Genomic DNA, 143,230 nt, shown 5'->3' with positions numbered 1-143,230 from the left:
ATATTTTTTTTCCCAACTGTATCAGTCTTAGTTTTTTGAGGAACTGGCTTATCAATCTCTCAAAATGCTGCAAACATTGTGTTTGTTTGTAAAAAACTGTTTTTAAATGCTTATAATGTCTTGTCCTCAGTGAAATCTGTTGACAGTGAATCTCACAGACAAATTTTAACCAGTATCTCCCCACATTCTCTTTTTTTTTTCTCCTGTTTCAATGTATTGTTGATCATCAGCTTGTGTTCGTACCATGAAAGATCAAAACATGACAGTCTTGCACTTTGGCTTTTTTAGCTTTATAATTTATAGAAAAACTAGAAGGTTTTTCTCCGTTCAGTAGTTTGTGCTCAAAATGTGAATATTGTATATTGAATTCAATTTAAAGCTGAGAAATTCCAGCTTAATGAAACCGGAAAAGGGGCTGAAAACGTGATAGGAACTTTTTGCTACGGAATGTTGCATTTACTGGGTTCAAATGTCCTTGTAAAGGGTGTCTAAAACTGAAGCTGGGCCAGTGGAAGAATCCAGGGGTCTGTCTTGGATGAATCGACCAACAGGGCTGTGGGGAAAGGACAGACGGGTTATTGGGGCTGGTCGAGGCTGCAGCACCTGAGCTGCAGGTGCTTGGAGGGCGAGGAGCTGGGAAAGCCGGGAATCGCGGCTGGAAAGGGCTGCTCCTCTTTTATGGCTTACCAGGTTGTCATCTCCCGTCTCCACCTGCTCCTGGGCGCTCCCCCAGTTTAAACCAGTCCCACGGGCAGCATCTGCTGGGCGCTCCCCCAGTTTAAACCAGTCCCACGGGCAGCATCTGCTGGTTTCGGGGCGCCACCTCTTGGCTGCTCCTCCTGCCGGGCTGGGAGCTCGTGTTTTCCACATTCCCTGCTCCAGGAAATAATCTGAGAGGAGGTGCAGTGCAAAGAGGAGCGGGACATCACTCGGGATGAGCTGAAACAGAATCGAAAGTTTTGGGTCAGATCGTGTTTGTCTAGTTGCTTTTTGTTGATGTTTTACTGTTGATTGTTATTTTTTTCTGGGGGTTTTTATTCCCTGTGATTAGCCCATGCCAGATTTTTCCAGACAAACCCACCATCCCCTTTAGGGAGACGGAAGTCTGATGTGAAAACATCAAAGGATGGCATTCAGCATCCTTCCCATGAACTCACAGAAGCACAGGTGCAGCTCTCCCCTGCCTTTCTTTTCATTCCTCCAGACTCTCACACAACTGATTAAAGTTTCAGGAACTGGTTAAGACAATGCATTCCTGTTCCTTTGTTGCTGTTCTCAGGAAAGCAGATTTCCCAGCGTGGTACCTGTTGGAGGGTTTTACAGGAGGGGCTGCCAGCCCCCTTGGCATGTGGAGAGAAACCTGAGCAGGTGGTGGTGGCTTTCCCTTGGGATCCTGCCTTAACATTTGGATGAAAACTCATGCCTTAGTTCCTCCCTGTTGAGTGGCTCTTGGGAGTGTTATCTGAGGAATGCAGATGAAGGAGCTCTGTGGAACCACAGGTGGGATGGCAGGGAGGTGTTTCAGCTTAAAATGACCCTCCCTGCCCTGTGCCTGCAGTGTCTGAGCCTTCTCATCAAAAAGCTTCACCTTCCCCTGCTCTAAACCCTGATGGACTCCACTGACTAATTAAGACACTCGTGCCCCTGGGCCACTCTCCACCTTTAAAGGGTGGGAACTGCAGAATAATTAGTGGTGCTGACCAGATAAATAACCATTTTGCAGCCTGCCTGAAGTCCTTGAAGAGGAGCAGGAGTGGAAGGAGTTTGCTGCTGCTGCTTCTTCCAGCAGGGGTTTGTGCCTCAGTGCCTCAGGGGTGACTTACTGTCTGCCTCTGTTTGCAGGTTTCAGATGATGCCACCCAGGATTAGCCGATTTTTACCACTGAAGGGAGATAAAATGGTAAAACTAAAAAGCAGTCTGTAAATTCCAGCAACAAGGGTGCCAAGCTCTGCCTTTGGTGATGGATGAGGCTTGGGCATTTTTATGTTCCTCTTTATTTGCAGTTTGGCTCTACCTGGGGGAGACAACATTAACTGCCAGGAGAGAGAGTGCAGCTAATAACAACATGGGTTTATAGGATTGTGGGCTGAAACTTTATTCCATTCCTTTATTCCTGTAAGGACTCAGGAAAATCTGCAAGTGGCTCAAAGGACAGTTTGACTGATTAGTGCTTTGACCTTGAAAAGCTGAGCTTTGGAAGGTGTATCCCAAGGAGTCAGTGTGTGTGTATGTACAAAACACTCAGAAAATGTGATGAATTTCCCTTTCTAACCTTAACCTCAGCTCTGACTGTGGGTCAGAGAGGCAATCCAGGTGAGCAGGGAGGAACAAACTGAGTTAGTCTTTAGGAATTTGTCTTTTATGGAGGATGTCAGCTCATAACGTGGCTGCTAATGATGACACTTCCATTTCTTTGAGGGGATCAGAGAGATGAAGGTGGGAATGATGCTGATGTCCAACAGGCCTGTGCAGAATACTGGGATACAGATATTGATGGATAATTCTCATTGTGCATTTATGTTGTTGAATGGGTCTTACAGTAAAAAAGAACTTACCCTCTTGTGGAGATCATATCTGTCTTGAAAGATAAGGGATATAACGTGACACCCTCCTGTCCCTGGAGCTGCAAAGCATTTCAGCTGAAGGACCCTGAAAATTAAGTCAGATGGCCAGGAAATGAAGTGCAGGGGGAATTTTGCTTTCAAGGCTCTGTTGTTTGTCAGCCCCTGCTCTGCATGAGCTACCCGAGGCCCCCAGGGTGATATAAAAGCTGGATTGCTTTCCCAGGAGGTGAGGGGGGAGGAGAAACTCTGCAGGAGTGGATTTCCCTGCAGTTTGCTCGGTCAGCACACTGTACATGCCATTTATGTTTTGTTGTGGGAGGGGGGAGAGGGAGCAGGCTCTTCCCAGCCTCCCACTGCAGGCAGTCTTTACCCTCAGTGCTGTTACTGGCCCCTTTTTTTGGGATCCTCAGGAGATCCCCAGACCCCCCTGCTTGGGCAGGAACCTCCCAAGGAGGTGAGAGCTGCTCTGGAGTCACTGATTTCTATTTCTGAATGCCACTCCTAGTCCATTCCCCACAGTAAAAATTGAAGGGGAAACTTAATGAGGTTTGTTTTTTCTTTCTTTCTTTTTTTTAACCTCTGGGAAACATAAAAAAAAGTAGTAATCACTTATTCATAGTCCAGTTTCCAGGAGAAGCTGTTAATCCTGGTCAAACACGGAGGAGATACCAGTCCTTCAGGACTTTCTGTTCCTTTATCACTGCAGGAGCTGGGGCAAAACCTAAAGTGGGCAATAGCAAACATTTGGGAAGAGGAATAAAGGAACCCAAATCTGATGGCCCTGCAGAATTTGCCCCAGAGAGGGTGGGCTGAGTTATTTAGATTTAGTTCTTAAAAAAAAAATTCAAGTAGAAGTTAGTTACAGTTGGTGAAAGGTTCAGAGGGTGATCTGGAGTGAGGAAAAAGGATACCTTAAAATGCCAAAAAATGGAAGGAAAGTAAATATCAAATGTGCTGGAACTTTTGTCTCACTTACACATGAAAGCAGCTCTCTCTGAATCTCTGCTGGAGTGGATCATTCAGTGGCACCCTGAAACAAGGATGCTTGTGCAAGTACCTTGTGCTGATGACTTATTAGCACACGAAAATAGAAGATTAGAGCAGAGGGATCAGAGCAGGAGATGCTCCAGAGGCCTGGAGGGAGTGGGACAAAGGATGGGAACTGCTTGTCCACACCTCCCATGACTGGGTGTTAAGGGATGTAACCAGGATAAAGCTGATTTTAGGAATAACAAAGAACAAGAACATCCAGTAACTCTGCCATATGCAGCAAAACTTGATATAACGTGGAATCTGCACATCAGTGAGGAGAGAACAAGTAAGCAAAGCATTCAGAAAGTGGTAAAAATCACCCAGGAGGACTCAGGAGGGAGAGGAAGAAATTCCATTATCAGTGTTAGAATTGCTCCTGGCGAGGAAGGAGGGTCAAGGAGAACCAGACAGGGAGATCCCAGGAAAAGGGGGCGCTGCCAGCAGGTTTTGCCAGCAGGGATTGTGATTGTGTCACGTGGTTGCAAATTGGCTGCTTTGCACTACAAATGTTCCTGTCCTTGTAACTGCACTGATAATCATTCCTGGATTAGGCTGGCAAGGCTTTAATTAGCTGATCAATGAGTTCTTGGCCCTGCACACCAAGTGTGTTCCTGTGGCCTGGGGTGGGTTGGGAAGGTGGTGGTGAGGTCACCTGCCCTGGAGGGCTGGGGTGAAATCTGGGTGCAGCAACGTGGATGGTGGATAAAGGGCCTTTCTGGGGTGTCCCAGAAAAATAGGGTACAAATGGTTTGTTAAAAGCAGGTATTTCATGAAATATAATTAAGAGAAGTTATTCTCAAAAATGTTAATATTTGCACAAATTTTTCGGGATTTTTTTTTCCACAGTGGAGCTCTGGTTCTCCCTGGGCAGAAGTTGTATTGTACATTTATAGGTGGGCTTCCAGAAAAGGAAGAGGCAAGGATTGGTTGGAATCTGTCTGGATTTTTGCTGCTGGTTTTTGGGGCAAAAAAATGAGCTCCTAATTTTAGTAAATATGTAACAAAAATAAGAAAAGGGGAGAGGATGACCTTCCAAAGCTTGCCTTCTAGCACAGGGACACGCAAACAAGGTTGCAGATCCAGCCAAATCTGTTTGATTTCGGGCTGTAGGAAATTGTCCTTCCTGTTCAGAAAAGCACAGGTTGTATTGCACAGCCAAGCTCATTGTTGAGTTTGATATAAAAACTCTGATATAAAAGCTACCGGGTTTTTTTGAGGAAAAAAACAAAGCACTTTAAATGAGGAAAAAACCAAAGCACTTTAAACAGAGAAAAACAAAAATAAAAACTGACTAACGAAAATATACAAACTCAACGCTCAGTTCTCTAGAATGTTAAAGATTTCCTAATTTCCATTTCTTAATGCAGTTTCCTGGTTTTGGACCGTGACATCCCATTTAAATTTGGCAAAGTGAGCCTTGGCTGGGGCCGTCTGAGCAGGTGGGTGCATGTGCTCTTCAAAAGCGGCACCTCCTGATTTTTCTCCTTCAATCCGTTCCCATTCCCGGCGCTCCCTGCAGTGGAAGTTTCCCCCACACCCACTAGAGGCTCCTCTTGCTCTGCAGGCTCTGTTACTGGTACAGGCACTAAAGGAATTATGCTGTGAAGTTCGGGATTAGTTTTAATTTTGGGCTCTCGTGTTTTCGTCTCTGGTTGTTTTGTTACATCAGCACTTGGGAAAGTTTATTTTTAAAGAGAATTGGAGTGTGTCTTTGCCTCTCTTTTGGGGTGTTTTCCCTCCCTCTCTCCCCTTATTTAAGGATGCCAATAAGGAGGGTTGGGACAAGCCTGTCTCCCTGTTTGTGCAGGTGCAGGAAGGTGATGTTTCTTGGGTTATCCTTAAATCACAAATCAGTGGCAGACTCTGCAGCTGAAGCACGAAGGAGCAGCAACATCCTCTGGGGTTGTTCAGGGACTGGCTTTTGCAGGGTTAGGCTGTTTGAATCCCAGATTCCCGTGCCAGGGACTTGCTGGTGACCTCAGCCTGGCCTTGCCCCTCTACCCTGGACTTTTTAATCACCACATCATCTTCCCTTCCTTATCCGTGCCTGCAGTGATGGGGGAGAAGGACTTGTGGGCACAGCTGAGTGTTAATTAATGACAGACAGGTTATGCTGTGGCAGAGCTGGTTGTGTGCAGTTCTAAATGTTTTTTTCAAAGGTCAGGAGAGGCATGTGCACCAGACCCTTCCCCCTCAGAGCTCCTCAGAGAACTGGGGTTGTTTCAAAGCAGTTTCAAAGCAACTTTGGACAAAAGCCACAAAATGTCTCCCTCAGCAGCCACAACTGCATATATGTGGTATAAACCCTGCATTTTTCAGAGGAAAAATGCAGATTTTTTCCAAAGCAAATCCCGGTGGATGAGTTCTTCCAGTCGGTTCTGCATGCAGGATTTTAAGATGTTTATGTGCAGTCTGGTTAACAGGAAGCTCTTCATAAATGTGAACTGTCTGTGGTAACAGCTCAAGAGATTGGCTTGACCAAGCCAACTGTGTCTCTTGAAGGAGCTATTTAATGTTAGGAGAGATTTCTAAACTAATGTTATTTAATTATACGTTAATTAATGTGATTAATTATAGTATTTAGTGTAATGAAAATATGCAAATTTATTAAAATATATAAAGATTTATTAAAATGTAGTTAATGTATATTTAACATTAGGAGAGGTTTCCTTCCCAGGTTCTCAAGCAGGTTGGGTCTCTCTTCTGCTGCCTTGAAGCCTGACCTCCCTGGGGGTAACTTTAGTATGGATATCAGCTGATGGTCACCATCAGGGCCATCAAATTTCTTAAATTCCTTTCAGAAGGACAGAAAATTATCCTTGTCAAACAGTTCTGCTTGCATGTTCTGTGGTGTGCCTTGTCCCAGCTTAACACGGGAAAAGTGTCGAAAACCCTTCATTTTTTACTCCCTGTAAGATATTCATTCCAATTTTTGCTACCTGGCTGAGAATCCAATTCCCCCCTGAATGCTCCTGGGAAAGAAAAACGAGTGCAAAACTGCTGGATCTCGTCCCATCTCCCATCACCAGTCATTTGCTTCCCTCAGAAGATCGCAAAATAAAGGAAATAGAGCAATTCAGAGCTGCTCTTTTATATCAGAAACATTTCCCTTTTTAACTCCTGGGTGTTTGTCTGCCCTGGGGCTGGCTGCACAGTGCTCGTGGTCCCCCAGCACACCTGCACTCACCCAAACCCCCCCAATTGCTCCCAGAGGAACAAAATGAGCAATTTTGGACACTGCCTTGGGGATGGGAGCCTTTTCCAGGTGGTTGTTCTTCAGTTTTTACTGAGGTTTTGCTGGCTGGGGCTGTTCCAAATCATCCCAGAAGGCATTTTACACAGGGTGTAAATACAGCCTGGTAGCTGAGGCCTTTGATGGTTTGAAGATGTGTGCTTTCATGTAGGTGCTCTGCAGGTTTAATTGTCATTCGCTTTGAGTCAGGAATTGGAGCTGGATGGGGATTTCATTGCTGCAGATGGTGCCTTGACAGGAATCTTTGGTCCAGGACAAATAGAACAGAAATTTCCAGTGATGGCCACAGGCTCAGAAAAGGGGATGTGGCTCAGGAATGCAGCAGGTGTTGGCTGTTCCTGTCCCTCATTTGGGTGACATCAAGCATCCACTCAGCCCTGGGACTGAGCAGCTTTGGCTCTGATGTGTTGATGGCAGCAATACCTTTTATTTTCTCTAAACCACAAGTTCTCTGCATGTGATTTAACCAGGGTTCAAGCTGAGCTTTGTTAGCTTTCCTTTGCCCGTCCTTTGATAACAACTCACTTTCTACCTGAAATGAAGCAGTTCAAGGAATTACATCGCTCCATCTGAACATTTTTGGAGATAAAGGAGGTGGGATTTGCCTTATGTTTTTCTAGCACTGTGTAGTTCTTTCAAACATCAGTTTTGGGGTCTCACTGGAGTTTGTTTTAGGTGCTGGTGGTACATTTGCAAACGTTAGTTCAGCTATGCCACATTTTGGGAAGATGGAATTTCTTAAAGCAGATAATATTCTTGACAGATAATATTTGCTCAGAGTTGACCTCAGGGATAATAATAGAAAGTTTCTCTGAACCCTGTGTTTTGGTTTTTTTTTTTTTTCAGAAGGTACTCCCTGCCAACAATTTCACCAAACTGTGGTATAAAATTACATGTTTCATTTAATAAATAGAAAGGGAAGTCTATGAGGAAATATTCTTACCATTTAATTTGACTTGTAATTAAAAAAAAAAAGATAGAACACATTTGCTAAAAAAAAAAGGAAAAAAAAAAAAGTCTTATTTGAAAATATTTCGTGTATAAAAATTTCTGGGATCATTTGAAAGTGCCAGCACCAAAATTGTTGAAATACATGAATCTCATGAATCTCATCTTCTGCCTTAATTTGTTTGATGACTGTTCTTTTATCTTGGAGCATTCTCATAGGTTTGTTGGCTGAAATTGGAGAGTCCAATGCCACAGACACGTTCCTTATGTTGGTGTTGGGAGATCAGGATTAAATCTTCTTTTGACTGAAGAAGCCAAACCGAAGTCTTGGACTCTTTCCACGTGAGGTAAAAATTCCCAAATTTGCAGCTCATCAGGTGGCTTCCCGAATTTGATATAAAGAGCTGAAGGGAAGGGTGGAGAGGACAGAGCCAGGGCTCTTTCTGGTGGTAAAGGGCACAAACTGGAACACCTGAGACAACCTGAAACGTGGTGATGAAACCTGGTTCTCCACAGGAGAGGCTCCTTCTTGCCAAACAACGTGTCCTGCAGCCACGGCCTGTGAGGAACCTTTGGGCTAAATATCTGTTTATGATGCAGCTCTGGAGCCTGGATCCCATCAGAAACCTCAGGTAAAGTCGGGTGCTTTGCAGACTGCTTTTCCTGGGTGCTTATTTTGTATTTGTGCAGTTAATTTGAAAGAGATGGAGAACTGCAGCTTTTTAATCATTCTAGAGATGATTCTTTTACCCAATGAAGTTAGGTTTACTGTCATGGCCTCATATTGCATTTTTAGCTTAGAAAAATTCTCTGATATCAAAATTAGAGCCAGAGGGAAAACTTAGTTTTCTCTGTAGATTTGTTTGTGCATAACTGTGCTGAAGAACTGAATACATTATTTGCATGATGGAGTGTCATCCATTCATAGAGAAAAGGCCCCAAAAACCAGCTGAGAAAGACCACGATTGGTAGAGCTGTGTCCAAATAATGGTTGTTTTGCCAACATGCTGCCGTTTGTCACCTCTGATGGGTGCAGTGCTGGGAGACAGAGGGAATCCCTTCCCGGTGCCTCCCAGATGTGGCTCAGTACCATGGACAGATCCTCCTCTTTGGGCTGGTTTTAACGCTCGGAAATTGGGATTTTATTGAAGGTGTCACAGAATCACGGAATGGTTTGGGTGGGAAGGGACCTTAAAGCCCATCCATCCCACCCCTGCCCTGGGCAGGGACACCTTCCACCAACCCAGGCTGCTCCAAGCCCCGTCCAGCCTGGCCTTGAACTCAAAACCAAACCATGGAGAGTGGAGAGATGTTGTCTGGTGAGTGGATAAGCACACGCAGGGGGGTCAGTGCAAAGAAGGATAAATCACAGGGAATGCAAGCACCGAAATAAAAGCAAAACACGGCTTGAGGTTTCACAGGAAAGTGAAACAAGAAAATGCCCTGAAACCAGCAAAGGAGACTGTAAAATCCACACGAAGTGCGTTGGTGCAGACACAGAGATCACTCTGTGATTGTTACTCAGTGAGTCTCGCTATTTATTATTCAATCAGACTATGCAAATGTTGGCATTAACATTCTAACACAGAGCCACCCTGAACCGCTGGAAGAGAACACACTGAGACCTCTGAAAGCACAAGAGAGTTTTTCTCCTCATTCACCTGATCTTGGCAGGTTATTTTGCACAAACATGGATGGGAGACACTGTCTGATGCTGGAAGCTGTCACTACAGAGCTGTTTTGCCCAAGCTGTGCTGCCAAATCTATTTGTTTGCCAGGTGGGTACTAACTCTGAAATGCCTGATGCACAGTTGAGATTGGTGGGTTTCCTGGTGGACAGATCCTCACCTCAGTGACATGGAAAATGCAAGGGGTGACCTGGATTAACCATCTTGCCTGAGAATATCAAAGCTGCACACCAAAAATATCTGTTGAGGTTTAACCCCTCCTCCTGGGTTGAGATAAGAAGAGTTTAATAATTGAAACAAAATAAAGTATAGTAATAATAATTGTAATGAAAGGGTGAGAGAGAGAGAGGAAAGCAATAAGGAAGACGAGTGATGCCCACTGAGTCCATCCCTCAGCAGCCTCTGGTCCCTGCTGGTCCCATTCCCCAGGCTCTGGAATATCCCTCTGGCCAGTTTGGGTCAGCTGTGCTGGCCACGCTCCTGCCTTCCTGTGCACCTCCTCCAAAAAACCCCAAAGCACAATCTGTTCCAGTGTGGGGAAGGAGAACAAACAATCCCTTGTTAGACACGCAGCAGAGGTACCTGTGTGTGATTTTAGCACGGGTGGGGGTGGAATTTAATGCTGTATTTACAGCTTTGGCCACACTGTGCAACAGGGCAGGAGTTGTGCAGAGGATGGACCGCAGAGGAGGTGACTTGATGGTCTTGGAGGCCTTTTCCAACCTCAGTGTTTTTGTGATTCTGTGAACTCTGAGCTGTTTTCTTGCAAATCAGGATGAAATTGCTTTCTGCAATCTGAAAAATTAGTTTGTATGAATCCCTGGCCCTGTGTCCATTAACTGGACACAGAAATCCCTGAGCTGCCCTTTATTTGCATAACAAGTGAGCCTTGGTTTTATTTTTTTATTTTTTTTTATTTTTTTTGGAAAGACCAAGACTTTAGAGCTGCTACCTGGTACTCACATATTGCTGTGGCAAGAAAAAAAAAAATAGGCACTTTTAAAGCACGATGCCCCAGCTGATGGAAGCTAAAATTTGTGAGCTGGGGGTGGGATTGGCAAACAGCCACTGAGATGATGCTGTTCAAGGTGATTGCCCTGCAGAAATGGCTCAAGAAAGGACAGGGGAGCTGATCTACCTCTCTTTTCTGATGGGGAGCAGTTTAGATAAATGAGGATAAAACTCCTTCAATCTGCCAGAATGTTACTTGATTATTTTTTTTTTTTGGATGTTTTAAGAAGAATTCCTTCTCTCTTTGCTCTGACTGTTAAAACTAAGTTGCCAGGGTAACACAGAAAAGGAAAACTGTTTCCCTGCATTCACTGTGGCTTGGTGATCCCACAAAAAATGTGGTCCAAGGAGAAGCAGCCTTGCACTGCATGGTCTGATTTATTTTGCTGGGTGTTAAAGCCTGCAGAGCTGCAAGATAAAAAAAGGGTGGAGAAATCAACCTTCACTCTGGCGTGGCTTTAATCTCACCCGAAGTGTGAGGGTCTCACCAGCCCCATTTTCCTTCCCAGTACAAGTTCTTTCCCGTGGTTAATCTCCTTCCAGTTCCTCAGCAGCTGATTTACCTTCTTGTTTCATGACACAGAGGAAAATCAATATGAAAACTGGATAGCTCAAGTAAAGTTTTATTTTTGGAAAAGCCTCAAGACCCCCCCAATAAACAAGGCTGTAGGTTGAGGCTGAGCACCAGCCTGTCCTTGCCAGGCTTTATTTTTAGAAGGTTCCTGTTCTGGGCTTTGCCATTCACACCTCAGATCTGATCTAATTGTGGAAGACAAAAGGACTGCTCTGGAGGCCTCTCTGAGGGATAATCTCTTATGCTGAGAAAAAAATCTTTAGACTTAATTAAGTCAGTTTTATCATTCCTGTGGACTTCCAGAGTGGCACAAAAAGGCCCTATTAAAGCTCAGAAGCTCTCACCGTTCTAATCCAGTGATATTAAGCAGAGGTTTATTTCAGGGAAGGTAACAAGCCTCTCCAAGAGGGACTTGTTTTGCACAGAGCTGTGGATTATTCCTTTATCTCCCCTGGAGATGCACCTTGAAAACTTGCTCTGCAAATACTTATTTTTACATCTGAAAGCGGTGCTGAATTCAAGACCCCGATTGAGCTGTCACTCGGAAAGTATAAATATCCTCTGAGTTTACCTCTTAGAGGGCCTTTTTATTTTTATAACTGTTTAACAAGAAATGTAAAGTTATGCATCCGATCAAAGCAAACCCCCTGATGTTTTATGCAACGTGTCTGCCTTTGACTAGAACAAAAAATAGATCTGAGAGTGCTTTAATCTGTTGAAAGCAGAACTGTACTTACAGTACGTGTCAGATCTCAATTGTTTGAAGTGACTTTGGATTTTCTCATCTGACTTGACATTGTTTTACTTCATTGTTCGTGTATTTAAGATGAAAGGAAATCATTACTATTTTAAAGTTAACACAAAGAAAGTAGTCACGATCAAGACCAAAGGTTTTTCCAGCTCCTTGTCTGGAGGTTTTTGGGATGCTGTTTTTGAGTGCCTCTGTGTATACTTTTTATGTACAATTATGTAGTTATGTTAAATTGCCAGCACACTACATTGTGCTACTGAAGAGCTGGAGGACAGAGCTGCATAAACAACCAAAACTCTTCCAGATTCTCACTTTGGTTTGCAAATTTGGGCTTGCATTCTTGCAGGAAGGTCCTCTGGGGGAGGTTACTGGTGTTTTCTGCTCTTGACTGGACTTTACACACCAGCAGAGCAAGAAGCTTTCAGTACAAGGGAGACAAGGATGAGCTTTAGGATCTTACTGTTGGCTTGAGCTTGCCCATCAGTTCTTGTCCAGTTCTCAGTGTCTACTTTACTGCTTCTCAAAAAGAGCAATGTGGAGGCTGAACTTCCACCTTGACACCCAGCAGCTCAGGGTGCCCAGAGAAGCTGTGGCTGCCCCTGGATCCCTGGGAGTGTCCCAGGCCAGGCTGGACGGGGCTTGGAGCAGCCTGGGCTGGTGGGAGGTGTCCCTGCCCAGGGCAGGGGCTGGGATGGGATGAACTTTGAGTTCCCTTCCCACCCAAACCATTCTGGGATTCAAGTACAACTCCCAGCCTCCATCAGGCTCCCAGAGAGGGGTTTGTGGGGAGGAGAGCAATGGGATGGAGGTGTTGCCCTCCTGAGGGCTGCCAGAGGGTGTGAGGGCAGGCTGGGACCGACCTGAGTGTGCCTGGGGTTTGGCTCCATCCCATTAATGTGCCCCTGCCACAGATGCCAGAGGAACTGTTGTGTGCTGCCTGTAAGGCAGAGCTGCTCTACCTCCTGCTTTTCATATTCCATATTTCTTACAGCTTTGGGCCCTGACTGAACCAAGATACACCAGCTACCGGAGAGCTCGTGATGTTGGCAAGGTCAGAGACTGCCTTTTGGAGCTCTTTCTCCTTCCTGCTCCCTCCTTTTCTCCATCAGCCCTTCATTCCAGCCAGTCATTTCCTCCTGAAGAAACACTCTGTGACGACTCTTCCCTGGTAACTTGTGCCTTCCAGTGACAAGTTCTGCTCTCGAAAGACCTGCAGTGAAGGAAGAGGTTTTGCCCAAGCCCTCCCAGTTTGCTTTGCTCTACATTTACTCCTTGGTCTATGTCTTAGCAGCCTGTAAGCACAGGCCATTCCCTCCAGAACACTCTGCAGGGGCAGTGAAAGCCCTGCTGTTGGTGCCTTTGTGCCAGCTGGAGCCCCCCCTCTGGACCATCAACATTATTCCTGCCCTACAACTGCCCATGTAAGGAATTTCTGACCTGCCTCAACCAAAATATGCTGCAACTTAAAGGTATTTCCGTGGTTTTGTTCCAGGTCTTTGCTAAATTACATGGGTTGGAGAGAAAACAGAGAGTATGGGGGGTGAAAGTTTCTTCAGCTGCCCAATTATAATAAATCCAGAATAAATGAAGACCAGTTAAGTTTCCATCCCTGCACCTTGTCCCTGGCTGATCTCTGTTTTGATCCACTTGAGCTGTCATTGCATAGGGGTTCTTAACATGGGAATTCTTCCCAATCAGGAAGTAATTATAATCACAGACTGAAATATTTAATGGAACAACAATCACATTTTTATTTATTTTTTTCTTGCAAGCATATGTTTCTCTCCTGAGTTTTGAAAGATGCTGCTGCTTCCTCCTCAATCACAGAAAGGAATGAGCCATGACATTTCTTTTTAATGAAAATGCTGATCTACTGTTTATCTTTGCAGGGCTAAATGAAAACTTTCAAAGGCTGACTTGGTTGAATACATTTGTGGTTTGGCTGTGAATTGTGGCGCTGGTGAGAAGTTTGATATCTTTTTTTATGCTGAGGTTTAAAAGCCAGGGAGAGCTCAGCTCTGCTTGGAATTTCATCTCCTCTTTGCTGGCTTGGGATGGGTGGGTTTATATGGTAAGAAAAGCCAAGTGTGGAGCAGCAAAGTGTGCCTGTTGTGGATGTTTCAAAGGATCCTTTCCTGCCAAAAGAGAAGTAACGTCCATGTTTACCTTTCCAGAAGGGAATGAAGCAGCCAAGATGATGTGTGGTTTGTTGTTTGGGGGTTTTTTCCCTTTTTTTTTTCTTTTTAAGCTCTTCCACTACAGTTCCTGTTTGTATTTGTCTTAATTATTATTTTTAATTTTTATGGAGGACAATATAGTAGAGAGAGACAAAACTGGTTTTCCTGGTTTTCCCAGCTCTCCCTCAATTGCCAGGAAAAATCTGGTTATTCTCTGCCGGCGTGAGGAGTGATGTTTTAATACAGAGAGTTTGGCTTGATGGCTCACAGAGAGAGTGGCTTTTCCACAAATAAAACCTTTACCATGCTAATGACACAGCAGACACACACTGTGCCAAAGGGCTGGTACAAATAATTTGGGGTTGGCAGGGGAAAATTGCCATCTGCAAGTTGCTGAACAAGAACTGCCTGGAACGGGAGGTACCCCAAGTGCTTCTGTTCAGATCAGGGCTTTCACAGCCAGTTATCAAATACCAACTGGGAAGGTGAAAAAAAGCCCACCAAGGGTGTGTTTTGTACCCTTCTGGTTTAAATTTCGCAGCTTTCAGGCCTAAATAATGGAACAAGGTTGAATTATAGATAGGGAAGCCTTACAGGAGTTTAAAGGAATGCCCAGTAAATCCAGTGCAACAAGGAGCAAAATCCTTTCTGTGAGTTCACAACCCCTCCATCCCCCTTAGTTCAGCATATTTCTATTTAGAAACTTTTTTTTTTTTAAGTGTGGTTTAATCCCTTCCTGAATTAATTTCAGCTAATTGCAACAAATTGGAGTGCTACCTTTAAAGCACAGGGTTTAGTAGCTCTTTTTATTTATCCAGAATGTCTCCTTGAACTTAAGCTTCCTCAGCCAACAGGTGTGTAATGAGGATTTTTAGACTTTCAAAATGACAAGAAAAACTTGCATTTCCAGTTTTTGCAGTTCAGGCAGTTTCACCTCGCCTTGGGTGACTTCACTTTCTGCCCACACAAGGATTGATGTTCCCCTTCCTCGTGGTTCTTTCCCCTTCTCTTCTCCTGTGTTAAATTTTGCTGGTGTAGATTTTGCTGCTGGTTTGTGTTGTCAGGGTAGCTTTTCTGGAGAGTTATTTTCTGAACACTCTGCTTTTCAGTCAAGGATGCAAATCTGCAATACTCTGGCTCTTCAGATGGAGAGCAGGAACCCACCAGCTCCTTCAGGATTTTCCTCAACTGAAAAAAACATGTGTAATACATTATCTACATAATTGTAACTCTGGAACCACTTTCGCCCCTCATTTTTTGAATAATGGAAACCGAAAGTTCCCCCCCAGCTTTCTGAAATTTCAGGTTATGGGTTTTTTCATCCAGTTCTACTCTTGGCATCTCATCCACCAGGGTGATGATTTGTGCAGGTTCTTGGGGACTTCCTTCGTCACACCTGTGTTCTTATTTAGAATAATGGAGTAATAAAACCATTAAGGTGAGAAAATACCTCTAAGATCATCCAGTCCAACCAATCTTTCCAGATTTCTGAGCCCTTAAGACTGAAATTACATCAGTAGATAGTTTGATATAGGTATAGGTACAAATATATATATATATATATATATATAAACACATATAATAGCTTTCAAAGTACTCATTATTCTTAGCAGGGATCTGGTTATGACAGTGCTAAGAGTACTTGTCAGATGCCTTTTTAAAAATTAATTTCAGTTTCTTCAGACTACAGAATCCTTTCCCAGGTTTTCTGCTCAGTGTACTCAGTTACAGCAGCACTTTTTGCACCTCTGTCTCCAGGAGTTCCTGTAAACCTACCAGGGGTATAAAGGAGATTTTGGTATAAAGGAGATTTTTGTGCCTCGTGACTTTACCCATAAATCATAATTATTTCATAGTTATTGAATAATTATTACCAGTTTGGCTTATTGTGGCTAAATAACTCCAAAGGGAAAACCTGAAGGAAGGAAAAGTGCCTTCTCTTTGGACGGGTCCAGCCAGTTTTATTCACGTTTGTGTGGCTGTATTCCACTGACCCCACTCCAGCAGTTGTTCCTAGAGATCTGTCCTTCTGACAGGCCCATGTTAAACATGAGCATGGCAAGTGTTTCTCCTGGGAGGGTCGGTGCTCCTCTCCCAGGTTCTGCACTGATACTTGCTGTAAATTATATTTATGCAGTAAATTATATTTTCCCGCTGTAGATTTTAACAAAGGTGCAACATTTGATGCCACAGGCAAATCATGATGTATGTGCAGCCTCAGCCCAGGGTGGCAGTGAGTGATGGGTGCTGTGCAAAGCACGGTGTCAAAGTGATCACACGTTGCTGGAGCTGGAGTGCAAAGCATCCCCCTCAAAGGACATCATTCTTTACCTGGTCTTGCCCTGGGAGGATATTTTTACAGGTGAGCTCAGGGGGACTCTGATGGCGCTGGCACCTCTGGGATTGGCACAAACTCAGCAGCAAAATGTGCCAAGTTGTGCCCTTGACCAAAGGGAAGTGTCTTTGCAGTTTTGGTGTCTTGCTCTGAAATGCTCCTTGCTTTGGCACTTCAGTGTGTGTGGTGACACTGTGGGGTGGAAATCCCTGGGTGGACCTTGATGGACTGTTCTTTCTAAGCCAAAACAAGTCATCCAGGATCTCAGAATGAGTAATTAAGGATCTCTGTCATCACAGTTGCCCCTGGCAAGTCCAGGGGAACCTTCCCACGTTTTCACTGAGGTCAGTGCCCACCCCCCAGAGACCTCAGTGCCCCCACAGTGGGGCACCTCACTGGGGTGCAGGGACCTCTGCCTCTGTCCCTGCAAGGCAATTCCACCTTTTGCAAGGTCCTCTGTGCTCCACGGGTCCTGACCTTTGCAATTAGGAAAAGAAAACAAAAAAAATCATTTCTTTAAGGCAGTTATTTCTTTTTCTCTTCTGGGATATTCTCAAAGTTCCAACAAAATCCATCAGTCGAGCTTGTACAACCCCCCAGGGCTCTGGATTTAGGCCATATTTGGGATATATTCCCTCCATCCTGGTCCCTGCACAAAGTCACCCTTGCTCAGATGTGATCCTGTTGAGGGACCATTAGCAGATGGAGATGGAAGATTCTTTTTCTCCTGTTGTGATCTCAGCTGATGAGAGGACAATGGGAATATGGAATTTTTGCCAAAATAAGAAGCAGCATTTTCATCCCCCTTTCCAACTGATTTCAATAAACACTTTAAAAGAACGCAATGCAAAAGATGAGGGGAAAAATACTACTTCCAAACCATCTTTAGTGCACCTGATTTATATATATAAAAAATCAGCTTTACATAATTCTAGGTGGAGAAAATAACGATCAAAATGCAGTTTTAGGGCTCCAGCAACGTAAAGGCACCTCAGTGCAAATATGATTTGGGACCAACAGGGTTGTCTTGGTTGGGTTTATCAGCCAGAGCCTGAGTTCACTTCCCAGTTTGGCTCCTCTTCGTGTTCAAAAGATGTTCCCTGTGGAAATATCAGGGAAATGAAGGCACCCCATTGGTAAGGAAAAGATATAACTATAGGCCAGGATACATTTTAGCCAAAAGATGGTGCTAATGTATCTGTGGAGCTGGTTACAGCCAAAACTGAGCAGGGAAAACATCGAATTTACCATGCTGTGCTGCATTTTAAATAATGAATGAGCATTTATATTTGTGGTGAGGCATTTTGAATGTAAACAATTTAGTTTTTACAGATAGCATTCAGCTTCTATAAAAGGATTATTAGATATTAGCAGCTTGGTGGGATATTTCAGAGCTAAATAGGATAAATGAAAATACACTTGCACAGTAACCTTTAAATTTCACCATTATGTTGCAGTTCCTCTGATTGGCCTCTGTTCTCAGCAAAAAAAAAATACAAATAACTGAAAGAGCGCAGAAAATACCAGAAACATGTAAGTAGGATAAAGAGACTTTCTGCCTCGCCATATTTGCATGTTTACTTTGATTTATATTAAGCTAAATTCGACTCTCTTCATCCCTGAGTTTGGATGCAACATGATTTTTAAAGTCCTGCTAAGCTGCACGTTGCCAAAAGACAAAAGCTCCCCATAATACTGCAGAATTTGACTGTCACTTGCTGGCAGAGGCAGGAAGGATCTCAGAAATTATTATGGAGTTGAGTTTTCCCCGTGTCCTCCAAGAACTGTGCTGTCAAACCCCAGAGAGGAGAGCGTTGGCAGGACTTACTCACCCTGCCACTCCTCCATCTCCCCTCCCTGCACCTCCAGGCTATTCCTGTCAAACAGCAGCTCCTCCAGGCTCATAAAATGCTCCTCCAAGTGTACATTTTACTTTTTAATTTTACCAGAATGCATTAAATTTTAAGCAGTTTAAAACATAGTCTTTGGGGGGAATACTCCTCCCCTCTCGTGCCTTGCACTGGTGTTCCTTGTTTTCCTGCCCTGATCTTGTTTCTGATCATCCTGAGCCGGTGCAGAGTCTCAGTGCTGACAGAAAAACCAAGGAATTCCTTCGTGGAAAGCCAGTTCTTCCACATCCTTTTATCCATGTGCATTTTTTGGACAGTGCCTGGCAGAGCATTCAGAAATCGTGCCACCCATCGTTTGATTTTTACCTTTGATTTTCAAGTTCGTGGTTTAAACCGCAGGAGGTGACATTCCAGCCTTGTTCTCCAGGTGGGATCATGTCCTTTTCCATCCTCTGTAGTGGGGGAAATTCCAGGGTGAGGGGGAGAGGAGGGAGGAGCAGAAGGTGGTGAGGGCTGGCAGGGGCTGGGGCTGGACCTTTAGGGATGTTCTGAGTTAGGCCTGGCTTCGTTCAGTCTCCTTCTGCAATGCTGAGCTGTGACGTTGTTGTGTGGAGAAGAGAAGGCTCCAGGGAGACCTCAGAGCCCCTTCCTGTGCCTAAAGGGGCTCCAGGAGAGCTGGAGAGGGAATTTTGGTAAGGGTGTGATGTGACAAGGGGGAATGGCTTCAAACTGCCAGAGGGTGAGTTAGGTGGGATATTGGGAAGGGATTGTTCCCTGGCACAGGGTGCCCAGAGAAGCTGTGGCTGCCCCTGGATCCCTGGAAGTGTCCCAGGCACTCCTGGTCCCTTCCCCTCAGCAGGTGTGTGACCCCAGAGCTGGTCACAGGCTCAATGGAATTAAAAATTGCGAGCCGTTCTTGAGAAATTTGGCGGCACGACTCTTATCTTCTGGTTGGTTGTTTGCTTGGTTTTAATTAATAGTTGTATTTTTGAAAGGGAAGAACAAACAGCCTTGAATTGTTTTGACTTTTAAGGATGCAAAGTGGTCAAAGAGTGTAGACTGAGCTGTTTTGTGGGAGTGACTCACAGCTTGTTGAGATTCCTGGCCTCAGAGCAGTTCTGTGTGTTCAGCAAAACAGACACATTTGACCTAAATTAACACACAGGATATGATATACTGCATTTTCCTTGGGCCTTTACCATCTACATCCCTGACAGGGTTATTAGTGGAAGGAGGAATTTGTGTGGAACAAACTTTGGCTTTTCCTTGTTATTGCCCCACAGGAATTGTTACCACGGATGGGCAGCAGAAAAGATGTTAAATGTCAGAAAATTCAATGTGAAGGGATATCTCAATCTCAGGTTTTAAAACTTGTGCATTGCAAAGTCTAAAAATACTCAAGAGCGTGATTTTCCTGACTGGAAAGGGAAGAAACTTCTCTATCTGACTTTTCATAGGCAAGGTCAAATGCTTATAATAGAAAATGAACATAAATTCTAAACCAGTTTGGAAATTGGAAAGATTGATTTTTTTTTTTTTTTAATGCATATGGCAATTTGTTGGGATAAAGAAGCCAGCAGCTATAAATATGCACTGCTAGCAATGGTGTACAGTATTTTCTCGTGATGGTATTTCCAGCAACTGCGAAATGCAAGCAGAGTGATGTATGGAATTTAAATCCAGAGGTGTTATTAGACTTTTCAAATGAAATTATGGCTGAATAAAACTCCTGCAATTCCACTTTAGGACATTTACCCGCTTCATTTAAATATTCTTACTTCTGTGGGGAAAAAAAAAAATTAGAATTGTCTGAGTAATGTTATTTTTATTTTTTCTTTTTAAATCCCTGGGGGTCTCTGACAAGTTTCTGGTTGTTACCTTTAGGTTTCTTTCATCAGAAACGCTGGAATTCGCCCGAGTTTATGTTGTGTTATGCCTACCTAGTTCCTTTCTGATTTATAAGGGAGGAGTGAATTGCTTTTTTTTCTTTTCCCTGTGTGCTGAGGCTCCCCTGGCTGCCTCCTGCTCCTCTGCAGTCTGATGTGGAACAGAACACGTGCCTGGGCTGCTCTGCACGAGTGGAACGGAGCCCTGCAAAATCCAGGTGGGAAATGAGCAATGTGTAGGCACAGAGAGCCATTTGCACAGCCTTGTAGGCAGCACTGAGTCCTGCAGATTAGACTGGGTTTGAACTGATTTGGAAAATAAAAATGGTGACAGTTGGGGCTGAGAGACTTTTGCTGTTGTTTGGAAATAATTGTAACTGTGGAGTTGATTTAGACCCGAAACTGTGGGCACAGGGAGAGCCTCTCTGTGTCCTTGGCATTTTTGTGATCTTTTAAGGTCAGGTGCAGATGTGTGCACTGGGAGAGCAGGGCGTGGAATAGGAACCAAAAGCTGTTACAGTGATGTTCTGATGTTTTTACCAAACACAAATACACCAGGGCAGTGGGCACAGCCCCAACCCTGCCAGAGCTGCAGGAGGGTTTGGACAATGCTCTGAGGGACAGGGGGGGTTGCTGGGGTGTCTGTGCAGGGCCAGGGGTTGCACTGGATGGTCCTCGTGGGTCCCTCCCAGCTCAGGGGGTTTTATGATTGGGTTTCTCCTGAGTGTTAATGCCCTGTATGTCATCCATGGTATCTCCAGCTCATTGCTGTTCTGCTTCCTGAAGTCTCCTAACAGGGAAAACCAGCTGCTCTTGGTCCCAGCCAACTGCAAACATGTTTGCTTTATGGACAGAATCAACAACTTCCAGCTGGTTGCAGCTGGGAAAGAGCAGCATTCCCGTGTCTGTCGTTTCCTGTTGTAGTTAATCCTTAGGAGTGCAAGGAGATGCTCTTCTGATGGAGTGCAGGGACTGGAGAATGAGGGAACAGCCAAGTGTGGGAGAGCCATGTGAGTGCCAGAGCAGTCCAGGGATGAACCGTGTGTTGGGGCAAGATAACGTTTTAGGAGCAGCACGACTGACTGCAATCAAGCGAGGAATTAAGGAAAATAAAGAAGTTAACTTACATTTCCATCACTACAAGCGGCCCCAGTTTAACGGAGCTCCAGAGCAGATATGGAAGTGCTGCTTTTGTTGGGAATCATTTCAGATTCTGCCTTTTGTGCTGAGTTTAGTGCCAGCAGTGGCTAAAAAAAAAAGGAGATGTGAAATAGCGCTGCCATCCAGGTGAATGTTGTGTGGCTTTCAGATTGCTCTTGCTGGGGGTTGTTTGGCTTCTCCTCCTCCTTTTCTTTTGTGCCTCTCCCTGTTCTGAAGTGAACTGTATGAGGTGTTGAGATTTTCAAGGGATTACTGATAATCAGATGTTTGTTCTGTTTAGCAAAGCAAGGTTTGTCTGCTGGGAGAGCTCACTGGACAGAGTGATGTCCAGGAGATGTCAGGGAAGTTGGATTTGATGATCCCTGTGGGTCCCATCCAACTGGGTATGTTTTGGGATTCTGTGATCCTGCGAAGTTAAAGTCTTCTTCACGTTATTTAGGGAAGGTTCCCTTTCCCCCTGTGTCCCCTCTCTGGGCTCTCCTGTTCCTGTGCTCCCACCCCGCTGTCCTCCACCCCTCCCCAGAGCTGTGACACCCGCTCTGCTCTGCCGCGTGCAGTGCCCGGTCCCTCCTCGTGGTCCCTGCCCGCTGTGCTGGCGAGCTGTGCCCTTCCCTCCCTGCAGGTGTGCCCTGTCCCACCCTGCCTGTGGCTGCAGAGGGGCTGCAGCCCCGTGGCCACACGTGGAGCTGTGCAGGTACCCGAGGCAGGTGCCCTTTGTCCCGCTCTGCGATTCCTGCAGCCCCTCCTGCTGCTCTGCATCCTCTTGATCTGCGAGTGCCTGTGGTGAGAGCTGTGCTGGCTCATCCAGAGGGACAGCTGGGTTGTTCCACGATGTGGTTATTAGCCATTGTTAGTGCAAACATCAAATGAAACAATAATTAAGATTTGGGACATAATTGCCTTACAACAGCCCGTTGAAAGAGGAGAAGCAGTAATAGAGCTGAGCGAAAGAGCTGCTTGTTGCTGGGACAACTGAAAATGTAGCAGCAGGTAAGACTATTGTTGATGGGCTGGAAATCTCAAATTCAAATGTTCGCTCTGCTCTCAGCAAGTGCCACAAATGAATTTTTCTGCATGCCTGACCTTCCTTGCAATCAGATGGCGTTGGATTGGGACTTGCATGTGGCTTCATTTGCTAATGCACGTCCCACTGTTGGTAATGCCTGACTGAGTGATGCTTCACTGCCCTTCTCAGGCTCCTGTTGGAGTGAAACACTCACCAAGATGATCTGAGCTCCTCTGTTGCTGGATGAGTCCATGTGCAACTGGGCTACTTTCAATTATAGAACAGTGAAAGCTTTGAATTCCTGCTCCAGACTAGTTATTAACGTTGGCATCACACTGTGATAAAACCACATTTTTAATCTTACAGTACTTAAGGTACATAAAGCATCTCTGCTGCTTGAGATTTGCCGGCTTCCCACTGCTCAGGTTCACTTTGTCAGCAGAGAGGAAAGTCTGCTTTGAGTTCTCAGGTAAAATGGAGAGAGCTGGACCAAACAGTTGTTCAAAGGCCTTCTGTGGGCAGGGGGAAAATTGCAGAGTAAGTACAAATTGCCTGCTTTGTTAATTAAAAGAAAAAAAAAACCCCAAACAACCCCTGCCCCTCAAATCTCCAAAACATATGGGAATTATGGAAACATCGGTAATAGTTAAGGAATTATTAAGTCTTATCTCTTCACCAGTTTTAGGTTATCTTTGGTTGCTGTGGGTGGTATTTAGATCTTAACTCCAAATTCTTTCCCAGGAAATATAAGAAGAGGAATGGTGCTAAAGTCCCAGAATAGCACAGTCTGGGTGTGGGAGAGCTGAGCTGAGCTCAGGCATCCTGGAAAACTTGGATTTCGGATAATCCAACCTGTGCTTGAGCTGGTAAACTTCTGTGTGCTTTTCCCTTGCTCCAAAGGCTTTCTGTCCATATTTTTTTTTGCTGCAGGAACTTAGACTGACCCCTTTTTTTGGGTGGGTGGGTTGTGGAGCAGAACAACGAGCTGGACCTTCACAGGGAATTAAAATCTGCACTCCTCTGCTGGCAGCAGCTCCTGCTTTTATGTGTTGGTGAAGGGCTCTGGGAACGTGTGGCTGCACTGAATTCACTGCTTCTGCTTTGCTCCTGGACATTTGTGAGCACAGAGGTTAATGAACCCGGGGATAATTGGGTATTTCAGCACCGGCACCTCGCTATTAAGTAATAGCTTTTTATGAAACCACATCATTTCACCAACTCTGCCTTATTTTCTGACAGCCAGTGTTAGAGCCAGACTTTGCTGGTATAAATAAGCCTTAAAACTGCTGTAGTTGCTCTGGTTTACCCCAGTTGAGGCTGCTGTAACTTGGGCAGCTTCTCTTTAGTGCAGCTTAATTATTTTTACACAACCAACAATTTTCTCTTCAGAAACCACCTGACCTTGCCAAGCAGGTTCATCTTTGACCACAGCCTGCTCCCCAAACTTCCATCTCCTTAAAAAAAAAGGTGATTATCAGCATCATTTTCTATACAGGAGTTGATTTAAGCTTTCTCTGACTTGCACAAGAAGGATGTTTCCCACCAGGCCCTGCAGGGAGAATTGGGGAGTGGGGCACTGCAGCCAAAATAAATGTGCTCCTGAAGCTGCTGGAATTTCAGAGTAGTGGTACAAGGCATGTGATGATCTTCAGACATCTCAACTGTTTGTTGTTTTTAAATTTTTATATATATAATATATATAATATATATTTTATAATATATAATATATAACATAAATATTTATATTTTTATATTTTAATATATATAGTTTTTTTAGGTTTTAAAATTTATATATTGTTTCATGCAAGGTGCCATCCACTTAATGAGTGGACCTGGGGGCTATGACTGTTCTTAGTCCTACTTTGCTGTAGCAAACTGGTGTCATTCTGCTGTGGATTTTCAGATAATTCTGGCTAACACAGACACATCTTCTCCCACTGAAAGAAGCAGAAGAGCTGGGGCTGCACCGCTCTCTTGACGCTGGAAACCCGAGGGCTGTGCTTTTATTTAGCCTTGAAACAGAGCAGTTCCATCTTCCCGTGGTTTGTTTCAGTCAAACTTTTCCTCCAAAAGCAGATATTTAGAAAGAAGCTTTGCCTGTCTTTGGAGAAGATGCCACTGTTGGTCTGTGGAGCTGGGACAGTGCCGGTGCTGTCCCCAAATGCTGCTGTGGCTGCACCTCCAGAGTGTCTGTCAGTGGGTGACACATCTGCAAATTACCCGTGGGGAATTCTCCCTGATCTCCAGCGGCTCCAGGAAGAGCATTTCTGTGTCCATTCATCTGGCAGCACATCTCCAGGAAGGCTGTTAGTCAGGTGGAAACGTCATGCCGTGTCTCTCCCTGGTAAAATTTAGATAAATGAAACCTCAGAGAAGAAACTGAAGGAGAGATCCATCAGGAAAAGACAAACTGTTGGAACCTTCCTTTGTGAAAATGCAGAGTAGCATCAGAAACTAAAGGAGTGAAAGGTTTTTCTGATGGCCACGGCAGGACTCCAGCTTTCCTCTTTACTGAGAGATAATATATTCACAACATCCCATTGTCTTGCCTTTGAAGGAGTTTCAGACATGCCTGAGGGAGGCTCCTACTCTCTTGGAAGAATATCTTCTACTCTGCAGGAGCCATCTGTATTCATATCAAATTAGAAACCCTTGTTACATTTTTCCTGCCCTGTCCAACCTGGAAGGGCAGTGACAGAGAGGCTTTGGCATCCAGGGTCAACCCACCACACCTTCCTTCTCCCATTTTCCTTGCTGATACCTGATGTTTTTATGCTGCTGTGCTCCTCCTGAAAAGGGCATGGCAATGATGCTGCTTACCTTGGTTTCTTTTATTTTACCAGCCACCTTTCCAGTGTTTTGGGCAGTCTATAAGCAGTCCCTTGTGCTTCTCTTCCCCTCTTGCTCACAAGTTTTGCTGGGTGCCTCCTGTGAGCAGCTGCACCCATCCTTCTACCCTTTTGGTGAGGTCTTTTATAAGGTCCAAGTACCAGAGGCCTCCAAGTTGGCTGCAGCTCCCTGGTATTGATTTGGGAAACACTGTGATAAACATTTAGTCCTGCAGGAAGGAAGCAGCTTGTCAATTATTTGCCTCATATGTGAGGCAGGTAAAGCTCACTCCATGCACAGGCTCCTGAGCTGGACTTTAACTGCTTTGCAGGAATTAAATTGGTATTTGCATGGCAAGTATTTAAACCTGGCATTAAGGTATGTGGTTGAGCAGACAGATCTGTGTGGCTGGGTTTTTCAGGTGGCATGTACTCAGAGGGTGAATTCAGAGCCCCTTGAATTCAGAGCCTTTATCAGAGTGCCAGATTTTACTGGACCTGGGTGGGATTTCACCTTGTTTTTCTTTTAAAGCCCCCAGAGCGTTATTTTGCTGTGGCTACTCCCCCACAAAACCCTGTTGCCAGTGCATGAGTGTACTTTAGACTCAGTATTTCTCTCTTATTTGAAGTTCTTTTGTGTTTTTCTCTGTATTTTTGGAGGAGGTTTGCATTAGGCTTCGGGACCTCTTGGTGCAGCAGATTTGAGTGCTTAGCTGACCCCTTTACCCCTTGAATGGATTTTATTTTCTCTGTTCTTGAGTGGCAGGAGGGAACAACAATCATTTGTGCCCTGGCTGTTTTGATTCACGCTCTGGTATTATTGATAAATTGAGCCAGCAGAATACACACAGATTGGCAGGATTGGAGGTACCAGGTTTGTGTCCTTTCAGGATCAGAACAAGCTGCTGCACTTAAAGCTGCTAAAGGGAAAAGCAATGCCATGGGATAGACAACTTGCTCTGAAGCTTTTTTTTTTTTTTTTTTTTCCCCTAAAATATCCCAGACATCAGTGCTCCTAAATGTTTTTGGGGTCCCAGAGTTGCCAATGGCAGCCAGCCTGGAACGAGCCAGCAGTGAACACTCCCTGAGGATTTGCTGATAGCTGGAAGGGGTGGGTGAAAAGGGATGCTGAGCAGGGTGGTGGGAGGGTGAGTGCCTTTCACTGTGATGGGGCTGAGAGAGCAGGAAATCAGGCATTTCCCCCTGCCTGCTGATAAAACCAGACTGTCCTTAAGTGCTGCAGTTTCCTTAGAGCCTGTGCTTTGTTTTTGCTCCCGTGGTGGTGGTGGCTGGCTGTACTTTCAGTCTGGTACTAGAAGGTCTTTAGGAAAACCAGTGTTTCATGGGAAATCCCCCTCGTGGCTCCCTTCTGAAATAAGAGCAGCAATGATAACTTTGGAGTTGTTAGATTTTATTTCTCTTATGTTTCATTTACTGGTATTTTGTCCAAACTAAGTTTTTTTTTGTCAGTGCTCTGGGCAAAAGCAATGATGCCAATAAACAACATCCCATTTTCTCTGCTCTGGGAGTGTTCCAGGAGGCTGCTGGTGCTGACATTTCCATTCCTCAGTGGGGCTCACAGCTCGTGTGTGACCTGAGAACAACCTGCAGAGCCTTCAAAGGATGATCTCCCTCAACCCTCTCCGTGTGAAGATGGGTCCTCCTCTCCTGCCTTGCCAGACATCAGTTTAATAAGAGGGCCAGACATCAGTTTAATAAGAGGACCAGACCAAAGATGCTCCTCAGAGGTGACTTGCTCTCCTCCTCCTCTCCCGACAGGGGGATGGTTAATGAGCTCCTGTTGTAACCTCAGAAAGACTCTCAAAACCTTCCAAAGTGCTCCCAGAGCTGTGGGGAAGGGCTGCAGTTCAGAGCCAGCCATCCTGAGTGAAGTCAACGCTCTCAAAAAAGCACTTGAGGGAGGAAAGGTTTGGGGTGGAGATGGACAGCTTGGCTTTTGAGGCTGGGGCTTTCTTCTTGGCTCCCCAAAGCCCCCCTGAACCCCAGGTGCAGAGGAGCTGCTCTGCCAGGTCTGGGGATCCTTGTTGGCAGCAAGTGCTTGTGTTAAATTCCTTCCTTCACCTCTGACTCCAGGCAGGGGGATTTGGGGCTCGTTTATCCTTTCTGGTAGTTTGTGTTAAATCCCCTCCTGCTCCCGGTGCTGACTGTGGTGCTCCTGACTCTGCAACCTCGTGTTTTCCTCTCACAAATCCACTTCAGAGGAGCTGGAGGTGCCTGGAGAGGGTTTTAAGCCTGGCTGCTGCCGAGTGCAGAGCTCCTCAGTTTCCTTTTTCAAGGGAGTGAAAGCTGCCATTGTGTTAAAATCGAGAGGGACGTGAATCTCCGAGTCTCAGTAAATTATTCTTGTCACTCAGTGTCTCCTCCTGCATTTGGATTTCTCTGAAACTTATTAAAACATGCCTGAAAAATAGAAGGGGAAGCAGCACCTCGGGTCACAGTAAATGATGTTGTTTATACTTTGCCTACATCAGGGAAGACAGTGAAGTAATTTGAGCTCCTCACATCAGGGAGGCTTGAGATGACAGTGAATCTCTGTGAGGGCACCCTGGGCAGCCTCATTGCTAACTTTTATCTGATTTTGAAAAGGAGGAGTGGAAGTGGGGGAGCTCTATCCATAAATTAGGACCTGGACAGACAAATCACCTGGGTCTGGAGAAGGAAGGAATGCTGTGGAAGTTTGTGGTGTGGAAGAAACGGGTTGTGCCATGGCCTGACACAAACCTTGAGTGGCCTTTCACAAAGCACTGAATTAGCCCATCTTTTGTCTTCCCCTGTTTTATAGCAGCTCTAAAATGCTCCTGAAGGGTATTTTTGTTTTTTACTAGTTTAGCTTTAATTGAAGTGTTTGTGGTTTTTCCAGAGCAGATCAGATTGGGTGGCATTGCCCTTCTTACTGTTCCCACTCACTCAGAGTGTCTCCCTGTCCCAGGATAGCATTCCAGAGGGCCAGCAAGTTCCCATCAGTGGGATGGGTGGGTGCAGTTAGCTGAGAGTCTTCCAGGCCCAAAGGTAGGATCCTCCAAACATCTAAAAAAATTACGATTGTTTTTTAATCTAAACACAGCCTGTGGAAACCACCCATGGAAAAGACACAGAAAGGAGACACAAAAAAATATCTGTGACTTGTCTAAAACCCACTGGGATTTTGGGGTCTGCAGGTGTCACCAGAACACTTTGTATAATGGAAATCTCTTCTTTTTACAGATTATTTTGTGAAGTAAATGAGGGACTCTGTGTTTTCTTCCTGCAGTGTGCAGACAGAGCATTCCTTCTGCCAGTCCTTCTCCTGGCTTTGGGAACTGGGTGTGACCAACCTGATCTGCATCTTTTAATCTTCCATCTGGACTTCTGAGAACTTTCCTGAGGAAATGACTGTCAGTCTTTGTAACCTTTTTTATTCCCTGGAAGAGAGTCTTACGTTGTTTTGAACAGAGAAAAGAAAGATGTTCTTAAACCCTTGTTTTGGAAAGAAAGGGAAGAACTGTGTGCTCCAGTCCTTGCAAATTGCTGTATTACAGGGGGCAGCTCCTGGTTTATTTTGTTTGGGGATGAGATGATGTGTTTCTAAAGTTTTATTGCCTGGTTCAGGCTCATTAAAGCATCTTTTGGAGGTGTTGCTCTTCAGAAGGGAGCAGGAGGGATGGAGAACAAAAAGGCCCCCCCTGTGTCAAGGTGCTCTCTGACTCCAAGTGCAATTACTCATGTTAAATCCTAACCCTCCAACATTTATCTTGAAAAATGTCCCATATTTCTCTAAAATGATTGGATTGACCAAAGAAATGGAGACCTATTTTATATGATGATACCTTGTGAAATTAAGGCTGACAGGCGATAGACTTTCTCTTGAGAGGCACTTGAGAGAGGGAAGTAATCAATGGGCAAAGTTAGAGGGAAATGTTAGCATAAGAATGAGTGGTTTCAAATAGTCTGCTCATAAATTCAGGCTGGACTTCAGAAGTTTGCTCACAGATAGAGGAAATGAGGTTCTGGAATGACTTTCCAATCATAATGGAAAAAGCAATCAAGCGAGTTGGGAGAGACGAAATGAGTTGTCTGCTGTAAAACTCCTCATCTCAGTCGTGCCCAGGGACCTTCCTGTGTTTCTGCCCTAATGGAAATTCCCCAGTGGACAGGGCTGGCAGTGTGGCATCCTCCAAAGCCTCCTTTAGGAGGAATTTTGCAGAAGGGAGAGAAAGAAACTTCTCCCAGGCTTTTAGGAATCCCTGTGGGTGAACAGTGGGTTGGGGTGACCCCTGGCTTGCTGCCAGATGCCCACCCAGCTGTTGTCTCACACCCCTTTCCCCAGCAAATCCCGTTATTCATGTGCTGGTGGAGGAGTTCAGAGGGGATTTGTTGATTCTTCTGCCACTGAGCCTTGAAGTGTGGAAAAAAAATCCCTTTATTTTTGAGCATTTCTGCCTTTCTTCACAGCCGGCATCACTAAAGGCCTCTGAGAGATGGAAGCACCAACATGCCCATTGCACACATGAAAATGAACCTTGCTGGCTTGCTTGCAACTAATTTCCTAATTAATGGCCCCCTGATTTTGTTTTTTCCTTAGAGGTTTTGTTGTTCCTGTGGATAACAGTGCTTTTGTTGTTGTTAGGCTTGTTTGGGTTTCTTGTCCCCCGTGAGAGTCTCCTTTGATTTCACTTTAGCCAGTTGGGCAGAACAAAACAGAGAGGAGAAATGAAAGTGCACAGAAAATATCCATTTCAAATATAGGTCCTTGCCTCCCTTGCCAGAGATGCCAGGTTGCTTCTCTTCAGATTCTTTTCTCACAGCCTATTAACAACCCCTTATCTTTTTCCTTTTTTTTCTTTTTTTTTTTTAACTTTGTATTTCTTTCCCAAAACGTGTTTAACAAGTGAAAACATTCTCCTTTAAAGGTCACACCGCTCTCAGATTGACTTGACTGTTGATTGCACTTGAGCTCCTTGCTTTAATTCATGTTAACCCCATTTGTTTTTAATTAAGCAATGTCTTTTAAGTGAAGATAGTCCATCACTGCTGTCAACAAGTGAGTTTTGCTTTTTAATATTCAGTCTTATATTGTAGTTTAACAGAGAGGAGGCTTTGAGGGTGATTTACTCAGACTATAGATTTTTTTTTTTTTTAAGCAGGAATGCAAATTGTCTCACAGTTTTCAAAGGTCTAATTTAAACTTAATAGCTTTCAAAGTGAATTGGAATAGGAACAACTCACCTGGACACAGACCCAGTTGCATATTAACACATATTACCTTGGGGTCAAGGGGGTACCAGGTGGAATTTATGTTTGTTAACACTGACCCTGTCCAAAAGTAACCCTTTCAGAACCAATGGGTTGATTTCTTTCCCCTTTCCCTCTCTCTTCTCTCCCTCTCCTTCTCCCTTTCCCCTCCCTGTGCTTTGCCAACAAGAATCACAAAAAATAATGGTTTGGGGTTGACTAATCAAACAAAAATTTTGATATCTGGGTTATAGGGCTTAAAAAAAGGAAAACAAACAAAAGATCCCAAAGGAAAGACCCACAGGTTTTCAGGGTAAGCTCTGGGACTGCTTTTCCCATCAGCTTTCCTAATTTTTCTTGTTTTCTGAAGCGCATCCAAGAAGAGAACGCAGAGAAAGTTGTCTGTATTGTTTGCTTCTTGTCTATGTTAATCATTTAGTGCTGATTCCTTGCTTGGAGCACAATTTCTGTGCAAAGAAACCAACCAAGGAAATGTAATCCTGTCTAAAATTTGCAAGTGAAAGGGCACTAAGGGTCTTAGAGAGCATTAAAACCTTTCAGATGATATTTGGCAGCTGAAGGCACAAGAATCCTTGAATCTTTCTCAATTAGTAGTGATTAGTAAATATTATACATGACTTTCTGGGAGTTTTGCTCTTCCTTTCATGCCATCTCTGCCTTCTGACAGCAGAACTGGAAAATTCTGGCAGTTGTGACTGGAATGTTAAGAACTGAACCAGGTGTTTTTAGTCAGTAAGGATTCATTAGCTGCTTTTGCTTGAGCTGTGTGATATCATCATTATTTATATATATACTTACAGAATTAATTTGCTTTGCTTTTACAAGACAGAACAGAATTTCTCACATATTTATTCCTTGGTGATTAAGCAACAGTAAACCCTTTACCTCTAAGCAGAAGATTTTTCTCAAAACACCTACATTTTTCTTATTTCATGTATTCAGTCCTTCTCCCCCCCCTCCCTTGCTGGAGTTTTTGATAATGGATTCTTAGCTTTTTCTATTGCTTCTTGGAGAAAGTAATGAAAAGCAAGCCAACAATGGTAATCAAACTGAATTATAGAAAAGCTCTGCCTTTCAGCTCCCAACTGCTGCAGAAATTGGGCCCAGTTCACTCCATCCTGGTGCACATGTAAATGAAATTTCCTTCCTCTTTTCATAAGCATGTTCCTCAAATACTGTGTGTTTCTTCTCATTAATTCAGGGGAAAGCTCAGCCTGAAACTCAGCAATTATTGGAACTTCTCTGGGCTGCAGAAGATGGCAAAGCTAGCTGAGAACACCAGTAACCACACACATCTCCCTGCTCCTCCTTCTGTTTTCTCTGCCAACAAGGAGCAGACAAAGTGAACAATCAATGGACTTGTTAGAGCTGTTAGGAAAAAAAAAAAATCCAGAAAAGCACATGCTTTTCACTGTGTCATCAGAATGATTTTCTCTTTTTTTCATTTGACAGGTTGCTTGAGGTTTTCTTTATTCCAGGTTCTTTTCTTGGCAGGAGGAATTCATAGCCAAGTCCTGTCTGCTTACACAAAGGCTGCCTTGCTCCTGGCTTTGTGATAAACAGGTAAAGAGGTTTTTTCACTTAAAATCTTATGTTTGGTTTTTTTTTTATTTTAGGTGGGTTTTTTCCCTCACTTGGGACTTTGCTCAAAAAGGTGTGTCTTTTACTGTCTCCCACAGCCACATTTCCAGTGCTGCTGCTGCTGCTCTGTGCCTGTGTTTGGACACGTTACCAAAAACATGTACAAAAACATGCTGGAAAAACATGGTACCAAAAACAAACATGGTACCAAAAACAAACATGGTACCAAAACCAAACATGGTACCATAAACAAACATGGTACCAAAAACATTTACCAAAACCATGCTGGGAGCTCCTTGCAGAGTTTTTGTGGCATCCCTGTGTCTCTTCTCTGCACGTCTCTGCTCCTGGTTCGTGGAATCCCAGGATATCCTGAGCTGGGAGGGACCCACAGGACCATCCAGTGCAAACCCTGGCCCTGCACAGACCCCCCAACAATCCCCCCTGTCCCTCAGAGCGTTGTCCAAACCCTCCTGGAGCTGCTGCCCCAAAGGTGGGGGTGATGAAGGTGGCCCTGCAGGAATTCTTGCCCTGTGCTCTTTGGAAAGAGCTCAGCAGAGATCTGGGAAGTAGCAGGGAAAGAAACCAGATAGGAGAGGGGGGGGAAATTAAATCCCCAAGGCAGATTTGAAAGGCAGCACAAGGCAGCTGGCTTCACTGGAGCAAAAATGCCTTGAGAGCAAACCCAGCATGAAGTCTGAAACCCTCTGGGCCTGACTGAGCAGTGATTTTATTGCTCTGCACTTGGTGTGGTCACACCCAAGAGCTGCCACTTCAGACACCACGGGCATGTTTAGAGAGGCAACGCTATTAATGGGGTGAAATCTGTGCAAAGCCCCCCCCCAGACTGAAATTCTCATCTTCTTCAACTCCCAGGCTGCAGAAGGAGTTAAGGGTGGCTGAATGCCCTGCTGGGATGATAATGCAGAACCTACACATGAATGAAGTCATCAAGCAATGGTGCAAGTGCTGATTTCTGCTCTGTGTGAGCAGGGACAGCACCCAGGGAATGGCTGGAGCTGTGCCAGGGCAGGCTCAGGGTGGATCTCAGGGAAAGGTTCTTCCCCCAGAGGGTGGTTGGCACTGCACAGGCTCCCCAGGGCAGTGGGCACAGCCCCAAGGCTGCCAGAGCTCCAGGAGGGTTTGGACAACGCTCTGAGGGACAGGGGGGGATTGTTGGGGTGTTTGCCCCAAGGGAAGTCCCCAGTGATGCTCTGCTTAATTTCTGGAGGGCGGTTATGGTTAAAATAACACAGCTTTGGAGCCTGCTGGAGGGCAAAGAGGATTTGACAGAATCATAGCACAGTTTGGGTTGGATGGGACCCTGAAGGTCGTCTAGCCCAGAGGAGCTGTGGCTGCCCCATCCCTGGGAGTGTCCCAGGCCAGGCTGGACGGGGCTTGGAGCAGCCTGGGCTGGTGGGAGGTGTCCCTGCCCAGGGCAGGGGGTGGCACTGGGTGGGCTTTAAGGTCCCTCTCAACCCCAACCATTCCATGACTCCATGATTCTGTGTTACTCCTTCTCACAGACCTTGTGCCACGTTCAAGCATTGACCTTCCATGGCAGAAGTGTTTAAATTAAGGTGGTGCCATCACTGGAACTGGCTGAAAGGGCTGGGATGTGGGGGAAGAAGCCAGCACTGCAAACCCCCCACTGCTTTTGTTGTGGTCAGGATTTCACTCTGAATTTCAGAATATTTCCCCCTGAAGGTGTTGTGTCCCTCTGTGGGAGAAAAGGATGAAACTTGGGGCCTTTCAGATTCCTGGGGATGGTATTCAACAAAATTTGTGTTTTGGAGGGGTAAAGGAGATTCCTGGTGGCGGGAAAGGCTCTGTTTGAATCTCATCCCTTTCACCTGTTGAACAATTATTGATGACTTTCATTAATAGGGTTTTGTTGCTGGTGCTACCTAAAAGAGAATAATCAGTCCTGTATCAAGCTACATGTGAAAAGCCTGTCTTTATTTGCATGGTAATGAAGTGCTAGCTAAGGTGTTAGAAGTAGAATCAATAGGCTAATGAGATTTTATGCAAACAATCTCAAGTAACAACCTGGTCTCACCTTTAGATAAAAGGATTTGTTTGAAGTAGGAAAATACTTTTAAGGTGTTGTGTTTTGTTTTGTTTTTTTAAAGATGTATTCTTATATCAGTGCAAATTGAAACATGGAAAAGAAACTGTTTTTTTAAAGTAAAAAATTACAGAAAGTAATTCCAATCTACCTACATGCTGCAGTGAATAAAGGCCTAATCAGGTTGTTTCTTGGGAGAAGGGGTTCAGTCTTGTGCATCAGTTTTATTCTTCTATTTGCCACTAATATTTAGCCTTGAGGATGAAGCTCACAGCTGAAGGCAAACCAGCCTCTTTGGAATAAAAAATAAAATACTAAAACTGTTGCCTACAACTGCTCAGGTAACACTGACACACTTTGCAGCTGGGGAGAACTGACCCTAAAGGTACCGTGTTCTGGCTGAGCCAAACATGCCACGGTATTTTGGGGGAAAAGTGTGGATAAACTTCCTTAGCCTTGAATTGGTGCCCTTTCTTTTCTCCGTTTTACTGATGGTTGATTCTCAAATGGTTGAAGTGCATCACTATTGCAGAAGGCACATTTTTTTCAGCTGCACTGGTTGGCTCCAAATTAAGATTTGCTGCAGTTTTTTGGTGGGAAGAGGAAGATGAACTCTGTGTTTGAGAAAAACACGTCTTTATCCAGAAATCTTGTGCCTCCTACCAACCCTCTTCATTCTCTCTGTGCAAGAAATAAACCAGTTTTCTACATTTTCTCAGGTGCTCCTGAACGGGTTGGAGTCCATTCATTAAAATCAAACGACTTCCTGCTAAAAATACCGAGGAATCTGCTTCCTTTTAAGAAAAAAACCCAAACTTTGCCATTTCTCAGTTATCGTTTTCTTATTATTTTTCTCCTTTTCGTTTTTCCTTTCAGCTGAAACCGAGGCCCTGGAGCTAAGTGGGCAAAGCAGCATCTCGTGGCAGAGCTCTTGGGAAATGTGGGATGTGTGTCCTTTGAAAGTCCTTGGGATGCTGCAGGGATGCTCCTTGACAGACAGCAAGTGAAAGGAGCGCTCCTTGGGAGGGGAGATGCTTCATTCCACCTCAGAATTCCCTGGCTTTGGGAAAGGGATGTTGAACAACCCAAACAGCTCTTGTTTAAATAGTTGTGGGGTTTTTTTTTGCTGTGGGGAAGAGTGAAGAAGCTGAGGCTTTCTGCCTGGGGGGTTTTGAGGTTGGCTCAGTGTGGCCATTCTTGTCTCACCGATTTCTTTTCTCCTCCCGCCCTTCATTGATTGCAGAGCAAGTGAGAGCTGTGTGAGCACAGAAACGCTGCCCTGCAATGGCAGGGGGGCAGTTCCAGCAGCCTCCCCGTTCCCTGGGCTCTGTTGGCATCCCAGTGATCACGGTTTTGGAGACAAGAGCAGGATCTCTCAGCTCTGTGTTGTAACCCTGCTGGGCCCTGGCAGGACAAGGCTCCTGTTGTCTGGATTTCACTCTCTGAGCTGCACTCTCCAGGCTGATGGGGGGTTGCTTTTCATTTCAGTCTTTTAGCTCCAAACTGAGTAAAACTGGAGAGAAAACAGATCAGGGGGAAGAACAGATTTGGATGGGGCGTTGTTTTCCATCAGCTCTTTCCACAGTTTTGTTTACTGAAAACAATCCGAGTTCTCAGTCATTTCTTTCTCGGATTTTTAATCAAAAGGACCATTATTAAAAAGCTCTGACAAGTCTAAATTGGACTTGCTGCTTTGGTTTTATCAGGTCTGGTGAGAACTCGCAATATAATCTGTAACTATTTATGAGTCAATTTTTCTCATGGATATAAATTCCTTTTTAATTTTTCTGGGAGGTCCTTCAGCTTCTCCTACTGTGGAGCCCAGGGGAACCAGAAAATTAAAATCTAAGGCAGCGATTATGGTGAATTATAATTTTACTGTTTCCCATATGAAGAATTAGTTGCTTCCATTTCTTGCTCTTGTTACAACCTTTGTCACGAGCATAAATTATCTAAATTTGTCATTGTTTAGTATTCCATGTCAATTCTAGTGGAAGGGAGACAGTGTGACCTCTGTGCTGTCCTGCTTTCTGCTCTGGAATTATTTTTCCTGTTCTTTAACAAAAAAAATAATGAAAAACTTTGATTCCTGGCAGTTCTTTACAGCAGAACCATTGAGAAATTAGTGGTGGTTTGGGTTTTTTTGTGGTACTTGGGTGTGGAAATACCCTGTGTGGAAAAGTACTGGCAAGGGGGGAACCTGGGCTGGTGGGAGGTGTCCCTGCCCAGGGCAGGGGGTGGCACTGGATGGTCCTTAAGGTCCCTTCCCACCCAAACCATCCTGGGGCTCTGTGATTTCCAGGCTCACGACATTTACCCATTTTGTCATGGGTTTATCTATTTGGCCTTGGTTGCTGTGAAAAATTGAAATGAGGAGCAAATTTGTGTACTTTTAAAGATCATGAAGGCTTGGAATGTATTTTTTTGGGGTGCAGGGGGGTTTGTTATGATCTGCTTCTTCAGTGCTGGATTTTAAATCCCTGGCAGAGAAGCAGGGGAAAATCTGCTGCATTCAGAGCCAGCTCTCCCACTCCAGGAGCAAATGCTGGGAGTGAAAACCCTCCTCACTTCCACCCTGCCCCTGTATTTCCTATTAAAGTGATTATTTGAGGTGCTGAGGAGAGAATAACCCTCTCAAGCTCTCTGTGCAATGACTTGAGCCCAGCAGATCATTTATGGGAGACGTTTCAGGAGGTCTCAGGGGCTGTTTCCAGAGCTCTGCTGGGAGTGGGGAAATGCAGTTGGTTTTCTGGGAAGCACAGCTGTGAGTCAATGCAGCAGGAGCTGAGGGAGAATGAAGAACAATTGGGCAGTGAGGGAACTCGTGCACAGAGCGCTATAAACCCTCCAATTTACCAGGCACTGGTTCTAATATGATCCATTTACTGAAAATAATCCATTTTAGGCGGAAATCTGGAAGAATATAAGAATTCCTGTGGGTTTTACTGAGGTGTGCAGCACAGTGTAAGTGCTTTTGTGGTTTTTGCAGTCTGGCCACTGTGGACTGGACAGTTTTGGCTTAACTGGGACCCCTTTAACAGTGCCACAGATGCTTTCCCTGTACTTTGCTTCCATGCTTAAGGGTTTCCCTAAAGATCCTTGTTTTCTGCAGCCCCAGTGAGCAGATTTTACTTAGTAAGTGATCCACATTTAATTCAGACCAGTTGTATGTAAATGGAAAATTCCAACCAAAAATTATTGTTTCCACTTCACAGAAAAGGAGGTTTCTGGTATCAGCTTATTATTCTGTGTGAGAGCTTTGATAATAACCTTTGTCTCCCTAATGCCAGGGATTTAATTCTGGAGTAGTATTGAAAGGAAATCACTGTAAAGGTTGTGTTGTGTCTCAGGAACAATCAGCATTCTAAATTCTAATTAACGACACAGAGTTGAAAAATATCATTTCAGAAAAGCATTTGACATGAATGTCTTTTTGACAAAGCACAGAACAAAGATGTCAAATGGAAAATATGATGGGCAAGGGTTCCACATTTGTGGCCATTTCAGACAGAGCTTCTCTTGGTGTTTACATCACATCTTATTATTGTGGGATTCAAAGCAACAATGCTGTATTTGTGAACCTGGTGAGTGGTTGCATGGAGTATTTTAAGACTTGATAAAGTGGTTTAATTGGAAATCAGTCCATTCCTCTTTGAGGAATGAGGTTCAGAGCTGTTCCAGCTGCCCCTGCTGAAGATGAAAAAAGGCATGGCTCCAACTGGGAGAAACATCTGAGGATGTTCCCCGTCCTGAGGTATCCATGGGAGTCAAGGGAAGTTAGAGATGCAGAAATGGTTTGCTGATTGAGCCTGAGGGCAGGGCAGCTCATCAAGAACAAACCAAGGGGATTAAAGAGAGCCTGCACAGCCAAACAAACCAATCCACCCAAACTCTGGAGGTAAAACCTATCACACTTTCCTAAAGAAGGTAATTTTCCTAATGTGGTGCTGCAGTGTCTGGGTTAAAGTGGGAACTGGCATTCCAATCATCCAGCAGCAACACTTTGATCAAAAACCAGACAAAGAATCAAAACACCAGCAGCAAAGAGTGGCCCTTTTCTAACCAAGTGTGCAGAATTTTCCCAGAATGTGCTTATAACCAGCTTTTTAAATACAAAATATTACATATCACTGGAGGTGCAAAGGTAGGGGCAGAGAAGGCCCAGAGCACTGAAGGGCATCAAGTGCTGCAGCTTCTCTAATCCCTGTGTGATCCACTGAGCCCCAAAATGAAAGCTTTGCAGGGAAAGGGCAGGAAAATGTTTGAAGAGCTGCTCTTTTGGCACCAACGAGGCTTTTAGGGCTGGGAGGAGAGAGCTGGAGAGGTTCTCCCCAGCCCCCATCTCTATTTATATGTCTGACTTTATATGGTGAGAATTTGAGGAATGTTAATCAAAAAGTTTGGGATTCATACAGAGGCTTTTGCTTCCAATGTCTGACCTGAATTTCAAGCTCAGCTCCGTTTGCTGGGTGTAAGGGGAGGTGTTTCAAGGAGAAAGAAAGAAAGAAAGAAAGGAAAAATAATTTCCAAGCAAATCCAGAGCAAGGGATTTCTTTGCAAATATGGAGAGTTAACAAACCAGTGCAGGAATCTGCAGACCCCCTTCTTCAAATGGAAATAGAAACACGGTACAATTTATTTTACCTTTGTCTTGGGTAAAATCTCCTCTGTGGGCAAGAGCAGATGTTAAAAGTATTGCTGTCCTTTCCCTGATTGTGTTGGTTTTTTTGTGGTTTTCAGTTTGTGGGCCTGAGAGTGGGAGAGTGATAGTAAGAGAAACAATTTTTAAAAAATTCTTTTATTTCATGTATCATCAGAGAATTGAACCCTTGGAATATAATGCAAAACCTTCAGAGGTTGAAATGTAGCAAATCCATTCCTCCTCCATTAGCAGCTGATGGTGCACGAGTCCTTTCCTTTTCCCTTTTCCATTTCCCCTTCTTTTCCCTTTTCCCTTTCTTTCTGGTTTCCAGCATCACAACCCACCTGCAGACTGCCCACAGACAGAGATTAAATCACAGATATTCTTCTGAGGACCTGCTGCCAAAGAATAAACCTGAATAAATCTGAATTATTAAATCAGAAAACCCAACCAAAACAAGAGTGAGGTAATTCTCACTTACAGCACGTGAGTGTGCAAGATGTATTTATGGTTCTTGACTTCTTTAGATTCCATTCCATGGAGACATCCTAAATTTCTCTCTCTCTCTCTCTCTGGGTGCTCTGAGCCTCACCAAATTTGGATCAAAGGCTGGGGGATAATGTGGTTTTCCCCCAGCTGATGATGACCTGAGATTTCTCTTCTGCACATTCATTTTTAACTTTGCAGTGGGTGAAACTCAACCTCAGGTTGGGACCTGCCTCGAGTCTGGAGTCTGGAAGTGGATCTAAGTGAAAAGCCACAGCCTGACCGGGGTCAGCTGCTTCAGGTGGGCTTCCCTAGGTTGGAATTAAAAATCAATGAATTCTTAAAACTATTTACTCTTTATTGCAGCCACAGATCCCGGAGTTATTTGAAAGGTAAATCCTGTCATTGCGTGTTTTTTCTTCTGGCCTCTGTATCCAATTCCAGCCCATTCCAGAACAGTTTCCTGGAGAATTCAGTCTTCCCAGCCCGCCCTGCTGCCCTATTTCAGATCTGTTTCTGAAGACTGACCCTGTGGTAATATTGGGATTAGCTCCTTTTTCCATATCTGCTCTCTCTCCTACCCAATTCCTCTCCAAAGCTCTGGGTTCTCCCATTAAAGTCTCTTCATAGATTATTGTTTCACTCCTCCAGTGGTATTTCCTTTTCATCCATCAAAAGAAGTGTGGAATTCCTTCAAAATACCATCTTACTCTGCTTGGTCCATAAAAGCAGAGAACAACTCCAGATCCCAGGGAAGTTGATGGGAAGTTTTCAACCAGTGAGTGACAAAAAGAAGAGATTACTCTCTCTGTGAGTAAATTTAGTCCTTGGTTTAATATATATATGGTTTAATATATGTGTATCAGCTGTGAAAACACTACAGAGGACAAGAACACTTTCTAATTCTCTTTTCCACCCTCTTGGAGTTCCTGCCCACAGTTTGTGAGCAGGACAGAAGGGTCCCCTTGTGCTCCCAGGGGAGGTGGGCAGAGCTACTGGAGGTGCCTCTCCCCAGTTCCATGGCTGGGAAAAAGGCAACATTTTCATTTTGAAGGCTTCAAAATATACTTCAAATGGATCTGCAATGCTGATTTTCTTGCCTAGGGGAGGAATACTTGCCCATACTCCAGTTCTTTCCTGCAGTAGGTGGTTGTTATGTAAAGTTAAGCAGTGTTAGCAGGAGCTTCCTTGCATATAAATTTATCTGAGACTGTGCCAAGGGGTTCTTGCCTTTCCAGGATTCAGGATTCAGACCTGGGCAGAGTAAAGCATTCAACCCACTGATGTTACCTCCATGGAACAGATAAAATGTTGGCATCTCTACTTCCTTCCCCCTCAGGTCTGGAAATCTGCCCCTGATTCTTTGTTTTCTGGTGGGTTTTCTTCCCCCTTAAAAGAAACTCAAAATGTTGTGTGAAGTTGTTGTTTAAAGGGATTTCTTTACATGTCATTTTCTGCCCTTCAGCTGGTTCGTTTCAGAGGAGAGGAAAGTAGGTTTGGATGGGATATTGGGAAGGAATTCCTGCCTGGGAGGGTGGGCAGGCCCTGGCACAGGGTGCCCAGAGGAGCTGTGGCTGCCCCTGGATCCCTGGAAGTGTCCCAGGCCAGGTTGGACGGGGCTTGGAGCAGCCTGGGCTGGTGGAAGGTGTCCCTGCCCAGGGCAGGGGGTGGAAGGAGATGAGCTTTAAGGTCTCTTCCAGCCCACACCATTCCATGACTCTGTGATTTCGGGACATTTCACTGGATTACTTAAGCAGGGTTTTATTGCTGTCAGTGAAAACAGACACGGGTCAAAGGTTTAAATATTTTCCTAAACCAACCAGGGGAGCTGTGGCAAGTGTGATGGATATCCCAGCATGAATTCAGGGAATTCAGGGCTTAGTGGAGAGCTCATTAAATTCCCAGGGGCAGTAATGCATGGAAAGTGTTAGGTGCAAGGAGCAGAATATTCAGAAATATTCATGAGGCTAATAAATGGCAGCATTAGCTTGGTGTGTCCTTGGGGTATCTCAGCTGGGTGTCTTTGTGCCAGAGGTAAAAGGGTTGGCATTTCCAGGCAGGACAACCAGGGTGAGTCCCTTTGGCATCTCGGGGTGGGGGCACTTGCTCTGTGCCCGTTTCAGCTGATGGAAGAACAAGGAGGAGCCTTTAGAGGAGCTTTGTGGAGGTAAGGAGGGCAGCTCCAGCTGACCTGGTGGAGGGATGCTCAGAGTGCCAGCGTGGCATCTGACCTCTCCTCCCTCCTCCTGGCAAAGAGCACTTCTCTGCAGTGCCCTCACTGGCCCAAGTCCTCTCAGCTCTCAGCCTGCACAGGGGAAAAGTCACCGAGTAAAAGCATTTGTCAGGCTCTGGAGAAGTTTTCTCCCCAGGATACTGATATATTGAAGCATCACAAAGGGTAAAAAACTTTGGTTTAGGCTTTCAGTAAGAGAGCTTGGCTAACAGGAGGAAAAATGAAAGGAGAATAAATAGGAACTTTTACCTTCTGCCCGTAAAATGAGCCTGTTTCCTGCTCCCAGGAGGCTGAAAATGATGATTAATAATTTGCAAACCTGCTGTCTGTTCAGTAGGTTGTGGGTTTATGCAGCAGTACTGGGTTTTGTAATAGCTTTAATCCCAAATTAATTTGCAGCCTTCTGGAAGTGGAATGAGCAGAGGGACTATGAGAGAAAAAAGCGACTCCTGGTAGATTCTGACCCAAAGTGAGTTGAAATCCTGTGTTCAGCTGCAGCTGCAGGGATGTGGAGGGGAAGAATAAGTGTGTCTGAGATAAAATGTACACTAGGGTGCTGCAGCTAATACCAGGAAACCTCATTAGTATTTGGAAATCCAAGCTGCATTCCAGGGGCTTAGAGCTCATTATCCAACTGCACAGACTTGAGAAGAATTCAGGTTTTAAAGTGGGGCAACACTGACTTTGTGTGCCCTGAGCTTTCCACGCTGCTTCCCTCCAGTGGGTCAAGAAGAGACACTTTAGGGGCTTTTCTTTCCAGGTCTGAACCTGTAACAGGTGGGATCTGTGAAGTGGGCTGGTCCCCTGTCCATGGGGATGTCTGTGGAACCACGGGATGTGCTCACACCTCTGAACACACGAAAATGCTGATTTTGAGGCCAAAAGCACTAGTTGAAGCTAAAGCATCATCAGCTGAGAAGCTGATAAATAATTTCTGATGATTCCTCTTTTAGCTTTGAATCATGGGCCTAGGGAAAGACTGAGATACAGCAGGAATTGTGGCTGTTCCAAAGACAAGCACGGGGAAGAGCTGGCAGGCCCAGGACAGTGTGAGCTGTGATGCAGCACAGACTTAAATATGCATGAGGTCTTTTCATATGCAGCAGGTGGGATCTTTTTTTTCTTTTTCCCCCTTTGAAACCATCTCTTTGATTTATCCTGATGAAAAGAGAATGTCCCCTTGCAGATCCATTGACTTTTGCATTGGCCATAACCTGAGTTTGCCTCTCTGGGATCAGTTCCTTGGGGAGCAGAGAATTTCGAAACGGGACAGTTTAATGTGGAGTGGGATTGGCACTTTCTGTTGCAAGAGGGCTTTTAGAGCTGATTTCCTTGTAGGGTGAAGATAAAAGCCTTTCACTGTTGCTTAACCTTTATTTGGGGGCCATTCTGTCAAGGAGTTCTTTTGCTTTGCATTATTTCTCCCTTCTTTTTGGCTTTTTGCTCTTGGCAGACGTTTCCACGTCCCCTCGGCCTTTTGTCCTCGGTTTTGGTTTACATTCATTTCAGTTATGTGTTTTTTTTTTTTTAGGCAAGGACAAAACTGTGCAAGACAAAGCTGTGAACACGAAGGTGGGGATGTCTGAAGGCTCCTTTGTACCGAGTCTGCTCCTCTTGATTTAAATTGCCTTTCAGGGGAAGCCCGTGGTTAACCAGCTTATAACACATATATTTGGCATTTATATGCCTAGCCCTGCTATTGAGCTCTATTTCCAGGTATGTGTAGATTATTTTTAATTCTTTTATAGCCACAGAGGCCTCAGTGCAAAGATGGAACCCACTTGCCTGTGTTAACAGCACAAAAAGAGGCATCACCTGCAGTCATTTCCACGTGCAGAGCCATTCCAAGGCAATTGGGTTTATTATTCCTGTGCTCTTCACACTCATGTGCCTCGACTGGGAGGGAGGCTGTTGGAATTTATCTGCTGTGTCGAGGCAATCAAATGCCAGGGAGTGGCAGTCAGTGAGGATGGATCACTCTGGATCTCGCTGTCATCACTTGATTCAAAAATATGGGGAGACATTCAAGGCAAGGAGGGACACTTGAGATTTTAATTGATGCTTTCAGAATGCTGTTAGGAACTTTTCTTGGAAGCTCTTCCATTAATTAAAGGTTATAGCTGTATGGGTGGGGCACACAGAGGGAGCAGTGCAAAGAGTATATGAGGAGGTCTGGCAGAGAAGAGGGGTTTCTGACCCTTTCAGCAAAAGACAAATGCAGAGCTCTCCATCACATCTCTGGATTTAAATGTTGAGGCTCTTTCATGATCCAAAGCAGGTAATTTCTTTCAATCAGTAAAGCATTACCCCTCAGAGCACAGGAAACAAAGCAAAGCTGTTAAATGACAGTAAGGTACTGGACCATATAAATTGATTTTTGATGTGAGTGTACAATTTTAATCAAGTAATTAATTTGGGCTCTATATTTTTGAAAAAGTGAGTGTTTTCCTGTGTGAATACTCTAAGAATTCAATAAGAGAATGGACTTTAAAATGTGAATATTTGATCTTGCATGATGCTTGGCTTGACTGTACAGATATAAATTCAGCACCTTCTCTACATGTATCATAAAGTTGGATTATGGCAGAACATGCTTTAATGACAGACTGATAATAACTCACAGCAGTGCTGAGGTGAAAGATAATGAACATTTCTCCAAGGTCTAAATCTCTTGCCTTCAGACCCTTTGACTCTCAAAGTCGGGTTGGAGGAGTCAAAACTTGGCCAGTTGTAAAATGAAATGTTTCTGTTCCTCAAACGGCAGAAAATGGAGTTGTGGAAGATGGTTTCTTTCTGCTGAGAATATCTGTGCTGGCAGTGTCTGTTCTGCTCAGTTATCATCCTTAAAATATTGGCTTTAGGTGGAAAAAGGGCAAACTACCCTTTGCTTTCCTGTCCTGGAGTGGAGGGAGCTCCAACAATTCCCTGTTTGCAAAGCCTCCTGAGGGTGAGAGAGAGATCTGCCCATTTGTCCATTGGGAAGGGTGAGTGACATCAATCTCTCCTTGATAATTGTTTTTTCTGGCTTTAATATCATTGCTTCAATAAATAGTGCACTGTACTCACAGTTAGAGCTGCCTGTGCTGTGTAGTAAATGATTCTGATGAAGATCTTTGAGTCTAATCATTATAATTATCAATTTAAATAAATAATTCATGTTATTCATATAATAATTATATACAAATATAAATAATAAATATTAATATAATATTATATAAATAGAAATATAATGTTATATAAATATAATAAAAAAAATAAATATATTTGGGGTTCCATCCTTAATCCTTTAAGCAAAAAGCTTAAATTACACCCATAGACTCTTTTAGACAATTATGGCATTGGGATTGGATCCAGCTGCACCCAGACTGAGAAGGATTTTGGAAAGCCAGGGTGCCCTTTCTTCACCTGGTAACTCAACAGGAGGGTGTCCCCAGTAACCCTTTGTCTGAAGCTCCTTTCTGCCTGCAGTGCTGTTATGAACCCCCAGCATTCTGCAGATTCATTTCTGGTTTTACTGCAGGGTTCTCTTGTAACCCTGATTTGCAGCTTCCCTTTCAGCTGGGAGGTCTGGATGTGAATGGCACGGTGGCATCACAGAGCTCTCTCTCTTTGGGAGGGTTTTCAGCTGAAGGCTCAGCTCCCCAGTAGATGCCAAGGTGAGAAGGTTACTGCTGGCCTGGGGGGTCTCCAGGGTGTTTCACCTCTCCTGGGTCACTGCCTGTGCCCGTTTGCAGGAAGCCCTGCAAAGGTAAATTAACTCCAAACCGCACCTTGGCTGCCTGCCTGGCTCCTGGAACATCCTCAGGGACACTCCAGGAGCCTTTTCCAGCTGGAAAGAATTCCACTGGCTCCACAGGGCTGGACCATCACTCCACATCTTTAGTGCCTCTTTGGTAGCTGCCCCTTCTTGGTGCAATTTGCTTTTTGGGCACACGTTCCTCTGTACTGATATTCCCCATCTTCTGCTTTATCCTCTTACTTTCTTCTGATTTAAGCTGAAAGTTCAACTGATAACCAATTTTTCTGTAATGCTGATTATATTATGTCAGTAAGTGGGAATAGCACAGCCTCTCTGCTTTCCCTCAATGGGAAGTGACATGCTGCTGATTAAAATTTATTGCTAATGTGCTTTGATGAATGTTTCAGAGCATGCTATTGGGTTAGTTTTTTTTCATTTCTGGATGCTTTCTATTTCTGTTTTATCAATTCTATTTCCTCCAATTGTTTTAGACATAATGTATGATGCTAATAACATGTCAGCTTCAAAAATCAGGAGAGAAAGTGATACTTCTGAAAACTGCAGAGGGAGAGGAGAGTGATTTATAATGTTCTTTAAAATATGCAATTACATTTGTTGATCGAGGTGCCAGTTACATACATAAAAATAGGGGGGAGATGTTTGAATTTCCTGCTTCAAATTATTTAATACCAAGTCATAATTTGTAGATGGGAAGCAGATTTATTATGTAAGCAAGCCCAACTGCCATCAAAAGGACTATCCACTTGCCAGCACCTCTTCAATCCTCCTTTAAGCTTCCAGCACTCCTTGAGAAGACTTTCATGGAAGTTTTATGGCTGTTCAGTCCATTAATCTCTGCTCATTTTTTCCCCTCTTTATCCAGTAATGCCACGGTTCAGCTGCCCCTGATGAATCACTCAGTTTTCTTTCAGAGATCCAGGTTCATTCCATTCCTGGGATAACATTTCATGTAATAACCCCCACCTCGAGTTGGAATAAAGGACTAAGGGAAGCTCAGCTGTTGGTTAATGTAAAAAAAAACATGCATAGGGTGGTGTAAACTAATTCTTCTCTCTTTCCACAGGTATTTTAGTCCTTGAGGCCCCTTTTGCAAAGCACTCAAGTGTCTGATCACCTTTACCCACTACCTCTCATCTCATCCATCTCCCACGTGTTCCCATCTTCTCTTGGCTGGAATTCCTCCCTCGTGCTCCTGGAAATTCACTCCAGGAGGTTTCTTGGAGAAAGGAGTTCCTGCTGGAGCAGTTCCTCTGCTGAGCAGGAGGGGGGATGTGCTACTCTGGACGTGTTTGTGCTCAACCCTGCTTTTCCAGCTCTCTCTGACTGGGTTTCCATCACTGCCAGCCGATTGTTTCTTCCCCATTTTCTCCTTTATTCAAATGTTTTAGATCATTTCCCACCATCTGTGTTTCTGAAGGTGTTACCACAACCTCAGAGGTGTCCAAATCAGGCCTTTTTGATGTGTTCCCCCTCCCCATTTCTCCCCCCTGTTTGCCTCTCTGGTGTTAGCCATGTTTCCCAAAATAGATCCATTTGCCAGTTTTCTTAATAGAACTGTTTCTCACTCTTAGGAAAATATGAAAGAATGGGAATGATAACCACAACTCCCTTGTTTCTGCAGAAGATTTCAACTTGACAGAGTCCTCCTCCTCCCCTTCTTTTGTTTGCATTCAATTACTCAGGTTTTGGATCTGTCCAATCCAATTTGAATGAACATTTCAATTACTCTTTCATGGAAAAAGAGACTAAATGCTTCATTAAATCACAGGCTTTATTAAAATACCCATTGACATCTGTAAGGAATCTTCCCAACACGATGTTCTACAATACAAGTGGTTTTGGGCAAAATATCATGAACAGTCTTGAAATATGTAGAATTTTTGAATTAGGTTGCAATATAAAATGTCACATATTTACTGCCATTAAAAATGATTGACCCCCAAACATAGGAATTTGTCTAAATGCCTAAAAAATGACATTTTAGGTTAAAAAAAGTACTTAAATTTGCTCTTAATTCTAAGATGAGTTCCTACTGTGGGCAACTGCCTACAGAGCTACGCTTCATAGAGGCAAAAGCAACCACTTAAAGTACTTAAACTTTGTGGTTTAAGGTTTGTCAGCCTTTGTGTCTCTGAATAAACCCTCAGCAAAAAAATTAAAAAGCTAAAAAAATAAAAAATCAGATATTCTTGTTTCTTCCCATTCCCTCACTAGGTATTTTAATTTAAATATCCTTTACATTTCCTCCTGGCTGATTTGCCAGCAAGGAAGAAGCTGGTGAGGCAATGTCAGTAGCTCTACTGGGGCAAAGCAATGTCTCTGCTCCTCCACTTGCTGAGTAGACTCCTAATTATGGCATGGAGATATTTTATAACAAAGACATAAAAAAAGCCCTTTTTTTATTAGCTGTTCACACGCCTGCTGTAATTAGTGCTGCACTGGGAAGTTTGCTTGCAGTTCATCTGCACACATCTACTTTTAACCTCCATGACCGAGCCATTTCTCATGTGCTCAGTCATGGATTAATGCTGAAAAGATGGAGGTGACCTTTTTTTTTTACCTTTTTTTTTTTTCTTCTTCCTTTTAAACCCCACAGCCACTGACCCTGTGAATATATTGGCTGGAAAACCATCCCATCGGTGCTGCAAGACTGAAGGACTCCCAGGTCTGGCACAGCTGTGAGAACTGCTACAGAAGTGTAAAGTATTTATTAAGACAATAACATGCTTTATCTATGGATTTAATCTAATTTAATAATGGTGTCAATCTGTTTAATAATTTGAATTATCACAGGGGCACAGCTGCCCTGCTGGGCTTGGCCTTGGCAGTGGTGGGTCCAGCCTGGAACTGGCTCCAGTGGCCACGGGAGAAGCTTCACAGCCACCCCTGTAGCCTCCTCCCCTACCAAAACCTCACCCTGAAACCCCAACACAGCTTCAGAGATATCATCTGATACCACTGGATCTTGAAACTTAAATAATCATTCCCTGTTTTATTCCTGAGGGGTGTGTTGGGGTGCTTTCAGTTCTGCTGCTCTGTGCAGGCTACAGCTGGGATTCAAGATTTTTTATAGGAGCTGGGTTTAGTTATTGAGTTTGGAACTAATAGGGAAATACATGTCTGTCTTTCTAGATTAAATTCCATCTTTAAAGCGTCCGAGAGCCTGATCCGATCTCCGAGTGCCAGTGAAGTCCAACCTGGAATTCTCTTCCTGTGTTCCCCACAGTGTGATTGGAGGTAATTTGAGACTGATTTTTTCCATCCTTTACTTTTTAAACCACCCCCAGGCATGATAAATATTTGTCATTTTCCAAAATATTTGTCATTTTCCACTCCTTGAAGTTGGGAGGATAACTCTTCACTCAGGTGTGGATGCGGTGAGGACAGAGGAGACCGCCCTGCAGTTTGTTTTGGTGTCAAGTACAGCTGGATTTGGCCTTTCTGCGTTCTTTATCAGTGGTGGCAACTTTTAATGGTCCAAGGGTGACCCTCAGATGGATGGATTTCAGCTGCAAGGAAAGGAGGAGGGCAGCAGCAGCAGAAATGCTGTGGTGTTACCTGTGGTTTTTGTTTTGTTTGTTTGGATTTTGTTTCTTTTTTTTCTTTTTTTTTTTCTTTTTTTTTTTAATTTACTTTTTCACTTTACCGTTTTCCTTTTTAAATGCCCTGCTCTTTATTATGCAAGGACATCACTGTGTGTTGTGGCACGAGTAGGACATTTACAAAATAACAGCTGAATTAAATTGCTGATTTGGAGGCCAGACTGCAATCAGAATTTGATTTTGTGCGAGTCACCTCTTTTTTTTTTTTGTTTGTTTAAGAACAGACTTGTCTTAACCTTCAGAAATTGTAAGAGCAGCAAGGCTTGGATCGAAAAAGCAGACTTGAGCTCTGTTCTTAAATAACAGGCAAGTTCAGTCCTTGTTTACATGCATGAGACTTTTACTGACAATGATGAGCTTTAGAGCTTTATGTGCTGCTGGCACAGAATACATAATCAACAGTGGAAAATAACTCTGAGGCACCAGCTTTTAAAAAGGCAGGCTGGAGATCGGGGCTGTGGTTAAGGAGGTGGTTTGAGAACTCCCTCTGAAGGGGTGAATGTTGCTTGTTGCCAGCCTGCAAGGTGAGTGTCTGCAGGGGACACGACAACCTGGAGGGAAAATGTGGTTTGTTGTCTCATGTCAGCTGAGATATACGTTTAACAACATAAATTAAACACTTCACGTGCTCATGAAGCACAGCATGGACACACCTTGTGAAATCTGGGGTTAAGCAGGAGGGAGTCCTGAGATCAGGGCAGGTCCCTTGACCCACAGGAATGTCCATCCTCTCTGTCCATCCCAGGGCCTCACCACCCTCACGGGGAGGAATTTCTTCCCAATATCTAGTCTAAGTCTCTCCACTTCCAGGTTAAAACTGTCCCTCCTCTGCCTGTGTAAAAAGCCACTCTCCCTCTTTTTATCAGCTCCTTAGGAAGACCACAACAAGGTCTCCCTAAAGCCTTCTCTTCTCCAGGCTGAGCAAACCACCCCAATTCCATCAGGAATCCTTAATTCCAGAAGAAAATAAGCCAAATATCTGTGAGTTTTGCACTGGAAAGGGTTTGTTGATCCTAGGTGTTCTGTGGCAGAAATGAGATCTCTTTTTAAGAGGATTGTAAAGAAAACAATCTCCTTCCCACCAGTGCAAGAGTAAGACCTTTACAATCTTAAATTCTGGGCAGCTGGGCCTACTGCTTTCTAGGAATCACAGGAATAAAACCTGTGGAAAATGTATTTCCACACTTGTATGTGAATCTATAAATAAATATAGAGCAGAAGGGCAATGTTGGCAGTCACACCGTTAACATAAACCGTGCAGAGAGAAACCTCTCTCTCCCCGTTTGTGTCTCCCGAGGGCCCAGATCTGGGTCCTTCTTCATCTAAAGGCACAACTGGCACCAAGGCATGGCTGCAAATCTATTTTAGGAACAAAACTCTGTCAGCAGTTTTTGGGTGCAAGTGGGAATGCTGACCTGAGGAGGGGGACATCAAATCTAGACCCAGGTGAGCACCTAAACTTCCAAACCATTGGTTGCACCAGTCAGTAATGAAACACGTGCAAAAAATGCAGATTGTGCAATTGGTAATCTGCAAGAAAGGAAATCTGAACACAGATATGCTAAACTGATTGCTACTTTTAATCTGAAGACAACTATCTAATAATAAATCCTCTCTCACGTGTTTTAATCTCAGTGGTGCAAGCTCTGCTCACCTCCTGCTGCCTTTGCAAAATGCCCTCTGAATGTGTCCCAGGGAGGTTTGCAAACAGATATTTGAACATTTTAACCTTGAGCCTGAGGGGGAAAAAAAAAGTCAGTTCCCTTTCTCAGCAAAAGGAAGGGGTGATCCATCATTCTGAATTTATGACCCTTGTGACTGAATGGGTGACAAGGAGGTGCTCAAGACTTCCTGCTGTAAATTGCCCACGTTGGTGGTGAACTGCAAATAATTGGGATGATTTTAGCTGGGACATTAAGCTCATTATGGGCTGACATCCACTCAGGTCTGTGGAGTTAGCAAGCAGGTAGGAAAGAGGATTTTTATAATCCTTTGGTTATCCTCCTCCCGGTTTTCCCTCTCGAGGAAATTTTGCTTTTAAAAGGTTGATTTGAGAGCTTTTTGGTCCCAGAACCTTTCTCTCCCATGTTATAACCCTACAGAGTTATACCTGGATTATACCCAGAATTATCTCTAGATCTTGAAATAACTGCAGGCAAGGTACAATTCCCTGTGGTCTTGTCTGTCTCTCCAGAGACACTTGGGAGCCCATCCCCGCTGTAAAACATGATAAATCCACCTCCTCCGTGGCCTGGGATGAACCAGGACACAAGTGTGACCTCAGTGAGGAGGCAGGACGTTGATACCCCCTCGTGGGACTCAAACCTCTGAGCACGAGAGTGTTTTGAGAGCTTTGCACAGCAATTTTGGCTTCACTCCCTCCACCACAGTTGCCTCCTTGCGAGCTCCAGAGCGTCATCTGTAAGGTCCTGCCTGACAGTGGCAATAGTTAACACCAGAGAGGTTTTCCCATCCTCTGTTGGCAAGAGATTCTGTTTGTTTGCTGGTGTTTAATTAATATTTAATTGGGTGTGCAGACAGGGGCTTGTATCATCAATTGTGGCAAACTGGCTTAGCCCTGTCAAAGCAAATGCTGCTGTATTGATTTATGCAACCTAAGAGGCCGACTTGGAGGTAAAGGAAAGGGCAGAAACTTTCTTCCCAGGGAGGAAATTAAAACAGGAGGTGCCACGCTGTGATCTGTCGTATGCTAATCGTGGCTTGGTGGCTGCTGGGGAAAGGTGACTCCTGCAAAAGCACAGGGAAAACAACCGGGAGCTTTGTCCTCTTTCTTTTTATTTTATTTAATATTTTTTTTTTAGTCCTTTTTAATCTTACTATCAGGGAAAGTTTATTGCCAATTAGCTTTATGCAAAGGAATGATGGTGGTGGTGAGCAATTAAAGAGTACAGTGTGTATCTGTGCAGGGGGGAGCAGAATTAATACATCTTTGCTGGCTTTTCAAGCTTGGCCCTAACCTTGTCCCCAGATAGAAGGCACTGCTTTAACTGAGACAAACTGCTGTGATAGGAAACTGCATTTTGTTAAAAATCAGAGCGTATTTTCCCCTATTTATTAGTGTTAGTCATAAAACTCCTATTGGAAATGGCACACAAATGAGCTCCTTATCCATAAAATCATCGAAACACAGCATTGCATTTACTACCTGTGGTCCATGATTGGGCTCCCATTCACTTGGAGAACCATTTGTTTCAGCCATTGGGGATTTTGAGACAAGCTGGCTCTCCATTTAAAAAAAAGAAGAATTTAAAATTGATCTTCTTTTCTCTCTACCCCACTACTCAGGAGGGGTTATTTCAGATGAAATAGTCAAATCTGAAAAAAAAAACCACCCCCAAACTCCTGATTCTTCACTCTTCATCACTATCTTTTGAGCTGGGGTTTTTTTTCACTTATTTTCTCATTGCCTTGCTGAAGTTATTTATGCAATCTTTCACTATTGCATCCCCAACAGTGACTTTAATTATAAATAAAAGAATTACTCTATTAACCCACGTGTAATTAATGTGCAATATTAAAGGCAACCAAGATTGGGCACTAAAAAAAATGATTCTTCAGCATTTCCATTTGCAAAATCCAGTTTCAAGGTGAGGTTCCAAATTTGCCTTCAAGACCCGTTATTTAACATAACTATTAATTTATTTTATATTGTTATTATATTATTATTGTATATTATGATTTTATTTGATTATTCAAATTAAATATTGAGGCCAGGGAAGGGGAGGGGGTCTGAGTCTGCTCTCAGGTAACCAGCAATAGGGCAGGAGGAGATGGCTCCAAGCTGTGCCAGGAGAGATTCAGGTTGGATATTAGGGAATAATTCTTCCCCAAAGGGTGCCCAGGGCAGTGGTGGGGATTTAAAAGATGTGCAGATGTGGCACCTGGGGATGTTGGTTAGTGGTGAGCTCAGCAACCACGGGTTAGGGATTGCATTTGAGGAGCTCAGGGATCTTCTCCAGCCCAGGAAAATGAGAAAAGAAACCCAAGCTGAGGTTCCCTCCACTTTATCAATAATATCTCTTTGATTCTTGGTAATGAAAAGTGTGATCTCTTCTAAGTCCTGTTTTAATCCTGAAAGGTGGTACCTCTGGCAGGACAGGGATCAAACTCTGCTCTGATTCAGAAGCCCAGAGTGGTTTGGGTGGGAAGGGACCTTAAAGATCATTGTTTTTCACCCCCTGCCATGGGCAGGAATATCTTCCACTAGCCCAGGTTGCTCCATCCTGGCCTTGGACACTTCCAGGGATCCAGGGGCACCCACAGCCATTCTGGGCACCCTGTGCCCCAGGGAAGGCTGGGGGGTGAAACCACTGCAGCCTGTCCTTAGCAGGACCAAAATGTGTTAATCTCTTAACAAAACAACCTTAACCCTCTCACTCGCTGCAGTGATGAGTAGGAAAAACCTTAACCATCACCTGCCACGCGCAGAGGTTTGAAAGTATTTGTAAAATTTTAGTGCCAGGAGTGATCTCAGATTAAGTAGCAATCTTGGTGTGCTTGCTATGACATTTATGCATTTTATTTTCTGTAACTACCTTTTAAAGTGCTTTATGAGCCCTCCTCGCAGTGGGTGCTGTTTCAGGAAGCCTCGAGCAAACGAGGAGTTGAAATTACGTTTTCAAATGTGACAGAGGAGAATATTCTACAAGTGCTTGTGTGAATAATGGGGCAAATTTAGAAAATCTTGACAGGTTCCTGCCCTAAAATCTCTCCATATCTTTCATGAGGTAGAAGTGTGGCCTGTAGCCTCTAGTCTTCTCAAGTGACTGTTTTCTGCAGACAGGTTTTTTTAAAGAGTTTTCTGGATGCAAAAGTACTTAATAGTTTTGATATATTTTATCTGCATATTTGTATCTGCCATTAACTGGGAAGGACAGCTCCTTAATGTAATCAAGAATATAAATTAGAGCCCTAGATGGGAAATGAAAGTTAATTTTGTGCACAGCAGAAAGGCAGAGGAGAAGTCCCTCAATCAATATTGCAATGTTTGCTGTCTCAGTAGCAAGATTTCTTAATGATTTCTATTCCAATCCTTTTTTTTTTTTTTTTTTTTTTTAGTTTATGGGGTTTGAAAAGATTGTGGCCCCTGTTGATATTGCTGGATCACATGCACAGGCTTCAAATGGATTGTCTCCACACTTGGAGCCAGGTGTGCATATGCTGCTCATCATCACATCCATCATCCATCCCATTCCCCATGGGGAAAGGAAACAAAATAATCAAGACAAATCTGCAATTTCCAGATTCTTGGTTTGGTTATGGTGCTGAAACCGAATTGGCCATCCAACCTCCTTCACTATAAAAACATGAAGAAAGCAGTTCAGGAAGCTTTAGCCACAGCTAACTTGAGTTTAAAGTCAGAAAATTTCAATCCAGGTGTTGCAGAGACCTCTCAAAGGGTCACTTCTGGTGTTGAGCTGCTCCTGAGCTGTCTCCCAGGTAAATAATTCAATATGCACAGAGTGATGCAGGTGACCTGAGACCACTGACACGACTCCACTCTTAAAACTCACTGAGGACTTCAACTGGCTTGGTAAATGCTCTCTTAATTAATGAAGCTGGAAATATTTAGGAGAAAACCCATTTCGTGTGATTTATGATCCCAATTTAGTGGCTTTTGCTGCTCTTTGCCTTTCAGCTGGGTGGGCTGTGATCGGTGGAATCGCTGGAGGTTTTGATGAGGTGCTTCATTCAGGCTAAATACTAATGAGAGATATTTTGTGGGGAGCTTTTGATTAAAGTAAATGGAGCAGATCTTTTGATGCTACCAGGTAATATGGGAAAGGCAATAAAGGATGGGCGCAGGCAAAATATAATGGTGATCACTGCTGCTGCAGGGGTATTTTAATTCACAGCGTGAAGTCCTTAGAAACTGCAAGGCTTTTCCAAAGCACCGATCCTCTCTGAAATGAAAAAAAAAAAAAAAAAATCCAGTCTGAACGGGCCATGATTTTTTATATGTTTGTTTTAGGTAGCAAAATAGAAATGTGCCCGAATTGCGTGGCACTCGGCTTTGTGTCTGCACCGCAGCTCGCTCTTGCACTGACTAGCGCCTTGTTTACAGCTCCTTCCCGGAGTAAATCTTCCCTATTGTTTTGTCTTTATGGGCTGTGCCAGAAGGCTACTGAGCTAAAGCACATAACAGCTCTCCTCCAATACTTAGGAACGCTTTCCCATTGCTCGTGCATCATTTTAACTGGCACTTATCTTGATGTAAAATATCGGGAAGCCTCGAATCACCTCGAATGCTCAGGAGCTGGAAACAGGGGGAATTTTTTTGAAGCAACTATTCGTTTAATAGAGATGGTTTAAAATTAAAAACAAAAAAAAAAAAAAAAAGAGAGATGAACTGTTTTGCTCAACTTATTTCAGAAAACTTTTGCAGCCCAAAATCAACTCAGCCTGGTACCTAAATCCTTAACTGGCTGCCTGATTTTATGGTAGAGCCTGAGTCCTTTCCTCCAGTCATTTGTAGTATGGGCAGAGACCCTGAAAGCCATGTCACCCTCAAACATCACTTGCTTTCAGGCTATCTCCTAATGAGGTGGTTGCATAAGTTTCCCCCTTTGTTTTTACAGGGCACAAACCAAATTTCCGAGCATCATGCTCACTGGGTGAAGCAAAAACTCACCTTTCCCTCTGAGCCTGCAGCTGGTTTCACCCAGGACATCTCTGGCCAGGGTTGGAACTAAATGATCTTTAAGGTCCCTTCCAACTCCGGCCATTCCATGACAAATGGATGAAGAGGAACAGGATAGTCCTGGACATGCCCTTCCTGCTTTCAGATGCCCATATCACCCAGCAGGATGTTTGGAATGGTTTGGAAAAGCAGAAAATAAACACTGCCATGCTCAGCAACCAGGCACCCAAACCAAAGGCTTCAGAAGGGTCTTATCCTCCAAAATTTCAGCTGTTGGACAGGGCTTGGAACAACCTGGTCTAGTGGAGGATGTCCCTGCCCATGGTAGGGCTCAGAACTAGATGGTTTTTAAGGCCCCTTCCACCCAAACCACACCAAGCTCCCAGAAAAGAAACTGAATTCCTAATTTGCTGAGTTGTTCTGAGCACTAGGAACTCGCTCACTGTGAGCTCTGAACTGAAGGAAGACCAAAAACCTCCAGGGATTTGCCTGTCCTGGTGTGGTGGGTTGACCCCCCCTGATGCCCAGTGCCCACCAAAGCCACCCCATCATTGCCCTCCTCAGCTGGACAGGGAAGAAAATATGAGGGAAGGTTCCTGGGCTGGGCTGAGGACAGGGAGACATCCCTCAGAAATTACTGCCAGGAGCAAACCAGACACTGGACTTGGAGAAAGAACATCAAATCAGAGTCAGGTAATGAGAGACAACCCCAAATCTTAAACCCCTGTCCTCCCACCCCTCCTTTCTCCCTGGGCTCAACTTCCCTCCTGAATCCTCTCCCTCATCCCCCTTTCAACAGTGTTTGTTTTCCCATGGATGTCCCTGTATTCTTACAGGAATTCTTCACTCTTTTTATGGCCAGGCTGTGCTATCTGTCAATGCTGCTCCAAGAATTGGCTGATTGCTCCTAATTACCAAGCTCTGTTCCATTTGAGAACCAGTTGATGCTGATGCTTTTGGTCCTCTTTAGTTATTCCAGGTAGAGGGAAGTCATAAAAGTCAAATATCACAGAATATAGGCCATCATTAGTGGGAGAGGCCACTGTAATGGATCAGGGTGGAAAATGGGAAACCCAGGCTTGCCCCTGCTTTGTGCTCCTCAAGCTTCAGATAATGTGCTGCAGCAATTTATTTCATTTTAATGATGGAGAAGGGGAAACATGTAATTTTTCAGTCATTTCACACATGCCATTAGCACCATAATTTGAAAAGATAATGATTTTCAAACCACCTGCTATCTGGCAGATGCTTAAATATTGGCACGTGCCTGGAATGTGGTATGAAACATATCTGAGGGGTTTCATTGCCCACTGATGCAGCAGCTTCTGTTCTCCTGGAGAGTGCTTTCTGTACAGGTTAATGAGGGAGACTTGCTGTTGTTTGGAAGTACATCTGCCAGGGGTCTTTGTTATTAGACAACAAACAGGGATGATCTTCACAGGTTTAGTCAGTTGGTTTTGTGTTCGGTGCTTTCCAACAGCAGGAACTCAGGATGAACATCAGGCCTGGGGTAAAGTGAGACCTTTGGAAAACATCCTGAGGAATGTCACATCCTAGTAGGTGAAGAACAGTGATTTATACGTTATCCAAAATGTGCTGGGGATGTCTGATCTTCTCAGGGGTCCTTGGAAGTCAGTAGAGAAAGCCAAGCCCACCAGGAGCCCTTTTTTTGTGGCATCACAAACCCTGTGTGGGGCTCAAAGTGGTGTCACCTCACTGGTGACACTTCCAGCAGCTCAGGCTGCAGATCTTGCAGTGAGTGCTGTTACTTTTTTATGTGTCTGCACATACCTTTATGCATTCAATAGTAGGGAGCTAATACTGAATTTGGCACCGTTTTCCACCAGAAGTGCAACATCTTGATTGAAAGAGGATCCTTGGCTGGGAGAGAAAGCCCTGGATGTGAGCACCAGGAGAAAGTTGTGTCCTGATCCAGATTCAGTTCTGAAGCTGCATTTGCTTACTCCTATTCCCTTTCAGTGGAAAGGAAGAAAATTCCCCTCCCCAAACCCAGAAAATGCCACACAGTGAGTAAGAAAATAACCACAGTCACTGTGGCATCATAATCTTCTGGAATTGCTTGGAGGTGCTTGGATAAACCTCCTAATGCAGGAGCAGCACCTAAACTATTAATTTCACATCTGAGCCCAAGTCAAGTGGAGATTGTGAGCTAAGAGGGTTCATTTAGAGTGGATCTTGGTGATGATTGTGAGATGCTGTAACAGGATTACAAAGGCAACACCGATGTGTTTGTGAGGTTTGTGCTTGGAAGTATCAGACAGTGGGAATTTGCTGTAGCCACCACAAGGGATGTGATCTCAGCTGCTAATCTGAGCAGAAAATAACTGGATTTTACTTAATTGGGAAAATTATAACCTACCAGAACACAGCCTGTGTGGTGGGTGAGAGGGAAGGAGCAGAGTCAGAGCTGGCACTTAAACTAATTACACAGACAAAGCCATCCCAGGCTGGACATGCCCAAGATGAAGAACCTTTGGAATAACCTTTTGGCACAGGATTATCTTTCCCTGTCTCTCCAGTCCTGGACCAGATGAACCAGACAACTGTTTTAGTTTCTTTTCAAACCTGCAGTGATACACTGGAAGGAACGATCACCCTACAGGTTTGTCAGGGTTGCTGAAAATGCAGCATAATTTGAAAAACTCGATTTTAAACATGAAACATCCTTGTGTTTCTCCAGCTTACATAAGGATTAGAAGCCTTGCTAAATTCACTGTGGTACAAATTTTTTTCCCCAATGGCTTGGGGAAACATTTGTAAAAGTGGAAGCACCAGCAGTCCCCCAAATGTTCCCCTTGATTCATGAGGGTTTGACTTAATTGTGGAGCAGCTTCAGCCACAGCCTGATTGGTTCCTCTGCAACTCTCCACTCTCTCAGCCATAATTTTGAGTGATTGATGATTGAAATGTTATTTAAATCACCGAGCTTTCCTCTGTCAGAATTTGAAACTCACTAATGGAGACTAAAACTGAACAATCTGTTCACTGGGTTGGTTTTTTTTTTTCTTCTCTTGAAAAGTGCTAAAATGCTCGATATTTCTGTCCTCTGCTACAAGGGCAGCATAAAGGGACGTCTCAGAAGGAGTGATAATGTAAACATTTGCCCCTGACAGATAAAGCAGCGTGGAATAAACAGGATTTGACAGCATTAACAAATTTACTGTGTTGGGTTTGAATGCATTAGCTGTGGAAAGGTTTGATAATGTCCTGGCTTTCAAATGATGGTCTTCCCAAAGTGCTGCACAGATTTGTCTCCTCCTTCCACTCCGTAAATGACTGCATCATTTACACATTTAATGGCTCTCAGATTACCTGTCTGCCATTCGATTCTTGGGCTGCAGTGAATGAAAAACACAAACCAGTGCTTTCCCAGGACATAACTGATTACTTTACATCACTGGCAGCCATGTATCAACCTGCACCTCACAATCCTGTGGCTCTGGAAAATCCGGGGAAAACAGATGGTTGTACCCAGCCGTTAATTATATTTAAGAATTTCTGTCTACTACCCACAGCAAGATGGCTGGGGAAAGGTTGTTTCACAGTCATGGCGTGTTAGGATGATGTTTAATCACAGCAGGGATGTCGAACACCGAGAACCTGGGGAGGTGATCTCAGCTATAATAAAGGTGACCTTTGAAAAAAGGTTTCTGCACCGAGGCCTCTTTGGTTTTCCCTCTTGTCTAGAAACAGAGGAAGTCAGAGAGAATTGTGGAGCATTAATTATGCAACTGGTAGCATTTAACATCCTAAAATGAACATTGGAGTAGGTTGGGCTCAGAGAGGTGAGAATGCACCTGAAAATATTTCAAGTTCTGTGGACAGGTAGAAGGAAAGAGGTCTTATGATCTGACAGGTTCTTATATTTGTCCTAAGATCATTTGAAAAAGCCCTAAAAAATTAATAGCTATACAACTAATTATATAGAGAGTGTAAGCCACAACCTTTGAACAGGCTTCATAGGAATATATTCTATGTCTAAGAGAGCATAATAGAGAATTTTTGGATCTAGTTTTCAAAGTAGCGTGGAAAATTCAAAGGCATATCATTAGGAACATTTATTAGCAGGCTTTCTTCCCCTATTGCCATGCCATCAGGGCTCCTCCATCTGCGTGGCACACAGATCAGTCATCCCAACTCGGTGCATTCCTGGGACATCCTCACTCAGCTCCCAGCCCTTACAGACACTTGGGCAAATGGAATTGTTCTAAACTGCCCTTAAAACTTTCCACTCCGGGGACTGAAACTTCCTATCTCAGTCTGGCCGTTTTCTATCACTTAAAAAAAAACCCCAAACCTACAAATCCCCATTCCAGGCTCAGCTCCCAGGGCTGGGGTTGTCCCTGGGGACACCTGGGCAGGGGTGGCCTCGCTGGGGTGGGACAGCGTTGGGTTTGTCACTCAAGGGGGTTGAGTTGTTTTAGTGGAGAGTTTTGGCAGCCAAAGCTGGCCTGGATTTCTGATGAAGAGGATTCACTTTTGGGATGATTTTTGTATTTCTTTGGAGTGTTTGCTGTGCCATTTGCTTGAACGAGGCTGGTAAAGGTGGTGTCTCTCCTCAGTGACACCCTGCCAGCTGAAGTTTGGTCTTTTGTCCATTAAAATCTGATAATTCCACTGATTCCAAACCATTGCCTGGCCCTCAGTTATCTGAAGGCTTTTTAACACAAATGAGATTTTCAGTTCCTTCAGTGTATTAAAATTTGGAACCGTGATTTACCCCCATATCAAACAGGCTTCTAGTTCATGTAAGTATAATTTATATCCTATTTCATCCATTGCATCCATTGTCAGTGTAATGTGAACAGGCCATGGGGTAAATAAGAGTTAAACCATGTAACTCAGCCTACTAAAATAATCTTATTTAACAAAGTTTATTTTCTGTCAGGCATTTCATTTCCCCTTGTGTATAATTAAACTCAAAAATAATTGTCCAGCAACTGTAATGTGTAACAACAAAGACAAGCTGCAGTCTTGAATTTATTAACAATCCCCTATTTATTTGTAATAATAATCTCCTATTTATATGTGAGCAGTAAAATTAAATTTAATTGTTCATCAAGGTATATTTTGTTACAGTGACTCCAGCTACAGCTTTTAGGACATCATGGCTTAAATCCAAATCCAAGTATTTACATCTATAAAATTAAGAAGAATGTGGAGAAATAATTAATGGTAAGAAATTAATTGGCAGTCTCAGTGAAAGCATCTGCTTGTTTTCCTACACATTGCTAGTACTCTGTTTTTCTCCCTTAAATTATATTTTTCCATAATAACTTTAGATAATCTTTCAATCCAAGCTTTTATGGCTGTCATTATTTCACAGAGGGAGGAAAGAAATACAACAGGGCTGTGAAAATTTAACACTCCATAAAACCGCCTGTCTGCCGACTGCCACCAGGATGGATGGAGCTCCAAACTTTTCTTTTACTCACTCAGAGGCATCCCAGGGCTGGGAGAGGCACCAATTCCTACCCAAAAAAAAAAAAAAAAAAGAGAGAGAGAGAACATTTTAATTCAAGGAGAACTTCTTTCCTTACTGAGAATATTACCGTGCACATTTTCATTTTATTAGTTTATGTACACAGCTACCAAGCTATTTGCGTGTTGCAGGGTTTTATTTTAGATTTAGCAAATGAATGACATCCAAGCAATTTTAGATTTAATTTGATCAATATTTAATGAATTATAATTATCATTACGACTCAGAGTTTTGCACTGCTCTATATTGCTACATAATGTTTAATCAAGGGGAGAGAGAGACTTAAATGCAAGTGGAAAACAGCTATCAAGTTTATGTTAAAGAAGTGTACTGGGATTAGTTACTAAATTGCAGAGGTCTAATTTAATAATTTTTTTCTAGTTACTGCTTTAAAATTGATTTCCAAGAGCATTTCCCTAATTTATATTTTCGAATGCCTGCCATATTTGTTTTGAAAAATACACAAAACCCAAAATTACTTTGTGGTATCAGAGTTTCAAGTCTCTGCATCCCTAGCAAAAATTCCCAGGTGTTCTCTCTGGGAATATGAGGATAACATGGATAAAGGAGATGTGCCTGTATGGACAGAACAGCACAAAAGAGTTGTCAAAAGACTTGGCTTATTCAGGGACAGTTCTGTAAATACTGTGGGGATCAGCCAAACTGTTTAAGGTCAATGGATCTGAAAGAGTGAAATAAGTCATGAAAATCCAGGGGGAAAAAAGTATGTTTGGTATTAAACCTCTTGTTCCATAAACTAAAGATATCTTTTCCTCAGAAATGCAGGTCACTGTCTGTATTTAGTAATATCAACGTGATTTCCCAATTTTTAGGGGTTAAGTAGAGTTTATGAATCGTGAAACACCTTGTGTGGTACTGCAGGTGAGGTAGAAATGTGTGTAGGCGTGAGATCTGAGCAGGAAGGCTGGAAAAAGTCTAAAAACTTCTGTTTTGCAGAGCCACGGAACCACAGAAGGGTTTGGCTTGGAAGAGGCCTCAAAGCTCGTATCAAACACCTGATTTTTGCAGACAAGGAGCTTGTCTTGGACACTCCCAGGGATCCAGGGGCAGCCACAGCTTCTCCAGGGCCTCCCCAGGGAACAACCCCTTCCCAACACCCAATAAATCCCTCACTTCCTCCAGATTTTTACTTCAAAGGCAAGGCTTTTGGAAACAAGTTTGTTATGTAATAAAAAAGCCATTGGCTTTTCCTTTCCAGGTGTTCCTGAAGAAGGAAAAACCAATGGGACAGAGATGCTCTTCACCCACAGGCTTTTGTGGCTCCTGCTGTTTCTGACAGAGTTTGGTAACTCCAGGTGAGGGATCTTGTGTTGAAAAATGTGATTTTTTAGCTTTCTTTGGACTACTAGTTGTTTACTTCCAGTAGGCAATTCAGGCTAAAAGTATGTCCCAAGATCTGAGGTGAGATCCTCTGGTGAAAAGTTATAATTAGAAATGTGTTTGTGATCAGGTAACGAATGTGGTGTGGTTAAAAAAAAAAAAAAATCTGTGTTCAACACTGTTGGTTACAGCTAAATAAAAACAAAGGAAATTTTAGCTTAACAGTGATTTTCCTTGTTGGAACACTTGTTCTTTGAGTTAACAATTTGGAATGCAGGCTGTGGTCCTGGTCGTGGTTGATCATAAAGCAGAGTCCAATTTTATTTGTTTTGAGCCTTTTCAAAAGCTTTTGCTAATAAGAAATGAAGGGTATAAAAATCTGAAAGCAAAAGACAAACAACATCCAGGCCCAAAACGTTTGCCTGTGTAAGGGTTTTAGTGGAGAGGAATTACACAGCCCAGCCTTGTTTAGCAGTTTCACAACTGGACCCTTAATTTGTTTATTTTTGTCATAAATCATGTTGTTAAATAATGCACTCGTGTTCTTCTTATTTTCTAGATGTCATAACATTCTTTTGAAATGGGTAAAAATGCTTAAATTCTGATATTATTAATATGGGTAAGGCACAACTCCTGCATCTGACTCTATTCATCACATCCCCAAATTAATCATCAGGGACAGAACCCAATATCTCATTTCAGGCAAAGGCCAATAGCTCTTGGGGAAATTAAATCATCTCTCAGAAATATTTCATTTTGAAAAGCTAATAATTCAATGGAAATGGATTTTTAGAGGGAAAACCTGAGTGTGTTACATAATCTTTCTGCAGGGGTCTCCACCTCCCACATTAACATTCCTTGTCACATTTGAAATCAGAATTCGTGGAAAAATAGTTTACACTGTTGTTGTGAGTGTCACGGTCCTTTAATGTGTCTGAGATGATAATAACATCATTTGGGAACTCAGGGGAACAGCACTTAAATCTGGCTGAGACAGAGACAAAATCTGATTGAGGCAGAGGCAAAATCTGATCGAGGCAGAGACAAACGCAGAGGAAGTGGCATATTCGGAGCAGGGGATTCTCAGCTTTGCAATGGCATTTTTATCTCATCTTTTCCCTCCCCTGTTCCACTGGAGATTCGTGTGTCCAGCCACTTCTGCAAAATAATGTGCAATCTGCTCCTCTGTCCCCCTTCCCACTTGGTGTGACAACTTAATGGAGAATGGAAAATGCATTAAAAGCCTATTTATATTTGACTTTCCTGCTCTAGGTAGCAGACAGCTCGTGGCTCTGCAGTGAGGGAGAAGAGGAAGGACCTGCACCCTGTGCTGAAGGTGGGTGAGGGGAGATGATGTACTTGGGTTTGGAATTTTTTCTTGTTCCAATAAGCGTTCATAACACTTGCCACTTTAAAGATGTATTGGCCATTTCAAAACAAACCCGGGATGGATTATTATTATTATTATTTAGTTGTAAAGCAGGTGTTCAGGTGTTTCCTTTTGGAAGGAACAGGCTCAGTTGAACGTTGTTTCATGGCATTTTCAGGCTCTGGTAGAGAAGTTTGCAGTGAAGTCCCCCACTTGCCTCAGCAGGAGGAGAGTCATAACGTGCTCTAATAGCTAAAAAAGGAGGTTGCTCTGTAATTTTTCTTTAGCTGGAGTCCTTTTTTCTCGACATCTTTCTGCTCCTGGAGGTGCAAGAGGTGTGATCATCAGCAGGGCTCACACCCTTTGTTTGTCTGTGCCCCCTTGGGCTGCTCTGCTCTACAAACACCCCCTGAACACCCCCAGGTACCTCTGGAGGAGCTGCAAAGACACCTGAGGGAAGCAAATCTGGCCATCAGCAGGCCTGGCTTTGCTCCCAGGGGGTGTCTCCTGCCGGGGGAAGTTCTCAGCACTGCCAGTTGACATAAAGGATGAAAAGTTCACGCCAGGATGGACCTTGAGATTAAATCTGCCCCGTAAACAACGGCCTGAACCCTCGGGAATCTTTTCCCAGCAGTCCCAGGCGAGACATAATGTAATCCATACGGTTCATCCCAGTGACATATTAATTATTGATTACGCCTAATGAATATGCTAATATGCAGGATCCAGGAGTCTCTGCCGCCCTGCTGTGCTCTCCAGGCCCTCATACATTTTTGAAGAGGTGTCTGCAGGAGACACTGCCTGGGCTTGTGATGAACACCACACACGGAGTTCAAGGACTTCGGGGAGAACATCCCAGACCTGTTCTGTCTGACGGCTGCTCCTGAAGTTCTGAATTAGATTATTTGCCTCCTCTCCCTGTACATGGGGTGAGTTGTTGGTGTTTTCCTGTTCAGCTGGGGATATAGGATGAGGTGTGACCTCGTTTTCCATTTCGAGCGAAGCGGGGGAGGGGAGGGAAAAAGAAGTGGGAAGAAGTTCAGCCCAACAGTCCAGTTAATAATGCAGTGAAACTTCAGCACTCCTTCTGTGGGCATTTACAAGGAGATGACAAAAGGCTGTTAAGCCTTTCTGTCTTCCCACTGGTTCTAACACTCAGGTGAGATAACCAATATGCACAGAGGAAACAAAAAAGTTTCTGCTGACTGGGCCTTGACTGAGGTTTTTGAATGCAAAGCAAAGGCTGATGTTTAAATTGCTTCCCTCTAAAGAGCCCTGGGGTGCTCTGTGCTGCCTGGGGGGGCCTCAGCAGATGCATTCACAAGCCTTTATGGTCGAAACCATTAATACAACAACACATATTAAGGCAGGGACAATTAATGTAATAAAAGAGATGAAAATGGGAATGGTTTAGTGAGCCAGGCTTGGAAGAAGTGCCATTGTGAAGCTTTACAATGCAAGACAGAATGGTGTCTTGAGAACCTTACCATGAGCACTTGTGAGCTGATAAAATATCAACCTTGAAGCTATTAGACTGCAGAGAAAAAAAAAAAAAGCCCCTTTCATTTTCTGAAGGCTGAATTATTTAATTTCAGCAATTGTTATTTTTCTGCTCCTTCTCAAGTGTTAACAGGCTCTCTCCTGTGAATCACAAATGAAGTGATGCTACAGCTGCAAGCCAAGGCCCCATAAGAAGTCAAACAATGCATAAAGAAAGACTTGACTCCAAAGCCCAGTCTGTGTATCGATTATTTGAGTAAAGGAGCGTTATAAAAAGGCAGTGATACTGAGTCTCGTGGACAGTCGGGTTTTCTGAGTTATAATTCCGTTTCAAAATTCTTTGTAGAGTTTGGGAAAGTCCTTTCTTGGATGGGGGTTAATTGTGGGAAAGGTCAACAGGTGTGTATGTTCTAAGTTTTCATTTTAGAGCAAACCAAAGCACTAAAATAACGAATATATTTCTTTTATATATATAAATAAATATTTAAAATATATAAAATATAAATAATGTAACTAATATAAACTTGAATGAAGATTTTCCCCCCAAAGTCAGGAATTGCAGCTGACAACATCTGTTAGAGATCTCTACAGTCTGAGAAAAGGAAAGTCGTGTTAATATAAACCCATGTAAATATAATCTGAAGATCACCATTTTTCCCCTGACAGAGCAGCAGATAAGATTCCTCTTTCAGCCGGGGAAAACATTTATTGATCCAGCAGTTGTGCAAAAAGAGCGATGAGGTGGATGAGTTTAAACTGCCCTAAGGTCTCCCAAAACAGTAGAATAAATGGTTGTGTAACAGCAGGTTCTCTTCTTACCTTCATTTCTAGCAAAAAAATGTAAATATATTCCTGGAACCACAGAATAGTTTGGGTTGGAAGGCACCTTGGAGATCATTTCATTCCCCCCCACGCTGAAATCCCTGGGGAAGGTGTCAGGGCACAGGAGAACAAATTCCTGCCAAAACCCAGGTACCACACACGACACACCCCACGAGAAATTCCACAGCCTGTGGATATCTTTGAAGGGAGAGCAGAGACAATACAAAAGGTGCAAGAGCAAATCCTGCATTCCCGTGGTTGCCCCTGGGGGTCAAAGCAATAAATACTCTGTTTTCCTTGCTTGAAGTTTTATCTTTTCTGTAAGAATGTGATTTTGCTTTCAAAAAAGCTTTAATTCTTCTTGCTTGTGAAAACAAATTTCCTCGCCAACCCATAAATAATCACAGGGAAAAAAAAATAATAGCAGCCTAATTTACATCTAACCTTTCTTTTTAATGATTAATGGGTACTATTTATGTAAACTGTTTCTACATTCCGGCGTGAAATGAAATTTAAATTGCAAATTTTACAGTGGTGTATTTTAACTGGTGACCCTTTCCCCAGTCACAAATTAAAAAAAAAAAAAAATCCCAATTACATTTGTAATAAAGATGCTAATGCATTTCTTGTTTTTTTAGGGCACGTGAAGTTCCTGCTGCCTGCAACTTTTATTTTCCCCGTCGAGGAGCCAATAAAAACATGTTTTCCAAAGAGCTCCCAGACCCTGGGGTGGGTGTGGTGGGTGAGGAGGAGTTCTCAGCACATCCACTTTGCAGCAGCATCCACGGGCAAGGACACCCGCGGTGTCTGTCACTGCCCACTGCCCTGGTGTCGCTCGTGGTCGCTTCGTTTGAACCCCAGGAGGACACAGAAGGGGGAGAGGAAGGACTGGAGTGTTTTGCTGTGTCTGATCCCATCCAGTGTCTGATCCCATCCTGTGTCTCATCCCATCCAGTGTCTCATCCCATCCAGTGTCTCATCCCATCCAGGACCCCGCTCAGCTGAGGCTTTCAAAGGTCAGCACAGCTCTGCAGCCTCTCCTGGAAGGGCTGGTGGCCACTGTGAGACCCACTGAGGTGCAATTAAAGGCGAGGCACTTGCAAGGTCCAGTGGATTGGTCACATCAGTTTTGGGGAATGAGGAGGAACAGGGACTATCCAAGTGTGTCTGGGAAAAATGACACCAGAACTGAGTGCACTTTGCTGCTTGAGGGATGCTGGAAACGTGGCCAAGAGCTGGAAGTATTTTCAAGGCAGAAAAACTAGATGGAACCACATAAAAACTACTCGAGAAGTCATTGGGGTTTTTTAGTTGCCTTTTCTTTTTTTTTTTTTTTTTTTTTTTCCTTTTTTTTTTTTTTTTAGAAGAGTCCTTTATTTTTGGCTGGGAGAGGGGAGCTTTATTCTATTTTTGTAACAACATACCGTCAGAAAAGCAGAGGACCAAGTGCAGTCTTTGTGTCTTTACATGCACAGAGGGAAGTTGAAAGGTGGCAAGGACAAAACCCAGAACAGTGTGCAGGAAGGCAGAGCTTTGGTGCTGCACAGAACTGCTTTCTGATGGTGACAGGAGGCAGAGAGCTGCAGTGCTCATCACTTTTTGCTGCTCTGTGTGTCCAGCGCTGTGAAAATGTTTTTCTTCACTCACAGGCTGAGCAAACTCCTTCTGTGAAACGTTAAATGTGGAACCCCTGGGTGTCGTTGGAAGATTTGCTTTGCAGAGGAAAAGAGCACTTTAATGGCAGGTTTATAAACCCTCTCAGCAATCCTTCTGAGGACTGTGACAGGGATGACCCCCAGGAATTTCAAGCTGCCTTGTCTCCTGGCAGCACTGAGTTGTTCCTGGCTGTGGGAGGAGTTGTTCCCTTGGGAGAGGGAGCACCATGGTGTGGTGGGATTTCCTGGGATGTGGAGCTGAGGGGGGGCAATTTAACAGGGGCAATCACCTCCCTTTGACTTGGATGGAGCCAACAGCTCAGTGTCAGATGCCTTGGGTGCTGCAGGTGGCTTTTTGGAGAGCTGCTCGTGGTGGGTGCTCAGAGCAGCAGGTACCAGCAGCTCCAGGGTGGCCAAAGGCAGAGCTGCTGTGGGGTAGGAAGCAGAGAACAAGGACGATGGAGAGGGATTTTATTCAAGGTCGTGGAGTGGTAGGAGTAGGGGAATGGTCTTAAGTTGGCAGGGAGTAGAGTTAGATGGGATATTGGGAAGGAATTGTTCCCTGGGAGGGTGGGCAGGCCCTGGCACAGGGTGCCCAGAGAAGCTGTGGCTGCCCCTGGATCCCTGGGAGTGTCCCAGGCCAGGCTGGACGGGGCTTGGAGCAGGCTGGGCTGGTGGGAGGTGTCCCTGCCCAGGGCAGGGGGTGGCACTGGATGGGCTTTGAGGTGCCTTCCCACCCAAACCATTCCGTGATTCTGTGACACCTTCAGTAAAATCCCAGTTTCCAAGTGTTAAAACCAGCCCAAGGAGGAGGTTCTGTCCATGGTACTGACTGACAGGGGGATGATTTTGGCACAGCACATCACTGTTTGCTGTTGGCACCTTCAGTGTGGGAAGCCCAGAGCTGGAGGTCCTGCTGGATCACTGGCAGCTCAGCCCATGCACCCACTGCTCGTGGAGCTTTGTTCATCTCCTCTCACAAAACTTGAGAGGCCTGAAACCTCAGAGCTCGCTGCAATCGCTCCTCTCTGTGCCATGATCTAATTGGTTGCCCTGGCAATTTATTAGCACATGATGCTGCCTTTGTGTTGGCACCAGCCTTGAGCTCTGCTGCTGGGTGGATTTGCCTTTCCTGCTATTGTTCTGGCCAGTGAAAGCCCACCTGACCTTGCTCCTTCGCTTAATAGCTCTTTGTGAAGACTTAACTGAGTGGGATTTCTCTGTGCTCGCAGTGCTGTTTTATTATTTTCTCATTTATTTTTCCTCTGGAGGCATTGTGTAGTTCCAGTGAAGAGGTTGGGTCCCTTCAGTGATTCATTTTGTGCCACTCACTGTACAGGTGACCAAAGCACTCGGAATTCACACAAAGCCTGATGCCCTCCAGAGCAGGCCCAGGTTCAGATCTTTCCTGACAAAGAGGCACCTAATTGATTTAATGGATTGTTATAACCTCAGACAAGGCTTTAGGTTAGAATAAAACCACTTTTTCTTTTTATTTTTTTCCACCCTCAGTTACTTGCCTGCAGTGGTTGCTGGCTTTTACTGAACATGAACTTATTTCTGGTGTTATTAAGAAGTAACACGGCTGGGTTTGTAAATGAGCTTGGCTAAATGGGGTCTGTAATAGATAAAAATGAAAGTTTGACTGTTTCACCTTTAATGAAGGTATTCAGGCAAGGTATTACTTATATTGCATAAACAGCCTGAGTATGATACAGCTCTGAAGATGCTGAACTTGTTAGCTTGTTGATTGCATGGTTGTGTTAGGGCTAATCATGACTGACAAATAATTTAAGCAGTGTTTCTAACTCTATTAAAGGCTATATATTCCAACAACCACGAAATCCTCATCTGAAAGGCAAATCCTGCTTGCTGCAGCCCACTGAGAATCTTTCCAGGCTCTGCACACAGCAAAATGTTTGTTGTGCTGCTAGATGTGAATATTGACTTTTAATTTACCCTTTAAAATTAAAATCAAGAGAAGAGAAAACCTCTTCTAAAGAGTTTGAGCCCCTTCTTATTTAAACAATTATCAGTGTAGGGAAACACCAGGCAACATCCCTCTTCCATGACTTCCAATTTGCCTGGATGGGGAAGGGAAGGCTTTGGTGGCAGGTTTATTTGTGCTTTTTAATAAAACTATTGATTTTGTGCAATCTCTTCTACCGTGAGAGTAGAGTATCAAACTGTTGCCTGTTTTTACTCCTTCCAAGAAACTGCTGGAATCCCTCTAGCCCAGATTGCTCCTGTCCTTGGACACTCCCAGGGCTGGAGCAGCCACAGCTTCTCTGGGCACCCTGTGCCAGGGCCTGCCCACCCTCCCAGGGAAGGATTCCCACCTAACCCTGCCCTCAGTTAAAGGGAAAAGGGGAGGTTCCCTCTCTAGGAAATATTTCCAGTCCTGTCTGAGATCTGGTTTGCTCTGGACAGGTGAGATGGGATGAGCTCCTTTGGTGTTTTCATCTGCAGCCTGAGCACGTCCTGCTCCTCAGCACTGCTCCCTGGGTGAGATAAGGCATTTCCTGGAGAGGAAAAGATTTCTTTGGGCTGTCTTTGTGGAGTACAGGCTGTAAAACCATTTGCAGTGTATTGAATCACTACTGGTTTTCTCTATTCTCACAAAGAAATTTTGGAAAAAAAAAAACCAAGCCCAAACCATCTGCCTCCCTTTTCTGTTTTCATAGAATCACAGAACATCCTGAGCTGGAAGGGACCCACAGAGATCATCAGGTGCAACCCCTGGCCCTGCACAAACACCCCAACAACCCCCCCTGTCCCTCAGAGCGTTGTCCAAACCCTCCTGGAGCTCTGGCAGCCTTGGGGCTGTGCCCACTGCCCTGGGGAGCCTGTGCAGTGCCAACCACCCTCTGGGGGAAGAACCTTTTATTGCTATATGGGATTTTTCATATGAATATTTATCCTTTTTAAGCCCATTTTAAAGGTCTGATGCTGCAGGACTTCGTGCCATTTGAGTACCAGACCATCATCAGAAGGAAAGTCAGAGGAGGAAGATGGAATCCTCAAACCCTGAGATTTGCCTCAATTTTGGTGTGTCTTGGTTTAAGTGTCAGGTCCAAGACTGTGGCTGGAGACAGCCTTGAGGGAGTTCCTGTTTACCTCTGGGCTCATTAGAACTCTCACTGCTGATGGGAATGTACAGCTGGGTGGAAATGGGATCCTTTCCCTGACAAAAATTCCCTTGGGAATTATGCTGAGTGTAAAATTCAGAGGTCTTTGATAATTCAGCTCCATGAGCTTCCTATCAGCTTGGAACTACATCCACCACTGCAGGAACAGCCAGGATTGTCTTCTAAGACAGTTGTGTTGCTGCCCACAGATGCAATATGTGAAACCCCTAAATCACACCTCCCTAGGGGGGTATGAAGCTCAGAATCAAACCCACAAGGTTTATCTGTATTCGATTTTATTATTTTATATTTTTTTTTCCTGCCAGAAGTAAAATCATGCTCGAGATGAAGCTTGTCTTGTGGGCACTGTACTTCAAAAAAAAAAATCTTCAGAGTACCTGAAACAAAGATGAAAACATTAACGTGAAGAACATCAAACAAGCAACAATGCAACACACGATATTTAAAAAGCCAAACCAGATGACAGCTGCATCATCTCAGGCTGCTGAAGAACACCTGCAGCTGGGAAAGAAGCTGGACAGGAAGAGTTTTGAAAGGTGTGTTGGTTCTGTTAATTAAATCACTGGTCGGGAACTCTGAGGAGGGGTGTGGGCTGTTGAAACCCTCGGGCAGTGGCACAGTTTGCTGTTCCCCTGTCACTTCTAGGCTGGTCTCATTTGTGCCCAGCCTTATCAGCACGCCAGATGGAAATCAGATCTTGCAGGGGCTGTATTATTATTGTTTTGTTTTCCAGCAGATATGAAACCTGACAGTTCTCTGACATTGCTGGCAATTGAGGGCACAGACGTTTCGGGTTGCAATGTTTCTCTGCACAAGAGCTTAATGGACCTGACGTGATTTTCCATCTCTCCTCGTCTGAGGGGTGCAGGGGAGCCAAAGTGAGATGTTAACTTCCACCAGGAAAATCAGAATCTGCCACTTTCTCTTTTATCTGCTGCATCACATCCTCAATTTCTATCAACTGTCTTCAGTCGTGCTGAAATATGATTGAACATTCATCTTGTTCCACGGCTCTGGTGTACATGCAGCACGAGTGGCTACAAATTGAGAGCTTAATACCACCTGTTATTTTTATTTGCTAAAAGGGGTACCAGTTTATGCTGGTTTTCTTCATAGGAGAATAAAATTGGAGGTAAGCATTGCTTTGGCTGAATAAAATCCGATATATTCAGGCTTTGAATAGCCTGGTTTTGTTCTCTTTCTGTCCCTAATTTTGTTTTTTGTTTCATTCTCAGCCTGCAGTAAAGTCACATCTTCAGCTCCTCGTGGCTAAAAGGTGCTCCAGGTGTTTGGGGTGTGGTGACTTCACTGCCAGCCCCAGGCAAGGCTTGGAGAAGGGGAGTGGGCAGTGAGTCCCTGACCCTTCGGAGGGGCATTCCCCAGTTTTCCCTATTCCTTCTTTTGGTGCCTTGGTGAATTTTTTTACTGGTTTCAGTGAAAAAATTGACAGTGAGGTGGGTGTCACACGTTGAAAGGATCCACTGTCACGAGTGTCCTGGCAACTTCTCTTATTTTGGCTGTTTTTAAGACGTGCTTTCCTAAAAAGCACAGTGGTTTCCCACTGACAGGTTGAATCACATAGGGCTGTTGTTTTTTTTTTTAATTTTTCTAGTGAGGGTAAATATACCAGTTGTGAACAAACACTGCAAAGCTGTGTGGATACAAGCAGGAGGCAGGGTTTGGGCTTTAGGAGCCTTCCAGCCGGCATTTCGTGAGCTGCACAAAGGGGTTTTCCAAAGAAATTTGCTTTTTGTGGATCAGCTTGTCCTCATGAACCTCAGAGAGACACTCAGTGCACAGACAAAATTCACCTTTGCTGGAGCAAAGGAAAAAAGCCCTCGGAGAGGGCTGAGGGGGAAATGGGAGCTGGAAATAGAATTCAGGGAGGATTCAGCTGGAAGAAAAAGGATGGCTGGGACTGGGAGGTGGAAGGAAGGTGGATTTGATATCCCTGCTTTCTTCCCAGGCAGCCTTTCTGTTCTACATCTACTTGACCCCCAGGGCTCACAGCCTCGTGCCCCCCATCCCGGGAAGGACCCAGAAAAGATGTTAAAAAAATAAATAAAGTGAGGGGAAGAATCTGTGGAGGGAGAGTGAGGAAAACCAGGTAAGTTTGGTGGGAAAGCCTGGAGTTTTTCCATTCTGGCAGCTGGAACGTGGTGGTTCCTGGGGAGCTCATCCTGTCAGAGATTTACTGAAACATGCTGTCCTTTTTCCCAGCAGGAACTGGGATGGATGGATGGATGGATGGATGATGGATGGATGGACAGCTCCAAGACAGAAGGGCTGGGGCTGCCAATCCACATTTCCTCACCTGAAGGAGCTGAACTCGTGGGTTCCAGGCTGTGCACTCAAAATAAGCCGGTTGGTACAAACCCCACGTTGATGGTGGGTGGTAATTTTCCCCACCTCCCCCAGGAATGAGTTTAAGCAGGTAGGGTTTAGCACAGAAAACATCTCTGACCCCTGTGTTTGTTTTGCTGAGGTGTTTTTACTGCATTTACCTGCTCTTTTAGTGATTTGAAAACTTCTCCTTTGGAAATGCAGCAGAAACTGCATCAGACCCCCTCAATCTAAGCCTGGGAGACACTTTGCTGGTTGCTTCTCATCCAAAACCGAGAAAGAACACTTTTTGGAAATTCAAAACATGTACAAATCATCATTCCACTCATCACTTTTATTTTGTTACTGAATTATGAATCCAGGGGAAAAGTTCTCATAGTCAGTATCCTGAAAACTCCCATAATGAACTCCCCTGATACGGCAAAGATTGTTGCCAATAACATAAATAAACGTTGTACCAGCCTGTGAACATGAAATGGAATGCAAAATATCACAGCTGAAAGGTGGGGGAAGCTTGTTCTTTGGTAGTTGGTTTATATTTTATAACTAGGGGAGCTAAATCAATACCACAATTCTTTATGCACCAACATTTTCAATCTTGTTATGGAGCCCTTATAAAATATTCAGCGAACCAGAGGAGAGGCAGTAACTCCAAGGGTTCAGGTTGTTTTCTTTGCTGTAGGTGCAACGTTACTTTAGAGGATTGAAAAAAGAAAAAAATATCCCACAGCCCTTTTTTTTTTTTTTCCCTGGGTGGTGTTTCGTGCAGCTGGGCAGCTCAGAAATGGTTCCAAAATCCTACAGCTCAGTGGGAGTGTGTGAATCGTGCTGGTGAACAAGGACTGGTCAGCAGGGGGACCTTTGCTTAAACGAGGGGGACTCCAAACCTCCCCTGGGCAGCCTGTTCTTTTCCAGCTTCCCTTTTAAAGTCACCCATTCTTTTCCAACTTTCAATCTGCACTTAAAAGGAAGCATTCTAAAATGATTGCCTGTTGCTGCACAGAAGAAGGAAAAGCAAGGGTTTTTTCTGTGAGTGGGAATCTAATTTGTTATATCACCTGTCTTAGGTACTTAAGAATATGATTTGTGGCCTACATGAAAAATGGAGTTGTTTCATGTAGTAAAGCTCAATTTTGTACTTCAGAGAGCATGTAATTTTGTAGCTGCTTTTCTGAATAATAGAATTTCACTTGACTCAATTATTTATTGTGAGTTGTACATTTCAGCTTACTCTCTAGTTAGTAAATTAAGTTATTTTATTTATTACTCTGTTAAACAGAATAATTTTGTTATTTCTCTTTCCATGCCATTAATTCCAGCTCTTTCTATCAGAAGGGGTTGCTGGGGTCATCTCCTTCCCTCACTCCAAGCACAGCTAATTTTGAAGTCCCTCTGGCTCGCTCAGAGCCTGTTCCAAGGATGGAGATTCCACAACCTGTCTGTAAAAGCAGGAAAGACCCAGCCCTGTCCTCCATCTGGAGCTCTTGGGCCAATTCTCCTCCTGGAGGACTCGGTGCAGCACCAAGGAGGCCACAGAAACACCTGCCCCATCCCAGGGAGGATTTACTTTGGATGGATAACCCGGCACAGGGAAGGTAAGGCAGATAAATACAGTTTTTATGGCACAATTAATCCATTTATTGGTGAATCCAGTGACCTGTCACCTGGAAACCACTTGGGTTTTTTTGGAAGAGTCTGTAAAGGACTTTATGGAGGAGTTTAATAAATCCTGCTTTCATTAAGACCAGTAGAATATTCTGAATCTTTCTCTGCTTTTTTTTTTCCAAGCAGAAATACTTCTTTTGGAAATGATTAATTGTTCTTTAATGCTTTCTAAAAAAAACCACCACTGACTTTTTCATCCAGAGGGAGATTCTTATTTTGTCTTTTGGATGACAGCACTTAGCCCTGTGCACAGGAAGCATTAAAAAACTATGAGCCAGGCCTGCCCCACATCTCCTAAACAGCTGTGATTTCAGTGCTTTAATTTTTTTTTTTAAGGCTCTTCTTCCCCTTTGTCTTCTCTTTTATTGCAGCCTGATCATTGGTTTTGTATCTTTCATATCGGGTTGATGTTATCAATTCAGCTGCTACTGCTGGAACCCTTTCTCTGTAAGGAAAGCAGAGAGAGAGGTAATAATGAACTCCAAGAATGGAGGAATTATGAATCTGTATCCATGCAAAAAATGAGCAACAACAAGAATTAGCAACAAAAAAATTATAGCAACAAAACTTCAAAGCCGTGACTCTTCCTCTGGGTTTATAATTAGGACAGATTCCAGTACAAGGAAGGATCCTGGATTTTAAAGCAGGACTATTTTTCTTTAATATTTGAATAACCATTATTTTCACTTTTATTTCCTTGCCCTTACAGCTCCAGGAGAGCAAAGTGGAAAGGTAAAGGTGCACCAAAGCGTGGCTGAGATTGTTTTCAGCTGAAGACTCGTGTCCACTGAGGAGTTTTTGAGAATAAAATTCACAGAAGGTGTTTGGGCTGGATCTAATGGAGCTTTTGGGTGTTCAGGTGAACTGTGAATTCTCAGATCTCCGTCCAACCCCTCCTGTCTTTGGCACCTTTCCCACAGAAAACTGTTCTGCTTTACAAACCCCCTAGGTGTGATTAATCGCAGGACTAAAGGCCCACAGTATTTTCTGCAACAAAATGCATGTAAAGCAGTGACCAGTTCTGCTCCCTGCACTGGCACTTTCTCCTCCTCTCAAGGGCTGCTGTTTTTATATTCCATGTTTTTTTCCCAGGATTAGCTGTGGTTGCTGGAAGGATTTCAGCTCGCTGCAGCGATGGCAGTGGCATTCTTAGGGATTAAATTACAGGCTTTTCCGCCGTGGCAGAAAGATGCAAAGGCACTGTTTTGGAGCTGAGGAGAATCCTGCACTCACCACAGGTTTGTTCCCCTTGCAGGCACGAGGGTTCCAGAAAAATCCCGCAGCCCAAACTCCCCCGTGGAGATGCCGTTCTGACACCGTTTCTCTTCGCAGCCACTCTTTTGAAATACCTGAGGAGCCCGAAGAACAGCGTGGATTTCCCATGTTTTCCTCAGCTGTGAAAGTTTCTCAGCTCCATCACTGCTCTGCTTCCCTCGCAGGCTTCGCAGGAGTCACGATTTCCGAGATAAAAGAAGCCTCACCCGGTGCCTTCTTCCAAGCAGTGAAACCTCATTAGGATCCCCATTAAAATCTGGAGTTTTAACCAGATGGCAGAAGTCTTCAAGTGCCAGTGACATTTTTTTTTTCTTTCATTAAGAATTAATAGCATAAGGTTTTAAACAATGTTTCGTTTAAACACTGTTAGGCTTCTTACAGGAAATAATAAAAAACCTCCAAACAAATAAAGAATGCTACCTGAGGTCATTGCTGGAGCTCAGCTGCTTCTCATTCCTCTTTATTTCACAGTTGGCTCCTGCAAGGCTTTACCCTTCAGATCCCAGGAAAGGCAGAACAGGATTTTATAGGTACTTTATTATCTTCCCTTAAAGAAACCCAAACCCAGCTCTCTTCCCCTGAAGTGACTGCAGACAGTCTGAAATCCTTTTGTGTGTGTGTTTTCAGGACTGGAAACACACCTGGAAGGAATCCTTTGGTTCTCATTTTCAGGTGTTTTGCTGATATTTTATGTGTTTCTCTCTTTAGCTGTAATCACCCTCTATTCCTTAGGGTTTCTGGGGGGATTCACTGGAGAAGAGAAGGATCCAGGGAGACCTGAGAGCCCCTCCCAGCACCTAAAGGGGCTCCAGGAGAGCTGGAGAGGGACTGGGGACAAGGGATGGAGGGACAGGACAAGGGGAATGGCTTCCCACTGCCAGAGGGCAGGGACAGATGGGATAGTGGGAAGGAATTCTGCCCTGGGAGGGTGGGCAGGCCCTGGCACAGGGTGCCCAGAGAAGCTGTGGCTGCCCCTGGATCCCTGGGAGTGTCCCAGGCCAGGCTGGACGGGGCTTGGAGCAGCCTGGGCTGGTGGGAGGTGTCCCTGCCCAGGGCAGGGGTGGCACTGGATGGGCTTTGAGGTCCTTTCAACCCAAACCATCCTGAGATTCCATAATCTGCTAAAAGCCACCTCTGGCAGCAGCTGGGACAGCAGTGATTTAATGCACACCGAGCTCATCACTATTAGATTTGCTCCCTCTTTTTAAATCATGGTTTGCCTTGTAAGCTTTTATTATGTAATATTTTATATTTAAAACCAGTCTGAGTCCCTTAAAACCCCATTAATCATGGCTAGTTCTTATCCCAGTTGCTGTAACTATGCAGCTAAACTGGGTTTTTGTTATGTGAATGCTCCAGAGATGGTGCCACTGTAGCCATGGCCTGAAAACAGGAAATTTGGTGTTTTCTGTTGCAACTGGGCATTAAGAATGTTCTTTGCTGCTTTTTCCTGATACTAAAGGAATGTCAGTAATCCTTAGACAGTCAATAATTCCTGGGCATCAAAGACACTGGTAGCTGGTATTGACCACCCTCTGCTTCTGGAGCTGTAGTTAATTATTACATTTAATGAGTGTTTAATCCTTAATCACTATTAACCACGATTAATATCAGCATTTAATTTACATAGTTTTCTTTAGCTGCTGAGTGTTCTTGATCACAAGCTCCTGGATGAGTTCATGGGGTCTTTTTGGAACTCAAGGAATGGGATTAGAAGGTAAAACTGTTCTGTTTAAGTTCTACTAAAACTCATGCCCTGTTCCAGCTTCTTGCTTTTTTTCCCCTCAAAACTCAGACATAACTCTGAGAACTGAAATGATAAAACCAGAGCACTCTGAGAAGTGTTCCAGCAGCAGACAGGTGCTTTCCTTTATGAATTTATGGGGCTTGTCAGGAGTACAAGACTACAAAAATTGCCTTACTTTGATGCATTGAGCTGTTTAAGAGAAATATTATGCCAGCAATTTTGGCCTCCAAAGGAAGTGTGTGTCTGATTTGAGCCTGGATATAAAGGAAGGGCTCTGTCTCCAGAAGGAGCTGAGGAAGTCTGATGGATGGAGGTGAGATAAATCTGGGCATTCTTTGCATAGTGACCCTTTCTAAAAGAATTCCTTTTCCCTGTGATGTGTCAGTGGGAAGAATCCAACCCCTGAGATTTGTTCAGCTTGGGGAATCCTTATCTAGGAGGTGGAACAGCTCTGCCTGCTGTGAATTGTGCACCGTGGTAAATGTTATCCCGACCCTTACCTTGGGTTCCATGGGTGTGGTGCAGTTTGGCTGCAGGTGATAAAACATTTCCCCACTCCTGCCTGTAACACCCCGCTCTTGCTCTCCTGACCTTCTCAGTTTTTAACTACTGGGGCAAATATTGCTGTCAGATGGGATTAAAGTGGATCAAGAACTGTCTGAACGACCCAACCAAAGCCATTAAACACTTCCAAAGTTGGCCCCGTGGCTCATCTTCCTTGGGCTTTTGCTGCTGCCAATATGAGAGGAAATTCTAACTGCTTGTTGCGACAAGTGTTACTCGTGTTCTCCGTTTGTGCCAATTTGCTGCCTGTTCCCCTTAATTAATCACCCCTTTAGGCTCCCAGACGATTGCAGACGCAGCCCTCGGAAAACCTCGCCCCGCAGACTCCGCTGCTGGGGGGTGTTTTGGGAAGAAGAGGATGTGGCCATATAAATGCATTCCACAGCCCTTTGAAATGAATTCCCGAGTGCTTCAATCACTCTTCTCTGCTCCGGGCCAAAACCAAACATTGTTCTTACTGACTGAGCCGGGAGTTTTCATTTGCCGGCGGTGCGGTATTAAAATAACCGAGATTCCATTACCCGGGATGTATTTAAATGAAGTATTACGAGAATGGAGATTGTATAACCCTCCGCATGAAATCAGAGTGGTCTGAAATGGAAGGCGTTATCTTTGCAGGGTGTCGGTCCCCGCTTGTCTCTGTGCAGGGAGGAGAAGGGAGGGCGGTGACCCCCCCTTGGAGCAGCCTCAGCAAACACCAAGCTGATTATACAAACAGGAGAAGTTTGCAGGGCTCTTCCCTGGCTGTGTGCAAGAGCAGACGCTCCTTTCTCGTGTTTCAAGTGATACAATAATTAGCTGAAATATCCAAACAGACTTTTGAGCAAGGACTGGGACAGGCAGGACTTGGTGGAATTTGTCAGTCGTGGCTTTGCAAAGCCAGGCTCCAGCTTGGGCACTCTCCCTGTGCCTTGGATCTTGAAGGTTTGTTCTGATTTCTGCTGGAGATTCATCTTTCCTGATCCAATATTAGAATAAAGCTGATTTCACTTGGGTAGAGTAGGAAACTGAACATTCCCATTTCTGGGTAAATGACTGTAGTGTATAGTCATTTTCTTTGGTTTGGGTTCTTTCTTTTTCTTTCTTTCCTTCTTTCTTTCCTTCTTTCTTTCCTTCTTTCTTTCCTTCTTTCTTTCCTTCTTTCTTTCCTTCTTTCTTTCCTTCTTTCTTTCCTTCTTTCTTTCATTCCTTCTTTCTTCCTTTCTTTCATTCCTTCTTTCTTTCCTTCTTTCTTTCCTTCTTTCCCTCTTTCCCTCACCTCCCTTTTCCTTCTTTTCCTCTTTTCTTTTTCCCTTCTTTTTCTTCTTGGCTCACTGACTAAAGTGCTTCTCCAGTCACGAGCAGAGGCATGAGACAAGATGGAGTTCTATTTCTCTCCTCAGTTTCTTAGCTAGTTCTAAATAAAGGAACACCAAAATGCTTTGGGTTCTGGCCAGAGTCTCCGAGGGTCTCCTGGTCTCACTCTGGCTCCTGGTCCCACACCTCAGTGCACACTTCCCTCCTCTAAGGTCTAGCCCTAAATCTTTCTGCCTGTATTTTGACATACAGTGTATTATTTTAGATTTTTATAGAATATAATGTGTTTTGGGAAATGTTTTTGTAGGGTTTTCTGGTGGCATTGTATCTGCATCTGGTGGCATTGGTCAATCCTGTGCTAACTCCAAAGAGTAGGATGGGAAATGGGTAATTAATGCCAAGTGAATTCTTTCCATAATTGACTGGTAGTCATGTAAAGGAATGTGTTTGTTCCTGGAGCTGTACTCCAGGTGATACTCTGGGAGGTGATGGAACTTCTGGTGATCCCTTAGGTCTTGGCTGTTGTTTGAAAACTCCCAGTTAAAGCAGAGCAAATCCAAATGTGACTCAGCCACAGCTCTGCAAGGGAACATGGATGACTGGAGTGGAACAGCCACTGTGCCCCAGTTTGCAGAGCTCCTGCTGCAGTCAGGGGGCCTCATCCACACCACACCCCTCGTTTCTTTGGTGCTCCAGCAAACCACAATATGTTCCACCGTGGATTTTGTTCTCAGGAGACCTTCCCCTGGTGCTTCAGGTTTCCTCAGACTGCTATTTTTAGATGGTATTCCCCTAGAAACCAGGCTCAGCCCAGCTTTGTGCCACGTTCAGCTACTAATGATAAAGATTTTTAATTAGGATACAATGATTTTGTGTGCAAGGTACTGATTAGGGATGTGAGAGGCATCGATTCTGCTGCTGATTTCATCACAGACCTGCTATTTACTGACAGGCTTATTACTTAACAGTGCCTGCTCTCCTCCACCTCCCTGTGCCTTGTCTCTCAAAGACTGCAAATGTTGTAGGGAATGGGATTTTATTTTTTTCCTACTGAATGTATGGAGCAAACACAACACAACCCTGATCTCACCAAGGGACTTCAGTCATTACCATGTAACATTTATAATACTCTTGATTCATAATATATTCCAGATGAGCTTCCTAAGGCCCAGCTTTGAAAGTTAAATCAGCTGGCAATTTCTGAGATAATTCAGGTCCTGAAAAAAGATGCAATAAATTGATTTCTTTGTGTTCCTCTGTTGACATTCTGGTAACTCAGCTCCCATAATGACTTTTCTGCAGACCTGAGTGCACTGTTGAGCAGCTTCAGTGACGAGTGGAGCTGCTCACGTGTGCCATGCTAGGTGTGTGTCACTTATTGAATTGGAAGAGAACTTAAAATATCACCTCCTTCTCGCCGTTTGGAAACGCTGCTTTGCGTCCCTGCCTGCAAATCTTGGCCTGGTGGGGGAGATTTTTGTCTCCTGACCTTTACAAGGATGAGTTGTTGTATGTGCCGTGTGCTCACCAGCCCTCCAAACCGGGCACTCGGGGGGGAAAACGCCTCGTGTTTCTTTATGTTGGCTGCCTCGCTGGGGAGTGTGGGAAGCCAGGTCCTTTCTGGGCTTTCTTAGTGCCTTTTGGTTGTGTGCAACCTCAAAATTAATGAGCCAGTTCTCTGCCTGGGAAAGGAGTCAGCAGTTTGTGGCTGTTTCTGCACATTCACTTCACAGATCCTGGCTGAGGTGAGGGAGCTCCTGTAGCACAAATTAATCTCCTTCTGGAGGGGATGTCTAAGAAAATTAGGTGATTGCTCTCTGAGAGTGCCTGCTTCTCTCTAAAATGAGAGCAACCTCCAACAGCAACGAGCTCAGATGAATTGCCTGGTGCTGGGTGAGATGAATATCCTTGTGATGGACCACAGGGGAGTCCTGAGGGACTCAGATCCGGATGCACAGGGTGGAGAAAGAAACCACCTCTCAGGAAAGCTGTGGGAGCACCCAAAGTCCAAAGTTTCTTGCCTTGTGAGGGAGGTAGAATCTGTGATCCAAAAGAGAGGAACTGAGAATATTTAGGAGATTCTGCGTTTGCCTTAATGAATGTGGTGCATTGGGTGAGGCAGGTAAATATGTTTAGTTTTTCTTGTGTTTATGATTGTTGTTTCTGCTCTGGCTGTGGGTGGTTTTCTGAAACACTGGGAGAACCCTGGTAAACCCCATGTTGTTGTTTTGAGATCAAGAAAGGTTAACCCTGAATGTAACTCCTCTAGAGAGCTGAGCTTTGGAAAAAGTGTGCAATTCCTTCTCTAGAACCAGTCCTAAGTGTAAGAAAGACTATTTTGTGGAGCCCAAGCTGGTAGTGCAATAACTTCTGGAAAACCTGAGAAACTACAATCACACCGATCTGGAGAGTCCCCAGCACAGGGTGACTTGGTCTGAGTGGCACTAAAATAAGCCTTTCATGTCATAGAGAAGCACTTCTTGGTTTTTTGTGATGTCAGTCCATCGGGAAAAGCCTGAGCTGGAGAGTTTCTGCTCCGTGGGACTCGCAGGGAAGGTTCTTCGTTTAATCAAATCCCTGCCAGGCACACTTCACACAGCTTCTCCCAGCAATTAGAGGAGCCATTTTCCTGCAGTCAGGAAGGCGTTTGGTTAGACATTATTTTAAATATAAAATATGACATGTTTTGTCAAGAGTATCTTCAAAATGACAGTCTTGCTTTATGCTTGGCTTTCTCTCCGTGACTGACGGGTGAGAACTGAAGTAACTCCAAGGGCAAAAATTTAGCATGTTTTTAATTAGTTTGCTGTTTGCCTCTGATATTTTGCTCAGTAAAAAAAAACCCTAGAAAATACTTTTTTTTTTTCCTGAGAAAGGGCTGCATCTCAGAATTCAGACACCACCACAGAAAGGTGCAGTGCATTTATGACCTTGTGTGATTAGTGATCTCTGAATCTAATCTTAAGGTACTTTAATGGACTATAATTATCCACAGTGTATAGTTACTGCCTTTCCTGAGATTGATTTAAAATTGCCTCAGGAGGCAAGTGCTGTGTAATTATCTGATAAGAACTAAACTTGATACTCTGACTGGAAACTTTTGGAAACACAGAAATAAATACAGTTCAGGGCAAAACTTAGTGCTGGCCAGCTGCAGCAATGAAATCTGGTCTCCCAGGCTGCCTCTGCAGTGACAGATAAAGAAGGAAAGGGGAAAAGCTTACAACCATTCTCGAGATATCAGCCTAACTCAGCAAACTCAGGGGCAGGTGGGCTTGCCCTCTGCCCCAGATGTGCTTACAGAGCCACGAGTGGAAGAGGAAGGTGGAGAGAGAGGTGTGAACTGCTCTGACCCAGATTCCAGACAGTGGGTTGTACAATAAAATAAACCAAGTGCTCAGGACACTGTTGGTTGCACAGAGAGAGGGGGATGCTGCAAACAGGGAGTTGTCCCTGACTGTAACCCCAGAGCTGCCAGGAGAAGACAACCCCACTGTGAGGTTCTCACCGGAGCCGTTGTGTCTTCCACAGTGCACCTCAATTTTGGACCTTTTTATGAGGAGTGGAGGCAAATCAGTTGTGAAATGGGAGTTGCTGGTTGCTTAAGGATCACTGAGTGTGGCTGGACTGTAGCTGACGCAGACAGGAGGCAGTCAGGGTGCACTTAATGCTTAAAGAGAGGTGAATTTCTTACAGTGAAAGAAGTCAAAAGATAAAAATAAGCTGAAAGCAAAATTTGGAAGATGAAAATGTGAATGAAGTTAGAAAGAAAAAGTGAACAAAAGGAAATTAGCTGGGAATGTGATGTGGAATCTAAAAATATACTGAGAAATAACCTTGCCTGGCAAAAGGGTTTTCTTGGGTAACCTTGGAAGACAAAACCTTTAGAGTGTTACAGGCCCAGGGGGAGCTGAAGGGGATAAAATCTCTAACAGGGACTCCGAAATGGCAACAGGATTAAATATTTAGAAAGAACAACCCCCCCCATCAAAGTCTGCTTTGTGTCATCTGAGCATCTCCAGCTTGGTTAGCAGGACATCAGTGGTGGATCTGATTTGGTATTCAGTTAATAGGGAAGGGAGGGACAGGAACAGGAGGAACACGAGCGGGGTTTTTGTGGAAACAGACTCTTGCCAACTTGTTGAATCAGGATGAGATTACACATTGAGGTGGCAAAGGAAGTGGTGAGCTTGATATACTTAGTCCAGTAGACTTTTTTTAAGGCATTTAACCAAGTCTGCTTGACATTCTGTAAAAGAACAAGCGATATCCTGTCAGGGAAGTTCACGTTAACCGGATTGAAAAGTGACTGACACAGCTGAAGTTGCTGCAGAAAAAAACATGAGATTTTTTTTTTTTCTTATTTTTTTCTCCCCAAAACTGAGGTCTGCATGGATTAGGAGTAGGCAGAAGCTATTGAATATTTTTATCTAGTAGCAGTGCAGACTCAATACAGATAAAGCACAGGGATGACAGAGGGCTGATGAAGTGGTAAATAATGAGGAGGCTTGGGAACGATCTAGATAGTTTGACAAGTCAGCCCACTCGAAATGAGTTTGTTTTAATATCTTCAAAGTAAGGACAGGCAAACTTTATATCTCTTTTTTTATATATATAGGAGTTGCTGTAGCTGGAAAAAAACCCCAATGTTCAGGTGTGTGAGGCTCTGAGCAGCCTGGGCTGGTGGAAAGTGTCCCTGCCCATGGCAGGGGCTGGAACAGGATGGGCTTTGAGGTCCCTTCCAGCCCAAACCGGAGCAGAGTGGCTGGATTTCTGTTCTAGATATATAATTTACTGGCTGTTTGGAAGCAAATGTCACTTTCTGTTTATATTTACGGACAGCTGGGGACCGGGAGGCAGCTGTTTAAGGAACTGGATTTACTTTTGGATGCAAACAAAATATTAAAGTGCCCTCCAGGAATCTCTGTGCTCACACAAACATCTCATATTCTATATTATTTATATGTGTGAGTGTGTGGGTCGCTGCAGCTTGTCTCTGTCTGATGCATTAACTCTCCTTACGTGACAGGTCTCTCTAGATGAGGAAATCTGCAGAGAGTGGACAGGCAGTTGCTGGAGGGTTGTTATTATGGAAAAAAAAGTCTTTTTTTTTTCCTGTCCTCTTAGATGAGGAAGGTGAAAAAAATGTCCTTTAACGTGGCCAAATATCCTTGCTGGCAAAAACTTGCTGGATTTTCCTCATGAAAGAATTATGGAAAATGAAAATAAGTGTTTTGCATAACTTGGAAGAGGGTGTGTGTGGGGGGAAAGCTCTAACACTGATAAAATGGATCCTGCTCTCACTGGCACATGATTTTTTTGCAAACTGCTACATCCACTCCATTGCAAGTACTTAAAATTCTTTCCCAGCCACAGAGATTTTCCTGCCTAGTGGGGACATTGCCATTGACCTGTGCGCTGTTCCCATTCATTTTAACAACACAGAGGAAAGGGGACTCTCTCCTGGAAGGTTAATTAGAGTGTTCAAGGCTCCTGGATTGTGATTCTCATCCTCACTGAGTTATTCCATGTACAGTTCCCCGATGACAGCCTTTCCAAGGGCTTTCCTTGGGCTTGTCAAAGGGCTGGATGGAGACTTGTGAGACACGTCTTTGGAATGCAGGCTGACAGTCTGTCAGTTTGGGTGACACTTCCCCCAGACAGCTCTGCAGATGTGTCAGGGACAGGCAGAGGGGACTGAAAGGGAGGGCCTGAGGGCTCCAGGGGTTTGCTCCTGAAGGGGTGGATGGGGAATTGCCCAGGACCTGCATCCTCGGGGGAAGCCTTGGGGCTTTCCTGGCTCACACCACAGGGATTCTGGCCTTTCACCTCTGCAAAAATGAGCAGGACATTTTGGTAGGGGTCAACTTTCTCAAAAGTGGGGGGGTTTCAAATCCTTTCAGCTTTGGTCGAGATCAGGATGTGGACACTTCTCTGTTGTGGCGTTCCAGCGGTTCTGGCTCGAGGTTCACCCAGAGATGGTGCTGATGGTGCAGGGGGATGATGGTGCAGTGGGATGATGGTGCAGGGGGATGATGGTGTAGTGAGCCCCAGGGAATGGCTGGAGCTGTGCCAGGGCAGGCTCAGGTTGGATCTCAGGAAAGGTTCTTCCCCCAGAGGGTGGTTGGCACTGCCCAGGCTCCCCAGGGCAGTGGGCACAGCCCCAAGGCTGCCAGAGCTCCAGGAGGGTTTGGACAACGCTCTGAGGGACAGGGGGGATTGTTGGGGTGTCCTGTGCCAGGCCATGATCCTTGTGGGTCCCTTCCAACTCAGAGTATTCTGTGATTGTACAAACAGATTGCAGCCCTCTCTTTGTACTTGGCTTGGACAACAAAACTCTTGACCAACCTCCACGTGTGTTTCCTTCTGCTTGTCTTGTGCCTGCAAGGATGGGGAGGACAGAGAAGGGATTTGGGAAGCTGCCCTGGGTGTTTTGTCCTGTAAATTGATTCAGTTTTCACTTTGAGAGCAGCTTTACAAAGGAAAGGTAGAAGACAATTCTTTTATTAAAGAAGGAGGTCTAAAAGATGTCCAGGAATGCAAAGCCCAGATTTCCTGAGGTGTCTGCTCCAGGCTCTGCACAGTCAGTGCTGTCAGCTCTTCCCTGGATGTGAGGTTTGTGTCTCCATGGGCTCTTCTCAAGTGATTGTCACGTGCCTTGGAATGCCACTAACTTATCACCTTGGTGTTCTGTTCACAGCAGCTCCAGCACACCAGAAATCTGGGTGATATCCATCATATCAGAGCAGAATTTTTATGACTACGTGACATAATGCCAGAAGAAACCCCAAACAATCCCAGACCTGTGGAAATCGGCAGCATGTGCCGAGGAAAATCAATAAGTAATTTGCCCAGAGAATCCCAAAGAGAATGCATGGTTTTTTGAGACTTAGAATAACTTTTGCTTATTGATTCCTACAGTCTCCCAAACAGGGGGCAATGTAAATACAGGGATCCTGCTCCTCTGGAGTTCAGTGGGAGGAGGGCCAGCCCCGAGCTGGGATTTACAAAGGTGTGTTCTGCTGCTTAATGAAAGTGTTTAATTAGAAAACTTCGTCACAGCCTTTTTGTGGCTCGAAGGTGGTTTTACCAAACAGGCTGACAAATTCTTCCAAACCATTGGAGCTGATTGGTATTCTCAGCTTTGAAGGGAGAGGGACATGGAGAGCACTGATAGTGAGAGCTGGGTGGAATTTGGAGAGTCACCCTTGTGGGGTCAGAGTCTTTATCTTTTGAGCAGGTACTTGTGTCTTCTGCAGGAATCTGCCACCTGACGAGCCCAAATTAAGCTGAGATATTAATAATTATGTATTTTGACTGGCTTTTAGATAAGACTGTGCAAAGCCAGAGTGTTAAATCAGGGCTAATTTAACCATGCCTACTTTTAACCAGTTTAACTCACATTGGTTTTTTTAATTTTCATATTAAAATCTTCTGGTTCTGTCAGAGAATGGAAATATCTACTCCTAATACAGACTATGTTTCTGAGTGTCTTGAAAAAACAAGGGAACCTTAAATTGAGAATCCAATTTTTAAACTCAATTTTAGCACGATTTTGAGCAAAGAAAAAACTTTTCATCTATAATGTAATTTACTTGTAAGTACAAATCTCACCGTTTGCCTATTCTCCCTTATTCACACTGCTGGATATTAAAACAGAGCTGGGGCTGTCCACAAGTGAGAGTGACAATTCTCTGACTCTTAAAATGCCAAAGGAAAAATCTCATGTTAATTCTTAAGTTTGATTGGGTTTTTTGTTTGTTTGGTTTTTTTTGTTTGTTTGTTTGTTTTTAATCACAATGTGCAAATGTATCCAAAATATTGAAAACTCATGGGAATTCATTCACCCACTTCAGCTGGGAAATCATTTGGGTTTGAGTTAATACCCAAACCTACTCCTTCAGTTAAAAAGCTGAGGCAGAAATTTCCTAGGTAAGCTTTGCAGCTGGAGAAGCATTGGATGGGTTATTACTGTGGTCATAAAGGAAGATTATTCAGAAGATTAGGAGGAATTGTTTCTAAAAGGATCAGCTTCACCTTAATGTCATCCTTGTAGATTTTATAAAATTAGCTCCATAAAGTCGGATTTTTAAAAAAAGACACCTAGGAACAAAGCATAAAGAGATCTGAGCAAGGGTTTTAGCAGCTCTGCCCAGGCGTGGGTCGTGTGTGAATTGGGTGTGAGTGCACTCCACGCCATCAGCCAGGCCCTTTAATGAACTCACTGAGCAATATCGGTGCCAGTGTCGATCCCTGAGGATGGGGACTGAACTTGCAGCTGCCTTTGTCAAGGGAAATCCAGGCAGCTTTCCAGTGGCAGCTCTCTGTCAGCAGCCACAGCACTTTCAAGCCATCAGATGTGAGTGGGGAGAGAATTGCCCTGCACCTGCTCAGTGATAACAAACAATTTCCATCTCCAATAATGTCCTAAGTAACAAAACACCACAGAATCGCAGAATAAATCACTTAGGTTGGAAAACACTGTGTTTGCCACAGTTTTTCACTTTCTTCTCCCACGAATTATCAATATTTTGGATGCATTTGCATGTTAAAAGAAAAAAACAAACTTAAGAATTAACACAAGATTTTTCCTTTGGAGTTTTAGGAGTAAGAGAATTGTCACCCTCACTTGTGGACAGCCCCAACTGTGTTTTAGTATCCTAGCAGTGAGAATAAGGGAGAATAGACAACCTCTAACAACCCAACTTTTAATTAATATTTATGTATGAATGTAGTTTTCATATTTTTTTTCCACGATGTTTGCATCAAGCCTTGCAAATGCAAAGAAACCCAAATAAGAAGAGAGCTCCAGGGTCCCAGCTCACCCTGCCAGTTTAGGGGGAGTGGATGCTGTGCCTCCAGGTTTTCTCCCTGTCACACCAGGTAACTTCTGTGAGCTCCAGCCCAAGGGTACTCCTAGAATTTTTAGGGGGAAGGGTATTTTCCTTTAACACCTCCCAGTGGTAAGTGGTTCAAGACAGAATACAGCATTTTGTGAAGTAAACTGAGGGCTCCCTCTACACTTGGGAGGTAAAGTAAAACTCCTCTCTGTTACAGGGCAGCTGTTTTGGGTAGAGTTTTGTACGAATTTAAGGGAATAAAATTATTATTTTTCCTTGTTTCTTTTTTTCTTCTTTCCCCCTCTTATAATGGAAACTTATACTCTTGGATTTTAGGAAATAGGGCACAAAAGAACCCATCAGCAGCTGGTTTTTCACTGGAATGCTTGTAACAGGTAAGAATGGTTATTCTGAATTTATTTATTGCAACTGCTGTCATTGCTGCTAAAAATCTTGTAACTTGGAGATAGGACATGAAAACCTTCGAGCTAAAACCTTGCAGATGAGGCATGGTGGGTGCCAAAGCCCACTTTCCTGGGGGAGAAGCTTGTGTGGGATAATTAAAACCTGCGTGGGAGAGGAGCTTTGGGCCAGGTAGGGAGCGGTGTGGATGTGTTGGGAAGGGGCTGATTTTTGAGGATTTTGCCTTAGGAGCACAGTAATGTTGGCTGAGGTGCTCCTTTTCCCTTTTGGAGTTTTTATTCCTTCAGCAGAAAAGGTGATTTGAGAGGCTGGAGGAGAAAGCTCTGCTCTGTGTGCATCTCCCCTGGGGTGGTGGTGCCTCTCTGGTGCCCTGTGCAGGCACTGCTGGTGGAAAGGGCACCACAAGTGATGCCACGAGACAGGATGAGAGGAAACAGACTCCAGGAAAGCTGGAGAGGATGTTTTAGAAGGGCCAGGAGTGGCAGGACAATGGGGACAAGGCCAGGTTGGATGGGGCTTGGAGCATCCTGGGCCAGTTGAAGGTGTCAGTGCCCAGGGTAGGGGGTGAATGAGATGGGCTTTAAGGTCCTTCCAAGCCAAACTCTCCTGGGATTCTGGGATTCTGTGACCTCACACCACAGGCATTTCTCAATGTCAGTCCTCTCAGGACCCCACAAGACTTTACTTTTTATAAATCCTCATTTTTCAGTGCTAAAACTGCCCAGACTTGCCAGTGAGGGCAGCCTGCAGAGGGAAGAGCACCGTGGCAGGGTAGCTGGCTGAGAATTCTTCAGGCTGGGGAACTCTGCCAAAAAAATCCATGCAGTTTGTCTCCTTCTCCCTGTGAAAAGATTCTGTTGCTTTTCTGAGGCTCTGGAAGGTTCTGTCTACAGCTGTCAGCATTTTCCTAACCTGTTACAGACACCAGGCTGAAATACCTTACAAGGATAAGGTGAATGGAAATTGCTCTTGCCTGTCCAGCTCTGGAGTGTTGTAAGGGAAAATATCCATAGTACTCATATCTATGATATTAAACCTGCTGCTGTACCTCTCCCAGTGCCTTAATAACAGCAGAAAATCAGGTTGACTTTTTTTCCCCATGTTGCTGGAGGTTTACACCTTCTGTGTTACATCTTCTAATTTTTTTAGCTTTTATTTTGTGCTGTTAGAGCAGGCTCTGGCATTTTGCTAAGAAACCAAGGCTGCTGATTTGTGTAACAGCTGTCATTATTTTAAAGCAGGCTTTAACACAATCTTTTTTTTTCAGGGGAAGAAAGAGCTGTATTTCAGGGATCCTGGGGGAAAGGTGGCATCTCCCTTCCCTGCCACGTCCCACTGCCACTGCTTCACCACTGAATCGGTAAGTGCTGCTCTCCCCACCTCCCAGCTGTCTCTCTGTGGCTTAGAATTTAAATAAATAACTCCCCAAGCAGTGCAGCCTCTTCCCAAGCTTTTCCTGCTTGGCAGCTTCCTCCTTCTCCCTATTTTTCACTGGGAATGCTGCCTGTGGTTTGTTACAGTAAATGCTTTGCCACTTTAAGATGTCTCCAATATGCTCTGGCAGGTGCAAGAACAGATAGATGGCTTCTCTCCCTACAGTGCAGGAGCACCTTAAATTATGAACACCTTTACCTTCAGGTAAATGTTTAAATTGTTTAGTTTAATTTTTAAATTTTTTTTGAGGTGAGAGGAGTCTCATACACAGGGAAACAATGCTCCCAGGTGGGAGTTCTTCAGGGAGCTCAGTGGGAACAGGATGAAGTCCCCACTTCATCCCTGGAAGTGTTCAATGAACACGTGGATGTGGCCCTTGGGGACAGGGTTTAGTGGTTAACAGGGTGGTGCTGGGTTAGTGGTTGGGCTTGATGATCTTAGAGGGGTTTTTCCAAGCTTAATGATTCCATGTTCGTTGTGATTAAGGAGAACATGGAAGCCTGGAACAGAAATATGTGCTCCAGTGCCACAGAAAGGAGCAGCTGGAGGAAGGAGACTCAGCCTTTCTCGCCCTGATTTCTCCATCTGAGGAGACAACAGGTGGGTGCAGAAGGTTTTCCCCTCCTGCAGTCTCCTCCCATAACAGGCCAGCACTGGAACCTCTCTCCTGGGGCTGGGAATCAGGGAATTACCTGAAGTCCAAGGCCACAGCAACGGGGGAGGGACAGCACTAATTTAAAGAAGGCTGTGTTGGTTCTGAAGGAAAACTCAGGGTGGGAGTGGAGGTGGGAGAATGTAAGTCAGGCTCTGCTCCCTCCTGCAGGCAAGCCCTCCTTGCTCATTTTGAGCAGTCAAAGCATTCAGACTAAATGGACTGGGGTATAAAATATTTAATCAGGTTTCCCTACGATGTGCAATAATCACGATGCAGAAAAGGGGCCAAGAGATTCTTCCAGGCAACCACACAGGGCACTTTGGGTTCTTGCTGTCACCAAGCACGACAGCAACGTGAGCCTTCTAAAAATGCCTGGGTGAGATTTGATGTGCCTGTGCTGCCAGATGGGGGCTGAGAGCTCCTGCTCACACAGCAAGGACCACTGTTCTAAAGGCATTCACACATCACTGGGCTTCATCCTGCTATAATCCTCTAATTTATGGCCATTTAAATCCTCAGGCTGATGGATGCTTCAGAATCTGATTTTCAAGAAATGGCCCTAAGATTTTATTTTTTTTTAAATATATTTTTAAAAGAATATTCTTTAAAAATAAGAACATTCAGGCACTTAAATCCCTGTGCTTTCCAGAAAAGGCTCAGGAGCAGATGCAAAGCCAGGCTTGAGGAAAGAAGGTACAAAAGATTTTCCTGGGTGATCAGAAGGATTCTTCAGGGTTGGTGCACCCAGGTTTGTGGGATTCTGAGCCACAGGGCTGATGGACACCCTGAAGGGAAGGTTTCATCCTGCAGGAAGAGGGGACAGTTTTCTATCAGCCCTTTTAGTTGCTTTCTCTGCCATTTGTACTGTCTGTAGTTTAAGAAAGGTTGAGTATGACCCAATTTTGAGATTAAAAGGCCTCTTTCTGGTTCTGGGGATAACTTGGAGAAGACAGTTCAGAGTTCTGATGGGACTCTGGGTCTCTCACTCCTGTGAAAATGGGTGGCAACACGAAGAGATTCTGGTTCTGTCCATTTGCCATTTACCCTTTTTGCAGGCTGAGAAGTGCAGTAATATCTGAAAAGCAAAGAGAGGGGAGGGACAGGACTGTATTTTCTGTCATAGCTCATGGATCGGGTTTCTAAGCCATGGGTAGGAATAAAGGACTGTTAATGAGATTGACAGTCAGAGTTCAGCTTTCATGTGTTTATTTATTTACTGACACTGCACTGAATTTTGGGCAGCAGTTCAGCCTCACTAAAGGCACTCACAAGTGCTTTTGTTCAGGCTTTCCCACCTTTCCGTTTTGCTGAGCCAAAGTTCCCTGGTGTCAGTGATTTCCAGCAGGACACTGGGAATGTCTGTTCATGCTGCTTTCCTGGGTTTTCCTCTTGATCTTTGAAGAGATGGAGGGAACCAAAGGAGCTGGGGATTCTTCCAGGATCTCCACCATTAAGAAAAGGCAATAAGAAGGCAAACCCCAGAACTCTTGTCCTTCCAACCCTGCCAAGTGCAAGCACATGATTACACAATATAACAGCAGGGTTTTGTACAATGAATGTTTAAACATCATATGATCTGAAGATACTATGGATATCCCATGTCTGCAGGAGTTCTTTTCAGCACTCCCTGTGGGTGTTCTGTAGCATTTTCCAGCTAATCACATCAAGCAATTATTGTCTGTGCTGGTTCCCATGTCCCACAGGGGGAGGTCTGATGGAACTGAGGGTCTCATCTGCGTGTTTTTGGGTCCCATCTGCGTGTTTTTGGGGGCCTGGGCCATGTGGCCACCTCAGGCTGCAGCACACACTGACACCTCAGCTACAGTCCCAGGGAATCTTAATCCAGCCATCAATCCCACCCACAGGTTCTGCTGAGTTTTTAGCCCTGTGGTTATTGCACTGCAGCTGTTTTGCAACTGGTTTTTTTGGGACATCTCCATCCTAAAGATCAATGGAGTAGTTTCCCACAAGGAATGTCCCTTGCTCATTGTTGCAGACAGAGATATTCTGAAAGGAAAATCCTACTAATTCACTAACAAATGAATCCTATAAATCAGATTAGTCCAACGAATTAACAAGTTACATATTTGTGTCTCCTGACACAAACATCTTCCTGTACTCCTACTGGGGCAGACTCCAAATCCACTCACAAAGCACTTCTGTTTGAGCAACCAAGATTTCAGTGCAAATTAACAGGAGGATAAATGCAGGGTTTTTCAGTTCAGTGCTCAAAATTTGCTTCCCTTCTTCAAAAGGGCCACATCTCTTCCATTCCCTGAGCAGCTTGAGCGAGTTGAAGATGTCCCTGCTCCTTGCAGGGGGTTGGATTCTAGAACCTTTGGAAGGTCCCTTTCCCAGTTCTATTATTCTGTGACACAAAGAAAGGTAACCAGGGCTCATCTTTACTCCTCAGTGCTTGTCCTGGTTTCCCACCTGGGGGTTTTGCAGTGCCAGTTTCCCCAGTAAAGACTCAGAGGTCCACACCGTGCTGGCCATTTTTGGGGCACTTTGTGAGCTACAAGAACTGAAAAACTCGGCTCTAGGTTTCCAGAACTTGGTTTGCACCCAGCAGGGACCCTGCAGCAACATAAGCACTGACAGGTTTGTAGAAAGCAGCAGTGAGTGGAAGGGAACAGCGTGCTGGGTTGTTAGAGGTAGGTGGTGCTGTTAGCCAGGAAATGGTGCCACAGAGGCTGCAGAGCTCCTGAGACACACACCCTCAGACAACTGCGATAATGATGGCTCTCAGAACTCCTCTGAGATCAGCAGGCACTTCTCGGAGTGGAGACGCTCCCAGAATGTAAAGCAGCCTTGCGGTGACTCCACGACTCGTAACGTGTGAGTGGAGGGTTTGGAGGAGCATCCGCAGCTCCGGGAGCTCCTCTGGGTGCGTGGGAGCTCCTCGAGCCTTTGGTGGGCACAGCCCTGGGCAGAAAGGAACAGTCTCTCCCCACGGGCTGCTGTGGGAAAATAAATAAAACACAGTCCTTGGTCAGCAGGGTTGCTGTGGAATGTGAGTTGGTGAATGGTGGGGGAAAGGAGGTGGCATTTTAAATGAGGAGTCTGACGCTCCAAGTCCCACTCAGCAGGGTGAAAACCGTGCTTTGCAAAGAGCTTGAAGGGAAGGAAAAGATGAAACTGCCCAGGCAAGGAATGATCCCCAGACCAGCACAAGAGTCTTGAGTCTGTCATAGCCATCAGGGAGGTCCTTCACGCTGGCAGGGATGTGCACTGGGCAGAGAATTCCATGGTTTTGGGCACTCTGAAATCTGTCCCTGTGTTTGACTCCCACTGGAGGTGTGAGGAGGTGGCTGAGAGGGACCTGAGCAAGGAAAGGTCCTCACCTTCCCATAAAATAATCTCCCTCCTCTTTCCACAAGCCCTGTAAGTGCCGTTTTTATGGTTGTGATATTGCTGAGCCCAAATGTTGGAGAGTGATGGGATCCAATAAACATGCCGGGCTCTTTTATTCCTCATCAGATCCTGAGCGCTTTGGGATTCACTCGGGTCACGTTCCCAAGCTTTTCTCTGCTGCTGTCAGGGTTAACAGTGGCATTTTATAAAGCCAGGACTGGGCTGGAATTCACAGGAATCCTGAGGAATGCAGGAGATTCAAAGTGAGCCCAATCAGTACCAAGGGCAAAGGACTGGGATTTTATTCCTCTGGCTTCTTGGTTGAGTAAGTTCTCTGCAAGATAAATCTCAAACCTCAGGGATTTTTTTTCCCCCCTTTATCTGGCCCTCCTTTGGCATGCCTCAAGTTTTTCCAGGTTAGAAATATCGCAGAGAAAAAGAAAATTCTTCATTTGTGACGTAAGTGCCTCTGAAACAAACCCACTTTTATAATTCTTCCTCCATAATTCTTCCTTCACCTTCCCTCACGTTCCTCATGTCCTTCCATTCATTTTTAATGGACACAGGAAGGAAAGCCAAGGAAATTGGACTTAAAATCAGTTTCAAGGCTCTGTTAATTTTCAGCTGCGATTTTAGTGTTAAAAATCAGGAATTCTGTAGCCTCTAAATAAATGCCTTTCTTGAGCGCTGTTCTATTTTCCCCCAGACAATTATTATACCTGTTGGGGTTTTATTTTTGTCTACTTTGCAGTGTTTGTGGATAATACCTCACTAAATATGATCTCAGAAGAGTATCTCCTGAAAAATATTATTATCAGGCAAGAGATTTATGGGCTCGGGAGCCAATTTATGATGGATAAGTAAAACTGCAAGCAAATAATAATGGAAAATCTCACTTATTCTTACATTGTCAGCGAAAGAGCCATAAGCCAGATTCATGTGATACAGAGCAAATATTTATTCCTAGTTATAGTCATTTTGCCTGACTGCAGAGAGGGAGCAGCTGTGTGCAGTTCAGTTATAAGCTAAGCTTTGGGATCCTCTTTTCCTGATTTTTGGGTCATACCTGGCAGGAAAATTGCTTTCTTATGAAACTCTGATCCTCATTATTCAACTCAACTACATCTACTTTTGTCCTACAACATTTTTTCTACATTTCAATGCGTTTCCAAACTGTGGTCAGACACAAAATATCCGTCTTTATAATTGCTTTGGCATGGAAAAAAAACAAAAAGCCCTGAGGGAACCCTTTGATTTTCATCTTTTGTACACAGAATCAGTTCAGCCATCGATATTTGACTGGTAAATAGCTCATTCTGTTGATGCTGGCAACAGTGTCAGTCCATTTAGTGAAGTTCTTGTGCAACCTTTCCAGTTAAGGGTATTTAATGTTGAAAACTTCCACAAGTCTTGGTAATGCATGGACAAATATTGATGATTCTGCTTGTGCTTTTGGCAGAGCTAAACCTTCAGAACTGAAACATTTTGACTCTGATGAAGGTGGCCCTGGAATTAACAGTGAGGACAAAACCAGTTCTTGTTTTGGGGTTAGAAGTGAGAAAGCAGAGTGGAGTCATCACTTGAGAATGAACATTTCAGACAAGATTCAGTGACATTAGTGATTGTAAGAATACACAGTTCTGGTTTTGTTTTGGGTTTTTGTTTTCCAAAATCTGAATGTGGAAAGTGGATTTTTAAAATACCTTTCATTGGCAGCTTCTGGGTTGCAAAGCTCCCATGTACAATTAATCCAACCTTAAGGACGTGGGCTATAAATCCCGAGGAACCTTTAATGGCAGTGTTGGTGTCACAGAATGGGCAGCTCTGGGCACACAGAACAAGATTTTTTTTGGTAGATCTCCATCTACATGTTTATTATTTCCATCCTTCTTTCTGCTTAGGGCTTATTTTTTATTATTAATAGTTATGTTTATTTTAATTTAATTTTGGTTTATATGATTATGTTTTGAGTGGATTTTTGTTTGGTTGGGTTTGTTTGTTTGTTTGTTTTTGTTAGCTGGTTTATATTTTGCTTGGTTTGGTTCAGGGTTTGGGCTTTTCTCATCAATTTCCATGAATTTATATAAATAAACAAGGGCCTAATTCTTGTGATTTCCACTCTTAGTCTCATCTTTTCCTGTTCTCTTCTTTTCAGTGCCCACAGTTTCCTTCCCTCTTTCCTTCATTTAATGTATTTTTTTGTTGGTTGTTGATTGGAACTGGAGAATTCCAAATCAATCCCATTCTCTGCACGACTCTGTGTGGTAGAGCAGGAGTATTTTAAGCTGTCCAGTTGCACATACTCTGTGCGTGACTTTTAATTACGGATTTGGCCATCCTACTAATTATTTTTCCTGGATGTGAGCTCAGGAGTGTGGCCTTAAGCAGCTAATTAGAGATACCTGGGATTGAAAATATACATTTTACTCCCAATTTCTTCTTTATTTCCCAGGTCTGGCTGCTTTGCTCGTTTTAGGGGAAGGAAAGAGTCTGAAGCAGGCTGAACCAGCACCAGTTTGCACTGGAGAACTCAGGGCTGGGATGAAGAAAAGTGCATTTTTCAGAGCCTGAACTGACTGGGGGACACGAGGTGATGGAGGACACACCTTCACAAGGAAGGATTCACCTCCTTTGTCTTCCAGAAACACCAGATCAATTCAGACTCTTGTTCCAGCTCAGAGGTTGAAGGACTTCCTGGATATCCTCAGTGCCCAGCAGGAGCTGGGGATTCTTGCTATTTGTATGGATTCACAGCTTCCCTGCTGATGGAACGTGTGCAATCATCATTTTCCAATATGCAAAAATTAGGGACAAATGCAGCCTCCTCTCTGAGATAATTGATGCTGCCTTTATGGGTTGTATTTTCTTCGCTCAGGACCTTCTTGTTGAGGGAATTTGACAAATGAAAACACTTGCTGGGGTTTTATTTCTCTGGCAATTTTCTCTGTGTTCCTCCACTAGCAATATCATGGTTTTTTTTTTTTGTTTGTGAAAGGGAGGGTTATTGTTCATCCTGGTTATTTGCTGAGGTAAAAATAACTGATATTGAGGGCACATTAAAATGGATGCAGGTGGGAAAGAGCAGCTCCTAAAAAAAAACCCAAATAAAAACATGATTAGAGAAAGTTTTACAGACTTGGTGGTGGAAAACTACTTCAAGAAGAAAACTAGTATTCCAGAAGACAAATGGTGATTTCACTTGCTGGGATATTTGGCTCTTCTTATGTGGCTGGACATCTTCTAGAGATAAAACACACTTTTAAGAATTTAAGAATTCCATTTATTTGTGTTTTCTCTGGTAAGTATGTGGGATACACTGGATACCTGGGATACCCACACACCCTAAGGGGAACTAAAGGGAACTACTGGGGCAATGTTTGGGTTTGTTTTTTTCTTTTCCCAAAGCTGAAGAAAGTGTCAGGAAGATCCTCTCACTAATGTAAAGCTAAAGAACTTCTTTCTAATCTTAGATTTTAATAATGCAACGAAGAAATAACTTTAATAACATCCTTAGATACTGGCTCAGACTCTTGATTTAAGCTGTGCTACAGTGCAATGGGGCATCTTTAATTGTGTCTCTCTAGCACCCTGTTAAGAAAAGTGTGATTGATGTCCTTTTAATGTTCCTTAATTTTTTTTTCTTGAAAAGAAAATAGATTTATTGGCATTCACTGGGGCCCAAGTTTTTCCATTAAGTATGTCTGGAGCTACTTGGAAATTTCAGATGTAGTCAGAGCTGTTTAACATTCCCTTTTATTTAACCTCATTAAGCAACCTTAAAGCCCTGGGACCTGACCTGGTATTGCTGAATTAAGATGATCTCTTGAATTCCTTTAGTTAACCACACATTAACCAATCTGTGGAAAAAGTAGCATTTTGTTACAGGCAATTGAAAGATGAAGTAATTCAGATTTCTGCATTTCATGCTGCTTGAAAGTCCATTCAAGTATTATTGCCAGTGTTTGTACCTTCTCTGTGTTTTAAAGCAATTTAAAAAGAAAGTCTAATTAAAGAAAAAAAAAAAGGGCTGTTGGAGATAAGAAAGAGGAAAGAAAGGACAACAATTATTGTGTACTGGTAAGAAAAGTATAATGCATAAATCATAGGAGAGCTTTTTCTCTCCCTGAACAGTTTTGGGAAATGTTTGGATTCTTGGAAATTTTTAATTTGCATCTTTGAACCTGCAGCCATACAATCAGATTAATTTTCTTTCAGCAGCCAGGTATTCTGAAATGGTTTTGAACACATCAGAGAACAAACTGGCAGGTTGGAGTCTTCCCATCAGTTCTGGCTCACAGGCATTTTTTAAGAAGGTAGGGTAGATGGTGTGTTTTTCCACAGAGCTGCTGGGAATTCAGTTTTCCACCTTTAATTCCCTAAAGGGACACGTCTTGCTGCCGGTGAGTCTGGAGTCAGAGCAGGGAAGGATGTTAAAAGCTGTGGTGATGTTTGTTGATAAATTTGCAAGACAGGCTGTGTTTCTCCCCTTACCCATCTGCTTCCCTGGAAATTAATGTGCTGAGTGACTGTCCCACCCACCTCCCTGTCAAAAAAAACCCTCTGAGTGTTTGGTTTGAGAAATAACATGATATCTGAGTTTTCTGCTGTAGCTTCCCAAGTTGCCATGAGGCATAAACTCACAAAATACCAGATTTTCTACAGGCTACAAAGGCAGAGCTCATGTTAGAAAATCATCTGCCACAGATGAGCAAGCTTTGAAAAAAAACAAAAAAGAATTAAAAAATCTCCAGCTCAGTGACTAATTCTTCTATTAACCAAACACACAAAGCAAAGGATGTCTTCAGTTGTGTGCTTTGCTGGAAATTCAGCAAGTGATGCCTCTCCTGAGGCCTTTCTAATTCATACAGCACTTTAACCTGTGATTAATTACAGAGGGAGAAGAAGCTTTGCTCTTTCCCACTTGTGCTTTCATCAAAACTGAAAATCCTAAAGTAAATCTGGGCTAGGCAGGAAGAGACCCCAAGTGACTTCCAGGCTGATTAAAAACCAGCCATTGCTGCAGAGCCTTGGAACAGCACTGGGAAAAAGGGGGACCTCTGGTACAGAAACATCCACAAGGGATGGATGCTGGAAGAAAACAACTGTGGTTTTGAGGGGAAAATGACACTGGAAGAGCAAAAGGAGGGTTGTGCACAAGAGCAAAGGTGATACATGGGAGACCAGGCTGGACTTTTTGTTTTTATGGAAGGTTGGGAGCTTTTGTTGTGCTCTTGGAGGCCAAGGGAGGGAAATGGTGACACCACCACAGGAGCACCATTTTCAGAGTGAATCATAAGTTAGTGAGGTTGGCCATGCAAAAGAGCCCCTTGAGTGATGCTGTTTGATGTGCAAAACTTCCTTGCTGGAGCTGAATCTTCTCTGAGCAGGGAGTTCCACAGAACAGTAAATTTTCCGTGGCAAAACCCAACATCCCCAGAAATAAATCTCCCCACCAAGCAGCGCTCTGCTATTTTCATATTTATTTGTGGGCCAGATGCTCGCACAGAACTCCAAATTTGTTAGGGTAAGGTGAGATGAAAGGATAAGGAGGGGAGGAAGAAAGCTTCATTCTGGATTTTTGTCTTGTTCTTCGCCAACCTATTTCAGCCAGAAGCTGTGTCAGCCTTGCCTGGTGGAAGAGCCATCTGCAGGTCAGGAAGGGTGGCTCCCTGCCTGGGCTTGGCCGTGGCTGTGGCTCCAGAGCAGGAGAAAAAAAGGAGGCAGGAACACGAGGTCCATCCTTTCACAGGCTCAGGGTCACCGAGACCACCCCACAGAGCTCCTTTCCATGACTTTCTCACTCCTCCTTTCTCCCCTCGCAGATTGTGCTGCTCTCATTCCTCTCAGCAGGAGGTGGGAGGGAAGAACTGTAAAATCTGGGGTTTGGGGCTTGTTTGCTGCCTTAGAGGGTGGTGGCACTGCCCCAGCTGTGGCTCCTGCAGCTGCCTGAGGGCACAGCTGGGCCCTTCTCCTTCCAGAGATATTCAGGGAGCTGGGAGGGGAAGTGAGAGAACTCACAGGAGCAAAACAAACGGCACAAATAAGGGAGCAAACGGCTGTGCCTCTCAGTTTTTGGAAAGGCAGCAGCTGGAGCTGAGCAGGGGAAGGGCAGAGTCGTAATCAAGAGGCTCATTCTGCAGGAAGCCCCAAATGCAGATGAAGGAATGCAAAGTTTGTGCTGACTGGGAGACAGGGGCCTCAGTTCTCCTCCAGCAGAGGGTAAATTAAAAAACAATTAAGGAAAAATAATTATGAAATGTTATTTCTCTCAATTTTCAAGGCCTTACGTATTTACCCCATAGATATTTTCTTCCTGTAGATGGAAGAGAATGGCCTGGCACTTGCTCTGGGAATATTTCCTGTGTATTTTTGCTTCTGGAACCCCAAACCAGCAAATACTGCTTTGGCTCCTTTGGTGTTTCCATGGATTGAGGGAATTAAGTTTTGAGGGAGTGGATATGAACAATATTTACACATCTGAGTGAATATTGAACACATTTGAACGAGTTTCTGAGGCTCATCCCATAATATCCATGCTCCAAGCAGCCTCAGTGGTGACTCAGGGGTTCAGCTCAGTGTGAACATGGAAAGAATCTTTGCCTTTGGTCTTCAGTACTTTGGCAAACCCTTTATTAAATCTTCATGTGTCCCTTATGTGCTCTGCCCTTTGTCTCACCTCTCTAGAACTGAGTGGGGTCTATAAGGAGCATGGATTTGAGGAGAAACTGCAGCTTCTCGGTGAGTTATCCATTATTTTAGGTATTATTTATGTATTATAATATCCATTATTGCAGCACACGTTACGACACGGGCTGCTCTTCAAGGGATCGTGGGAATGCAGAGAAAAGGTGAGTAAATACATATTTAATATGAATAAATATATGGGATATTTAGAAGCATGTAGAAAGCAACTGGCTGGTTCCCTGTGTGTTCCCAGCTCCCCTCTGGAATTCTCCTCGGCATCAAACACGTGCTCCCATTCAGAGCATCCACAAGAGGCAGCTGTGCTGTGGGTTCCACCCTGGAATCAGAAAGATGTGTTAGTTCCTCTTTCCCTGGGATTCTGGTGTTGATCTGTTCTGATTTCTGTGCACCTGCACCGAGGCAATAGGGGGAGGGTTGATTTTCTGTGAAGCAACCTTGAATGCCTCGTATCTGGGGGAAGAAACCAATGAAAACCTCAGTTAACCAAAAGACTTGCCTTCTTTATTGGGACTATGGTTACAGATGGTTACAGGGATGCTTGGAAGGTTTGGAGGAAAAAGGGAGCCAAGAAAACTAAAGGGAGAAAAAAATATATATATAATGTGGAGAACACATTTTTTTAAATCCAGTGAAATCTTCTGGAAATTGTTTGGAGAATAAAACTTTTCCAGCCAATTCAAAGCCGTCTAAGAAGAGAAAACCCGGACAAAAGCAGGAGTTTTACTTCTAATCCTTCAAAAGAGAGCTGACAAAGACTCAAATCCCAAACCCCACAAGGGGTGGAGCATTTTGTGGAACATTCTGCCCCTCGGGCTTGGCTCTCCCTGGCCATAACCAGAGCCCCAATCCAGCAGAACCAGGAGACGAGGCCGGCGAGGCCCCCACGAGGTGTCAGCACTTTGTTGCTTATTTTTACTCCGTTGGATCTGGTTTTTTCTTTACTCTGAAATATGAGGGTGTCCAAAATTCCTGCAGCAATATGGATATTGTTACTAGAAAGTTCTTAGTTGTTGACATACCCCTTGTATTTCAGGTTGTTTTTAAGAATGGTTGCAGCATCCCTTCTTTGAAAAAAATGGAGGTCAGGAAAAACAAACCCTGTGTTGCATCAGATAAATAGATCAATTTTCCTGGCAGAATAACAACTTTTTTTCCTTCTTTGATGCGGGGCAAATGGAGCTGCTGAGCTGTGCTCTCTGTGGAGATTAGATGTGTATTCAGAGCCCAAAGCTCCCCTCGCTCACAAGTCAATATTAACAAACCCCACAGAAGCCTCTCTGCTTTAAGCACTGCTGCTGCTGCTATTAAAGTGTGTGTTTCTACCTGAAAGCAGCACATGAATGACTCCTGCTTTTCATCCCCAATAAAAAAAGCCCTTCTCCTGAAATGCTTCAATTCCCAGTGTTTGTTCTGCAGTGGTTTAGATGAAGACAGCACAGAGGTTCTCTTATACACACAAGAGGAACGTGTTCTCTCTCAACTCCTTTCTCCCCAAGCTGGGTGTTCTTCTTTTCCCCATTTTGGGCTTTCCAGGATTTTTTTTTTTTCTCTTCCCTTTTATTTTTTTTTTTTTGCCTTGCAATTATCACAGGCACCTTTTGTCTCAGACGGTCCAGCCTTGCATGAAAATTAGATTTTAATTAATCTCCCTCAAAAAATTTCTGCCTCGTGTGGATGATGTCACGTTCCCATTATCTAACCCTTAATAACTGATTAGGGCCTAATTGAATGGACCAGAGGAAAAAACGACAGGATGGCAGGATATAAAGTTCATTAAGGAAAATCAATCTGCAAGCCCCTAAATTGCATTAAGGGCTACCCTTTAAATCATCTAATGTATTTCTTCCTGTTTGGGAAGGTAAATAGGCACATTGTGGAGAAATATGTGCAAGAAGAGGCGGTAGGTTTTGTGGGTAAATTAAATTGCAGATGACTGACGATCAGACAACAATTCCATTATCAATGACAAGCTGCCAAGCTACTCAAAGGAATACTTTGCCAAGTGCCTCGTGTTTTCCATTTCTTTGTCATTTAGGAAAAAAATGAATCTTGCTCGTGGGCTGGACAGAGTTCTCTCTCATTTTATTAAAGAAGCCAAGAGGGAAGGGTTAATGAATACCAGCTCCATTCCTTGCTCTCCAGGATGGATTGGGCAGCCCCTTTAGGTGCCAGGCCGGATGTTTTCATCTTTTCTCGAGCCTCCAAACAGTGGAAGCTGCTCCCAGTCACATTCTTGGCAGCAGCAGCAGCACTGGATGCATTTCAGCTCGTGTCCTTTGTGCTCCCCAGGCACTTCAGCCCCTCGGTGAATTGTTTGATGAAAGCAGCCCGTGGGAGACAAGCCCACCTTGGCTGAGGTTTGTCTGGGGTGGTGGTGGGACGCTGGTGACAGGCTGTGTGCCCTGGAACACTCCCTGCTGTGTCCCTGGGGGGCTCTCAGGGCTACCCCTGCCTGCTCGTGGCCTCCTGGTGCCAGGCAAGGAGAGTTTGGAGCCGTCCCAGAGGGGGAAGGAAAGGATGAGAGCTGGGCTTGGAGATGACTGACAGCAGGATGAGCATAAACCCCTAATAAACTGATAGAAAAACCCCACATGGCATTCCAAGGTAAAGCAAGCAAGATTCAGTTCTGAAACAGAGGCTCTTCTGCCTGGCATCCTTGTTTTTTTCTTGATCCTGTTTTGGGCTGGATTTTGGCATCACTACACGGGTTGGTCCATCTATACCTCTTCTCCTCTGGCTTTTTGGCATTCCCACATTCCCAGCACAACAGCAGGAGACAAAGTTCCCACTCCTGGCCGTGAATTCCCCCTGGGTCAGGGGCGGCACAACCCCTTGAGTGACATCAGAGTGCATGGAGGGTCATGTCCCCAGGATAAACCCAGCACCATGAACCTGCTCCAGGATCATCCTGTCCCTGAAATTCCTCGTCCAAGATCCACCTGCTCCCCAGAATTCCATGGTCTTCCTTGGCATGAGTGAGGGTAAGGATCCCAGAGTGCCAAAGCCAGCCTGCAGTCTCGTGTTTACTGTGATGCTCAGGTAAGATCATTAATTAGGGCTTCAAAGGAAGGAGGTGGCACGTTCAGCATGAGCTTGAAGTCACATTTTGTCACCTTCCCAGAAGTTGTTTAAAGAGGGGAGGGTTGGTACGCTGTGTGTTCCTCTTTGAGACGGTTTATACAGAGCTTTTTTAATTACTTCGGGAATTTTTAAGTGTAATTTTTTCCTGATGGCATCTGGTACAAACTGGATGCCTGGCTTTGATCTGCTGGGGAAGAGAGGTTGACAGGATCCTTCAGATGAAGGGCAGCATCAGCAGAAAAACAGGGAGGAAATTACCATACTGGAGCACTGCTTTTCTTGTAATCATCACCGTATTAAATGTGGAGGGGATGATTTGGGAAATCAAGTTTGCATTTTGAGCAACGTTCGTGGGGCTGAGTTGCCCTCATTAGCTATTTTGTATTAAATTTGATCAGAAAAACTGATGCTGACAAGCACTGGAAATGCTTTTTTAATTTTTTTTTTCTTCTATCCTGTTTTTAATCATTTCAGATCACCTACTAAATAGCTTTTAATATTTTAATGGGTGTCTCATTCACAGTCAAAAGAGGTGAATAAACTGAATGGAGGGAATAAAAATGCAAAAATCTTTCTCAGGCTTTTGCTCCTCGTGATGGTACCAGAATGAAATTTATGGTGCATCTGTGTTTTGCTTTACTTCCAATTTGCAACCATATTTTTGCATATTTGATGTGACTGGAAAAGCGTGTTGCATAATTTTTTGCGATGAATTTGCATTCCAGGTAGTAAATTTTGGCCAGTTTTCCTCTAAATTTCACGTCACTCTAAGGCCATTTAGGTTTGGTTTTGTTTGTTTGTTTTTTTTCCACAGGATTTTATGATGTTCCCAGTGTCTTTCCTGGGTGTAAATAAGATACATCCAAATATACAGATGCTCACTTTTCTGGGCTGTCATCCCACAGATGAGCTCACATTTTCGTTCTGAATATGTTGCATTCTGTTGCTTTTATTTTTAAACACACAGATTTGGGAATGGCAAAGAGGGAGAAGGTACTTTTTGGACTTCTTTGTGTTTGTTGTGGAAACACCTAAAAATCACCACAAATGTTCATTGAAGCCTTTCTTCATTGAGGTCTTTCTTCATTGAAGATTTTTATTCCTAAATAATATAATGTAACTTTTTTTTTTTTTTTTTTTTTTGTGCCAAAAGCAGGAGTTTTGTCCTTACAGTAATTCCAGAGGGGTCACAAAAGTCTTTCTTTCAGGAGAAAGTTGCTGCTGGAGGGTTCCTGTGTTTTCCAGACCCCATTGCTGCCTCTCTAAGGAGACGTCTGGAGAGAAGAAAAAAAGTCCTTGCATTGATCTCTCTCCTTTCAGACACCTGAAGGTGGGCTTTAAATATGGTTATTTTACTTAATTATGGTTTTTTTCATGTTGTCTAATAGAAAATGTGGATTTGCTGCAGCCTGAGCCATCAGAAATGGAATGGAATTTGGGGGGATGCTCTCTTGGTGTCCCTGTGCCTTAAACAGGCTCAGGAGCCTTGAGGTGCCTGACAATTTGAATGTAACATTGGCCCTTGGAGTGTCCTCCTCTCTTTATTCACAGCTCAGCAGAACCCCTGTCCCTGAAGGCAGCTATAAAAATATATCACCAGGCAGCCCAGCTTCTCATTTCCCTGAGAGCTGGGGACATCTCTGGAAAATAATCTTAGCAAAAAAAAAAAAAAAAATCATAATTATGGTTGACTTGCCCTTTGCAATTAGGAAATTTTATCATGCACTGATTGTTGCTCAGCAGGACAAAAAGCCAGACAAATAGACAGCAAAAAAAAAACCAGGGAAAGTGGTGGGAAATGAGTGGGAAATCAGATCTTTGTTGGGTTTGGGACAGTTCTGGGTGTTTTCTATCCTGTTGCAGACCTGCTGCAGTTCAGGCAGCGAGGAGGTCGTGCTGTTGTGGTTGCTGAGAGGGAAACAACCTGATAAATGAAATGCAACTCTCCTGCAAGGAAAACAGTGTCACATCTCGACAAATTAATCCACCCTACGTTTCTGGCTGTCTCAAGGCCCTTTGCTTCATTGGCAGTGCAGTCCCAGCTAGAGATGTGATTATTATTTCAAGTGGAAAGTTCTTTTCCACGAGCCCTTTTTGCAGGTTGCTGTCTCCCAGCAGAACCCCCCCAGTGAAGCATCTTCTCACTTTGAAACACAGCAGCAACTGTCAGACAGAGCCCTCCCTTGTTTTGCTTGGTTTTGTTTTGTTTCTATCGTTTGTGTGCCATCGTTTCAGGAAATCAACGTGTCTGTGAGCGCTCAGGGCCAGATGTCTGAGCTTCCATTTGTCACTGGAGGTGTTGGCACCGCCACTCCCCAGCCCCAGCCACAACCAGCTGCTTAATAAAAGCTGTGGGAAGTTGGCTCTGCTCACAAGGTGCAATCATTTCATAAATGCAGAGTGTTGTGGCCGCTTTGCAGGAGGCTGTGGCGTGAAGAGGTTTGGTCCCCTACCCACAAGGGCATCAGGGATGTGTTGGAGACCCTGGTCCAGCTCTGCAGGCTTGGTCTGCACCCCATGATTGCAGTCACACAGCAACAGGTACTGAGGGCAGTGCTTGAGGCCCTGAGAACCCTCAGTGTGGGGGATTTTTGGCCAGCACTGAAGGTGATTGTAGATGCCCCTAGAATGGATCAATGGTAAAAAAAAAACAGTTTAATATGAGACACAGTAAATGAGAACATGTGTATCAATATGATATACAACATAATATTATGTTAAAATAAATGATATAATAAATCATAAAGCATTTTCCCAAATTGAACTCGAGCTTCTTTTCCTTCAGCTTTTCCTGTTCTTTTTTCCTAGGCAGGAAGCTCTTGCTGCGAGCAGGGGGCTGACACCACCCTGGGCTCTTTCCAGGTGGGCTCTTTGGTTTTCCAGCTGGGAAGGAGAGAGAAAGAGTTCAAATGTGAGAGAACTGCATATCCAGGGGGATGAAAGGGTTGTTTTGGGATTAGGGATTTCATATATGAAAGGGGAAGAGGCAGCAGCTCCTGTTCTCTTTAGGACTGGACATGCAGAGAGCGTGTCTGTGGCTCTTGTCCCTCAGGCTATCTGAGAGGATTATGGATATTCTGGGCACTGTTTGACACCCTCAATATCCACACAGCTCATTCATGGATCACTGTTCACAGGCAGGGTCATGGCTTGAACATCCAGGGACAGAAAACTGTCCTTTTGAATTAGTCCAGTCCTTGTTCTGTGTTTTTATCGAGTTCCTTCCCCGTTACAAAAGGGTTTTCCTGGAAACAATGGAAAGCAGTCGATAAGGAAGCGGGGTACAACAGATAGAACCACTTAGTTTCTGTCAGCCAGACAAGGAGCTTTCTTCCTCCCTGATATAATGCCTAAAAAATGGGAACAAAAGCACATTTTCATTCACTGAGCTCCTTCAGTGCTGGAGCTGATAAAATCTTGAACATGAATCCTGAGCCAGCAGCAGGGGGAGGAAGAAAGGGGCTCCTTCTCAGTGGAATGCAAAGGGAAAACCCTGGCATTACCCAGTGAGGGATAAACAGGGGAGAATTCAGGGAAAAAAGGTGATTAAAATTTCACAGAATCATAGGATGGTTTGGGTTGGGAGGGACCTTAAAGCCCATCCCATTCCACGGGCAGGGACACCTTCCACCAGCCCAGGTTGCTCCAAGCCCTGTCCAACCTGGCCTGGGACACTTCCAGGGATGGGGCATTTACAAGTTCTTTGGGAAACCTGTGCCAGGGCCTGCCCACCCTCACAGGGAGGAGAAGATGGGCAGGATTGTTCTCAGACTTTTCCTAATAAGAAAAGAAAAAAAAGCATATACTTTTCTCATCTTTCTGGAATATCTACTGTAGGGAGTAAGCAAGATTGAACAGCCTGAGCGTTAAGGGTAGGGCTGAAATTCTCTATTTAATTAGGATTTATGCTTTGAATATGCAAATTTAATATTCATTTACACTTGACTTTGCAGAGCTGTCAGCAAAATATGCTGTGAGGGAACCAATAGTGCTCATTGCTCCCAGATTTCAGTGCTACTGAAGGTTGTTGGTAGGACCCAGAAAAGGTGTATGGAAGGTTGGGGAGGAGAAACAAAGGATGGGAACATTTCCTCTCATGACTCTTTTCCCATTCACAGTCAGAAGTTCATTGGGATGAACTAACTGAAAAAAAGAGACCAACTAAAAACCCCCAAACAGTTTTGTCATCTCACTTTATAAAGCATCTGCTGAAAGCGTGAGGGGGCCATGGATCTTCCCAGAGGTGTCTGAAAACGATGGAACTCTTCTAAAGCCAAGAGTTTATTCTTTACTACATTTTCCATGTTAATAATAGATGAATTTGTGGGATTGGCAGGCTCTCCATCTGCTTTAATGTTATCTTTTATAAGCCCATAAAAAGAGAGATTGCCGGAATAACGGTATTGTTGAAAAAAGAGGAAGAAGTGACTCAGTTTCTCACCCCAGTATTTATTTGGAGGAGCTGAAACTTGCCCATAATCATAACAAAATGAAATTACTCTTTTTGTGCCCATCAGGGCTAAACCCATATTTTGAAGGTTTCATTTCTGAGGGCTCTGGAAAAATTTGACTTTGTTCTTTGTGCACCAACAGATTAATAAATATTGCTTATCCATTTTTAACCTCTCTGTGTTTCACTGTATATGGCTCATAAAAACATCTCTTACTCCACTTACCAATATCCCAGGCGGGTGAAGAAGCATTAAAACTGAGCACATAAACAGCAGAAATGTAAATTAAAGAATCCTGGAAACAAGTTCTGCCTGAAGACAATCCAAGCAGACACGGTGCAATATATTTCCTCCCAAATCACTTGAAGACCTTTTTCTCTACCTCGTGTACATCATAAAACACTCAGGGAAATACAGATGAAGTCCTGGGATGCGTTTGGATCATTCTTTCCAATGACAACAATGCAGTTCTTTGAGCAGTGTGCTTGTCATACAGACAGAGGAATAAATAGGGCAGATATTGCATGGCAAAAAACCCTGCATTTCGTGATTTATGGGCTTGGGTAAAATAACAGGAACTTGTAAATACCCTCTCCCAAAGATTAGGAGAATAATTGAAATGACTGAGTTGATGGATTGGATTGAATTGATAGCTGGTGAAGATTCAGTGAATAATTGCAGGCAGTAATTTGGGCTTCTGTAATAACAGGAACATGCAGTGAAGTGAAACTGGATCCTGTTTCTTGGAGACAGGTGCAATATTTCCTTTTTTCCTTTTTCCTCCTGTCCCAATATCTCTGCCCCTCTGCCTTCAGTGGCACAAACCAGGACAAACCCAAATTCAGTGGCACAAACAAGAACAAACCCAAATTCAGTGCCACAAACCAGGACAAACCCAAATTCAGTGGCACAAACAAGAACAAACCCAAATTCAGTGGCACAAACCAGGACAAACCCAAATTCAGTGGCACAAACAAGAACAAACCCAAATTCAGTGGCACAAACCAGGACAACCCCAAATTCAGTGGCAATCAAAAACCATTTAGTGGGAAACCTCTGTGAGCAAGAATTTGTCCAGTTGTGCCTCTGTGGTGCTGCAAACAGCCCCTCTGGATTACACTGATTTTTGGGGATGTGATTGGGAGTCACTGACATGAAATCAGACGTGATAAATATCAGTAACTGCGTGTTGGGTCAGTTTTCTTTTATTTACCTTCACCCTGGTTTGAATTACCAGGTTTGAATTTTTAATTACCTCCACCCTTAATGAATTTTTGGTGGTGTATCTTTGCAAATCATGTTTTCACAAACCTTGATGTTAAAAAAAAAAAAAAACCCTTCATAACAAAGTGCCTCAGAAATCCTTGGAAACTTTACTAGTTTTTGTCTGGCCTACTTTACTATTAGTTCATTTTAGGTGATATTTGGTTTCCCTGCTGCTGGTGTTGTGATTTTTTTTTTCTTTGGTTTCTCTTTTCTTCTTTGCCTTCTTGTGGAGGTTGGTTTTATATAAACATGTTATCCAGAACATAAATCAAAGAAGCTGGAAATAGTAATATATTATGGTAATGTATATTCATGGCTGTTTGATGAAGGAAAGGAATTAACATATTTCTAGGTTCTCTGTCATTCCCTTCACATTTGTTTTTTTTGCCTTAAAAAAGAGAAAGTAGGCAAATGTTCTAGTAAATTCACATATTTATGAGAGTAAAATTATCAAACCAGATAGGGCAATGACTCCCTTTTTCTCTCTAATGTGGTGATTTGTAAATTAATGAGGAAAGGTGTTTTTTCCTGGTTCTATCAATCAGCGGTGGAGCAGATTTGAATCTTATAACTAAGGGTAGATTTTCCTTCTCCCCTTCCTATGGGGAACTGGAAAGCTTTGGAAATAACCACCAGCACCATTTGGAGAAGGAGAAGCATCTCCACTGGTGTCAGAGGGCTTGCAGCAGTTGCAGGGGCATTTTAGTCCTTCCCACCACCTCCTGACAGCATTTTTATATTAATTTATTTAATCTGCTCTTTTGGATTAGAGCTGAGACATCCCTTCTGTGTTATCAGGTGTGTCCTTGGCCAGGAGAGGGAAGGATGGAATCTCTTCTGGAGAAGTCAGTGCTCATCCCACCCTGCACTGGTCTTTATATTTATATTTATATTTATATTTATATTTATATTTATATTTATATTTATATTTATATTTATATTTATATTTATATTTATATTTATATTTATATTTATTTATCTTGTGATGCTGCACCCTCTGTTCTCCTACAAAATGCGAGAAGTACTTGTGAGTAAATCAGGTAAATCCTTCCTTAATTTAAAATTAGGGTAATTCTTCATTTCTTTTATACAAAATCTCAGTCATTCCGCTCAACTTGCTGATGGTTCCTGGAAAGCCCAAGCTCTCCCTCACACCTGCAGATCTCCTGTGGCCCTCCAAGGCTTTCCCTAATTCCAGGGGATCAAAATTCCTCCATCCACGAGGGTGGATACAGGTAGGGCAATAACTCCCTTTTTGTCTCTAATTTGGTGATTTGTAAATTAATTAGGAAAAAGTGGTTTTTTCCCTTTCCCTTTCCCAAGCCTTCCCAAACCTTCCCTTCCCACTCCATCTCCCCTTCCTCTTCCTTTTATTTTTTAGGTATTTTTATATGTTTGGTTGGTTATCGTGGATTTTTCCCCCCCTAAACAAAATACTATGGAAAAACCTGTGCATGTTGCCAAATACTCCCAGAACCAATGGCCAAATAAAACTGATCCATGAAACCTCTGCAGATGGGAAAAACTGGAAAGCACAATTCCAGAATGCAACAGGGTGTGCAGGGAAGCTGGATTTATGGAATGCTGCTTTCCAGGGCATTTCTGACCTGTTCCAGGAACAGCTTGGGGCTTAACCACAGTATTCATTATTTTCCTCCTTTCACAGTTCTTTTTCCCTTTATTTCTGTTGTAATTTTGGCAGGATTAGAAAAAGGCTTAGGGAATTTGTCCCTTGGCTTCAGTGCTTGTGGAAGCTTCTAGGCTGTGATGCTTTTCCTTTCTAAGTCATCAAGCTCGACCTCGGTTCTCTTACCAAAAAACCTTAATTCACTTACTGTAAGGAATTGAGATATTGCACCGATTTTACCTTTATTGGAGTTTCCACATGTCCCCTCTCATTGTCTCAGCTGGGCATTTAGGCTGCTGCCCACGGAGCTGGAAATGCTATTATAAAAAAATTGCTTTCTGATGCTCAGGGCTTTGATATGCTCAGGTATTTTGAAGCTGGGGAGCTTCCAGGGGTGTGTTCAGTGTGGGGATGGAGCCCATGTCGTAGATCATGGAATGGTTTGGGTTGGAAGCTCATCCAGTTCCACCTTCCACCAGCCCAGGTTGCTCCAAAATCCATCCAACCTGGCCTTGGACACTTCCAATGTTCATTCTTCCACCTTGTCCCTGCCCTCACTGTGGGAATTTTGGCTTCATATATTCCAGCTTTTTTTCCATGGTTTGCTGGGATCAGGACTGGGTAATGTGCTGGATCAGGACCAGATCAGTGGAACCTGGGAGAGCCATGGGCTGTTTCTGGCTCTGTTAAAGGGCTGTGGGGTTTGCCTTGCAGCAGATTTTAATATATGTCTCAATTTTGTGCTGTCACATCAATGACAACCCAATTTTGGGATGGCACTCCCCACTGTTGCACTTCCATAGGTGTCAATGGGTGGCTGTGTAAAAATTCCAGCAGTGGGACCTGAGAGGGGCCTTTGAGCAGCTGAACTGGCCCAGTGGGTTCTGAAGGCTTTGAGCTGGGTGGTGTTTGGAGAGCTGTGCTGGAGAGCTGCTTCCCGTGGATGTTGCTCAGTGTGCAGCAGCTTGGGATGCACCATGGAATCCTGGAATGGTTTGGGCTGGAAGGGACCCTAAAGATCATCCAGTTCCCTCCTGTCATGGGCAGGGACACCTTCCCCTATCCCAGGTTGCTCCAAGCCCTGTCCAACCTGGCCTTCCAGAGCTCATTCTTCCACCTTGTCCCTTCCCTTAGCGTGGGAATTTCGACTTCATATTCTGGAGTGTTTTTATCACGAAATGTACAGCTGAAAGATGGAAATACAAACATGTAGCAAGCTCAAGAAGAGCAAGGCCTGAGGAATGTCTGGATGAGCCTGCATTGTTGTCTCTAAGCCGTGATTTTACTGCCCAGAAACCAGCTGAGCTCCCGGATTGCAGCTCAGCACGTGGGGTGTCAGAAAGGCTGACTTCAAACTCCACTGTCTGTGTGTGTGTGGAAATTGGTTCCTTCTGGGAAAGTTTCTGTGTGAAAGAGGCATTTGAGCTTTAATAATTGTGCTTTAATACACCTGAGGCATCCAGGGCACCTCTTGGAGTGCACAGGTTGGGTTTGGCCCTCCATTGTGCCATGAAAATGAAGTGCATGGAAAGCTGAAGGATTCGGTGTTGGATGCCTCGTGGAGAGGGATGAAGACGTCTCAAGGTGGGTGTTGGAACCTTTTTTGGAAGTTGCTTATATTTGAAACTGATCATTGGTTTTCTGTGTTTAAAACTGAAACTTTGAGGAGCTTCTTTTGGTGAATTCCCCGTTCCAGTGTTCAGGTTTGCTTGATTTGTTCCACAAGTGGCCAGAGCTCCAAATTCCCTCAACTGAATATCAACAAAATCTTTGTAAGCTGGTTGAAATAAAATATTTCAGGGGGACTTGAAGTCTGAAATATCTCAGCTTCAGCCTTTCGCTCCAGTTCAGGATAGATTTTCCTCCCAAAGTTCTTGTAGAGCTGGTGATGTGTTTTTCCCTTGCTCTATTTAATAATGTTCCAACCTCAGATGCTCCCCAGATTAAATGATTTTTTCACTGCAGAGAGAGCAGCAGATGTTCTAAATTCTATTTCCTTTGAAACCATATTATTTCCTTGTTTTGGCTTCTGTTTCTTTATTAGCTTCTCTCTCTCTCTCTGTGTCTCTCTCCCCAAACAAGCCCAACAGACCTGAGCCCCGAACATTTCCTCGATCAGAAAAACACAATCCCATTTAAGGACTTCACCATGACATGGGGAAAAGCTCCCTTCAACTGAGACTCTCTGCTGAGTTTTTATTGCATTTCATGGGAAGACTGCAGTTAGTTTTCAGCTGGGGCTCAAACACCTGCTCTGTGAAAACTCAGGTTGTAGATCCTTCCCTTTGCTCTGTGATATCAATGTGATGGTTCTGAGGAGGAAAGTCCTGTCTGTGTGTCTGAGTTTGAATGAAAAAGACTGGATTTATTTCTGAAAGAAACCACTATTTTTCTTAGTGAAAAGTCATTGGAAAACCATATTAAAAAACCAAAAGTGTATTAAAAAACCTTAATAAAGGAGATAGTGAAGTCCCCAAGAAGGACGCGACCTAAATGACTGACGTGTGTGAAAACAGATTTTCTTCTTGAAAATGAAGTAATTTATTTAAATAAACCTGTGCAGCCAAAGTCATGCATATCCCTGGCAGCATAATCCCCATGAAATCACTTCTCACCATAACCAGAACAACACAGGGCCCCACAGGGCTCCTGATTCCCTGTGCTCGTGGAGCATTTCAGGGACTGAGTTAGGAGTGGGAAGGGACCAAAACTGCTGCCAGAAAGTTGGCTTGGAATTTTTAGCTTGAAAAGCAGCCCTGACATAATAATGCATATTGAAATCTTTCCTATTTTGCATCAGGCTTGATGACTTTATAATCAGCCTTCATATTCTTTAGTATTTGATTGCTTCTCCTGGGGGCTGCTGCTTCTGTCACAGATTCAGACAATCCTAGTCCATGGGTTGCCTGGCCCACCTTAGAGAGCTTTGCTGGGCAGATGACATGGTTTGAGGATTCCCTGCTCAAAGATGGACTAGAGCTGGGCCTAATTGTTAGTCCAGACCTGTAATTCCCTGAAATCAAGCTAATCCATCTAAATGAGGTCTCAAACAATTTAAATGTCCAAGCATTAGGACAACTCACCAGTTCAGGAAACTGGGATTTTGAACAAAGTTACACCAATGTGTTTTTCCATTTATTTCTGATTTAACCATTGTCTCTAAAGAGAACTCAGTGCCAGGCAAGAGTCAGTGTGTCCCAAGAAACACTTCCCTCAGCAGTACCCATGGGAACAGCTGGATTTCTGTTTATGAGGCTTAAAGAACATCAAGGAATTGCTTGTTTGTTACAAACACCACCGAGAATCTTGTTTGCATTGGTAGCGAGCCCATCACAGGTGGAATTCAGACTGCTTTCTCTTGGGTGCTTTTCTTTCCTTTGAACCTTTTCAGGATACCATATCTAAATAACTCAGATTCCCATTTTGGAGGTAAAACCAGCTGGTGTGAGGACGCTATTGCAAAGCACCTCTGACTGGAACAAGCTGAGCCCTGTAAATTAACTTCACAGAGTTTGGGAACCAAAATACTTCTCTCAATTCACGAAATGTGGATGTAGCAAAGACATTTAGCTTTGCAGCTCTCCCCACAGCCAGCCAACACCTCAGATAATTACTTGCAAGTCTCTATCCATGAGGGAATTTGATTTTATCACGGCATTCCTCGCTAACATCCCCCTGTGCTCCAAAGGTGCTAACCACCATTTCCTCCCAGATTGTCAAACCAATTAGTGTAATTAAGTCAAACTTGGGCTGCCACCTCCAGTTGTAGGTGGCAAAGCCATTTTTAAGGACTTGGCACCTTTGCTCCATCACCAACACTGCCTTTCCTAAATATCATCATCACCTTCCCCTGGAGGGAGAAAAGGCCAGAGTGAGCTTCTTGTGTGGAGCTCTGAGGAGACAGACACCTCTTGGCTGGCTTATTTTGAGCAGGGGATGCACACCAGACCCACCAAGGTGACCTGCAGAGGTTCAGTGACCTCTGGGTGACCCTGCTGGCCAAAATGTCATGGCTAAGCCACCTAACTGGGATGGGAAGGACGTGATGGCCTGTGAGCTGGAGCTCTGAGGGGCAGAGACCTTTGTAAGGCCTGTGATAAACAGGTGGGTGCCTCCAGACCCTCTGAACAGGAGAAGGCTTGGGGACATCACCTCCCCTCCACTGGGACAGTGAGGTGACAGCCCCGTGGGGACAGGAGTGACCTGGCATCATCATCCTGTCCCAGGAGAGTTCAAGGGATCATTGCTTTGATCCTCCTCCCACCCTGTGGGTATCAGGGTGTCAGCACAGCCAGGACAAGGAGGTCCCAGGAAGCTGCTCTGGGGACATTATTAAGGTGCTGTGATCTCTGTGCCCAGAGCATTTTGGGGTGCCCAGGTGATGGGGGACTCACAGTGTTCCCCACATTCTCTTTCCCTGAAATTCCAGCCACCAAACTGCTCTCGTTTCCAGGTGTATACTTTGATATAAAATGATAAAAAAAATCAGTTTAACAGCCTGCTGCAGTTTTCTGTTGGCTTCCCATCTGTCAAGCCTTTCTTTTATAGTGGAGCTGGCTGCCTTATATTAGTCATTTGGGAGGCTGTGCATTGATTTACATCAAGCAGTGTCATAAAACAGGCTGGGATGAATCCAGTGTGCTAATAAAAGCTAATGAGACAAGTAGAACAATATAAGGTGGGACAATGCTATTGTTATAACTTTCTGAGATCATATCATTAAACCTTCCTCGAGTTTCTACTACTCTGGGTGGGTCTCCCCCCTATAATCTCAAGGTTACATTTACATATTGCTTTTTAATGGTTTAGTGTTTGTGCTGGATTCCTCAACCCAGAGGGGAATAGTGGTGCAAATGGATTTTCAAAGAAGTGGTTGATCTGCTCTATATGTGACTTTTCAGGGTTTTTTTAGTGACAAAGAAAACTCTCCCTTCCACGGGAAGAATTTCTGCTTCTCACTTGCTGAAAATCTGGTTATCTCACTAAAATCTCACTGATTTTAGTATTTAAAACAAAATGCTGTGCTCTCTCCACGAGAAAATGAGGGAAAGAAGTTCCACACTGAAGATAGAAGTAATTCCCAGCTCCTGTGTCTTGGGACAGTGGAAAAGAGAGGAGAGAAGCAGCTGCCCAGACATCCTTCACTTCTTGCGTCTGGCAGGGGAGAAGCTCAGCACAATTTCAGGTGTCAAGCACAATTAGGTGTTAATTAAAATGATATATTTGCTTGTCCCCCAAGGTCCTCTGCTCCAGTTCAGTGACAGCAGGCAATAAAAATATCGGGGCACATTTATTTTCCAGGATAAAACAAGAACATTTTTTGTTGGTCAGGGGGGACTGGGACACATCTCCTGTGCCACAGAGGGAAATCTTTTCACTCTCCCTCTACTAAGATGCTTTCTCTTGGGTGTCTTGTCCTGTGTGCAGAGAGATTCTGCTGGGCAGTGTTCAAAATCTACATAATCCATGAGTACTCAGCATTACATACAGGCTAATGCATATGGAATAGAGTTACCATGCAATGAGGCTGATTTCTGATGTGTTTAATATACTAAAATCACACCCATGATAAGCAAATGTTGGTCTGTGTTGGCTTTTATGAGTGCTTTTTATGCTTGAGTTTCTATCTCATTCTTTGCTTTTATTCTTTCCTTTAGGGTTTAGAAATCTTTAAATATCAGTATTTTTCTCCTGAGTTGCTAAGCACTGCTGTCTGAGATACCTCTTTCCTATATTTTTTTATTTCTCTCATCTTGTGTGGCGTGAATTCAGATCTACTTGCACAGCCTAAATTCCCAGAAATGGATTTTGCATCCCAGACAGCCCAACCAGTGAGATGCAGGTTCCATTTTCATTTTTGCCTTGTTTTATGCCATAACACATCCCTGTTACTGCCATCAGAAAGAGGATTAGAAAAGAAAGGGCACTGGTTCTTCTGGTTGTCTGTCTCACTGATTTTAGTATTAAAACCCAAAATACTGTGCTTTCTCCACAGGAAAATGAGGGAAATGAGGAAATGAGGGAAGTTCCACCCCGAAGATGGATGATGAGGCTGCTGGTTAACTGCAGATGTGTTGAGGTAGTCACAACAAAAACAAAAGCCTGGGGTGTTTGCTTGATTTGGAGAAGTGTTTTCATGGCTGTGTTTTTCTGTCTGATTGGTTCTAGAAGGAGGAGAGAAGCAAGGAATTCCACTTCTGGCATAAAGCTCACCCTACAGCTTTGGAAACTCCATTTACACCCCCAAGGTGATGCACACCCAGAGGAGGAGGAGGCCTTTTGGGGGCTGCATTTGTGCTCATGGACATCAGTGCTGGTGATCCCTCTTGCTGAGGGTCCCTAAGAATTCACCAGGATGAATCCAGGTGCTGCTTTGGGATACCCAGAGCAACCAAAGCCAAGGGCTGAGGTGGAATTGTTTGTATTCCAGAGCCATTTCCTCGGTGACACCTGAGGAACCTGCAGAGAGCAGCTCAAAGAAGTTTGGGAAAGAAGGAAAGGGCACAGCAGCTGTTTTCCCAAAGCAGGGCCAGCAGGTGCCACAGCTCTGCACAAGGGAGGGATCCACCTGAAAAAAGCGTGTCTCTGTGAGCCTGTAGCTGTTGTTCCTGCCATTTACCGTGGCTTTCTCACGCCCAGTGAACGTTTAAGAGAAGAAGCTGCCCTGAGCCAAAGCAGAAGAACCACCACGCTGCTGGAGGAGCCTCCAAATTCACACAGCCCCCTGGGAATTCCAAGGGGTTTTGGAAAACCTGCTTCTTCCATCTTGAGATGGGAAAACAGGCACATATTGTGGTGAGCAGCTCCTGTCACCCCCTCCCGAAGGAAGGACGAGACACCAACGCTCCTGCTGCAAAGGTTTGGAGTGGAGGGAGTGGGATGAGCCTCAGATAACAGTTTTTCTAAAGCAGAACAAGCCTCCTTCTCTCCCCTCTTCTCCACCGAGATTCAAAGCCCTGGTGGCTGCTTCAAATACTAATTATGAGTTACACTCAGCCATGAAGGGAACAGAACAACAACTGCCGTGTGACTTATGAGAATAATCACATTTTGCTGCTCCAGCCCGAGTGTGGATTGCTGAATACTGATGGGCTGTGACAATTTCTTGTCTGTGGTTCAAAGAAAAGGAGAGAAAAGCTGTAAATACAAAGAAAAGAGAGAAAAAAAAATAGAAGAGAAAGGAAAAGGAAATAAAAAATGTTCAAGAAATTAGAGTGAGCTTAAGCCTGCTTGATGATATCACAAGCTGGGGAGGGGGTGGTGAACACTGCCACAAGAGAAGGAAGGGAATTTAAAATCCCTGGAAGTGTCCCAGGCCAGGTTGGAGCAACCTGCTCTAGTGGGAGGTGTCCCTGCCCATGTCAGAGGGTGGCACTGGATGGGCTGTAAGGTCCCTTCCAACCCAAACCAGTCTGGATTCTGTGATCTCTGAACAAAGGTAATTAAAACCACCTGAAGTTTTGCAGGTATAAAGTATAGTGGCAAATTGTTTTTGATGGCAAGGCTACTTTGATATCCCGCAGCCAAAAAATATCTTCAAGTGAACAACTGCTTATCAAATGTTTACTGCTGAGAACAGATCACAAGGCAAGAGACGGTCCAAAGCCACCAAAATAATGTCAAATTATATCAGGAAGAGAGAACTCAATTTACTTTAGTGTCTGATGTTTAGGAGAAAACACTGATAAAAGAGGAAATGCTTGAAAATCGTTATGAAAATCAGTTCTGTGCGAAATTGCCTTCTGTGGAGCATCTCTCATCTGGTTGTTTGTGTTAGGATTAAAATTTTGTCTTTTCTTTTCTTTCTTTTTTTTTTTTTTTGATCAATCATAGATGTGAGAACAACCACATCAGCAGTTTTGTCACCAGAGAACTGAAGCAAATATTCAAACATGTACTTAGCCTCAGCCTGGCTGATATTTGAGGGTAGTTAAAAAGCCTTTTCAGGGAGAAATCTGATGCAATTAAGCAGCTTCCGATTTGCCGTATCAGCAAATCACATATTTGCGCTGGAGACAAATGCTGACACGCAGCTCTGGAAGTTTACTGAGTTTGCTGGGAGAACTGAAGAGATTAAAAAAAGTGGTTGGAGGCAGAATCTGCAAAATGATCGTGTTGACAGAAAAGGATGGATTCGGTCTCACATTCCCTCCAATGGATGAACTTGCAGAGATCCTCAGGAAAGGTGGAGCAGGGCCAGGGGGAGTGGGTTCTGCCTGCCAGAGGGCAGGGTCAGGAGGGATATTGGGAAGGAATCCTGCCCTGGGAGGGTGGGCAGGCCCTGGCACAGGGTGCCCAGAGGAGCTGTGGCTGCCTCTGGATCCCTGGGAGTGTCCCAGGCCAGGCTGGACGGGGCTTGGAGCAGCCTGGGCTAGCAGGGGTTGGGATGGGATGTCCCTTCCCACCCAAACCATCCTGGCATTCTGTGATTCCAGGATTTAACAGAGATGGTTCATTGATCCCACAGGATCCAGTCCCACTCTTTAGGCCACATTTCAGAGTCACTTTTTTTGGGACCAGTCTTTCTAATTCTCAGCCCCATCCTGCTCCAGGTGTTCAGGTTCCTACAGACCCACCCATGTCAGAAGGTACCAAGCCCCTTCTCCTTTCTGCAGAGCCTTGGACAGCAAAGTTATCTGGCTTTGTGTCGGTGACACTGGAGAAAGCTGTCACAAATTAATTAAAGGTGTGAAGTGAGCACATTAATTAAACCCCACGAACACCTGCCCGGATCCTCTCAGTCATAACTCACATCACATTAAATTGCTTTTTGCATAACAGCAGCCCCACCTTGGGACTGAGCAGGCATGGAAAGGGATGCTTATGAAAGCAAAGAGGAAAAAAAAAAAAAACCAAAAAAACTCCCTTGCAGGGCCTTTGGCTTTGCCACAGCCTTGGATCGTGGCCCAACCTCATCAAAAAAATCTCTGAGAAATGTTTTAAGCACACCTGGGACGAGAGAATTCCAAATCAAGGTGACACTCGTGGGCTGAGGCAGCCAATGCAAGGCCAGGATTTTGAGAGGGTTCTGCTCAGGGACCGAAGATTTAGGAGGGTGTCAAGCTCAAAGTCAACACAGCAGAATTTAATGCTGTGTAAATGGGAGCCAAAGACAAAGCCCTCGTGAATCCACGTGATGGATGGGCCACTGGCCCCACAGCTCTGCTCTCCAGCACCAGTGGTTTGCTCTGAAATAACAGGCATTTCTAGAAAAAAGAGAAACACTATTGATTTTCAGCTCTCAGCAAAGCTTTCTGAAGTATTTTTACATGAGAGAAAGCCTCTAGTTTTTAAATTAAAATACACTTTTCATTTTTTTTTCTTTCTTTCTTTCTTTCTTTCTTACAGATCTATTCAGATGAAAGAAAATTGTGAGCAAGGCCAAGACTGGATGAGTTTAAAAACTGATCCTTAAAGACAGCAGTAAGTAAAAACCAGCCAGTACATCACACACAAAGACATGGGGGGCCCAAAGCAACTGTAATATTTCTGATAGTCATTGACAGGTCACTCCACGGGAAAAATCCAAAGCAGTCACACTGAACTCACTCACAACTGCTTTGTTTTCCATTAAAACATTGTGGAGACTGAAGGGCTCCACCCAGCAGCTGGAAGATGTGGGTAAAACATGGTCAACACTGGAGGAAAACAAATCCACCTCTTGTGATGTTTGAAAGCATCTTTTTCTCTGAAGGTTCCTGTAATGCTTTAGCTCAGCAGCACTTGCTGGGAGTGGAGAGGGGGTTTTATTTCACGAGTTTCAAAGCACTGGAGGTTAATTCTGCCTCTTTCTTATCAACTAGGCAGTCCTAGGAGTAAATAACACCCCATGCTGGGAAGTGGAATCTCAATTCCATCCATTCTGATATGAAGTAATGGCACTTTTTTTTTTTCTTTTTTAACATTCTGATGCATATTCTCTATTTCCTTTCATCCAGACTTCTCTCCAGCACCTGCCTTTCATGCCAGGGATATCCTGTTTTTCCCTGTTTCATATCTGTGTGATGTCTGTCTAAAAATGTTTCTTTCACACCAGCTCAAAGCACCTTGACTTTGTTCCTGGTCTTTTCACTACCCAAAGACTGTGATGCTTTCCTGGGAACACCCTAATTATCACTGAGTGCAATTTTTTTTTTAATCAGATGTCACTTATTCAGATTTCTTTTTTTTTGATCAGGAAACAGTTGCAGCAAAACCAAATTGCTCGGAGGATTGATTTCAATTAAACTTAGTTTTGAAAAAAAAATTGAAGCAAAAATTAATCCTTGATGAGAAAAAAAAAACCCAAAGAGCTGAACAAACTCGATGCTGTGTAGAGTTTAAACAGTCTCAGCAGTTCTCAGGGCTGAGAAGACTTGCCTGATTTCCAGGTTTTCTTGCTTCTGAAAAGAAAGGAGAAGAGACTAGAGTTAGAATGACAAGCCAAAGTGCCTGTTTGGTTTTGTCATTTTCTTACTTTGCTAAAACAAAAAAATAAAAAAAAGGGGAAAAAAGAAGAAAAAGAAAGACATAAAAAAAAAGAGATTCCTGGTGAGAAGCCCTTTAAAATGAAACAAAAATGTTTTTTTCTCATTACAGCCTTGGAAACTCCATTTGTACCCCCAAGTTGATGCACACCAGTGTTTTGTGTGAAGAGTGAATGAGCCCTTCCCCTTTTACTGATCACTTCAATCCCTTTTGGCTTTCACTTTTTGCCCGAAGAAAATCTCCAAGACCAACCACACACAGGCTGACACCATTCACAAACTTTCATCTTTCCCAGCAGCAGAAGGAAACAGAAACCTGAGCTTCCTTTACAAAGCTGTTTTAAGAAGTTTTGTTTTGTTTTGTTTTGTTTTTAATCTTTCTGCCTTATCAAGGTTTATAAATAGGGCCACAATATCAAGGATTTTTTTTCTTTTCATAAAGGAAACATCTGACTGTTGCTCTGCATGTCCTTGCAGAGCTCTGTCAGTGCTGACTGCACATTGTCTTGCCCAGAAGGTTGTAAAGTTTGGAGGTCTGCCTTCGTTTTCAAGGTGTGCTTTTCTGGAATTCCTGTGCTCAAAACAACCTCAAAGCAGCCCAAAGATGTCCAGACTGCAGAGAGACACTCAGCCCAGTAACCCAATCATCTGGTGCCTCTGGGGACATCGTCCTGTGGACCTACAAGGTCAGGGTTTGGAGAGCACAGGTCCCAGTCCTGCAGCTGGAAAAGCAGCCAGAAGTCAGAGCAGTCCCATTAATGTCAATATATATATATATATATATCAGCTTAGGTAAGTCTGAGCCTGTGAGATTGATGCCATCTATTTTTATTTGGGCTTGTTTCCCTCGTGTCTCCATTTCATTTATTTTTCACAAAGTGCTTCCTCTACCTGTTTGTCTGAGATCTCCCATTTCTGCTCACTCCAATTATTTGTGTGCATTTCTTTTCCTGCCTTAGTTCTGTCCTCTCTGGTTTTGATCTCTTGCAAGAATGTACACTTCTATTCCTCTCCTATCTGGGAAAAAAAACAGTGCCTTGGAGCCACAAGACAGTAATTATGTGCATAGCAAACCACTTCCTCTTGCATTTCGAGTAGTTAGAGTGGTAAATAATATTTGATTTCTCTTTAGTATTCAGGGAGCAGAGTGATGAGGCTGATGGGACCCTCCCTGGGTGATGGCACAGCAGAGGACACACATCAGGCTGCTCAGCATTCCTTTCTGGTGCCCTGTTCACCCTGGGATCAAAACCAGCAGGTTTTTGATTCAGGAGCTCAGGGATTAAGTGCAAAATTCCAATATCTTTATTCCTGCTGGACAGCATTCCCTGAATGAGAGTGGTGGAATGTGACATGAATAAAGGGACTCTGCAATTTAATATTTTCATTGGTCAAACCCAGTGAAAACAGGCAGACTGCAGTTCTTTTCCAGACACAAAGCCTGATTAGGCTCCAGGTCTTCAGCTGAAATGTAAAATCCCCACGTGGCAGGAAGGACAAAAATGCTGCTTCTCGTTTATTTGCTGGGTGTGATGGCCCAGTTCAGGCTGGGTGGTGTGACAACAGCTTTGCCCACATCCCCTGTCCCTCAGCACACCTTCACACCCTGTCAGGGATTTGAGGATGTACCTGCACATCATTTCGAGCTGCCATTGATGTGAGATGAGCCAGAGAAGCCAAAGTGATGGTGAAGAGGGAGGGGGAAATTCCAGCGTGTGAGAGAGGAGATGAAAAGCTGCCCGTGCAGGGGAACTCACCCCAACCCACAGAGACACAGCAGCAAACAGGGAAACCTCTGCTTTGTTCTTCCCAAAAATTAGGGATCATTTCCATTTCCTCACCTTGCTAGGGTGGGCTTTTTTTCATGCTGCTAAAATAGCAGCTTAAAAAAACCACCCAAATGCCTCTGGAAATCTTCACTGCTGCGAGTAACATTTTCCCATAACAGGTTAATTGTCAGAATTTCATGTTGGATGATGGCAGCTGATGTTTGATGACCAGAGAAGCTGCCCCATCCCTGGAAGTGTCCCAGGCCAGGTTGGTTGGAGCAGCCTGGGCTGGTGGGAGGTGTCCCTGCCCATGGCAGGGGTGGCACTGGATGGGCTTTAAGGTCCCTTCCAGCCCAAACCATTCTGGGATTTTATGATACTCTGACTGTGTTGTACAACTATAAAAATAGTTTCAAATTGAGGTTTCCCTCTCCTCACACAACTACTCCCTTTTTAGGTAACAACATGCTAAATCACCAAAAAGTAACCCTTTATATGCCCACACCCCATCAGTCCTACTCAAGGTCAAGATTAAGTTGCTTTATTAGGAATATTCAGGGGGGGTTGCTAGGTTTGCGTCTCAGCACAGTTCATTCCATAAAATGAATTAATTACAGCTGTAAATAATTTATTAGTTCCTCTGTGCCCCAGCCAATATATAACATATTAATGACATCTGCTTTACAGAGATAACACATGTCCAGGTTTGCTGTTATTATTTTTCGCACTGCTATATGTTAAATTCTATTTTAATTTCCTGGTTTTCCAGCTGAAGAAGAAGGGAACCCAGACTGTGCATGTTGTGTTACCAACCCAGCTGAACCTTCTGACTGAACAACAATCCTTATCCTAATCAGGATCCTACCAATTGCTTTGATTTTAAGTGGTGTAGAAATCTGCCTTTCATTTGTGTCTGACCAATAATGAGTCTGGGATAAAGGAATAAGGAGTTGGGAAACCTGTGGCTTCTCTGATATCTGTGGATATCAGAAAACATTTGTGTCACATGAGGAAGAGACCACAGTGTTTAATTAGTAATTTCTTCAGCCTTGAGCATGGTTTGCCTCCATGGTTTCCCCTTCCCTTTCCCTTCCCTGCTCAGCAAAATATAAAAAAAAAACCAACCTGTTTTCAAAATCAGAAGCACTCCATCAATTGAACAATGTCTCATATGCCAGTGTTAAAATAGTGATGTTTCAGGGATCTGGGGATGTTTTAAAATTGATTTCTAATTTTTAAAGTGAAGCTTTAATGAGATCCCAGGTCCTCCTGTTATTTCACCTTCAGCTTCCATGCTGAGGTGGGTGGAAATAGGCAAGCACAGGACTTTGTGCTCAACACTCATTCATAACTGAATTTCTTGCCTCAATTAAATCAAAAAGGGAGAAAATAAAACCCTTGTTAGCACAAGTAATGACAGAGCTTAATTTCTGCAAGTGTTCTGTGTTTGAAGAGGGGAGATGATGTCCTTCAGACAGAAGGGCAAACTGAACAGGAGTGGGAGCCGATTTTGAAAGGACAGAGGAAGCTACTCCATCTTCAGCAGTCGGAATGGTGCATAAGATTTTGAGTTTTCCATGGTAATTATTCAACTGTAACCTTCTCAATGCCTTGTCACTTCTTAATTTATTCTGTATTGTAAACACCTGCAGGCACAGATGGCTGATCTATTCTCCAAAGCTTTGGCTATTTTGCAGTGCTAAAATGAGGTAGGGCACTGGTGCAATACAGATTAGGTTGATTGTTGAGAACTCGTGGCAATATTCACAGCTCCACATGGCCGTGGACAGCAGGATGATCCTTTATGGATCTGTCCCAAAAAAACTGGCTCAGGATCCTTCCCCACCTCACTTCCACGAGGTAACTCCTTCCTGTGACTGAGATATTTATTTTTTGGAGGGTTTAGCTATCTTTTTGCCCTTTTTTGCAGCCCTTTGGAGGTTGAGACTTGAGTGCCAGTGGGGCCACACAGGAGGAGACCTGGATCTTGGCTACTGCTGGACATGGAGGATAACATCAATTGGTGTCATGTTATCATTGATCACAATCAAATCCCTCTCCAATGCATTAAAAACTGAGGCAAAGTGGAGTAAAAGTCACTTCTGACCTCCATCAGTCAGCTGGATTTCTTGAGAACATTCCTCCTCTCCCAGTTGGTCCCTACCTGTTGGGAAATGTTCACTGGGTATGTGTGAAATGGAATGGAAATTTTATAACAACAACAAAAAAAAAAGAGAGAGAAGAAATTCTATTTTCAGCAAAAATAGCATGGTGTTGTGGGTTTTGCACAACATATTTGCATTATTTTTATTAAATTATTTAAAACTAGCTGATGGTTTACAAATTATCTGCAAATAACGTCTTTAATACACAATAACAAAGAAAAAACCCTGTTGTTTTTTTTTCACAGATTAAGAGTATGTCGTGTTTATTATGCTAATTTGGGGATTTGAGACAGCAAATTGAGGTATCATTTTTCCAGTTCATTAAGATTTGACTTTTGACTACTGCTCTGCAATTGATTAGTTTAATGGTGCAGATAGCAAATGTTCCCGGGGCCAGGAAGGCTCTTTCTCGTGGTCCCTGTGATGAAAAGGGCTCTTGGAAACCAGAGCAGGAGTTTTTCTGGAGAGGTCTCTGCTGCAGTTGGCCCGAACCAAGAAAACCCCCTCTCATTTCTTGTCACTCAAACCCTGTAAGTAATAACATGATATTAATTAATGTGCTCTGATGTGGGCTCCTTGAATCGCTGACATGGAGCACACATGTGTTTGGAGTGATGGAAATCACATTTCCAATGACAATTAGTCCCTACCTTTCACACTCCATTAAGAATAAAACCAGGATTAGCATTTTCTCAGCATAATCCATGGTCATTAGAAAGCCCTCCGTGGGCATCAGGAATTGTGGCTGTTATTGAAATACATCATTGTAACAAGGGTAATGATTGCAGGGTTCATCCAGCTGGAGTCATCACTTGCTCTTTTTTTTTGCTCTGATTTGAGAAAGGAAAAGCTGCAGTTAGAAAGCCACACAGTTGCAGAAAGGCAGTGCAATTATTTCCTGTCACTTCTGGGCTTCAGAACTTTCAGGCCACATTTGCCAGCAAGCCCAAGAAAGAGGCACAATAAACACAATTTTGTTTAATTAAAGAAATAAATGTTAATTCAAATGATATGTGAGTTAATATACAGGATCCAACACACAGAATAAAATATTAAGTGAAATAATCAAAGGATTTAACTGCTCTTTCCCTTTCCTTTCACCCTCTTTTCTTGAACTCTCTTTTTTTCCCCCTTTTCTTGCTCTCCTCATTCTCAGGGCAGGACTAATGCAATGAGATGACTCCACATTTTTCAAGCCAAGCCATTCTTGGCCGAGGCTTGGCCACAGAAGACACGGACACTGCTGGTGGTTTGGAACCATCCCTGGGTTTGGGCACCCCCTGAGAAATCCAAACCATGCTCCACACGTGTGGTTTGGTCACACAGTGCCATGAGTGTCCTTGTTTTACCCCTGGATTGGCAGCTGGGGTCACTGACTGGTCCCCTCAGCACCACCAGAACTTTCCCAGGACTGACCTGGCACAGCTTGTGCATAAATTGGGGATCTCCAGTCTGATCCCATGGATCTTCCAACCAGATGTTTCCTCATTTGTCCTGTCTTTGTTTTAGCCTCCAGAAGAGCACGACTTCCATAGAATCAGAGAATCATGGAATGGCTTGGGTTGGAAGGGGACCTCAAAGCCCATCCAGTGCCACCCCTGCCCTGGGCAGGGACACCTTCCACCAGCCCAGGCTGCTCCAAGCCCCGTCCAACCTGGCCTGGGACACTCCCAGGGATCCAGGGGCAGCCACAGCTCCTCTGGGCACCCTGTGCCAGGGCCTGCCCACCCTCCCAGCCAACAATTCCTTCCCAGTATTCCCATCTAAATCCCTTGTCCTGTCCCTCCATCCCTTGTCAATGGTCTCTCTCCATCTTTCCTGTAGCTCCTTCAGGTCCTGCAAGGCCACAGTGAGGTCACCCCAAAGCTTCTCCTCTCCAGGCTGAACAATCCCAACTCTCTCCCCTTTCCTCCCAGCAGAGCTGCTCCATCCTCTGCTCATCCTGGAGCCTCCTCTGGACTCTCTCCAGCAGCTCCATGTCCTCCCTGTGCTGGTTCCCCCCAGCCCCGAGGTCCCCAGCTGTTCTTTATGGTGTTTTTGTTCTGACTGGTCACCTTCAGGTTTGATAATTTCCATTTTATTACATAACCCCAGTTATATGGGCCAGTTTAATGTCAACCTCCTGCTTGAATTCCCTGGGATGTCAGTGCAGTCCAAGTGCAGCTTCCATGTGTTTTACCAGCCTTGCAGAGTCCTGGGCTTTCCTCTTCCAGCCTCTTTGCTCTCCAGAATAAATACTGCAAACCAGATGTGTGTGGATATTTAATATCACAGGAGCCACACACTGAAGGCAAAGCCATTTTCCCTGTTGCTGTCAGGGCTTTTGGGTCTTGTGTTGGAAGAGAGTCCTGAAAAATATCCTCTAGAGGAAAGCCAGGGAACTTCTGTTGTACAGAAAATCATGTTACTTGACTGCACTTGCTCTTTGTGGCCTGACTGGTTTATAAATATTATGCTAATAGAGAGTGTGAAACTCTACTTCTCTTAAGCATGTGAGACATAAAGGATTAGCCCTGGAGCCCAAATTTGTGATTCTCCTACAACATTGAAATTCAGCAGATAAAATCTTGATTTTTTTTTTTTCTTTTTATTGTTGTTCCCAGTGAAATGAATTAAACAATGTTACGTTTTGGGAGCAGTTCAAAATGTTTTGAAAATTTTTTTTCCTGCAGTTATTTATCTCTTTACCCAGCTGTTTCTCAATTTAGATATATTTTTAAATGAAGTGGTATTTAAGAACTAATAACCCCAGTTTCCTCTTCTGTATTTCACAAGTAAATAGCCTTTTATTTTAAAAATTAAACACCAAACTCCACCCTTCCCCTGCTTATCCCTTGACAGTTTGTCGAGGCTCCTATTTAATGTGAACAACTTAGAAAAAACCTATAAAGCTTTGCTCACATTTTAGAAGTCAAGAGAGAATTTCTTCTCGTTCTTCCACTTTTTGATACAAATTTGGCAGGAGGGTTCACCTATCACTAAGTATTCCTTATGGAATGCTTATTTATTTGATAGAAACTTAATCAACCATCCAACTGCTTCAGGATGGGACAGCCAGGGGCTTTTTTTTGTTGTTGTTATTGTGTTATATGGAATTTTTTTCTTTTAAACAATGCCATATAAAATACCCAGTGTGGGATATTTCTCTGGTGCACCTTGCCCATGTTCCTCCTGCTCCAAACCAAGCTGAGCTTTTTCCATCTGCCAATATTTACAAGGTAAAACTCGATTTCAGTCAGTAAATGCTATCGCTGCTGATGGCTGGCACTGCAGTCCTGGGAACCGCTTTAGCATATGGATAATATCTGTTGGAGTTAATTGAGCTGCTGGATTGTTGGAGCAGAGCTCTGTCACCTCCTCTGAGTGGTGTTGGATACCCTTGGGATGGGATCTGGGGACTGCATTCCTCATTCAGCTTCTGATGAGGGGGTTCAAGGTCCCTCTTTTGGGCTGGGTGGGTGAGGTGCAACCTGGTAGGGACATGAGGCACTTCTTGGGGAAAATCATTAAAATATTAAAATTAATCCCTGTTTCTTCTCTTTGCATAACTGATGCAACCCCCTCTCAAAGCTGACACCTATTTCTTTGGAAGAACCAGGGGGAAAAAGCAGACTGGCCTAAAGCAGGGACAATATGTTGGGAACCACTTCTGTAAGAGTTTTTTTATAAGTTTTGTTTTAGGCAAATCCAAGTTTGGGTTTGAGAAGTCAAAGCCAGGACCCTCCAGGGGGCTCCAAGGCATTGCTGGAGCAGATGGAGGGCAAAGCCCAGGATTGGTGTGGTGGGAAAGGCCTGGAGTGTCTTGGTGTGACACGGGGAGCTCATGAGCTTCTTGGGGGTGACAAATATGCCCAAGGGATGGAGCATCTTCACCCTTTCATGACAGGTTTATCCTGGTCTTTTAGACAGATTTTATTTGATAAAGATAGGAAAAAACAGCAGCCTCATTTATAGCAACTACCTCCTACTTTCAGAGCCAAAAACGACTTGGTTTTTCGAGGCAGAAACGTTGGTTGGGAACATTCCATTGACAGGATGAGAATTTGTGTGCTTTCTAGAGATTTAGCTCTGCAAAGCTTCTCAGAATGTTTCACAGGTGGATTGTGTGTGTGACCACAGTCCTGGAGCAAGACCAGAGCTGTCCACTCTTTGAGAGCTGGTAAATCACAGAATCATGGAATGATTTGGGTTGGAAGGGAGCCTAAAGATCACCTAGTTCCAAGCCCTTTTCCACGGGCAGGGACACCTTTCACTAGCCCAGGTTGTTCCAAGCCCTGTCCCACCTGGCCTTGGATATTTCCAGGGATGGGGCAGCCAGAACTTTCTTTGGATGACTTGTCTTTAGTGGCTGCAGGAATAGGAAGAGTACCAAATTACATTTTGCCAGTCACTAACAATGACTTTCCCAGTGCTCATATGGCCTGAAAAAAAAAGGACTTTGGTGCAGAGTTCAGGAAGGCCACACACTGAAAAAGGGAAGCTGGCCAAAGGATTGGAGGAATGCAAATCCTTCGTGGCACTGCAGAGATAAGAAGAGATCTTAGCAAGAAGCCTTGGGATTTAAACAAAAGCAATGAAGAACTGTTTACACTCACTCCTGGAAATTCTTGCATTAATCTGTGATAAGCAAGACAAACTAACAGAACTTGTAAGCTCCTGTAGCAAATCTCTTTATGGTTATGCTTTGCCCCATCAATCATTGTAACTGTAATGAAAAACTGCTTGCTTTTCTGTTTGGTGAAAAAACAAACCACCTCTCAGTGTGCCCCTGCCCCCGGCTGTAAAGGTGATGGAAAAGGTGCCCTGTCTGTCTGTCCTGCCTCCCCCAAACCCTCCCCACACCAAAAATGGTGATCCATAAACGGCTCAGTTTGTCCAGGCACGCTGGCTCCGTGCAGGGAGCAGGATCATGGATCTCCTCACCTAAAAATGATGGCTGTGATGGTAAATAACCCCCAGATGGGTGTGTGGTGGGGCATGAAGCCGATGACATGTTCAGGGACAGAGATCATACTCACTCATCGGGTAAACTCCGGCTTTGGGACATTACCCCAGAGCAGGAGATTTATTCCAATGGCTTTAACTTTCCTGCCCTATCAGAACTTCTCTTTATCTCCCCACTACATCACCTTGGCATTTTCCTTGACTGAACTCTGCTCTTGCTTCTCTTGCTTAGTGTGTCTGCAAATCTCTGTCACTGCCTGTGCTGTGTCTCCCAAGTCATTACTCCAGTACTTAATAAGAGGTGCAGTAAAGTCATCTTGAGTGGCTTCAAAAAAAAAAAGAACATATTCAGAATTAAAGTGTTGCCTGGGTGTCAGGAACTGTGGTATAAACAAGAGTAATTGTGTGTCAGTAATGAATCCAGATCAGTGGGAAAGGAGGCTCTGCCTCTAATCCATCACTGCCTGTGGATTGTGCATCCCAGCAACCTTCTGCACTCAGCAGCAAACACACAGTCCAGTGCAGAGGGCCCAGCCACAGAATTCACATCAAACAATTCTTCACTCCTTTAATTGAATTTGAAAATGTCACAGTAATGCAGGCTCTACCTCACTTACACCTGCACAAATCTGTTTATGGGGGCTTGATGTAATTTGGGCCATTACAAACCGGCTTAAATGACCCCAAAAGGGGATTTGTTTTCCCTTGGAATCCCCTGAAAGCTTTGCAGGAGTCAATAAAGCAAGTTCTCTGGGTTATTTTTGCAGCAGGCAGAATCTTCCCCCCATGGTACCTGTTTAGTTATTACTTCACTCCAGTATGAGGGGAGTGTGATGTCATGGCCATTGATAAATGACAGAAATAAGAATTTTTAATGTGGTCTTGGGACACTTTTCTTGCTGATTTCATCCTGCACCCATTCATGAAAATGCAGACTTAGAGGAAAGGGGCTGATTCAGAGGGAGATGACTGAGGTTTGACTTCATATTTAGGACAGGAGGATGGAGTGAGGCTTTTATGGCCTTTTTTTGAGAAGGATGTCTTGAAAGGACAAGCAAAGTGGACAAAGCAGCACTTCATGGTTGAGGTGGGGGTTCCTATAGAGACCCACTTTGGTGAGGAATCAGATTAAGATTTCTCTCTTTGCTTAGAGAAAGCAACTGGAGTTATTGGACTTCCCTTTTCCCAGGAAAAGGGAAAGGATTCACAGGAAAATAGAGGTTTGATGCAGCACAAGGGAGAGGGAGGGAAGTACTGAGCATGAAACAAAAGGAGGAGTAAAGCTTGTGTGAGAATATCGGTGCCAAAACAAACAGGGAAATGCAAAATCAATACAATTTCACCCCAAACAGTCTCATTAAAATCTGCCACTGGTGGTGACAGACACTTTCTGTGGAGAGCCAGGCACCCTTCTGCCAGCAAAAACGTCTTCATATGGAGAATTCTGACGTTTTCTAGAGAAACAAGGACATTAAATTGTTTTTTTAAAGTCTAAAAGTGGCTGAACATCGACTGATGCGTGTTTGTGAACCCTAAAAAAACAGCACACTGTAAATGATTATTAATGAAGTCTGAAGTTGCTGTTGCTGTCTAATTATACTAAATGTATTTCTCAGGGTTCAGAAATCTACTTAAATCAATAAAAGGAACTGAGTCTGAAAAATGAAGTGAAAGTAGTGCAATACTCTGCTTGATTGGACCTTACTGATGGCTATTAGAGTCTTTTCTCTGGTTTAATTTTCTGAGTTGCTTGAGGAGTCCTTTTGTTACAAGGCACTCTCGAATAGCTGCTGTTTTTTGGTAACCTACCTAAAAGTTATTTTTGCACTGTGGATGCAGCAGCCAAGAACTCTCCCCATATAATTGCTGTGGGGTTATGGAATTTTCCCTACAGTGAGGTTTAATTATTCTGTGCTAATTAAGCAACTGATGCCTACTGTGAAAAATGTTCCCTTTGGAACAATGTGAGCAAAGGTGCATCCATAAATTTCATAACATATGCATAAAAGCATCCCTTTTTTATCTCTTGTACTAATTTCACGTCCCCATGTTCAGTTGGTGGAATGAATAAATATAACTCCTATTGCCATATATAGCATGTTCACAGCACATAATATTCATCTTTTCCCATTAAAAACAAGGCATTTTGGGTCTTGTTGGATCCTCTCTTTAGTGGAAAGACTGTCACTTATTATAAAGTTGGGTTGAAAAAAAATAGGTGCTTAATTATGCTTGTGCCTGGCTGATGTACAGAAAAATATCATGGAATGGAGTGGGTTGGGAGGGACCTCAAAGCCCCTGCCATGGGCAGGGACAACCTGGCCTGGGACACTTTTTCTTTTTTCTTTCTTCTTCTTCTTTTTTTTTTCTTTTTTTTTTTCTTCTTTTTTGCCTCTTTTTCTTCTTTTTTTTTTTTTTTCTTCCCTGAAAGAGTGCCAATATAAAAATGAATCAGCAGAAATTTTTTCAAATGAAGGTTTGGAAAGGTGCTTTCAGGATCAAAACATCCTAAATACAGCTTTGGAAGGGGAAAAGCTCTGTGTGACAGAGGTGGACTGGCCTGGAAGCACCTGAGAAGTGCCAAGGGATTTAATTTCTCTGCTTGTGAAGAAGAGAAGGAGCAGCACCATCCTGGACCAGAAACCTCCTGAGATGCCTCCCAGCCTGAGTTATGCCCTGATCCTTAAGAAAAAAATGAGCTGACTGCTGAGATGAAAGCTGATTTTAATTTACTTCCATTTCTCAATACAAGGGAAATCCAGGGAAAAATAAAAAGAATCCAACCAGCTGCAAATTTATTTTAGACTAAACCCCCAAATTTAAATCAATTATTAACAAATGAGCTTTCTACTTCAAATTCTCCATGTGACCAAAGTGAAGTTATAGGGGGGAAAAACTCTGTGTGAATTATCTTTAGCTCAGCTTGGTTTTTTTCCCCTCCAAATCACAGAGATGTCATTTCCAGAGGTTTCTAATTCAATTATCTTTAGCTCCACTTAACTGGAAACTCCTGCTCTGTGGGAAGGTACAGGACAAATATTGTCTTTTGGCAGCTCAGCCTCGTCCCTCCTTGTCTTGACAAAGTGCTTAAAGAAACCACAGCTCTCAAAGAGGCTCATTTATCTTGGATATGCCTTCAAAATACTCTGGGCAAGTTCATCACAATGACTTCCAGATTTGCCACCTTTTTTTGATGTTTCTTTCTCTTCCCTGTCTCAGTTGTGCTCACATTGCAGGAGTTTATGTATTCCTTTCTTTTATGCATGTGTGCTGACTTTTAAACTGGATTATTTCCTTGCTGTGGCAAGAAGTGGAATGGAAAAATTCATGTACTATCCATTATTTGCTTTTCCTCTGTGAAAGAATCTGCCCAGTACAAACTGTGGTTCCAGTGCACACTGCAAGAGATCATCACAGAGGTCTCCTGTTTGTTCTGCCCTGAGTCCCCAGGAGCCTTTTTGCTCCCTAAATTTGGAAAGATCCTCCCAGAAAAGATTTTTCATTCTGCAGAGGGTGCCAGCACTTTGAATAGGGTTTCATTTTTTAAGGGAGATAAAAGGAATTGTTACATTTTCCTGTAAAAATAAGAAACTCACAGCTTGCATTTATCAAACTTTCCTCTTTGGTAATCTCCAAACATCGTATTTTAAGTGAAATTCTGTGCTGTTGCTGCTGTTTCTGGGGGGGTTACCCAGTGGTGGAGCTGCTGGGATAACTGATCCTGTGGTGCAATTCCCTTGATTTATGAGGACGGGACAACCCCCTTTATTTCTGAGGACAGCACGTGTTCTGCCATTGAACACAGGGCAGAATGAACCCACAGGAGGTGGTGTTTTTTTGCTCCCCAAGCTGCCTCTTGCAGTGCTGTGTCAATAGGACATTAAAATATAGAATCCCTGAACCAATTTAGGTTGGAAAAGCCCTATGAGATCATCCAGTCCAACCATCCCCCCAGCACTGCAGTATTTTCATCCTCCAGCACATTGTGTGGGGTGAGAGTGAGGGTTAACACGACACTTTCCAATTGCTCCTCTTGCTTGGACGGGTTTTGGAGTGGCTCCCTCCTCCCCATCTCAGGCTGTCATCTCCTGCAAAGGGCACGTTGGATCCGGTGTCTGCTCCCCTCCTGCTGAACAGGGCTTGCAAATTACTAACGGTTTTGGCAAAAGAGCTTTAATTTGGTGCCAGTGGGAGATTGCAGGTTAATTAAATGGTCTTGTTGCTTCTGTGTCTCACCAGCTTCTGGCTGAGACCAAAATCTTACAACTCGAGGCCCTAATAGTGCCTTGACCTGAACTTCCTCAGGCCAAACCAAAGTCTCCAAGTGCTGATCCATGTTCTAAAAACTTTGGGGCCACAGCAGGACAACAGTTTGCTGCAGGCAGTGCAAGCAAGGCCTTGATGCTTATTACTTTTGCTAGCCTTGAAAAAAACATCCAAAAATGTGAGAAGAGCAGCAAACCCAACTGCTGGAGAAGATGTCATCTAAATCAGCATCTCATCCTCACCTGTGGAGGAAGGTGAGCAAAACAGACAGCCAAGGAGATCCCTGGGCAGGAGGTGAGAACTCCAGACAGGGTTTTACCTGCAGGCAGTAAATGCTTTCACTGTGCAGCACAGACTGCTGGGGGATTAAAAACTGATATATTTGTTGTGATCAGAGGACCTGCCATCAAATCCAGGGCTGCCTGTATACCAACAGTGGTTCTCTGCTGCAGTTTGGCTCTCAGGTATGGTAGGGGCTCCAAGAGCCCTTGGGGGGTTGTTTTTGGCACCAGGTTGGCTAAAAACTCCAGTTTTCTGATTTGTGCAGGAGACCCTGAATTTCTCAGCTTTGTGCTTCTCAGAAATGGCCATCACTGCAAATTAATTCCATGCCATTTTGAACAAAGACCCATTAAATGCCAGCTGGTGCCAAACCTTCTCCTGGTTTGCCCATGAAAGTCCATGGAAGTGCAGAGAGGGAATATCTGGCCAAAATCTTACAGTGAATTTCTGTTGGTTCTCCCCATCTTGTGCAGGGATGTTCTGGCAGATTTAGGGGGCTGGGCAAGGAGAGATGGGAAGAGCCAGGAGAAGTGAGAAGGGGGAGGAATGGGGGCTCTGCACACTTGCACAGTGGGAAATCTGAAGCAAGATCAGAGTCAGGAGGTTTTGGGAGACCAAATACTGGGATTTTTCTGGGACAATTTAGTTTTGTGGACAGGACTTCAGGAGGAATTGGCTACAAGAATGGAGGAAGTTAGATGAGCAAGGGGCTCAGAGTTTACATGGCTGTCTAAAGGTTTTATATCACATTTTGAGCTCTGATGAAAGAAAACAGTGAAAGAATAATTGCAGAGTATAAGAAAAACATTGCTGAGATATCCAGAGGGACCTCTGCCTGTAGTGGTTGCCCCAGTGTTATTTTATTCTAATTCAGCAAAATCACATTATAATTAACAAGAAGAAGACAAAAAAAAGTAAGAGTTTGGATGAAAATAACAGCAATAAAAGCAATCCAGGTGCTGCTCTGAGAAATGCAGATGAAGAGAGAGGATTTAAGTGGAAAAGGGAAGCAAAGCAAATAGAAAAGACATCTCTGGTGAGCAAAGCCTTTTACAGTGCAGGGGTGATTATAATAATAACAATATCAACTGTGTGTGTTTTATTCAGGTTTTGTAGCCTTTTTACTTATACTGAGAAGAGAGCTGGGAAGGGCTTGGGAGAATACAGAGGAGGGGGTCGGGCTCTGCTCCCAGGGAACAGGGACAGGAGGAGAGGGGACGGACTCAGCTGTGCCAGGGGAGGGGCAGGTTGGATATTGGGGAAATTTCTCCACTGAAGGAGCTGTCCAGCACTGGCACAGCTGCCCAGGGCAGTGCTGGTGTCACCATCCCTGGAAAGTGTTCAAAAAGTGTGTAGATGTGGGGCACGGGGACATGGCTTGGTGGTGACCATGGCAGTGCTGGGTTAATGGTTGGACTTGATCTTGGAGGGCTTCTCCAACCTGAACAATCCCATGATTTTAAGACTTGCTCCTAAAGGTGCAGTCTGAACATGCCACACTCTTTTTCCAGGAGCCACTCGCCTTGAGCCACCTCAGGGCTGGCTTTGGAAATTGTTATTCCCAATTCCTCATGCCTTTTCTCTGGCATTAATGCTGCTGCTTCATATTCCGTGCTTTTGGCACCTGCTTTTGCAAGCAGCCCAAAGTCAGGATTGACTCACTGGATCTGAAGGGCAGAACATCCCATCAGTGATTTTTTTTCCTGGGGCTCTGTTGGGTTGTTTTTCCTTGCTGTAGATGACTACAGGCCATGCATGGGCAAAGAGCAATCCCACCCAACCTGTGTATCAGACAGACATTATCAACCCACGTGAATTTTGATCTGCAGGTCCATCAGTGTGTTTGCTCTGGTGTTGTTTGGAGTGTCACAGATCATTCCCTGCATAGCTGAGGTGATTGTTGCAGACGTGCAATCAATAAAACGTTTCTGCTTCAAACCAGCACCCCTCGATTTCCCTCCCGAAATCCCAGTCGGTCCGAATGGGAACAAATTTCCAGGCAAGGCAGTCTCCTGGAAGGACACTGGGAAGGTCCATCCTTTGCCTGCAGGCACTGACCAGTTCCTGAGGAAAGGAGCTGGGAGTTGCAGTGGATTGTGTGAGGCGCTTTTGGGTGTGGAAACAGAGGAATTTGGGCATCAGTGGAATAAAATTGGCTGCATTCAGTGGCAGCTGAGCACCAAACTTCAGGAGGCCTGATCAGAGGGAGGGCAGAGACAAAGAGAAAGCTTGAGAAGTGATGACCTACAGGAGAAGATTGGAGTAATCTGAGGAGAAAAGAAACAAGGGAAACTCGACAGTCCAATCTCCCAAACTTCTATTGCTGATGAGAAGCTTCTTCTCCATGCCAGGGCAAAAAGTTAGTTGGCAAGGGGGATTTAGTCTAATAATAAGGCTAAATTAGGCTTATCCTAAGATTTCCAGTGGTTTGAAATGGGTGTTGGGACAGACTGACCGAAGAGGTGATGGAATCTCTGTCACTGGAGGTCTTAATCCTTATTTTTAATATTTTTTAAGCCCAAGGGATACCTACACAAGAGGAATTCAGCAGAGGTGCAGGCTTTGTAACCCTTCTTCAGTGTCTCCAGTGTCTCATTCTGCAACACACACAAAACCAGGAGTATTTTCACTTTTTTCTCCTCAAAATTTTGTCATACAGCTTTTCTTTTTGCTTGAGTTTGCTCAGAGAGTGTTTCGTTTCAGTAGCATGGTCTTTTCAGACAGTCCTTTTGGAATAAGGGGTCTTCTGCCCAGATATTTGTGAGTCACAGAATCCTGGAATGGTTTGCGTTGGAAAACCTTAAAAATCACCTCTTTCCAACCCCCTAGATTAAAACTATCACAGGAATTTAGTCCCTAAACTAATAAAGAAGGCAGAAACTGTCTTTCAGGTTTTTGGAGCAGAGCTCTGGCCTTGTCTGTGTTGACTCTACATTGTAGGTGTTACCAGGATAAAATAGTTACAGGCAGAAATTTGTGAATAATCAATGCCTAAATTTCCATCTTTCTTTGCCTAAAAAGTAAAGTGAATTTCACCTGACAGTTAAAACTATTCTCTGATGGCAGCAAACAGCAACTTAATGTCTTCTGGTTACTTACTGGGCCTTTTGGAATAGCTTTTCAACATCTTTTCTTTCTTTTTTTTTTTTTTTTTTTGACTGATTTAAGTTTTCTTCCCCTGAGCAGAAAAAAAAAAAAATAAAATATTCAGTTGTAATAACAAATACTCTGATGACACGAAAACATTATTAAACAACGTCAATAACCTCCAGAAACATAAATGTAATATAGGAGAAACATTCCTTCACCGAAGTCGATTGGAGGCAGAGTTTTGATGCAATTTGTCAAATCCATCTTGTTCCTCAAGCCTGATGGAAGTTAATATTGATTGCCATTTTAAAGCACAGCTTGTCAGCTTAGTTCCACTCAGCTGCCAGCATTGTCATTCCCAAGGTTTATTTTTCCTGTGCTCTCAGATCTCCGAGGCTGCTGGAGCATGTTAGGGCTGGTAATAACACAACTGCCTGATAAACAAAAGCTGTTGAGTATCAGCACGGCAGAATGAAGTGGAACAGTAAAATCTCTACCTGTGTCTGGGCTGTGAATGTACTAAAAGCACTAATCAATGTTTATTTAAAAAAAAAAGATACAATAACAACAGAACAACAGCAATCTGGTATCAAGTCTTTCTCTAACATGCCAATAGTGAATAATATCTGTCCTGTTTTTTAGCTGGGTTTTTGATATCTGCCCAGTAGAATTATAAATTCCACTTCTGTGTTTTCCAGAGGGTGCTTCTCACTGGGAGTGTCCTCCACATGCAGTTCTAGGGGTAGGGAAGTTATTCCAGGCCTTCTTTGGTTGGTGTCTCTGTTCCTGTGTCCCTGATCCCCCTGATCCAGCTCCAGCTGGAGCCTTGGTGGCTTTCCAGGCAGAGGGACATCAGGGACGCCTCCAGAGCAGCATCCCCAACACTCAGATCTCACTGGGAGGGAGGAGGGTGACCAGAGCCCAGGGGAGAATTTGGTCTGAAATGCCAGAAGCACAACAGGTCCCAGATTTTGGGGTACCACATCCCCTCAATGATCAGGCAGGGAGGATGCTGAGCCCGTGGCCCTGCAGGTGTGCAGGAACAGGCACTGCTTCTCCCCTGGAAGCCCCCAAGCCTTCCCTAAAAGATTCCCAGATAAAACCATCTCTGCCTCGTGCTGTCAGTTGTCTTGCTGTGCTCAACACACCCCTACAAAACGCTCAGAGCGCTGTTCCTGCCTCCAGTTGCTGTTTTTCAGGGGGAGTTGTTCAGCTGGAAAATGGCACTGGTTGAACAGTGAGAGGTCGGGCAGCCCATCCCTGTCTGCCCCCGTTCCAGCCTCAGCCTCCTCCCTCCCCACATCCCCTCTGGGGGGGTCTTTTCCAGCCAGCAGGATGGTTTTCTTCCTATACTTGCACGACACAAAATATTCCACCTGCCTGTGAAGGCTGCTGATTAATGGGGCAAACCACCCCAAATCCACACGGACGCGAAATTCCCGCTGCTTCCCCCGCCCTGGGAGACGACGTCACGGCGAAGGAAAAACCTCACCACCTGATGTGTGTGTGCATAAAGTGATTTATTCCAAAGGCACAGGGTATTAACTGTGCTCCCACCCACGTGCTCCTTCTCAGACAGGGACAAATTGCCACCCCTGCAGATGGGCCCGTGAACACAATTTGCACTTGCTTTGCCAAGTGACACGAAACTCAACTCTGTCCCCTCGTTCCCTGCCCCGAGCTGTCTTCTTAAAGCACATTTGGGCTGCAGGAGCTGATCTGCAGCGCTCAGCCCAGGCCACTGGCACGATCCAGCGGCTGGGAAAGTGTTTTTGGAGTTTTCCTGCTGAAGGGAACTTTTCAACACCTCCCCATCATCTGCTCTGGATGCTTAATCCCATTTAAATAACAACATGTCAAACATGCCCAGTCACCAGCTTGCAGGTGGCCCTGCTGAGATTTTCAGCTTCAAGTTTTCCTGCATCTCATTGCAGGGATTTTTTCTCCCCCTCCCCTAAATATTGACTTTTTGGTTTCAGGGTTCCTGATGATGTGCTCAGGCACAGGAGTTGCTCAGCCCACCTCAGGAAAAGAGGGGCATTCAGAAGATGAATGCATTTATCAGGCAAATCAGCTGGCTGATTATAGACTCCTGGATTTACCTGCAAGACACTAAGTTTGAATAAATCCTTTTTTCCCCCCCTGTAATTCCATTTGCAAACAGCTGTGACTCCTCATCTTTCAGTCCCTCAAACAATTAGGTCTAATTTAGGGTGTTTATGGTGTTTACATGGCAGTGCCTGTCTGCTGGTACCATCTCCCCAGAGAAAACAAAACCTTATTTATTAACAAGGAGAAACCTCCAGGATCCACTGTCTGGCAGTGCAGCTCGAGGTGCAGACAAGCCAATTACTGCAGGAGTGGACAAGGATGAACTTCAGGCAGCTCCACCCCATCCTTTCGCTGCTGGGGGCACCCGAGGCTGCAGAATGAAGGGAAGGCAGAGCTGGATTTCCAGAGTAGATGGAGTGACCTGCTCTGGCTGCTTTGGCTGTGACAATTGGGGTGTTTACACCCTGTCACAGCTTCTTTCAGGACACCCATTTCGTGATTTAATCATTCGGGTCGCTTGGACTTCTGCGGGTGGACTAAAAATAGGTGCGGAGTTTGAGCCATTAATCTGGCTCTGGATTTCCCAGGGAACAGCAGTCCAGCAGTGCTGTGAAAAATGATGGCTTGTTTGGCTTTTTAAGGGAAAAAAACAAACTGAATCAGTGCAAAAAACTCCCAGATCAAGTGAAAAAACCCTCAAAACAAACAAATGAAAACAATGAATCAAATAAAGCCCCCCCAAAAAATGAATCAAAAAACCCCCAAACAACCCCCCATACAAAACCAATGAATTAAAAAAAGCAAAAAACCCCAAACAAAAAAACGAATAAAAAAAAGATAAAAAAACCCCAAAACAACCCTCCCCAAAAAACCAATTAATTAACCTCCCCCCAAATAAAACCAATTAAACAACAGCCACCAAAACAAACACCCAAACAAAAAGGAAACAAACAGAAAAAAACCCAGAAAAACTAATTTATTTTGTGTACAGAGAATTTAAAAATATTCAAAACTGTGGGAAACTGTGAGGGAGGAAAAGCAGTGAAATCAAAGATGGCACTCTTAGGTGGAAAGCTGTCCCTGGCAGTGTTTAAAGTGCTTGTTAATCTTCTGTCTGAATATTTCCCAATCATGAAAAGAGAGAACAAAGTGCAGAACACCTTTTTTTTTTTTTGTTAAATTAGGTTAAATACTGTGCATTTAATTGAATGATTCTTTGCTGAGCTCTTGGCCATTTTGGATGTTGATTTTGGGTGGGTTTTTTTTAATAGCTGTGGGTTGGTTTTTTTGCAGTGTTCCCCACGATGCATCCATCAGACTCTGGCTTCTGAAGTGTTTGCCATTCAGAACAGGCCACTTTCTCCTGGGTGACTCGAGCACTCCTCGATCCTCCATCTGAAACGATTGTGGCCAAAGATAATTAAAGTAACAAGCGGCAAACAGTGAATAGCAAACAAGGAGTATCGACCCTGCCTGAGCAGGTAGAGCCTGTTTGCAGGTGGGCACAGAGAGCTGCATAAACGACCCTGTGCCTGTTCCTCCAGCTCTTCAGAAATCAGCTGGAGCTCCGCCAGTGCCACCAGGAACACAACCAGTTGTCATCATAATATCCAGTCAATATCAGTCTCAATATTCCAGGATTACCTTTGTCATCTGCTTCAATTAGACCCTTTTAACGTCCACGTTAATAAATGTTGTTCAGTTGGGCAAAATTATATTCACATGGGCAGATGTGCTCAGTGCTGCTGTTCAGATGTGATGTGACTGCAGTGCTTTTATCAGGATAAATGTATTTTTGTGATCCCAGGATCACAGAACAGACTCAGGTGTGATATTGGGAAGGAATTCTTCCCTGTGAGGCCCTTTCATGGAAAGGATTGCAAAGCTAAGATGTGCTGGGAAGTTTTCCATATTAAACATGATTCCATATTAAACACTGAAATAATGTTCCATAAACATACTTTTTTCCCAGCAGGATGGGAAAATAATGTAAATATTACGACAAGGTTGTTAATCAGGCACTAAAGTGCATCCCCAAGTTGGTGTAAATCTGCTGCCTGCCTGACCCCAGAATTTTGGGCAGGTCTGCCTCTCCTTGTAGACTTCAGAACTTTTTAAAAGTGTGGCAAAGAACTGAAGGTAATTTAAATCAATAATCTGGCTCTTGCCTGACAGCTTTGGTATTTTATACATATTCATACACTCCTTCAAAGCTGATTTCTCTTTATTCTTCAGAGGGTGAGAACTTCATTGCTAATCAGAACACTACTTCCCCTTACAACTTCCAGCAAATGAATCTCACCCAGTGGTTTAAATTGAAATTTTGAGCTGCCAGTCAAGACAGGTCAAATGGGAAATAAAAAAAGTTAGGATCCCCGAGCACAAAGAGCAAATATCATCTCTATGCACATACACCCCTGGCTCCATGGATTCTCCAGGAGCTTTGTCTCCATCCAGATGGCAGCTCCTCACATGGCCTCCCTACCTGAAGAAGTTATTTCCATTCAAAGGAAAGAAAAGCTTCCAAAATGCCATCCACTCGCGGTAATCGACGGTGCCAGCGGGTTAAAATAGCTCTGAAATGAATATTCCACTTCAGATGGAGGGTGTTGCTGAGCAGGGTGACCCAGCTGTGCCTGCAGCAGCTCTTGTCACAGTTCCTCTGGGGACAAAAAAAACCCCTGCAACCAAGAAAACAACCAAAAAACCTCTAGTGTGGAGAGAAACCTCTGCTTGGTGCTTTGCTGTGTTTTATTGTGCCTTTATTCCCACAGCAGCAG

General features: G+C 44.0%; 4 long non-coding RNA genes across 5 annotated transcripts; all 4 read left to right on the top strand.

The window, feature by feature from the left end:
* The first annotated feature begins 41,857 nt into the window (after positions 1-41,857).
* On the top strand, positions 41,858-68,201 carry LOC126635748 (uncharacterized). Of its 2 annotated transcripts, none has more exons than XR_007627776.1 (9): positions 41,858-43,044; positions 44,190-44,312; positions 47,685-47,753; positions 48,221-48,325; positions 60,452-60,547; positions 62,074-62,170; positions 63,468-63,531; positions 64,287-64,493; positions 66,525-68,201. It is a non-coding gene; the product is annotated as an uncharacterized LOC126635748 (long non-coding RNA). The 2 variants fall into 2 exon arrangements; XR_007627775.1 differs by having other exon boundaries at positions 65,896-68,201.
* Positions 68,202-88,754: 20,553 nt separating this feature from the next.
* On the top strand, positions 88,755-108,694 carry LOC126635749 (uncharacterized). The gene is made up of 7 exons (XR_007627777.1): positions 88,755-88,815; positions 90,111-90,203; positions 90,408-90,481; positions 90,764-90,877; positions 100,971-101,134; positions 105,281-105,402; positions 106,881-108,694. It is a non-coding gene; the product is annotated as an uncharacterized LOC126635749 (long non-coding RNA).
* Positions 108,695-112,057: 3,363 nt separating this feature from the next.
* LOC126635750 (uncharacterized) lies at positions 112,058-118,592 on the top strand. Its single transcript, XR_007627778.1, has 4 exons — positions 112,058-113,000; positions 113,499-113,684; positions 117,412-117,495; positions 117,585-118,592. It is a non-coding gene; the product is annotated as an uncharacterized LOC126635750 (long non-coding RNA).
* Positions 118,593-118,802: 210 nt separating this feature from the next.
* LOC126635751 (uncharacterized) lies at positions 118,803-122,926 on the top strand. The gene is made up of 3 exons (XR_007627780.1): positions 118,803-118,854; positions 120,765-120,839; positions 121,995-122,926. It is a non-coding gene; the product is annotated as an uncharacterized LOC126635751 (long non-coding RNA).
* The last annotated feature ends 20,304 nt before the right edge of the window (positions 122,927-143,230 follow it).

This window comes from Myiozetetes cayanensis, unplaced genomic scaffold (genome assembly GCF_022539395.1).
Source record: "Myiozetetes cayanensis isolate MyiCay16 unplaced genomic scaffold, myiCay2020 scf12, whole genome shotgun sequence".
In the NCBI taxonomy this organism is placed as follows: Eukaryota; Metazoa; Chordata; class Aves; order Passeriformes; family Tyrannidae; genus Myiozetetes; species Myiozetetes cayanensis.
This window is presented reverse-complemented; position numbering and strand designations above follow the sequence as displayed.